Source organism: Falco rusticolus, chromosome 18 (assembly GCF_015220075.1).
Source record: "Falco rusticolus isolate bFalRus1 chromosome 18, bFalRus1.pri, whole genome shotgun sequence".
In the NCBI taxonomy this organism is placed as follows: Eukaryota; Metazoa; Chordata; class Aves; order Falconiformes; family Falconidae; genus Falco; species Falco rusticolus.
The window spans coordinates 2,193,917-2,328,155 of record NC_051204.1 but is presented as its reverse complement, the minus strand read 5'-3'; the positions used below and the strand labels follow the sequence as shown (position 1 = coordinate 2,328,155).

Here is a 134,239-nt window from a genome sequence, read left to right as displayed (position 1 = left end):
TGAAAGTCGCCGCCAAAACCAGTAGCGACGATGGGCTGAACTGGCATTTAGTGGTTGAAAAATGCTGTTTGCCCCCTGCATATGCTGAGCAGCCAGGGGTGGCTCTCAAAATACAACAGGGCAGTGGGGCGGGTGCTGCTAGATGTCAGCTGGACACAGTCCCCAAAACCCTGAGCCACACTGGGACATGTCCAATAGCTGCACGCCGAGGTTTTCCCCCAGCTGCTGGGAAATATATCACAGTGGTGGGAAACCGAGGTCCGGGGGGACCCCACAGACCAGACTGGATGTGTCCCGCTGCAGCGGCCAGGTTGCCATTAGCATCACCTCTGTGCAGCGCAACTGCACAGCCAGTGTGCTATGGCATGGCCTGGGGGTACCGGAGGTTAGGGCTACGGGACTGGATTTGTAGCAGGAAAAATTGCAGGAAAAATGCCAGGCACTCAGCACCACTTGTGATTGCACCTAAGCTGCACCACACTGCCTGCTGCCCCAGCACACCGCCCGAGTGGGGCTAGCTGGGACAGAGCTGCCCAGAGGCTCCTCAGCTCCTGGGCAGAAGGGCCACCGACAGTCGTGATAAACCCCCGGGTCAGAACTGTTACGCTATTCGTCAGACTGATGCAGTTGCTCCCCTCCACCGCAGCATCCCCACTGCCCCGCGTTCCCCCAGGACCTCAGCACGACCCCGTTGCCAGCAGTGGTTTCCCACCAGACTACCACCCTCCTTTCTCTGTCCGCTCAGGGTCTTTCCGAGTAGTTTTTCTTGCATCTCCCTGCCATCCTCCCAGAGCACCAAGGTGATCAGCGTCCCACGAGTGCTGACCGTCCTCTCTGGGCCGCGACGCAGCGATGCCGACATCAGCTGTCTCAACAGCTTTGGATCCAAAATTCAGCACTCCACTTTCACTTGTGCTAAGCTCCTCCATCTGGTTTCATACCCTTCCCAACGATGCTTTTCTGAGGCATTAGCAGTGGATCTAATGTTAGTGCTATCAGCAGATTTCCTAGCATCAGATTCCTCTTGCAAAACTTTAACCCCAAACTGAGCGCTTCAACCCTTGCACCGAGTCTGTGGTGCAGTGGGTCCCTCTGGTATTAGCCATAACCCCACAGCCCAGCCCAAAATGGGCCAAACCCTGCTGGGACACCCCCATCCCCCACCAGCTTATACTGGGAAATGCCAGGTTGAAACCCTCCAAGTTTGGCCGGTACCACACATTGTGGAAAAGCTAAAAGTAATCCAAATCATCAAAAGCATCGTTCTTTGGGCAGCACAACAAGAATGGGTCAGTCCTGGGTTTTGGGTTGAAATCCTTCCACCCACCTTTCTTACCTTGGTGTCTTCGGTGTCAGACTGGGTGCTGGTCTCCTCGTAGAGGTCAGACTCCTCCGAGGCGATGGGGACTTGCACTGTCAGGTTGGGGTTGTTAATGAAATTCATGTGGTCCAGTTCATCCATGAAAAAATGCTCTTTGCCAGTGACTCCGTCCAGGTACTCCGACTTGGGCTCCTGGCCAGTGTCCACGTGGTTTAGCACAGAGTTGTCCCTCTTATTGGGCTCTTGCTCTTCCTCCGGGGCCACCTTTTTCCCCTTCCACAGCCTGTGGAGCAGCGTGATGACAGAGGTCTTTACAAAGTCGATCCCGTTGGTGATCCTGCCAATAGCGATCTGCAAATTGTTCATCTCTCCGTCGTCGTCAGACGCCGCCAGGCTGTCGGCGCTGAAGGAGCTCAGCAGCAAAGCCAAGAACAGGTTCAGCACCTGGAGGGGACAAAAGCAAATACCAGCACCGACATCCAGCACCAACACCATCCCCGCAGGCTGGAGCGGCAGGGACTGGTCATGGCTGTGAAGAAGACCCCTTCACTGAGCGTGTCATGGGATTCTGTCCTTCTGTCAACCAGCTCTGGGGACTGCAGAGATGCCAGCCCTATCTCCTGGAGGGCATGGACATGGTGCTCTCATGCCTCCCTGGGCTCCGATGCCCTCAGTGTCACCCCCAGCTGCCTGGGTCCTGCTGATCCATGTGCAAGTGATACCAGCCATTACTTCAGCCCCTCTCAAACCACCTCCCCTGTGGGTCCACCAGCGTGTCCCCCGCTTCACTCTCTTGGAGCTCTTGGCCTGGCTGAGCATCCCACTGGGATGCAACTCAGCTCTCCCTTTTCTTCCCAGGGAGAAACCTCCTACTTATTGCCCTCCTGGCTGTAGCTCTTCCTCTCCTCTTTGCTAGCTCTGGTAGCCCAGACACCCAGCAAGCTCCTGAAGGTCCCCAATGCCCCAGAGCCATGTATAAGCCTGAGCCACACCTGCACCCTCATCCCTCCCTAGCAGAGACTGCTCTGCTCCACAGAAGGGGGTATTTCATCTCAGCACAAGTCAGCCCATGGGGTACAAATGCTCTATCTAGCTCCAAGCACCAGTTCTCCCCTGCTTCCCCTAGATCTCTACTACTTCACCATGCCCAAAACGTGTCCGGACCCCACCACAACCTGGCCTGACAGGGCTGGACTCGCTGCATGCCAGAAACCCGGAGTAGCTCATGAGGAGCAGGATGGGCTCTGCGCGGGGTATGGGAGCCCTGGCGGCACCCAGACATGTGCTTGCTGCACGGGGCGGCCGATGGGCCGAGCCCACAGCTGTTGATGTTTGTGCCTTTTTGTGCCAGCACTATCTGAGAAGGGAATTAGCTGCTATTCAAGGTCACTGCTGTTTTCACATGGCTCATACCATATGACTTAAATCGCATCTTTAAATAAATCCCTACTATCCCACCAGTTTAATGCTTACGTTAAGTACCAATTACAGCTAATAGGTGCTGTTGGCTCTGACTTTTTTGGATGGGAGTCCATTAGCCTGTCACCCGACGGACTTCCTCCCTTTTCCCTTAATAACCCCAAAGGAAGTGCTCTGAGTGTCATTAACAGCAAAGGACGCCCAGCCGTCGCCTGACTGCTCTGCAGGGGAAGCGGGGAGAAACACACACCTCCTGCAGCTGGGATGCTTGGGAGGCTGTGCAGGACAGGCTCCAGGATTCAGAAATACCTGAGACGTGGCCAGGAGAGCCTGGCAGAGAGGACAAAGGGGGCAGAGATGGCTCTGGAGGTGGTCGTGTGCCACGTTTCTCTACTTAGCTTTAAATGAACCCTGTGCCACAGCACAGAGCACAGCAGGAGCTGCAAAGCGTGCCCTGAAAGTTGGGGTGCCATCTCCGGGAGGGCTACACCTCCAGGAGAGCTGCCTCTGACCCCACCAGCTGAAAATCGTGCTGCCCCCATGTCTTCTCCAGGAGTCTCCTGGAGGGGTGGATGGGCTGTCCTACTCCAAAAACTGGCTCCAGAAGAGAAAAAGTTTCCAGAGCCCATTTTGGGGAGAGCCTCAGCTGCCATTCCAGTCTCTAAGCCCCTGCACTCCCTGCAGATTGTTCTGGAGATGCTCCTGCTGCTTCTGGCTGATTTTCAGCCTGGTTCAGCATCGCAATTCAAATGAACAGGTTGTCCCCCGAAAGGCAGCCTCCTTTCGAAAGGCTGTTGCCGCCTGCCTGCTGGGTGATGGGCAACCTGGGTGAACATCTCGAGGCAATGCATGCACTGTGCCTGCCCTGCACAGCCCCCAGGACACCCCAGGGTGAGCTCTGCAGCCAGCATGGCTCTCCATACTGCTATGGGAGCTAGTTCACAGCCCCCCAAAACCTGGTATGAGCCAGGGAACCCAAGCAGCACCCAAATCCCAACTTGCTGCCCTCGAAGCGGGATGCTCCCAGCTGCCCTGCCCCTGACCCGAGCCATGGGGTGGTCTGGGTTTCTCCCCGGGGGCTGCTTTCCCCCCTCTGGAGGGCTGTGCCAGCCTGGGGCTGGAGCAGGCATGGTGGTGGGGAGGTGTCAGCAGCTCCCCGGGTAGATAGTTTTTCAAAGTAAATTCCAAAGGGCTTACACAACCCCGGCAAGTAATAGGAGCGATTCTGCAAGCTGCCGCACTTCCCTCCCCTGCCTTGCTCCTTAAGAAGGGAGAGCACGGCCCATGCTGGCTGGAAAACAAGCTTCAAAGCCGCCAGCAAGAGGGTTACCAAGTTTAGAAAGGATTTCATGCTCGCTTGGAACTTGCAAACCCGCAGCGCAGGCAGCAAGCAGCTTGGGTTAGCGGGGAGGGCAATGGGCAGCGATGGAGGGTGATGGTGACCAGGACCTGGGGGAAGGACCCCCTCTGCTGCAGAGGGGTCGTGCATTGCCAGGATGCCACCTGCACCACCATGAGGACTGGGGATGCTGGGGATCTGCAAAAGCCTTCCTGGGGGGGTCTGCTCCCAAAAGCAGCCAGGAGCAAAGGGTCAGCCCTGGGGTGAGCTGAATGTAACCCTGCCTCCATCCCCCATTGCAGGACAGTGGGCAATAGGGGAGGAAAGCCTGAAAAGTCATATGGAGAAGAAAGGGCAGCTTAAAGATGAGCTCTCTCTTGTCCCAGAGTTGCTCCTGCATCTGCCTAAAGCCTGTCGTTAAGTTCTCCATGCCTTGGTGCCCCCTTCTATTCCTCATCTCATTTCAGCTGAAGGTCCCTCAGAAACTGCTTCTTTCCCTGCTTTACATGGAACTGAGCACACAGCGCATCCCATCAGGCCTGCAGGAGGGAGGTCAAGCCCTTTGCCCGCGCTCCTGCACAGCTCCAACACAACCATGCCTGCAGGCGTAGCCCTGTAGATGGGCTGAGCTGGACAATGTTGGCCAGAGAGCGAGGGGCAGAGGCGTCCCCACCCCACAATACCCTCTGTCCTTGCCCCCCACCTTTCCCTGAAGGACCACCCCAGCTCCGAGACTAACCACGAGGTTCCCGATGACCATGACCATCATGAAGACGATAAGGCACATGGTCTGGCCAGCCACCTCCATGCAGTCCCACATGGTCTCGATCCACTCCCCGCAGAGGATGCGGAAGACGATGAGGAAGGAGTGGAAGAAATCATTCATGTGCCAGCGGGGCAGCGTGCAGTCGATGGAGATCTTGCACACACACTCTATGTAGCTCTTCCCAAAGAGCTGCATCCCCACCACAGCGAAGATGAAGACGATGATGGCCAGCACCAGCGTGAGGTTCCCCAGGGCACCCACTGAGTTGCCGATGATCTTGATGAGCATGTTGAGGGTGGGCCAGGACTTGGCAAGCTTGAAAACCCTCAGCTATGAGGAACAAGGAGACAAGGCATTGATTTGCCTGGGGCTTCCATTGCCACAAAGTGTCAGCAAGGCTGCGAAGCTGGGCTTAGACTTTCGTGTGGCAGTTTGGTTTAGGCAAGAGGGATTAAACACCCAACTGCTTTGCAAAGAGCACAGACTTTCTTAAATCTTTAGCTCGACTGTCAATGTTATCTTTAACAGGGGACAAGTTGGTGACTGCCGTAAAGGAGGCTGAACGAGCCATTTCTCCACCCTGGTGGCAATTGCATCCAAGACCCCCAGGCACACCTCGTCCCCGCGGCACATACCAAGCGGAAGGAGCGGAGCACAGAGAGCCCTTGCACGTTGGCCAAGCCCAGCTCCACCAGGCTCAGGGTGACGATGATGCTGTCGAAGATGTTCCAGCCCTGCTGGAAATACTCGTAGGGGTCCAGAGCAATGAGCTTCAGGACCATCTCCCCCGTGAAGATCCCTGTAAAGACCTGTGGGAAACAGCACCCTGTCACTTTGTTTGCAAGACAGTGCTGAGCCTTGCTGCGGGGTGGGTGGCACCTTTTTTGGTGTATTCCCAAAGTATTTAATTCCATTAGGTGCAGTCCTAGTTGGGAACAAGCTCCCCAGCTGCCGCCCAGTGTGGCTTGTGAAGCCAGGCTGGGAGTACTGGTGACTGACTGCTTCTGGAGAGACACGAAAGTGCCATGTTGGCAGGTGGAAATTAAAAATAAAAGTTTCATTGGCAAAGGGACCCCCTTTGAACGACTGCTGAATCACAGAGATTCCCAGCACTGGGAACTGGACTGCTACTGGGATTCCCCTGCCCCTCCCAGAGCCCTGCGAAAGCTGATCCAGCTTTTACACATGATTCTTTTCCTGGGACTACAGCGGCGCTGTGCATTATCGCGTTACTCCGGAGCGGGATCAGCAATGTGACAATTAGCATCCTCGATGCAATTTCATGACACTGCATGTGCAGAGGGGGCCCAGTGACAAATTTTGCCCTGGATGTGGATCGCGTTGGGATGCACAGGTCCGTGGGAGGGGAGGCTGCAGGGAGAGTTCTCCACCGGCATCCCAGGGAATGTTCCCTGACATGCCCCTTTGCATGCCAGCCCACAAATGTCCCCTTTTCTGCTCCTGCTAGCTGATCCCTGCTCTTTTCCTTCACAGCCTAACCATTTTCTGCCTGCAGCAAGACAGGCAGCAGGCACCGCAGCTTTCATCTCAGGCACAGACATGCGATGTGGGGGGGGCTGTGGCTCAGTGAGAGCTGCTTCTCCTGCTCCCATCCCTACCCGGCCCTTCCCCAGCAAATCACCCCCATCCCCACCCAGCACGGGGGTCTACACACAGCCAGAAACTGCTGCTGGCCCAAAGGAAAAGCTGGGGCTGTCTTTGCAGCGTGATCATGCTTTGAGCAACAGCCGATTAATCCCCTTGTATTTCCTGAATGAAATCAGAGACAAAGCAGCTATGTGCTCAGCGTCATCCTGCCCGCCCGGCACTCAGGCACCGGCGTGTGTCACTCCAGTGCCTGTGCTCAGAGAGGCCCCAGCAGGTGCTGGAGCAGGACAAGGTGGCAGGAGAGGAGATGACAAGCTCTCCCATCCCTTAGCTGTGTTTCCCAGAGCTACTGGAGCCTCCTGGACTCACCCCACCGGCAGATTGCATCCAGCTGAAAGCCATTTATCCCAAGCTCCAGCAGGAGCAGCCACAGCTGGTTGTTCAATATGCCTATTAATCAGAATAGCCCAGATTTGCAGGAATTTCACCCAGAAAAGTCCTGGTGTTTTGTTTGGTTTTTGTTTTGTTTTTTTTTTTTTAACATTGCTGTTCCTGCTCAGTGGGACGTGTTTGCTCCCAGAATCTGAAATGGCCCCTGCTCTGCCACATGCCCCCCTGGCATCGTGAGGACACTGGTGCCAGCCAGGGCTGGCAGCAGCTGGTGCCTGACCCTGGGCTGCAATGAAGGAGGTGGCTCAGGGCAGCTCTGCCAGGCCATGGCCACGTTGGCATCGCCGACGTGCACCAAGCAAGACAGAAGGTGCAGCAGAAGGGGAGCAGGGGATGACGGATCCCACCCCCATATCACTTCCCTTGACCTGAGTCATCCTGAAGTCCAACCCAGCACAGGAACGCTGTGATCGGACCCCTGCCGCACTTTCTCAGCAGCTGGGATGTGTTTCCTGGCATGCATGCATGCTGTTCAGGTGACACAGCGGTAGCAGGGACGGTGTGGCTGCTGTGCCATCAAACAGGGAAGAGCAGGATGCTCGTAGCTGCCTACCAGGTTGCCCACGGACAGCACATTCTCAAACTCCTCCGTCATGGGGTAATGCTCCATGGCCATGAAAACTGTGTTGAGTACAATGCAGATGGTGATGCCCAGGTCCACGAAGGGGTCCATCACCACCAGCTTGACAAACTCCTTGAGTTTTATCCACAGAGGACAGCAGTTCCAGACCAGGAATGTGTGGGCAAATTTGTACCACCAAGATGGGCACTTCTGGTGAGCTTCCTCCAGCTCTGAGGGCAGGAGAGAAAAATGACATCAGTGTAGACTTGCCCCCCCGCCGCACCCCCCCCCCCCCCCCCCCCCCCCCCCGGGGGAGGACAGCATAAACGCTAACCCACTAGAAGAGATCTCTCCTGAGGTCCTGAACCAGTCCTAGATCACCTATGAGTTAAATACGGGGGCTGAAAGGAGGAGCCTTCCCATGCCCTGGCACAGTGAGGTTGCAGACCTTACCTACCAAACCAGAGAGGGATGGAAAGGCAGATCAGTCGGGGAACTGTAGGTCCAATCCTACCCTCAGCACCTGGGCAGGATTTGAGGTGTCCCTGCCATGCTGAGATTGCTGGGACATCCCAGAGAGCTGCTCTGGGGTGGCCAGAGGCTTTGGTGCCCATTCTCAGGGAGGATGGGGCTCAGAAGCCTGTTATCACTGAGGCCCCGGTACTTTTTGCTGAAACTGAGACAGTAGCTCTTGGGAAGCCACCCAACAGCTCTCATTTGACTCTGGAAACTTGTAATCAATCGCAATCCCATTCACCTGCATGAGATATTGTATTATCTCCTCCAGGCATCATCCTAGTGAGCCGAAATGAAAAGCCTTGTTGGAGCAACACCTGCTATGGAGACCCCAGGTCCAGAGTCACCCCTTGCTTAGGGCTGGAGATCTGGGACAGCTGCTGTCACTGGGTTGCACCGAGCACCCCAAGTCCACCAACGCGCAACGGTTGGGTGAAACCAGCTGGCTGCACATGCACGCCTGGGCTGGGGGGGGACGTACCTTCCACGGCGTTGGAGAGGACACTGATGGTGCTCCCCACCCTCTTCTCAAGGCCTGGCCCATCTGAGTTGCCTACAGCGAGGTGGTTGTGGTCTGATTTCTCTGGCTCATTGGCTGGGTTGAACTAGAAGGAGAGGAGGCCACAGGGGGTGAATGCAGAGCGCTGCAGGCTGTGTCATGCACTTAAAGATAGAGCAGGCAGGAAAAAGGGCAGGGTCTGGAGAGACCTTGGGGTGCAGCACAGGAGCTGGGCTGCAGAAAGGCTCGTCAGATCCGACCCACAACAAGCTGGGCATGAGCCTGTCCCCCCCCAGGGTTTATCAGGTGGGAACCCTCAAGGGATGGCAGAGACCATCGGGCACGTACATCAATCACCGTAGCAGACCGCTGCAGCACAACCTTGGGGACCACTTGCCCGTTGCAGTCCTTTGGCTTGTCCTGGTCACTGTTCAGGTCGGAGTCGCGCTCCTTCTCAGCCATGCTGCTGCGCAGGGAACCGCTGCTGGACCCTCGCTCCTGCAACTGCAGCAACCCACATCCCCATCACCCCTGTGCCCGCCGCCGTCGGAGCTTCCCGCGATGGCTGTGGGGCACCAGGTGAAGGAGGGGGATGGATCAAGCCCCAGGAGTGTCCTGGGCAGGACTCATGACTCCAAAGTCGGCTGCTGCAGGACCTGGGCAGCAAACTCAGATCCTCACAAGCAGCGATGAGGGGTACCAATTTGCAGGAGCTAAACAGAAGTTGCAAACCTTCCCTTTTCGCTTGCACGCCCCACTGTACTAAGCTCTTCACACAGCGGTATTAAATCCGTTCAGATGGGATCAGGGTGAATAATTCACAGGGACAAAATTATGCAAACCTTCTAATTTCTGTCTTGCAGGAAACTTTAATCTTTGAAACATGCTTTCATCCCAAATGGGAGAGAAGCAAAATCTTCAAGGCTTTTGCTGAAACATGCTGTCCAAGATTTTTGGACTTGTACTGATTTTGTGAATGTTTGCGTCAACGTTTAATTTTTTCCCCCCAAATGTTTCATTAGGTGTTCATTTGCATATACAATAATTTCTTTTTTTCTTTTTTTCCTTTCTTTTTTCTTTCTGACAGTGGTATTAATATTTGAATTTTACTACACTCTCTGGTAGCACTTAGGATGTCACAGCAGAGTGAGAACCTCTCTGTTCCCACTGCACATGGCTGAGCTGCTGCGTGGCTTCCACACTCAAGTCACTGGATATTAAATGGATCTGAGCCCCCGTTTCTTGTAGCCACTTTACCCTCACTCTCAGCCCTATTCCCTCTGCCTTCTCCATTTCTCTAGGTTGCTGCCACCCCTTTTCTCCCCCTGTTCCTAAGGTCCCTCATTTTGGTCTCCACACTTTCCACCAACCATCTTCTCTTGCTCCTCTTGATGCTTCTTCAGCTGCTCCATGAGCTGCTGAAATTCCTCTTCCTTCTGCTGCTCCTCCAGCAATGTGGCGTCATTTTGTTCTGCGTAAGCCATGGCCACTACTGCGAGGATGAGGTTGATGAGGTAGAAGGAACCAAGAAATATAACCACCACAAAGAAGATCATGTACGTTTTCCCTGCTGCACGCAGCGTCTGTGGAGAGAGGAGGCACGGGACGTCACCACATCGGTTTGGCGATGTTTCCAGGGAAAGGTCTCGCACTAGGGCACCCTCCCTTTGGTGGTGGGATGGGATAGGATATTTTGCTCCTATCTTCCCCAAGGGCTGGTGGTGGCCCAGCTGACCTTCCTGCAGTCCATGGCACTGGGTTAGGGCTTGCGTGAAGCAGCCAGAAGTTTCAGCAAACCCAGCCACGCTGCTCTGTGTATCTGGCAGCCCAAGGGCTGCAAGCATGAATGGAGGTCGGACCAATATTTCACCAGAGACTCACTTTGCTGTGACCCAGCTTCCCAGGTCTTACCCCTGGGCCAAGAGTGGTCCTTTTCCAACTCCAGATCTGGGCATATTCATTTCCACAGGACATGTGCAGCCCTTGGATGTTGGCTTGCTTTTATCTAAACAGTCTCTGGACCCAGAGTCAGCTGGGATTTTACGGTGTCTACAACTTCTCCCTCAAGGATGACTCAATGCAGAGGACCAGTGACCTAGCTTTTCCTCCTCACCCTCTCTCTTGGCTCAAGCCAGACACATAGTAGATATAAATCCCTGATTTCCATGATACAGCTGGCAGCACTGCTGGACTTTGGAGAATACACTGCACTGCTCAGGTTTAGGGAACTGGATGGGATCATGCCCCATCTCTGCCGATCCTGCTTAGATTCGTAAACCACAGGACAAGGTCCCACAAGTTTCCAATCAAGTGACTTTTTACCTGTCCTAGACCAAGGGCAGCATCCAAACGACAGAAGCATTTGCACAAAGAGAAAAACTTGGTGCCTACCAGCTGGAAGAGGTTCTCCCAGTAGTCCTGCGTCATGAGGCGGAAGAGGGCCAGGAAAGCCCAGCTGAAGGTATCGTAACTGGTGTAGCCGTAGTTTGGGTTCCTCCCCGCCTTCATACACTCGTACCCTTCAGGGCACTTCCTACCAAAGGAGCCGCGGAGGCAGCTGGCATGAGCCCCCAGTGGTGCCCTCCTGCACCCACCACGAAATGCTCCATCCCTGGTGGCACTGGGAGGCTTCCACAGACTCTCCCCCCCAGGCTGATACAGTTGGGATGCCCAGACCGGTACCTTCCTCCCCACCCAAGGTGATACAGTCGGGATGCCCAGACTGATACCCCCTTCCCCAAGCTGATACAATCGGGGTGCCTGGACCGATACCCGCCCCCAGCCCCAATCCTGTCCCATCCCAAGCATCAGTAGACCCACAGGGTGTGCTGGCTGCCTTGTCCCCTTCCCAGGGAGCCAGAGGGAACCCTCAGCCGCCATTGTGAGCAGCACTCACCCAGCATCGCTGCTGTTCCCGCAGAGCAGGGCGTCAAGAGCTCCCTCCAGAAAGTAGAAATTGGCTTTGCAGTTCGGGGGAAAAAGAGAAAGTAAATAAATAAATAAATAAATAAATAAATAAATAAACAAACAAACAAACAAACAGAGACTGATTTTCAAGTTCTTGGCAGCTCCTTGCTGACAGGGAAATTCCCTGAATCCCAGCATTGGGCACTGGGTTGTCTCTTCTCTCCTGACTTTGCCACTGACATCGAACTACTTGGCACTAGCTCAGCGCCTTGTTTCACCGACCCAACTCGATGGCTCCCAAGCCCATACAGAGCTCTGGAAACAGCCAGGTTGGCCAGGGTCAGGCCTCCTGGAAAGGTGAGTTAACATGTGGTCAAAGGACAGAGGCTGGTCTGTTTTGCTGGGAAAATGTATGACATCCCAGGGAGCACCAAGCATGGGGGACTGCAGGGGTCCCCAAAAGATCTGGGGAAACTAACTGCTCCCGCTCCATGGCTATGACCTTCCTCCTGCTGTTCCCATCCCAACCAGCCCCTGCCTGGTGGGAAACCCGCCCTGCTCACAGACTGGGGCTTCCTAGAGCTCTTCCTTACAGCCTGAGCACAGACCCAGAGCTGCAGAAGCTGCCAAGCAGTGCCACCACGGGTCACCTGCCCTCCGGGACATAAGCACCTGGAGACACCCACCCCAGGACATGGCAGGGGGCAGCTGGACCCCATCCTGGGCACCACCCAGCACAGCCCTACAGGGAGCCACCCAGGGATTTCTGAAGCTTCCTGAAAGCATCCCCAGCTCTGCCTGGCTTCTTGCCACCAGGCTTTTATTTGACCTGTGTGGGCTCATCAAGGAGATGTCCCGCTTGGGAGACTCCAGGCGATGTGTTTTTGGCCTGGCCCTGATATCTGTTAACCCAAACACGTGGCTGCAGGGTGCTGCTGCTATTTGCACTGTGCTCGTTAGATCCTGTATGTTGAATATTCACTCTACCAAGAAGCCTTCCTGTAACTAATGCCAGAGCTGCTCGTACAGTTGGGCAAAGTAGCTCAGCTGAGACATAACCAGACCTTCTGCTGAGCTCTGCCGAGTGCCCTAAACGAGATGTGAAACATCCCTGTGGAGCACCCCACTGCTGTGCAGTTCTGCCAGGCAGATTTGCTGAGATTTTTATGTTTTCATGGAGTTTAAAAACCCCAAACCAAAGAACAAATAAAAATCCCACTGCACTTTTTGGTGTCAAACTTGTTTAAAAGGAGCAGTAGGAAAGAAGCACACTTGGAGACCGGTCTAAGGACCTGTGCTTGATCTCACCTCCCCCCCCCCCCATCCCCTCCTGCTGGTTGTCACAGCGTTGCATGTTTGTATGCGATGCTCACTGGATGCAGTGGTACTTGGGGAAGGACCCAGCTATGATGCAGCAGTGCAAGTTGGTGAGAAATGTCATCCCTGCATCCTTCCCTCTGTTTTTCCGCCCAAAATCCCATCTGCTCCTTGGTCTACCTTCTGCAACCAGCCAGACGGAGCAGTGCCCACCCTGATGGGGAGGCTGTGTCCTCACTAGTGACTGGGAGAGATGGAGACACTGGTTTGTCCAGGCCTTCCTGTAGTGAAACCTTTCTGGAGGAGTTTAGCTTGCCCAGGTGGACTGCGTTTGCCCTGGCAAGGAGGATCTGATCTTATCTGTCCATCCTGTGAGCATGCACAACCCCTGTTTCACCCACATCTCCCTGCAAAGCTCCTTGGCTGGAAGATCCATGTGAGCAAACCATCTCGGTCTGACATGGAGGAAGAACAAGGAAACCCAGGAGCAAACCAGGGTGATAGATCAATGGAGAAGGGGACACACAAGCGTTTACCTTCATCATTGATGTAGGCCTCGAAATCAAAGGTGCTGTTGCTGGTGAAGTTGCTGGTGAAGTTGCTGGCAATGCCATCGGTGAAGTTGCTGTAGAGCGTTGTGTTGGCCAGCGTCTCGTTGTCCAGCCCCAAGTCCCCAAGGAAGGTGTCATTGAGGGGGGGCCACCGCACGCACTTCTGCCTGAGGTTCCCCATGAAAAGTTGGAGACCGATCAGGGCAAACACACTCAGGCAGAAGACAGTGAGGATCATGACGTCCGAGAGCTTCTTCACTGACTGGATCAGAGCTCCGACGATCGTCTTCAGCCCTAGGGGGGAGGCGTCACCGCTGAGCGAATCGCTCAGTTGCTAATTGTGGAGAACTATGTGCTATGGCGTTCCCAAAAGGTGCTGGATCTGGTGGGAACAGGTGGTATCACCAAATTCACCCCATGTGCTCAGACCCCCGGCACTGGGCCCTGTGTTGCATCCCAGCTACCCCTCTGTCCCCACACATTGCTGGGCAGCATAAACCCTTCCCCTAAAATTGTCACCTTTGGACCAGGGCCAGCCAAGCCTCCCCATGCCAACATTAACCTGGCTATCATAAGCCAAAGCCCACCCCAGCCTGGTGAGGTGGCCATCAGTTCCTTTCGGCTTTATGTTTTCCCCAGATGCCACAATCTGACCTTTTTTTTGGCCCAAATCCCTAGAGCAGACCACTTTGCTGTGGCACACGGAAAAACTATTTGCCAGCCCTGCTGGAAGATGCTGAGCACTGCTCTCAGCTCCAGAAAAGCCTCTGTGGTGCAGCCTCCCCTGTTCTGCTGTCCCATGGATGGTCAGCAGCCCAGCCGGACCCTCCAACCTGATCCCTTCAAGCTGGAGAAAGCCCAACGCGTCCAAGTGAAGGTGGCAAAGTGACATCTGCATTAAGCATCGGGATTAACTCATCTCTGCCCCTCCCCCGCCCCAGCATCACCGTTCCCTTTGAGGAGGCTCGCCCACACATCCTCAGTGGGCTTTTGACATGAAGGATGTCATTCCTGTCATCCACGTTCTACATGGATGATGGGGGATGCTGGGGCATCCTGACATTGATCTTAAAAGCAGCTCTGAGCACAGAGCTTTCATCACGTGGAGGCAATTCTCCCAAGGCATGATTTTTAGCTCTGTCATCACCCCATTTTCCCCCCTCCCTAAACTGTTTAGGTAAAACCCTGTTCTCCGAGGGCTTGTCTATGTTGGGAAACTGCTGAGGACAGTCGTTCTAAAGCAGCAGCTTATTTTTGCAACTGCTATTTCTGCAGAGCCTCTCGGGGGGATGTCATTCCAGAAAAAAGCAGCAGCTTATGTTTTGCTAAATGCAATTTTTAGCCTGTTTGATGAAGGCAAAAACCATTCAAATGTGAACCCTAAAGATCTGGAAACTGCAGGGGCACAAGAATTCATCCATTACAGGAAATTACCGTTTTCAGTTCAATCTCATGCTTCTTCAAGGGGTTTGACCTATCATTTCTGTGAGCTTGCACTAGGTGGTACCACAGCAGAGCATCAAAAAGGTATCAGAATTGGGGGACATCCATCAGAGGCACTTCATAACGTGCTCCTCACACCACAGGCTGGATGTCTAGGGTGATGTTAAACGCTCACCACATGGCTCTTGCACTAACACCCGTTAAATATCTCAGCCCTGGCACAGAGCAGTCAGCAGTGGGGACAAAACTGTGTTTATGGCTCCAAGGACCAAGCGAAGTATATCGGTTAGTTGAGGCCGTAAACGCAGTGTGAGCACAAGCCCACCGAAGGCATCTCCAAGGAGCCCTACAAACAACACACCTGGTTCAACAGGGGCTTCCCCTGGCCAAACTGAGTGAGCACAGCTGATTTCAAGATGTAAAACCAGCAGGACCTGACCCAAAATCTGAATTACGTGGAAAATTATTTATAAGCATCCAATACCTTATTTCCCGTGTTTTTTCTTAGAGCTGTCAAAAGAACGAGGAATTGCTGTGAACTGTGGGAAAACCTGAGCTCAAGAAGGGGAAGATATGGAGAGGAGACCCCCTTCTCCAAGTCCCACCTGGTATCACGGTGATGGTTTTCAAGGCGCGGAGGACACGGAAGGTCCTGAGAGCAGAGATGTTCCCCAGGTCCACGAACTCGGTAATGTAGCTGCAGGACAGGAGAGGAAAGGGCTTCAAGGGTGCTGCCAGGCACCCACCCCGCTGTTTCTCAGCCCTCTTCCCCAGGGTGCCAGTGGCCAGACCTCCTGTCCTCCCCCCATCCCACCAAACTCACGCCATGGAGATGACCATGAAGTCCAGCCAGTTCCACGGGTCACGCAGGAATGTGAAGTCGTCGATGCAAAAACCTCTCGACAGTATCTTGATGAGGGACTCGAAGGTGTATATCCCGGTGAAGGCGTATCTGAAATGGGAACGGTGGCTCAGGGGATGCTCACCCAGGTCCAGGGGCCAGCTCATGATGGGGTTTTGTCCACCTCTGCCAGTAGGACCATCTGAGGGAGCTGGGTCTGGGGGCTCACAGTCACCGCCTTCTGGGTTCTTGGGATGCTTCAGCACTGGGGGAGGTCTTCACCTCACCTCATAAGGCAAGTTGAGACATCCTGAGGTACCAACCCCTTTGATGACTATTCTGCAACACCTCTGATCCCTGCTCATCCCCCAACACCACGGTGCTCTCTGTAAAATGCTGCTGAGACCTGATTGTGCAAAACCACAGCAGAAAACACTGGCTCTTTCCCTTCTCACCTGGGGATGCTTGTCCATGTTCCTTGAGCTGGTGGATCTGCTCAGCCTCTCACCACTGACCCAACCCAACCTGCTCTGCAGTGGTCTCCTGTAGCAGAGACCCCATCAGACTTTGGGCAGCTCTGAAACACTCCTGCTCCTTGCAATACCTAATGCAGAGCGTGGACATCCCTGCTGAGACAAGAGGGCCACCAGCACCTCCCAGTGACACCTGCCCTCCTCTGAAAGGTGCCTGGATCCCAACATCCCTCTCTCGGCCTTGCTCCTGTCCCTGTTGAGGATGGCCAAGCTGGGGTGGCCCCGAAGTCTGGAGGAGGTGATGGAAGGCAGGGACTTACTCCACATTCTTGGACCACGCCGGGGGGTTGCTCATCGTCATAAACACACAGTTGGTTAAAATTGTGATCATGATGAACATGCTGAATAATTTAAAACCTGTCAAGGAGAAACGCTGTGGCTGTTGCCTAGATTCCCCCCTTCACACGGTTATGAAGCCAAGCAGCCTTCTCCTCTTGTCCTGGCTCCCACCCAGGTCCCACCCCTGACCTGCTCCTCCTGCAGCTCTCTCCCGGCTCAGCCCTGCACTGTCACTTTCCCCTTGGCCCTCCTGCTCCCGTACATGGTCCTGGCCCCTGCCCTCCCTTTCTGCTCACCTCCCCACCTCCGTGGTGCTGGCTCTGCCTCCCTTTTTGTCCCCTGTGCTCCTTCCTCTCTCCATCACCCCAGGATTCAGCTTTCCCCACTTGTCTGATCCCTCTGCCACAAACACACCCTCTTTTTCCTCCTACCTCCTGGCCACCAACCCCTGCTGCCACCAGAGCTCTGCTGGGGTCCCTTCCCACCCATCCTAGTGCCCCTCTTGCTTTGGGGGTCCTTTCCTGTCTTTCCATCTCTGCTTGACTCACATCAAAAGTCCCAGCACTGCCCAAGTTGCCTCCTTCCCTGTATCCCAATGTCCTGGTTCCTCTGCCTTCCCCCTCCTGAAGCATCCTTTGAGCTCCTCAGTTCTCCCACTCCGCAGATGTGACAGGATCCCCTGGCCTGTAAACTTCTTCCTTTCTTCCCAAGTCCCTCCAGACCTCAGAGACCTTGAATCTCCTCCCCAGGAGCTCCACCACTTTGGTTTCTTCCCTTCTCCAACCAAGACTGAGCTGCTGATGCCACCAAGGTGCCCAAAGCCTTCAAGCACCCACTCCTTGGGAAGGGACCAAAGCCTTGGGGTGGCTGGGCAGTGGGTCCTGGCCATACTGGGGGCCAGCCTGGGAGATTTGCTCACCACACCGTCATGAAACACTTCTTTCAGCCCTCTCCCCAGGGCTGTTTGCACTCTGAGCATCAGGGTTTGACCTGGCAATGGAGCAGCATCACAGAGGGCAAGGATATGAATGGATAAGCACTTTGATGGCTCCTCTGCGGATGGGGTGGAAAGGGCCCAGCAGGTAGAGGGCAGGGGTTGCTGAGAAGCGGAAGATGGCCTTCCCCTTGTTGAGGACTATGAACGTCTGTGGAGAAAAGAGAGGAGGGAGATGGGTTAGCCCTTCTGTACACCCCCAAAACACCCATGGATCAAGTGCTGCCATTAGAAGCGAGACATCTATGCATGCTTTGGATCTCCAAAGGCTTGGAGACTTCACCAAGGAACAGATGCTCTGCTTTGGAGGAGAAGCAACCACAGCAGTCTGGGGTTGTGGATCACCAGGATGGGCTCAGATGAGACCCTAAACCACGGTGGAAAGAAGAGGAGGTCCACACATTGGTCTTATTCTTGGGACTTACATCTAGTGCCCATGGTCTAAGCTCCGCCCTCACCTTCTTATCCTTATAGAAAGGGTCCAGGTCCTCCAGGGGGGTCCCGATGAGGTCCAGTGGTGGGTCACCGTAGATGAGGGGCAGGTTCTTGCCAGCTTCCAGGTCACTTCTGGGCTTGATTTCCTCTTCCTCAGGCAGCTCCACTTGCTGCCGCTTTATCTTGAGTGCCTCTGCCTCAGCGATTCGCTGCTCGATGGCAGCCAGCGAGGCGGGGGTGAAGGGGCGGAGGTTCTCGGGGCCCGGGATGTACGGCAGGCCAGCCATCCTCTCATTCTGCTCCCAGGATGCCTGCGCCCAGCCTGTTGGGAGAGGGGGGCTGAGAAGGCAATGCCAGCTGGTGCCATCTTGGGGCATTTTTGCTGAGCCCTCGAAGCCAGGTGGTGGCAGGATCTTGGTGGGGTTTTGCAAACAGATTTATTGCAGAAATATTGAACTTGAAAGAAAGATTTTTACACATGGATTACTTGCAGATGGAGCACCCTGTGTGCTCCTTCTCCTCCCAGATCCCCATTCAGCCTCTGATCAAAAAGCACCATCAGGTTGAGCACCATACGAGCTGAGCAGTTGGCATCCCTGGCACCAGCTGGCTGTTGCTAGACACGCGGTTTCACAACCTAGACAGGGTTGTTCAACAAAACAAACCACCTCCAGCATCAGCGGCACCTCTCCAGCTGCCTCCCCTTCGCAATGTGCTGCAAGGCTTTCCTCCTGCACCTTGTGCGAGCAGCGGGCAGTGCTCAAAGCCAGAGGTGGCTCAGCCAGGGCAGCATGGACCTGTGGGGTCAGTGGCCATTTCACAGCACCCATCCATAGGAAAGGCGAGTAACCTGCAGCTCCGGGTGGCCTTGCTCCCGAGAGGAATGAGTTAGTCTTACCTCGAGCCAAAAAGCCAGGTCATAGCGGCACTTTCTAATGTTACAGAGATCAGGATGAGCCCCTAGACGGGAATAGGATGGGTGGCTTGGGACGGGGAGATAAGAGCGGCTCCACTGCGCAGCAGAACAACAAAAAAGATTGGGGAGTAAAGTGGTCACCGGAGGGGTGGTTGCACCTGCAGGAACAGGCTGCCATGCCCCAGCTGAGGCCAAAACACCTGGCAAAGGCTTCCCAGACACCAGAAAGGTTCTCGCTTTGAGTCCCCTTGCCTCAGCGTCTGTTTGACCCAAAAACATCAGCTCGTGCCAGAGATGAGCCCAATATACCGTAACACTCGATCCTGCTTTGCAGGGATACTGGGATAGATGCACCTCTGTGCCTCACCCTCCCCAAAATGAGCATCCCGCTGGCAAGCAGCAACTCTTCCATGCACCAAAACTTGAGGAGATGCTGCTGAGGACCTGCCCACCAAAAAGCTTGAGGATCAATACTCCTCACAAGCCCTGACAAGAGCTGGAAACCTTCAACCTTTTGTAATTAAGGAGAACTGGACATTCATAGCCCTGATGGGAAGAGAGACTCTGGGTGCGTAATGGCATTGACACATTCCTATGGTGATTATAGAACCAAGTGGTAGAAGCAGCAGCAAAGGGAGGTATTGGTTTCAAGCAGCGCAGGATAAATGCATTTTAGTTCTCCTTGCTATCGCTGCTGAATTGAATCCTGGTGTGCAAAATGGATTTTCTTCTGCCAAGGGCAGGCAACCCCCCCAGCAGCACAGTGTTGAGGGGGAATTAACTGTTCACCCCCCATCGCATCCAGCCCCAAGGATGAAGCAGGGACCAGTCCCTGGCTACAATGTCTCTTGGGCAGAGGCCACCTTCATCACAGTGTTTGCACAGCCCCTTGGTGGCTCCAGCACCAGGGCTTTGATGTACATTCAAAATGCAGCTGGTAGAGGAATAGAAGTAACTTGTTGCCTTTTGTGACAGGGAAACCTTGTAAAAAAATAATCAAGTGGCAAGAGCACCGATTTTTCTATTTAAACCTGTTTTTAGAAGAGGGAAAAATTTGTCTTTGCTGAACAAGGTCATCTAATAGGATAAACCAAGTCACATCACTGCAAACTGGAGTCTGGCACCACCTATGACCCAGCTCATGGCCCAGACTGCTGCAAAACTGACAGCCCAGATGGGCACAGCCCCAGCTCACCCCAGGCACACTGGACCCCAAAGGTGGAATCTCAGCAAAGCAAGGCAAAAGGGAATTTTTGCCACCACACATCTGAGGGGACAGTGCCCATGGCAGCAGGTCAGCAGGGTACCGCTGTTGCCTCTTCTCATCCAGAGTTATTCTGGATTTACACCCATTTCATGCTTTACTTGAGCAGCTCTGGAAACCTGCCCTCTGCATCCCCCTCAATACCAGCAGCCTCAAAGCTCCAGCCAGAAGCGTGGGGTTGTGTCACTGTTGCCCCAAGTGCCACCAGGGATGCGCTGATGTGTGCTCAAGCAGGACCCACACCTGGGGGGGACCAACCCACCCCATCTCCTGGGGACTCCAAGGACTCACAGGAGCTAGTTGGTCTAGGCAGCCTCAGTTTCCCTGCAAAGAGGGTTTCAGAGAGCTGTTAGGGCAAGCCTGCGTTACGGGCCACGCCAGCGCTCCAGCCCCTGCAGCAGCACACCGCTCTCCAAGGCTTTGGTGCATGGAGGGGCTGCATGACCCACATCTTCCCTGGAGCCTCCTGTTGGATTCTGCCCCTCTAAAGCCCCAGCGGTGGCCTGTCCCTGCTCACTGCACCCAGCCTGTGGTCCCGGTGGAGGTGGCTGTGCCCCAGCTGCCACCAGCGATCACCGTAGGCGTCAGGTTTCTGCAGCCCCATGACTCTGCTCATTCCTCCCCCGGCAGGAGTGGAGCTCCAGTGGCACCAGCCTTGCTTTTGGCCCATGTCTCCTCTTCCTCTCGCTAGGTTGAAGCCATCATGCTGTCCCGCACCAATCCACTGGCTGATGGAGCAGCCCCTGGCAGCAGCAGGCATAGGGGCTTGCAGCCACATGGGAAGATGCTGGGGGCTGGCAGCACCACCCAAGGCTACGCAGGGGGTCCTCAAAGGGGATGTTGCCTTGGGCATGGAAATGCTTTGCGGGGTCTTTTACAGCATGTGATCCTGCTTTGACCTCTTTGTGGCCACCCAGAGATAGTGGGATGGCCCCAGGGAGCAGGGCTTAAGCCTATGCCCAGCTCATGCACACCACAGCCCTGGAGCCCTCAGCATCTCTGGTGGATCACCGCTTCCCAAAAGAGAAGGAACCAAGGACCAAACGCAGGGTCTGTGGGGGCTCAGCCCAGCAGCCGTGTCTCCCCCACTGAGCTCAGTTCCCACACCAGTAGGCATGGGGCAGACAGCCGGGTCCCACCACCTCACATGCAGCAGGTCACCCTGGGACCAGCCGGTGGGATGAGGCAAACAGGCCCTCCGCTCCCAGCCTGGCGCACTCATAGCAGCGGCTATAAATAACAGAGATCAAACTCTGCACCTCCAATAGGTAAAAGCAGTTTGGACACAGCGACAGGTGCTGTGCCAGGCATGCACCACCCTGTGACCCCCCTCCCCAGCACCCGGGTCCCCCCCGCCCCCCCGAGTCCCCTATTAAAGGCAGACCCTTGCCCCACCAGGTCTCCTGCTAAGAAATCAGCCACTTAAATGTCTCTACAAAGCTCTGATCTGCTATTTATTGCTTTCTTCAATTTCAGACGTCCAGCTAAGCTGTATAACTCCTTTTTGCTGTTACACGTGTGAGCTGTTGCTCACTGCCTACGTTCAACACCACGGATGAGCATCTCACCCCCCATTCCAGCATCAGCCGTTACCAGCTGGGAGCAGCTGCCTGCCCAGGAGTGCGTGGCCTTCGCTTTGATAAAAATTCAGTTTCCTGGGATATCTTTGCTACTCTGAGGTCAGGCAAATGAATCCACCTCCAAAATAACAGGAAAACTTTGGAAACTACCAGAGATGCTGCATAATAGGTTCTTTATAATCAGTACAGATAGAAGGGTGACAGGGTCCTGTCTGAAACTGCTTGGAGAGCCACCCCATCCAGAACCGGCACTTACCCCTGCCCAGAAAATAACCTGTGGGCTGAGGAAGAGGAGGAAGGACTTTCCCAGTTGCTGTGTGCAGACATGTGGCTGCAAGGGACACAGGGTGGCCAGGGGTCTGCCCCGATCCTGCTGACCCATGCAGGTGCTGGGCTCAGCCCATCATCCAGGCTCCAGGGCTCTGCTCCTCCCTTCCTAGGACATTTCTCTGGGAGAGCATCTGCAAATCCAGAGGCCCTCACCCCGGTAAGCCCAAAGAGATGCACTTATGACCCCCCCATACTCAGGGCTGGGTTAAAGACAGATCTGACTGGGGGTGTCTCAAGCGAAGACACACTGCTCCTAAGATCTCAGCTCTACAAATACTGAGAACATGGGAGACATCAGTGGGACCCTCTGAGTACCAAGCATTGCAGCAAGACCTTCAAACACAGCTTGAGGAGCTGCTCTTACCCACCTGAAGAAATTCCTCACTGTGAGAGTGGCGAGGCACCAGGACAGGTTGCCCAGAGCAGCCATGGTTGTCCCATCCCTGGACGTGTCCAAGGCCAGGTTGGACAGGGCTCCAGGAGCCCTGGTCTAGTGGAAGGTGTCCCTGCACATGGCAGGGGATTTGGGTGGATGTTCTTTAAGGTCCCTTCCAACCCAAACCATTCTGTGATCTATAAACCTGCCCTTCAAGATTCACAGGAGACACTCTGGAAAGACCCCAGAAGAGACAGGTATGGGCAGAAGTACAAGACAGAAAGCAACCCGAATGGTCAGCAGGCAACGTAAGTCAGCTTTGCTCACCAAGAAACAGCAGAGGCAGGTGATGCTCAACCAAGGACTCACAGTGCACAGGAATCCCTGCAGCAGGGGTTAGCATGGGGACAAGGAGCTCATGCACCAAAGCCAGCAAGCAGCCAGCTCTGGAAGAGCTGGTGCCAGGGAGCCCAGAGCCAGCCCACACACTTAGAGCAATGACAAGTTGATACCAGGGGAGATAAGGCAGCACCCAGCAGCTCAAGAGCTCTGGAAACCAGACCCAGTTGCACACAGAACCCAAACCCAACACAGCACCCCCTCCTTGCTACCTGCACCCCAAAACCACCTGGGACACACCACTTCCACCCAAGCCAGCACCCGGGGCTGACTGCACACAGGACATCCCACCCCTCTCCATCCCTCCTTTATTTATCCCCATGAGGAGAGGCAGGGTGGGGCAGGATGGTGCAATGGGGACCAGCTGGGACCACAAGGTTGGGGGATGAGTCACAGCTTAGGATGGTGCCTCAGTCACGTGCATCCCAAGCGCTGCCACCAGCACCATCCATTCTCTATGCTGCCCATCCCCGTGGCGGCCGCCTTGCTCACCCAGGAGGACCCGCAGGGCTGCACCATGGGTCTTGTTTTCCCAACCTTGTTGCATGCCCCATGAAGCCCCCCATAGCAGCTCCCCTCCCCAGTCCTGCATCCATTAAATAGGTTTTAAAAAACCCCCAAATCACATGGGCTGGGAGATCTGCTGCCAGGAGAATGTGTATTGGGTTCAAAGCCAGCCCAAGGGCACAGACACTCGTATAGTCAGGAGAACATTTATACGTCCATGGAGAACAGGGAGCTTTATGGGGATGATTAAATACCAGAGTCTTTACACCTTTTGCATTTCCCACCTCTACACTCTGACTGCTCAGCCCCAGTGGTGGGACCACGGGGAAGGAGAAGGAGCAGGGCCAAATCCTGCCCCTGCACCCTGCAGAGCCGAGACCCCAAACAGCAACACAGGAGGCGATGCCAGCTGTGCTGTGGCGGTGGTGCCATCGCTGCGTGGGTTTTGTCACGCCTTCAGGATATTTGCTTTTTTTTTTTAATGATCTTTGAGTGTACAGGGTGGCACGATGCTTGGTTGTAAAGTCTGATGGCTGCAGAAAAAAAACCCCAACCTTCCGGCATGGTACAGCTTAAAAAAGCCCTATGGGGTCTTAATTTCCTATTGTATTTTCCCCATGTTTTGGAAAAAAAAAAAGGAAAAAAAAAGTGGAAAAATTGAAAAAGTCTGATGTGGAATGGTTTTTTTTCTGCTCACAAATAGCACAGGGGGTGGAGAGATTTGCTTTTGAGCCCTGCACATGGGTGATTGAACGGTGCTGCATCGGTGGTTTTGAGATTATCAAAGTTTCCAGCAGCGACTGGGATAAACACCCTTGCATTGAGCCAGGCAAAATTAGCCATTTTAGAAACGAGTTTATGCCCCTTTCTGTAACGTGATAATGTGCCATTTGAAAGTCTGATGTTTACTATCCCCAGATATATTGTTGTCCCGTAATGCTTTGCTGTAACTACATCGTAAAGACTATATGGAAAGATATGCAAAGTCTCCAAAATTTCCTTCTGCAAACAAATGCCTCGTAGGAGGCTGCTGTGGGACGCTGGCTCTCCACCGCTGTGGCAGTTCTGAGTTCACCATACAGCTGCTGTGTTTTCAAGCTGCCCTCTCTTAAAGGCAGGTGGTGCTACGTTTTCACATAAAGCAAATAACACCAATAAAAGAATGAAGAGTCACCCCAATTTTTTTTCCCCACTCCATTTTCAAATAGAAGTGGACTCAGAAGGCTTAGAGAGTGAGAAAAAAATTAATTCTTAATTTTCCAGCATTATTCTTTCGATTCCTGATTTTTTTTTAAGCACTTGGCTGGGAAGTCCCGTGGGTTATGTGGTTCAAACACCAGCTCCTCGCCCGCCAGGCTCAGCAAGCACCGCTGGCTCCCGTCAGTGACATGTCCCCTCGTGCCGACTCCTGTCACCACCGTGGTTTTTTTCCCCTCCTCTGGGTGTGTTTTGTTTCTTCGCCTAAAGTGTGCCCCAAGCCAACTGCGCTGGCAGGAATGTGGGATGCTTCCAAGCAGCATCCGTCATCCCGGGGAGCTGGGTGAAGCCGTGCAGCCTGCAGCTTGCCCGATGCCGAGCAAAAGGGTTGCTCTGTTGAAAGCCCTTGGAAGACAATGCCAGAGCGAGCCCAGCGCTGCTGGGTGCCTTTCCCCAGCCAGACCAGGGGGACTGAGGTGCTGCAGCAAGTTCATGTTCTTCAGTTGCCATCACGGTCCCCTCGGTGGGTCTGGACCAGCCAAGGTGACTTGCTGCGCGTTACCGACAGGTCACCCACAGCAGCAGCAATGCTGGTACGGTTGCATGGGCCAAATGCAGAAGTGCATGCTCGGTTTGCAGCACACGTTGTATGAGTTCCCTGCGATGGGAATGATGCTGCTCCGCTGCTTTCTGCCTGCTAGACACTGCCTGTCTCTGGCAGGCCAAGAGGAGGTCTCCAAAAGCTCTCCAGTCCCTTTCCTGGCATCCGCCTTGCGATGGGCTGTGGGACAAGGGCACCCATGAGCTGAGGGCTGCGCTGGCGCTCAGGGGACTTCCATGGAGGAGGAGAAGGATGAGATGCACAATCCCATGTTTCGGGGCGCGTTGCAGCAGCAGCAGCACTTTCAGTGACGTCGCAGCCACGCTGGGTGCCCTGCACATGCAAGACCAAACGCTGCTCCCTGGCCCCAACTCCTTGTGGAGATGCAGCTGAGCCCATGTCACCGCTGGCTTCCTTTGGGGAGCCAAATCCCTAATGCTGACCATGCTACGGGGGCACCAGCCTCCCCCGGGAACATAAACCCCCAAACCTGCGTGCCCTGCAGAGGTACCTCCACTCCGGCCACAAGCACCATAAGCCGCGTGGAAATTAATTTGAGACAATTCTCTGATTGTTTTGGTCCTGAATTTACTTGAACTCTGGCACTTCGGTGCCTGTTCGCCCGCAGCCCTACCAAGGGTACCTCGATGTGCTCCAGGGTGGGGGTGGACACATAGGCTGGAAGCTGTGAAGTCCTCAGATACTCTCCCTGGCCACAGATGGAAATAGGAGGTTGCAACATCCTGCAGCAACGCGCTAACCCCCTCCTGCCTGGAGCTGGGGGATGCAGCAGAGGGGGGGGGGTATCACCCCATCCCCACCTCCTTTCCAGCCCACTGTTCTTACTGACTCCCGGGAGGGCACTGCTGGAAAGGGGACACTGGGGCGGTTGGCTGCTTGGGTTTATTTTTTTTGGGGGGGGAGGTTTGGCTGTGGTGGAGGCTCCAGCAGGCAGGGAAGGGGTTAAAGCGGGGACCCTGCGCTTGCCCACTGCCCACTGACTGCACTCGGGTGTCATCCAAAGCTCCTGCTCCTCCCTGCCAGCAGCTCTCATGTCAGGCTTGGAAAAGATCTGAGCGGTGCTGTGAAGGCAGCGAAGCGAGGTGACAGCGTGGGGAAAGGGAGGATGGCATGGGGCTGTCATGACCTGCTGCCCCCCCCTTGGGGTCCCCTAGGCTCGGGGGAGGGGGGCGGGGAGGGAAAGGAAGGCATCGATGCAGCCACCTCCAAGGGATTCCAGCAAAGACACAACACCACCAACTCCCACAGGGACCATCAAGGAGCAGTGCTGGGAGCAGGTCCCAGACCTGATGTTCCTGTGGGGTTTGTAATACCAGGGACCCTGCAGCATCCCGAGGCGGGAGGATGCCCATTTTCCCACCGCAGCCTCTGCACTCCATACCAGACCATACCCCATACCAGACCCTGCAAACCAGGACCACCACGGGGCCACAGCCCTCCCCATGCCCAGCTCCGGGTGCTGAGCCCTGCACCTCCACTGTCACCCTCCAGCTCCCCAGGCATCTCACTCAAATCCGCTTGGATCTGGAGAAGAGGGTCTTGAAGATGAGATGCCCCCAAGGGCTGTATAAATAACCGAGGAGGGAGGCAGCTGGACAGACAGACAAGCACAGAGGCTGAGCACCCTTCCCGGCATCTCCGGAGCTATAGCCGAGATCTTTGCCCTCATAACTCCGCAAAGCATCCACCACATTCTCCCCCTTCCTCCCCCCCATATAAATGACCTCGTTAGTCCAACCTGCTGAACACAGAAATGATGCTGGCCGGCTCGTCAGTACCTGCTGCCACTCGCTTTCCTACCCCCAAATCCAGCAAGTTTCTCCGAGGGAAGCTGGAGCTACCCAAGTGGCTCCACAGGGCCCTTTTGCCCTCAGTGATGCTCACCGGACCCTTATGTACACACCGGAAAATAGAAAATGCTATTTCAATATTAGCACAGCCAAATCAAGGCAGGACTCCGTGTTCTTTAACCAGTTCCTGTAAAAATGCTCTTTCCCCCCTGAACCATTACAACATCAGGCGTTTTCCCAGCAAGGACCAGAGGAGGCGGCTCCAGCGCTCACAGCATCAACCCATCAGCTGCACATGCAGGATCTCCCCTGTATAATGGACTGACTGGGATGTCCCACTGTCCCCAAGGTTTTATGGAATTTTTGCCCGTCCCCTCCCCCCCCCCATGCTCTCTGTTAATTTTTTTTTTTTTTTTTCTTTGCGTGCTGCATGCCCCGGCTGATCCCTCAGCACTGGCTCTGGGGATCAAGAGAGCAGTGATCTGGCCAAGAGAGATGGATGCTGTTGCGAGGCATGGGGGTGCCAGGGTGGCGGATCGCTTCTGGATAAACCCTGGAATGGCACTGGGGGTGCGCAGCGGTCCCCGCACGTGCAGCGAGTGATGGGAGCTTTGCACAGCCCAGTGCACCCACTGCAGGCACGTGGGGGGGATTCGGCACCCAAAAAATGAACCAAATCCCACCCTGTCACTGCCTGTTTGGATCAAAGCCCTGAACCCTGCCTCCCCGGCACCCCAAAGCCACTGGCTGTGCACGTGCACCCTGCAGCCCCTGCGTGAAAGTGGGGGAACGGTGGCCTCCCACCTCTGTGTCACCCTGTCACCGCTGTTCTGGCACAGCAGAGGGTCCCATCTCCTCCCCCTCTCCCCATGGGGGTCCCTGCCTGCTCCCCCACAGGGGACAGGGGCTCTGCATGGACAGGCGCCTTCCCGAAAGGAGACACTGCGAAGCACCCCACAGACCTTTCCTGCAACCTTGGCTTGGCCAAGCTGAGGTTTATATTTAGATCTCCAGGAGGAGAAGCCAGGAGAACGGCGACTTGTGACTTTTAAGCCCTGCCTGTACTCCCTCCGGCTGGGAAGGTGGCTCAGAAACCGGTTGCCCATTGCATCCCGCACCGTCCCCTCTCATCCCAGTGGCAGGTCTGTGGCCACCAAGGGTGTGGTGGCTGCTGGCACCCTCGTCCCCATGCCCTGCCTGTGCCTTTGTGGGGACTTTCTCCTCCCATCCAGGCTGTTTTCCACACAGCAGGGGCCACCGGGTGCCTACAGCCCCAAACACCACCCCAGTGACCGCAGGGGCTGTCCTGCTCCCGTCCACCTCCAGCGCTCTGACGGCGAACCCACGGCATTGCTTGCACTGCTCTGGGCACAGCGAGAATGACAACCCCAGCGGCATCCAAGACCCCGTAGACCCCGCCTGGTGGTCTGGCATCAGCCCAGGGCTGAATCCAGTACTTACCGTTGGGTGGAGAGAGCAAAATCCCAAGGAGAGACCTTTCAGGGCCAGAATTTCCCTCTCCTTCGACTCCTGGAGGCTTTGGCTCCGCGAGTGCCTGTTGGCAGAGCAGCTGCTGCTGCTGTCAGATGGTCATGAGTGAAACCTGAGGACATGCGGGGTCCTTCAGGTAGCCTGGGCCCGTCTCAGCTGTGGCATTCGTCCCCCGCCGCGCCAATCATGGGGCTGGCGGTGCCGGCAACCCCCTCGGCCCCATCGCCCAATGCTCCCGGGGTCCTGCGTGCATGGGCCCCCCTGCACCACGGCTACCCTGGCCATGCTCTGACCAGGGACACGGCCAGCCAGGGCAGTCACGGTGGCCGAGCAGGGTGTCCCAGATGTTGAGGTGGTTTTGGGCTGGCTTTGGCACCACATGGGACATGGGGAGGTGGAGGGGAGGTGGGAAGGGACCCTGGCCAGCACCTCCCCATTTATCTCTCCCAGAAGTGACATGCAATTGAAAAGAGCAGCAGGACAACTGTGAGGGCTGGGGCGGGGGGAGGGGAGTTGATGCCAACCCCGCTGCCAACATTGCCTCTGAGCCTGTGGTTTTTTGGGAGTGTTATTCCCATCGTGCAGCACCAGCTGCAGCTCCTCCTCTTGCGTGCAGGCGAGGGGTGTCTGTCATTTCTGCTTCATTGCCCCCGTGCCCACCCTCCGCTGCTGCCTAATTTTGCACCAGTGCTGCGTTTCTTTGCACACCAGGAGCATCCCAGCCAGCAGCTGTGCAGGGTCACCCCACTTCGACACCGGCACATCTCACCCCGTGTCCCACGCTGCACACCCTGTCCCTGGAGACCCCCACAGGTCTGAGCCAGAACCAGGGTGGCACAGGATGGTGCAAAAGAGGCACTTGCCATGTGGTTGTCTCCCTTCTTGCCCTTCCTGATGGGGCCTTTGGGTGCTCTTTGCATGCCCAGGCAGTTCTGGGGGTACTTAGGGTGCTCAGTGGGCACCCAGGGTGGAGAGGAGAGTGTGGAGGGGTGCCCAGCTGGCAGGGTTCACCCCTTTTGGGGTGCACAGGTCTGTGCTGGGGCTGGACTAACCACCTCAGCACTCAGCCTGGTCAGAGAGGACTCATCATCTCACCAGCACTGCCATCCCTGTACAACTCTTCTGCTGCTTGTCTGGTCCCAAAATACCCTGCAGCAACTTTCCCACGCCGGTGTGGGCTTTGTTGGAGCTGAAGCACCCGCCCTCCCCAGCCTGGCATCCCTTGCTGTCACGTTCTCATGGCAATTTGCCTTTCCCTGCCTCCAGCCCCTCGTCCGTGGGTCTCCTTGTGCTCGCTGGCATCCCACGGAATCAATAAAACAGGGCCAAGACTGCAGACCTGAGCACCCAGGGAACTGGGAAGTGGAAGTTCCTTGGCTCAGATCTGCTTTTCACTCAATAATTTTCCTTTTCTTTTCAAGACTATGTAAATAAGGCAGCCCAGGAGCCCAGGTCCAGCTCTTGGGGGTCAGGTCATGCAGCAAGGGACAGAGGATTAGCTCCACTCAGGAGATGCTGAAGGTGTGCTTTGTGAAGCATAACTTTGACTTCTGCAATTAAAACCCCATCCCAGGCCTCTTTTTTTGCTGACTTGGAGCCCAGGCCAAGCTCAGAGCAGCTGGAGCCGTGGGAAGGAGGGAGTGAAAAGCCCCCCAGTAGCTCCCAGGGAACTGCTACAACCAGGGTGGAGAGCACTGGGAGCCTGTCAGGAGCTCAGCAGCAAAGCAACAACCCATACCCACGGGCAAAGAGCATCCCAGTGCAGCCGGTAGTACGTGGTTTTGGCCGGCAAGGAGGGCAGGGACAGGGACATCCTCCTGCTGTGGTTGTGGGGAATTTCCACCTGCTCCATTGGTTGCAGCAGGAAATTCAGGGGATGCTCGGCAGGTCCCATCAGCTGCCGGCTGCCCCAAACCCAGCCTTGTCACCGCTGGGAAGCCTGTGGAAGCTGTGCTGGTCTTTTTTTGCTTTGCTTATTGCCAAGAGCAAACCTGGGGGGAGGCACATGAAGGTGGAAACCCCAGGATGTGGCTCCTGCCCTTTGGAAAGCTGGGAGCACCCCAGGGTGCCCAACCAGGCACTGGGCAGCCACAAGGACACAGCTCTGCCTGCAAACACCAGCTAAATCCCAAGTAGAATGGGAACTTGGGGTACCCAGTGGTACTCACTACATTAATTTGGGTGCAAAAAATGTGTCCTTGGGGTGACGGGGTAGGATAAAGGCAGTGCTTGGCACAGCCTGCGGGACCCTGGGGTGTTTGAGGTGCCTTGGCTTGCACCTTCCCTGAAGCTGCTGGTGCTAGATGCATCCTGACCCTCCTGTATGGTGGGGCAAGTGCCTGGCCGTGGGGCTGGCTGCAACCATGGGGCTCTGTGGGGCCAGGCACTTGCCCTGCCGTGGGGCTGGCTGCATCCATGGGGCTCTGTGGGTCCAGGCACTTGCCCCGCCGTGGGGCTGGCTGCATCCATGGGGCTCTGTGGGGCCAGGCACTTGCCCCGCCGTGGGGCTGGCTGCATCCATGGGGCTTTGTGGGGCCAAGCTCCAGCTGATCTCTGTGCAGGCAGGAGCTGGGCAGAGGCAGAGCTGCCTGCCCAGAGCAGGGTAGAAACAAGGTGCCCCAGCAAGGGGGGGCATGGGGAAGGGACATCTGAGGGTGAACCCCCCAAGCTGCAGAGCTGGGAACATCCTGGAGCAGGGATGAAGGAGCGGGTGCAAGCGCAGGCATCGGAGCACCCTCGGCACCCGAGCAGGATGGCCTGGCAGCCCCCAGAAGGTCAGAGGATGCAGGCTGGGAAAGGAGCAACAGGCGAAGGCATAGCTCTCCCAGCCCTGAGCCTTATTCCCGTCCCCATCCCTGATTAACCCTCACTTGGCCAGGGCTGCTGGGGGGGGATCTGGGGGGGTTCCAGCTCTTGCTGAAGCCTTGGGCCACGTGCGGGGCGAGGTGCGCGCTCCCCCGAAGCAGTGTAGCCCCTTACCTTACTCCCTGGGTGCTCTCAGGGCCCTGGGTAGAGTCATTGGGTGCTGGCACCCAGGGCCAGCCCTCGGGGTCCCTCCACGACGGCTGAGCCTGCGTCCCAGGCGGTGTGCTTGGGGACACTGCGCTCCCGGGCTGACACCCCGGATCTGATGTCGGTGCCCGAGGCGGCGTTGCGGGGCCGCAGTGCCACCCACCGGCCCCAGGCAAAACACCCCCCCCCAGACACCCCTCTGCCCCAGGGCAGGAGAAGGGACCCTCCGGACAGGGTGGGTGATGGGAATGGCTGGAGGGGAGTCAGGGGAGACCTGGCCCAGCCTAGGCTCAGCTGCCCCAAATATGCAGCTGTAGGTCACGATCCATGCTAGAGATGTAGCAAACGCTTTTAAAAACCTTTTCTGCAGACTGGAGGTGATGCACAGTCCCCGCCGCAGGGGCACGTCAGCCCTGCTGCACCTGCAGCAAGCTCCTGGCGTTGCAGCCTCTGCCATGCAGCACGGATGCCACGGCTCAGAGCCCAGCAGGTCATTTAGGGTGCAGGTTTAGCACCCAAAAAGGCCCATTGACTGCTGAAAATACATGCCAAACCCAGCGCTTTTCAAAGCTTTATGGCAACCGTGACAGTCCCACCGAGCATCCCCAGCCTTGGTGCAATCTGCTGCTGCTGCCTGCCTCATGTGCCTGCTGAAACAGCATCTTCCTCGCTAATGATGGAGAGAGATGTTTATTCACCTGTGGTCTCTCCATGGCTGCAGGCAGGCATTTATTTGACAGCTGCCATGCTCCTCTGGAGGTTTCCTGGCCGGCAGTGTGCAGGATGGTGCTGGCCCGGGGGGGTTGTTTAACAGAACATTTTCTATCTCACCTCAAATCAGGTCTGGGGCTCTGTTTCTCTCTCAGCGTCCCTTTGTGAGACCAGACAGGATCTCTGGAGATCCTGCAGCCTGGAAAGGGGCCAACAAGTGGGTTTTATTTAAGGAAGGACACGTGGCTACATGGAGAAATTTCAACCCAGGAAGAGTGAGGAGCTCTGTGAGATCGAGTGGCTCGGGTCTTGGGAACATGGTGGGGCCAGGAGGTTTGGGGAAAGGGCATTTGAGGCCTCTCGCTCCTGGTGACAGCATCTGCCAAGGCAGGAGCTCAGTCCAGGGAGGGTGAAGGATGCTCGTGCGGGTGAACAGGGCCAGGCTGCAGTGTAGTGACAGCAACTCCAACCCAAAGGGGACATGGCATCCCAGCACCTCTGGGAGAGCCCATAAGGCACTTATCTTGCACTCTTCCTCACCTTCCTCCTCCATCTCCTCTCCATGGCCATGCCCAGAGCCTGGCTGCTTCACCAGGCAGAGAAAAAGCAGATTTTTCTCCCCCCCAGGAGGTATTTCCAGGCATTCCAGTTATTGGCAGGGTTTCTACCCTCTAGCAAGCCTGGTACCAAGTTATCTGGGTTTGTAGAGCAAACCAAACCTCTGACAAAGCAATGCTAGATTTCAGAGCAAGATTTTATTGGCAAAAACCTTGTTAGTCGCAGTCAAACGAGCCCCCAGTGAAGACAGGGGAGTCCCGTTGCTTGCAAACTGTCCTGTCCCTCTGGTGTGCAGCCCCTGGGACTGCTGGCATGGCAAGGATGGTGGGACACCTTCCCCAGCGCTGAGTGCGGCTGAAGCAACAGGCACGGGAGAAAGGGAAACATTTTAGAAGCTGTGGGGGGAACTGAGTCATGAGACCATCCGGGGACTCCTGTAGAAAGCTGTGGGGTTTTGTCTGTCTCTGTGTTTGCCTCTCCCACACCCGGAATGGCTCCTGGGGGCTGTGTTTAGGCATCTTTCCATAAGGGGGACAATTTTGTAAATCAATGAAGAAGGGGAAAATAGCCAGCAGTAAATCCCTTCAGCACTGAGGCTGCTTGCATTTTCATTGCAGTGCCAAATGAAAAATGTCCCGTGTCTTTTGTGAAATGATATTTGCATTTCCAACCCAGAAAAGGTAGAGAAGCCCTCTTCCCTTTGCCTAAAACACGGACCAAACTGCAAGGAGAGCTTTGGGCAGGTAAAACACCGTCACAGGGAGCCACAAGAGCCACCAACAGCTGGACAGGCAGAGCCTTTCCCAACAGCCGTCTGCACCACCCTCTGAGGATGCCAGACCCAGAACCTACAAAATCCTTTTTATTGTGTTTCTGGGACCGTAGCCATGGAGTAGCACCACCACCACCATCCTCGAGGAGGTATTTCCCCCCAGACGCTGTCCTCATCATGCGGTGAAGTCTTGGGTGGCCAGGTTGAAGACGTTGCTCTCCATGGATGATTGCCACTTGCCCCAGTTCCTCTTGATCTCAGCCTGGACCTGAACCAACACCGCGGACTGGTGCTGGCACCCAGGGACACCTGCCAGCACCCCTCGACAAGGGATTTGGGGTGCAAGGGGGTGGGGACCCCCATGCATGTCTGCATGCCCCTGTGTGGTTGTGTGCATGCACCCTTGGGGGTAGCTGTGTGCCCTCGTGTGGCTGTGGTGCCCAGGGGACTGGTTTTGGGGGGGGGGACACTCACCTCCCCGTTCAGGAAGCAGTACAGCAGAGCCACTAGGAACCCCTGAAAAGGACAGAAAGAGCAAGTTTCACCCAAAGAAAGAGGCTGGACCCCTCTGTGCTCATCTGCTGCCTGCATTTAGCATCCTCCCACACCTCTCGCCCCATCCCATGGGCAGTAGGGCAGCAGTGCAAGTTTGCAAGTTGTTCACTGGACTACAACCCTTGTGCTTTGTCCCTAGTGGTTGAGGGGGGTGTCTGGGACACAGTCCCCTCCCTACAGAGTGCAAAGCCCCAGCAGCACATCCCAGGGGCTCCTGGTGTGATCTTGGGGTGGGATGCGATGGGTACGTGAGGACTCTGCCTACACCTCTCCCCCAGTTTGCACCTGGTAGGAGCCGAGGACCAGCTCGAAGTACAGCCGGGCATCCACACCGATGTGCTCAGGGAAGAGTGCGAACACCACGTAGTGTACCCCGAAGAGAGGGATGAGGAGCAGCGTGGACTTCGTCAGCCTCCTGCAGAGAGTGGTGTCATGAGTGGGGGTCTGGGTGCAAACGATGGTCCTGCTGCCCCATGAGACGAGATTTTCCCAAGAGCTTGGTCTTAACCCAAAACAGGTTTTCCATGAAAGGCAGGTCTTGGAGGCTCCAAGGATGGTCCTTCTCAGTGCAGCTCCAGGGAGGGGTCCCTGCTGCCCTGGGTCCCTTCAGAAACCCGAGTGAGGAGAGCTCCCCTTGCCCGAGTTAGCTCTTACATGTACTGCTGCTTGTAGTTTTTGCTAATGTCTGGGGACCGGATCTTCTGTGCTAACATCCTGGTGACGTTGAGGAAGATGAGGAAGTTCACCTGCCATGGGAAGGCAGGTGTCAGGCTCTGCACAGACCCCTGGTTGTGTCCCCCAGCCCTGGGGTGCTCAGGGGACATACTCACAAATATGGCCAGGAGGATAGGAGCCTTGATCACCCACCAGTACAGACTGGTGTAGTCATCCCAGCACCTACGGGAGAGGAGAAATGGCTCCTGCCACCCACTTGCACCCTTTTAGCCCAGGCCTTGACCTGCCACCCTCCCCAGCCCCCTGCCCCAGTTGCACAGCACCTCTTGCAACGGGGCCCCACTGTAGCATGGGCCCCACCAGAAAATAGAAATAGCATTAAAATAAAGTGCTGCCCCAGTTCTCCCCTCCTGAATCTCCTATGAAACAGGTTCATCCCCTGGGACTTGCATGGGGGACACATGGCCAAGCTGGCCTGGAGAAAGAAGAGAGGTGGCTGCTCTTACCCATGGTTGTCGTACTGCAGCCTGGTGACCACCCACACGCAGACTGTCAGCATGGGGACACCTGCAAGGACAGGACCCAGGCAGGGATGCAAAGTCACCCTAGGGCTCAGGGGAGCCCCTGCACCTCCCCTCCATCTCTTGCCCCCCAAAACACGTGTCTAGGTCAGGTCTGGGGCCCTGGAGGTGGCAGGAAGGTACAGTCTTTCCCCCTTCTCTGGGGTTTAAAAGGAGATGGTGCTGACTGATGGTGACGTGTCTGCTTGTGTGTCACCTCCTGGTCACCCTCCTGCCCAGCTGTGTGCTCTTACACCTAACCTGGGCACCTGGGATGGACATTTCCAGCCCTGGATGGGTGTGGGAAGAAGGAAAGATCTGTCTCTGTCCCATCCTGACCACATTCAGGATGGATTGGCAGCAGACGCTGCTGCAAAGGCTCTTTGGTCAGCAGTGGCAAGAATTTTCTCCTTTGAGGGACTTTGCACACATGCCATGAGGGCAAGGATCATGCTGCCAACCAGTGCCAGGGGCTGGCAGGAGCTGATGGGTGCCCCACAGAGCACAAGGCCATGCAGAGAGATGCTGGGGTGGGGGTCAGGCTGAGAGCAGCCATGGGGACCATTGTGCCTGTGGATGTCAGAGCGGGTGATCCCCAAAAGCGGTGCCTACCCCTGGTCTGTGTCAATGGAACCTTGCTGGAGGGAATCATGTGCTGGGGCCCGCACTCACCCCAGCCGATGAGGATGTACCACAAGATGTACCTCCTGTCAGAGGTGAAGGTGAGCAGCAGCAGGGTCTGCAGGTACATGCCTTCCACCAGCAGCCAGTAGAAGTTGGCCAAGACCGAGTACTGGAAGAAGGCGATGGCTACTTTGCAGTTCACCTGGGAGGAAAAGGAAGGGGAAGGCTCAGGAGTGCTGGCTGGCATCAGACCCTGTCTTGGGGGCATGGGGGATGGTCACCTTCCCCATCCACCCATTCGAGGAGACCTGTGATGGCCTTTCATTGCAGCCCCAGGTGTGCTGCACTGGTCCCACACGTCACCTGCAGCATTTTTTGCTGGGCTTCCACGACGTGGGTGGACGACCACCAGCTGTTATTGTAAGTTCTTTAGAAACCCGTGTCTGTGGTGCCCATAGTGTCATATCTGGGCTGCACGCAGAGGTTTCTGAGTCTACTGACACCCCCAAATCTGCGCATCCAGCGGTGTGAGCTCTGTTTGCATGTACGTGGTGCTGCTGGGTTGTGCAGAGGTTTAGCCCTGCTGGGAGACTGTCTGAGAGCAGGGAGAGCTCTGAGGGCAGCACATGTCCTCTGCAGACAGTGCCCATGCAGAAATGTTGTTGTGAACCTCCTGAAGTCCACCCAAGCCAGCCTTTCCTCCCCAGGTTCAGCCTCCCTCTCTCTCTCCTCTTTGCCGTGCTAAATCCACGGCAAATCCACCTAGCCCATCCCCCCGATCAGCATGTGGTGCCCTCTCCTGCACCATGCCCAGGCTGGGACTCCATGACTTACTGTTGACATTGTGCAGTGGTCAATGGACTCGTCTGAGAAGAGGACGGCGTCCTTGATGAACACGGCGGCCCCACGCAGTATGAAGGAGGTGAAGAAGTGGATGTGGATAGAGTTCCTGGTGCAATGCAGCTTCCTATGGGAGGAAGAGATGCGCTGTGCCCCGGCAGGAGCAGAGAGAGCAGACAGGCAGAGAAGTTTCTCCTTTAGGAGCCGCTTCCCTGGCTAGACCCCAGCCCAAGGGACCATATGTTGGCGGTGGTCAAGCCCAAAGCCCTGGAGAAGGTTTTCCTGCTCTGAAATCATGAAGGACAGGGCTGTGCTGTGCTCGAGGTGGCTGCCCAGGGACAAGGTGTGCTGGGGAACATCCTCCAACCACCTGTGGAGAGCATCATTCTGCAGCACAGTGAGGTCTGCGAAAACAAGGCTTGAAAGGGCAACCTGAGGGTCTCAGGTCTGTGTGTCAGCAGGGAAGGACAACGATGCAGTTCGTCTCATACCTCCCTGGTTATCCGTGTTGGCAGGGACAGAGCCTGGCTGCTCCGAGGGGAGGAAGCCTGAGAGCAACCATCCTCTGCTGATCATTTCCCTGCCTTCCTCCAGCTGCAGCCCACGGAGCAGCCAGCACTGAGCCCTACCTGAAGCAGAGGAAGATGCCAATGGCCAGGAAGAGGGCTGCCAGGGACGTGGAGTAGCCGCAGGTGTAAAGAACTTTCATGGTGACAAAATAGCTTTTCTGGAAAGGAAAACACCAGTGGAGTGAAGGCAGCATGGGCTGGGAGGTGCTGGTCTGTGATGGGCAGGGAGGTGGCAGGGTGATGGCCCCAGCTCTTTCCCAGGCTGGGCTTGTTCCCAGCCAAGCTCGGATCCCTCCAGGTAGCCCAGCATAAGGAATAAGGGCAACAAGATGTCCCCAAGAGCATCTTCATGTTTCATTGCCCAGTGGCGTGGATCAGCGTGGGGTAGGGTGATTCTAGGGAGGTGCCCATGGCTCCGGGGACCCACTTGCCTTGGCCTCCGTGTTGTTATCACTGCCGATGGCCTCCAGCTCACAGGCATTGTGGTAGGGAGGGCTGGGGAAGCTCCATCCTGACTCAGTGCAGTTCCTCCAGATCAGCGCTGCAGCAACAATAAGGGACCTCACGAGAGCCATGGGCATCACCTCTGCATCAGCACCCCCAAGGTGTCCAGTCTGGGGATGGTACCCTGTTCTCCGGGATGGAGCCTCAGTCCCAGAACCAGCATCCCAGCTGTGACAGCAGCATGGTACCTGAATGGCCTGGCTGCCCCATCCCTCCCATCCAGGTGACATCTCTGCCCTCTGGTGCTGTGCCTGCAGGCGCCAGGGCACCTTAGGGCAGGATGTAACCATGAATCCTCACCGTGGGAGGCAACTAAGGCTAAAAAGGGGCTTTTACATCCTGTGAGGGCTTCATCAAGCCTCTCCTGAGTTGTTTCTGTCCTAAAGCAAAACATTTACCAACCCTCCATCGCCTTTTCAATTATGCCCAGCTGAGGATGTGCTCAGATGCCATGGGGACTGGTTGGGTGCTCTCCTTCACACTCCGCTGCCTCCAAGATGGATGGAGGCAGCAGCTCCCCCAGCAGCGGTGCAGCCCAAGGGGAGTACCTGGTCTTGAAATAATCATGATTTTATGCTGCATTTTTTATCTGCATGGCTTGGAGCACTACTGAGCAGGTCAGGAGCATTAGGCTGGTGTGTGGGTAGGGAAAGGAAGGCACTGACCAGCTGGGGGACTGTCCTGGTGTCACCCAGTTGGAGGATGAGGTCCCCACGTGCAGTACCCACAGGGGATGCTTGGTACTGGGTGATGAAAGGGTTTGGGGACTTTCCTGGTGTGGCAACACTCTACATCTCTGCTTTTGTCCGTCACCTGCTTGGATTGCAATATATGCCAAGCTTTTGGATGGGGCAGGAGCTGTGGGACCAGAGGGGAAGCGCTGGGGTGGCACGAGGATCCCGGGCAGGCAGGGGTGGGTGCAGCTTAGCCCTCAGACCCAGGGGATCCGTGGTCTGGGCTGGATTGGGAACACTGCACCTTTGGACTTCTTGAAGATGTGGAGGATGTCAGGGCAGGCGACAGCTCGGGACTGGCCCACGGGCACAGCTGACCAGCAGCTCACTCCATCCCACTCAGTCAGGCAGCCTGGGGAGGGACGGGACGGTTAGTGCCGCTGGGAAGGGACGTGCCAGGGGGACACACACAGCCCCCCATCCCCAGACACAGCCCATAGCAGGCACGGCTGCGCGAATGTAACGGGAGAGCAGAGAGCAGCCAGCCCAGCCGTCACCCGATCTACAGGGCCACGCTGTACCTCCTCAGGAATTAGGAGCATCCTGGCTCCAGTTCTGGGAACAACCTCCCCCAGTGCCCAGATCTCCTTTTAGCCCTCGGCAAGACGGGACTTGGTATTTCCTGGGGCTACATCAGACCCAGAGCTCCTGCGGGGACACCATGGGGGAAGAGGGTGCTGGAAGGGCTGGGACTTTCCTGGTGGCATCTAAAATAGTGCAGGTTTGTGCTGGGTGTCTGCACCCAGCAGCCATGGTGGCTGAGCTCTAGGCGTCTCTCCAGCCTGAAGGAGGATGGGAGAAAGCACTGCAAGACTTGCTGGAAAGCAGTTAGCTTAAACATCTTTTGCTTTTTTCTAGCACTAAGTCCATCTTTAAATGACTCTCTAATTGCCTTGGAAATGAGCACGGCCAAGCAGACGCGGGGCCTTGGAGAATCAGTGCTGCGCTATACCAAGATGAGACATATACATCACACTTCCCGGACAGCTCTCCTCCTTGCACACGTACGTTATTAACCTTGCAGATATACATTATTAACCTCGAGCCACATCTATTCCCAGCTGGAGAATGTGGACGCAGACAAATCTAATTGGTTTTCTCTGATTTTCAGTAAAGTGTTCTCTATGTATCTGGCCAGGTTTGGAGGGATTTGCAGGACTGTCATTGCCACCTCAGGGTATGTCTTGATTTTTGCTCTGGAGGATAGCTGAGCCGAGCACGGCACCTGGGAACATCACTGAGAGCCAGTTGCTTCATTTTTTGGGGTCTGAGCAAAACACCTGGCTGTGGCTGAATAGCAGAGCAGTCCTGCTGTATAAATGCATCTCTTGCTGTATGGACAAGCTCTTCCAGCACGGTGAGAGCTGCAGGACCACCTGACCAGGAGCCAGAGGAGCAGCCCATGCCACAGGGGTTGAGCTGGGATTCATGCAGCTCTGCATTGCATTCCCAGGGAATAAAGTCACCCCTCCACTTGGATGGGGAGAAAAGGTTTAAGTCCCCTTTCCCACTCTGCTTCCCTCGAAAAACCTCACATTTCTTAGAGCTACGCAAAACTCGAATAACTCTCCCATGGAGAAGAGGTGATGGAGGCAACTTCTGGGGTGGACAGGGGGAAAAAAACATGATCAAGGGAACTGGCAGTGTGCCTCACTGCCCACCTCGCAGGCAGAAGCTGTGCCTTCAGTGTCCCCACACTGTTGATCCCAAGGGGCTGCCACTTCCCCACGATGTCCCCTGTCCCTGGGCTCCCAGCTGGTGTAGTCTGGTAGCCCGAGGTGTTTGGTTGGGATAGACCCAAAGTGACCTGCTTTATTCCCATTTTCCCAGTAGAGGGCTGAAATATCCCTGGATCAACATTATCCTCAGGATGTTCTCCTTGATGTGGCCAAAAAAGAGCATTCTGTCCCTCAAAATGCTGTTTGATGGGAAGCTGCTCAGCGTTTCTACTGGTTGATCATACAGAGACCTGCCAGGGCTACCTCCTTATTTCTTGCTGCCCTAACTGGTATCTGGACTCCTCCAAAAGTGATCATTCCAGCTTCACCAGCAGGTTATTTCTTCCCACCTATTTCAGAGCAGTAAATGTTGTGAGCACAGGAGCAGACTGAAGTGAACGCACCGCAGCTGTGATCTCTAACCAGTTTTGGGGCCCCATGGCAGGTTCCCCAGTGGGATGCTGAAGCCTGAGGTCCCTGTCCTGTTCCTTTATGCTATATTGCCACCACCCAGGGCATCTGAGCCTTCCCCCCAAGCTGTCACGCTCTCCACGGGATGCTCCCCACGCTGGCACAAGCAAGTAAGGGGGAAGGGATAAATCCAGTTCAGGTGGGCAGCGGAGGCAGCAGTCAGGCAGGAAACCTGAGATTAAATACTGATTTTAATTCTGCATTCATTCTTCTTGGTTGTTTTCCTACAGTGAGATTCCTCCCCCCTGGCTGGCATGATCTAGGCTGCAAAATGGACCTTTTCCAATCAACTTGGCTTTTCTCTGCTGAGCTGGATGATACGTTATATCTCTGCACAGTTACTTAAGCAATTATGCACCTTAACATGCATTTATTGAGATGCTTAATTTTTACATTTGTGTTAGATGAAACCCATTGAATGACGCATTTCTTATTCACTAGGTGATAATTTTTACCCAGAATTTGAGCCAAGCTGCTTTTGGATGGAAATTGAAATGCAATTACAAAAAAAATGGACAAAAGCAGCACTTCAAAACTATTTTTCTATTAGTTAATTGGTTTAAAAGTCCTGGATATGTAAAAATTAAGTTGCTCAGAACATGTTTAGCATTAAAACTAACTGAATTAGGAAAGCAAGAAGGCACAAAGTGGTGAAAAGTACCAAGCAAATACACTTGTGCTGATGGCCAGGGCTCTGCATCACCCATGCCCACAGCCCTGCCTGGCCCCAGAGCATCAGTGCAGGGAGGACAGGAGTGGGGCAGGGGGCATGGACCACACCATCATTGCCCAGTGCCATAAATCTGGGGGGACTCAGCCCCTGCAGTTGTTTGCATCCCTCAGCCCACCCACAGCCCCTGGCTGCAACCTCAGCCCCCATCTCTCCCTGCAGCAGCATTTTTCAGGGCTTCCCAGGGATGCTCCTTAGCCTTTGCCTTGGCTCTGCTCTCCATATTCCTGAAAGTACCTGCTTTTCTGAATCCATGTGCACTCTGCAACCCCCCTACCACGGTTCATCCCCCAAAGACCCCCTTAGCAAATCCACCCCCCACCCCCCCCCCCCCCGCTCCTGAGGGAGATTAACTCCATGCAGGGCAGGCAGCTCACACTCACCCTGCTGCCTGGGGGGTCCAGACGGGGCTGGTGTTTGGCTTTCGCTCCTGATAATCTCCAGACATTCAGCTTCTTGCTCTTGGAAATAGAGGACGATGGAGCAGTCGGGGTGTGTTGCCTGCACCTTGGGAGTGGGGAAAGGGCAGACAGTAGGATGCCGAGCATTGAAAGACCCGAGCAGGCAGGGTACCAGCCAATATTCACTATTTCTGCAGCAGCCAGCCACAGGAGACCGTATCTATGTAACCCTATGCTGGACCCTGACATTTCCTTAGCTTTCTACTGTTTGCCTTGTAAACACCATAAAGAACCACTTCAATTATTTCTAATTCCCTCTGAAAGCATGTGATGCTTAAGGGCACAGCTCCTCCAAGATGCAAGTGCCAAGCAGAGGAGCTGAGCTTAAAGACCGAGGGGCTGACCCCATCAGCGAGGCAGAGGCGAGCACTTTCAAAGCCTGAACAAGGAAACCAAGTAATTAGAGATTTTTAAAAAACACCTATTTGGGCATGTCTAATCCTTCCCTTGATGGCTGGATTTTGCTCACATTCAGGCTGGTGTATTTTAAGTGGAGGCACTGACAACAGCTGTCAATTCGCCCAGCTCTTTGGGGAGATACTATGAAATGGGCACGCTGACCTCCTGAAGGTTTTTGGGTTCGCTAGCAGAAGTGCTGAGATACCAAGGAGTACGCCCTGACCCCACAGCTCCCAAAAATGCAAGGGATGTGGTGGCTCAGTGCCCTGGGATGGGGCTGCCTGGGAATCCCCACTTTGGGGGTTTGCCCCCTTGGCTTCCAACTGGAGAGCTGGGAGACTGAGGCTGAACCGAGAGCAGGCATGCTCATGCCCATGCCCATGGGGGGATGCGGTGGGGGCTGCAGCATCCAGATACAGGACATGTCAAGGGCAGGGTTTTTGGGCCAAGACATGGGATTGGGTTGGTGATGGGTTTAGGTGTGCGGACAGAGATATCAAAGCTGGAGAAATAAAGGGATGAGGGTGGGCAAGAGGACCCAAGGACTGGAGGGAAGTGTGGGTCATTAAAGCATCACTTGGCTGAGTCTTGTCCTTTCCTGCCCTCCAGCTCCTTTCCTGCTCCTCCAGCCCTGCCTGCTTTCCCTGCTCATTCCCCTTTCCCTCTTTCTTTCTTTCTTTTTCTTTCTTTCTTTCTTTTTCTTTCTTTCTTTCTTTTTCTTTCTTTCTTTTCTTTCTTTTTCTCTCTGTCTCTCTCTCTTTCTTTCTTTTTCTCTCTGTCTCTCTCTCTTTCTTTCTTTTTCTTTCTTTCTTTCTTTCTTTCTTTTTCTTTCTTTCTTTCTTTTTCTGTTCCTTCCTTCCTGTCATTCCCCTTCCCCTTCCCCCTTTTTCCTTTCAGATTTCCTTTTTCCCCTTCTTTTCCCTTTCCTTTTCCCATTCCTTTCCCCCATTCCCTTTCTTTTCCTTTTCTTTTCCTCTCCGTTATCCAAACCTTCTATGTTTGCTAAAGAACTTGCAGAGTGAAACAGTGCTGGGAGAAATCCTGAAGGCATCCAGAAGACCGCCGAGCCAGAGCCCACTCCCACCAGAGCCCCCTCCCACCGGAGCCGCTCGCGAGGGACTACCGAGGCGGTGTGACGGTGTCATCAGTTGAGGATGCTTTGCCAACGTGGCTGCCAGGCTCGCTGCACACCGCTCCGGCAGCACACCACGCCGTGTCCCCCCATTCCAGTGGGGGCTCGGAGCCAGCCACCCCCATGGCTCCGCCTGGGATGGGGAGCACCCCACGTGTGGTCCTTGCCCCCTGCACCCCCCAGCCACCGTAACCTCTGGGTGCTCCCCCAGGTCTCTGGGGCCTGGGCACCTTCGAGGTGTGGGGGATGATGTCAGCAAAGCCGGCGCCAGGACCAACGTGAGGACAGAGGGGACAGTCCCCGAGGCAGGGCAGAGCAGGGAGCAGGGATCCCCCCCCCCCCCTCGGGGATGGCCTGGAGCATCCCCCAGAGCTGACCCCGCGGGGGTTTGCCTGCCCTGGCTGCCCGAGCGGTGGTCCCAGCCCTGGGGAGTGCAGGGGGTCCTGGCATCGCCCACCCGCTCGGACAGCACGAGGGATGGGGACAGGGATGGCGAAGTGCCCCGAGCCCTGCCCAGCCCGTCCCCGGGGCTGGCCGGACCCTGCGGTGGCTGTCGCAGGCAGGGGACCACCGCCCCCGCTGCCCACCCTGTCCCCCCGCCCCCGCCCCCGTCCCCGGGGACACTTACCCGGAGCATCGGGAGTGCGAGCAGCAGGACCGGCAGCATGCAGGTGCCGGGGGGCTGCCATGGGCCCCCCATAGCTGGAGCCAGCCCCGTGCTGCCCTATCCACGGGTGGTCGGGTCAGTCCCCGAGGGGCCAGGGACACCCCAGCTCCCCCTGCATGGCCCTGCGGTGGGGGGGGGCCGCACCAGGACCCCGGCTCCAAAGGGGCGACCCAGCACCCACCTCCCCTTGACCCCTTCCCAGCCCCGTCCTCCTCCTGGACCCTTTCCTGCAGCGGATGCTCAGTCCCGTTCGGGTGGTCCTGCCCGGCCGTGACCCCCTCCCCCCGCCTCGCTGTCCCCGCCCGGTGCCAATGGGCTCCGGCTCTGTGCGAGACTGAATGTCTCAGCCCCTGGATCTGGTAATATAGCAGGCTCCACCCCCCGCCCCCCCTGCCCCAAGCTGGGGGCTGGATGTGAGGAGCAGCACGGGAGGGGGACGACCCCCCCACCTGGCACTGCCCAGTCTGGCCACCCCCAGCCCCCAGCAACCCCCTAAACCTGCTCTGGGCAGGATCTGGGACCCCTCGGGTGGGCCCAGGGGGATGCCCAGGGGGGCCCGGAGCCCTCTCGCCTGCTCCTTGGATGCTGCTGAGCTGGGAAACTGCTGGCTAAAGGCTGTGGGAGATGGGGATGCCGCCGGGATGGGGTGCAGGGGGCACGCCAAGGGTCATGCTGCTCCCTGGTCAGCTCCAGGTGGCATCTGGGAACTAGAGGAAGGTAGAGAGCTCAAAGGAGATGTTGCGATGCTGGGATTGTGCATCCACACATTTACAAACACATGCCCTGACATGTGTGTGCATGGCTGGACACAGGCATGCACATAGGCTGGGGGCAGTGATGCTCCTTCAAGCCCTGCCTGCACAGGAAGCTCTGCTGGCCCCAGTATGGCAGGCAGCACTGCCCAACCCCATCTGCATCCGCAACTACATCCCCACCCCCATCCCCATCAGCATCCCCATCCCCATCCCAACCTCCATCTCCATCCCCATCCCAATCCCCATCCCCATCCTCATCTCCATTCCCCACCCCATCCCCATCCCCATCTGCATCCCCATAACCCCCCTGCATCTGCATCTGCATCTGCATCCCCATCCCCATCTGCATCCCCACCACCATCCTCACCCCCACCTGCACCTGCATCCCCATTCCCATCCGCATCCCCATCCCCATCTGCATCCGCATCCCCATCCCCATCCCCACCTGCATCTGCATCTGCATCTGCATCTGCATCCCCATCCCCATCCCCATCCCCATCTGCGTCCTGCCTGCTCTCCTGCCTCTCCTGTCTGCCACACCCCAGACCCTCTCTCCAAAACGCACCCCCCTGCCCAGAAAGGCCCGGGACGGGCACTGGGTGTCTGGCAGGCAGCTTGCAGCTCTGCAAAATAACCTGAACTCTGCCCTGGCCAAGGGTTTTGGTTTTGGCTGAGCTTGTGATTTTGGTGGTTTAGTTCTACCAGGATGCTGGGTGCCGGTACCAAAGCAGAGCAGGGCAGAAGGGGTGCTGGTGGACCCCAGGGAACTGGAGCAGCCCGTGATGGGGACACAACTCCTTGAGCACAAAGCATCCAGCACAGCATCGCTCCCAGCTGTGCCCAGGGATGGGGCTGCCCTCGGAGCCAACTATGGACCCCAGGCCATCACCTGGGGTCTTCTCCATATATATATATATAAAAATATATGTAAACACACATAATTATTCCTGCTAGAAAGCCCCAGCCCCCTTAGCAAGGGGAATTTGGGCCTGAATTTCTCCATTTTGATGCTTTCAGTGACAAAGCAGGAGGGGTGAAGGCAGGCGGGGGAAACCCAAGAGTACACAAAGGGCAGCTGTGATAATTTCTTAAGATCAAAGATCCAGCCTTGTGCCCCTGGACCACCCTGGTCCCTCCTCACCGAGACATCTCAGGTGTGGGCAATGGGGAAAGCAGGGACAGAAGATGTCCCCAGGGGCCCTTGCTGAAGGGTAAAGGGCTGGGAGAGGCTGCCTTGCACTTTGTGCTGGGGTGGGAGAAGGGTGAACCATTTCTGTTGCCAGTTTTAGTAATTCTACATCAATATGATTTCTTAACGAGGCAGCAGATCACATTAGCTGCTCCTTCCATAACTTCTCATGAGATACGAAGCCAATGAATGAACTGCTGCTGTTGCTCTGCCATTCAAAGACCTCAATAAGAATTGCTACCTAAAAAAATACCCCTAAAAAAAAGAAAAACTCAGTGAAAGAACTAGGTCCTTAATATTTAAAAACACTTGATTGACATCATTAGGAATGACCAACGCTGCTTTCAGAGGTGCAGACCGGCAAAGGCTGAGCCCGTGGTTATGTTAACACAAAAGGCTGCCGAGACCCGGCCAGACTCATTACCATCTAATAGTTTCCGCTGAAATGCAAACACCCAATCTTAATCATTTAATTTTCCAACAGCATATAAACACACAGTGGGAGGGTGTCTTAGACACTGCTAAACCCAAATAAAACCATACCCGGTGCAAATAACCCTGTGCCCGAGCCAGCTGCATCGCTCTACTGGCAGCTCCGGCTGCTGCTGGTCGAGGTGGGGGACAGAGGAGGGGGGGAATGGGGACAAGGTCTGGTTTTGGGGTGGCGGTGGCCCAGAGCTGCCCAACAAGTCCCAACAAGGCCAGTTTATTTGGTGCCATCTGGTGGCAAATTGACCCCAGCTGGAGGAGCCCAGTTTCGGAGGTGGCCAGTCTGGTCCCACCCGGGTGAGGTTTGCCAAGTGCCGCATCACCGGAGGATGCGCGTTGCTCGTCCCCTCCCCAGCAAAGCACCCTGTGTCACAGGGGGTGTGATGGGGAGCAGTGGGGACCCCTCAGGTGATGCCCAACCACCTCCACCTTCCTGAGCTGGTCCTGCCCTTCCTCCAGTGAGGATGAGCTGGGGCAGACAATGGTGGCTTGACCCCCTGTCTGTCACCAGGTGACCTGCCCAGCCCTGCTGGCATCAGGGCCGCTGCTCTCTTTTGCAATAGCAAGTGGAAAACAAATGAGGTCAAACTGGCCTCACTGCAAATCCTGGCCAGACCAGGACCCTCCAGCCCCTCTGGGCTCCCCACCTGGACCAGCACACCGCTATGCGATGGTGACAGCGATGGGGACGGTGGTGGCTGGCTGGAGGGCACAGGATGGGAGGATTTGCCTTGGGCACACCGCTGTGGTGTGGCAGCACAGGCATGCACGGCCGTGGGTGGTGGGGAACAGTGACCGTGGGGCTCCATGACTGTGGCAAAGTCCCGGGGAAGCTCCCCGGAGGCTGCCCTCCAGCCACGGGCACTCCCATTAATCCAGTGCCAGCACTGGGATTGCTGCTGGTGCGCGTCGGTAATTACAAATGACTCAGCCGTTTCCAAAGCAAATGAAGTCATTCGCAGTAATCTTCCTGCAAGTGGCAAACGCTCATTTACCAAGGGCTGGAAATTACTAATTGTGTTGCTTCCACCCCACCTGACAGCAAAGAAGCAGGGTGTCCCCAGCCATCACCAACCATTTCTGGCTTCATTTCAGGCTGTGGAAGGAAACGGCCTGCACAGGGTGGCTCAGACTACGAGGAGACCACGATGGCTGGATGATGCCTCGGGGGAGATGGGGCTCAAAGCACCAGCACTGTGAGAATTCCTGCAAGGGGAAAGTGGGCATTGTTTTTGTAATTAGCTTTCAAAATTAGATGCTTTCACCCACTCGAGTTCCTGGACCCACAGAGCATCCCCGAGAGGTGCGTGCTGTGTGTGACAGCGTGATGGAGCACAGGGGACGGTGGCTGCCGAGCTGCCATTCCATATCCAGGGTTTGTCTTCATGTGCAATACAAACTGGTTTTTAGACTGGTTTTTTATACCCCTTAGGAGCCAGCAGTGATTATGGGGGGATGCATTGCCTCAGCTGTGCTTACTTCATCTTCCACGAGTCTTAGGCAAGGTTGCTGCCTCCTGCCTGTGTTTCCTCATTTTGGGAATCTCTCTGGCTCAAATTTGTCTTCAGGGAAGCAGGATGGCATAAGGGGTGTGCTGTCATCTCACTGCCCTCCCCCTGTTATCAGAAGGCAGCTCGGGGAGTCATTGCTGCTGGGTCATATCAACGCACGGCTCGTCCCGGCTTGATGCATCACCATCCCGGTGTTCCCGGTCTGACGGCTGCCGATCACGCCCCGGCTGCTCCTGCTCTGCTGCTCAGCTAATTTGCCAAAGTTTGTTGATGCTAAGCATTCATTGCTTGCATTGAAAGCAGAGACCCGTGCAGTGAGAGCATCGCGTGCCTCCGAGGGGCTGCATCACGTTCCTGCTCCAGATGCCTGGTGCAGCATCACCCCCTGCTCCCAGCTTGTGCTGCGGGTCTGCTTGCACCAACATGGTGCAGGCGTTGGGTTCATGTCCAAGGTGGTGGCAGAGGGTGTCTGTCCCTCCTGGTCCCCAGGGGACCGACCTTGTTTCATGACAGCTGCCTTGGTTGTGACCATGATCCAAAACACAGCTTCTGGTGGAGCCCACCTCTGGCTAACCAGAGGATGGGGACGAGTTCCTGGCCTTTGAGTTTGAATGAGGATAAAAATTTAGGTGAGGGTTTCCAGAACAAGAAGTTCCATAGTTACAGTTAAAAGTGGGGCTGAAGAGCTTCCAAAGTGAGGGTTGCTAGTAAAATTGTCTGCTGAACATCCTCAGGGTGTCTCTTGGCACACATCTCAGTCTGGGGTTTGGTTTGGCAAGGTGGCTCTTACTGGGGACAGCGGGGTCCATCCCCAGCAGAACTTTATAATCTCCCTGTTCCCTCCTGGGCCCTGGTTTTCTGTGATGCAGATGTGGGTGGCTTATCACCATCCATGCCATGACATGGAGCAACTGGTCCTGGGCTGTCACCTCTCCCCAGTGTAGTTGAGTCGGCTGATGAGGGTCCTCACCCCACCTTGGTGAGGTCCTTGGTGAGAAGAGGTGGTATGTCCAGCTGGAGGGTCACTTCTGCCTGTGGGAGGTGTCTCTGGGAAGCCTCTGGGAAGGTGTCCTGGGCACAGCACAGCCACGGCTGCCTTTCTCGATCCCCATCCCACGTGCCTCAACACTTGCATTTCCCTGTGCCCAGACCGTGTTTGCTGCCCAGCGCTTACGATGCCGCTCAGCATCTGTGCATCACCCGGCAGTCGATCCTCCCTCAACCCACAGGGCCAGGAGGGGTCTGGGCAGGGATTAGGGATCTGCAGCCCTAGTGCAGTGGGGCTGTGCTTTGAAGAAGATGGAGCCGGGCTGACATGCACAGGTGGGTGCGTGGTACCCGTGTCTCCTGGTTCCTCTCTCTCACTCATGCCCAGACCTTCTCTCTGCCTGACAGACGTGCTGGGGGGCTTAAAAAGGGACATGCCATGGGGACAGACTGCAGCCAAGCACAGCCCTGCCCATAGCTGAGCCTGTGCCCTGTCCTGCTACGCTGCATGAGATGCATCAAGGCTGTGGGTTGTGCTGGTTTGTGCCTGGTTTGACTCAAGAAATTTTCCCTGGTTTTATGTGAACTCATGCTAAAACACTCCTAAATTCCCTTCCTCTCCTGTCCTCTCCCCTCCCTCTGTTCCTCCATGCAGGAGGGCAGCTAATGACACCCCCAAAGGGGCTGAGGCTGCCATGGGGGGCCTGAGGACATCCAGAGCAGGTCCCCTGCCACCCCTTCTTGTCCTACAACTGGCAGAAGGTTTCCTTGTGCTGCTCAGCCCTTCGCCCAGGCGCTTGAATCCTTCCTACAGATGAGAACAATATTAGCACCAGCAAGACTGATACCAGGGCTTTGTTCAGAGCAAGGCATGCTCTGCCAGAAGCAGGGGGTAATCAGCACAGTAATTAAATGTGCAAATAATGGGAATTTGGGAGTTATAACAAAAGGCAGAGAAATAATCTGGAAGGGCTTGGAGAAATTAAGAACATAGAACAAAATCTAATCAAGCAGAAAATAGCAGGAGTGGAGCCAACGGCTGGGGGCTAAGGCAGCTGGCCTCGGAGCACTCCTCCCCTGGCATCTGGGGGTGTCTGCGGTGCCGTTTTTGGGGCAGAAGAGTTTTTGGAGAGGTCTGTTCCTGCTTGGTGAGCAGGTCTGGCTGCAGGCTGGGTTCCTGGGAAAAGTTCCCAGATCTGTGCTATTGGTGGACGGCAGATTTTGGATGTAATATTGATGCAAATAATCACCCAGAAGAGCAGCCTGGGGAAATGCAGCTGATGGAGGTGGAGGAAAGATACTGAGGCTGGTGGGAAGCTGGGCTGTTTAGGGGGAGAAAGTGGTTTTTCACTGCAATGGGCTTGCTGGGGCTTATATATTTTGTGCAGACATAGTGTTCCAAGACGCAGTGTTTCCCTGAGATGAGCTCAGGCACGCAGAGCTTTCTGGCCAGGGGGAGAGAAACAGAAAATGTGAGCTGGTTTTGGTCTGCTGGACACAAATCCGCTTGTGAGCATCCTGGGAGGGGCTCATGGTAGGGGAGAGCAGCAAGGTGGAGCCAGGCGCTGGTGCTCATGCTGAGCCTTGCCTGGTTTTCCATGGGGGAAAGTGGTGGCCAGTCATTGTAGCCCTGGGGAAGTGGTCCACGAGGCTGGGAGCCAAGCCCAGGGGGCTCAGCACTGTGCCACGGGCATCCCGGGGGCCAAACCTCAGGTGACAGCACCAGCACTGAGCGATGTGCCCAGCCACTGTGCCTTGGTCGTGCACAGGGGCATGTTGTCACTGACAACCGGCAAGGGGACACCCATGGGGTGGAAGGACCTTTTCCCTCCACCAACGGAGACCCCAGGTCCGTGGCGCACAGGCAGGGATGCCTCCATTGGACAGCAGGCACCAGCGAGCCTTGTAGATCCGATCCCAGCCTGACTTCCAAAGCTATCCCAGACTCTCACCCAGACCCATCTCCCAGCACTCCCTGAAGCAGCCCCTTACCAGGTGGGCTCCAACATCCTGGACACCCCCCAGGCACAGGTGACAGGGCTCAGCTCTGCAGGGACACACTGCAGCTGCCTCCAGCCCCTCCAGGTGCTTTCTCCCAGTGCCTGAAAGGTCCTTTCAATATGTCCCAATCAAAGAGGCGGTGTGGTGAGGAGCGAGCCGCTCTGATGGAAGAGTGCATCCTGCCAGCCCCCGCCCCATCCTTGTTTTCCCATTTCCCAAGCCGGTGACCTGGCAGCAGGACTGAAGACAACACAAGGCAACAGACTTGAAACTGCAGATCCCATTGCTGCTGGAAGTTCACCTGGGCTCAGCAAGGTGTACTCAGCAAATAAAGGCTGTCACAGACCCAGCCACCTCTGGCGTGGGATGTCTTAGAGCCCCACACTGCCAAAGCCCAGGAGAAGGTAGCAGGGAGCTCTCATTGCCTATTTTCCTTCTTATCCCCCAGCTGAGTGACCTTTGCTCTGTCTGGGCTCAGTATCCCCACATATCTCCCAGAACTGCAGCCCCAGAGACCAGGAAACAGAGGCACTGACAGCATGAGCCATGGGGCAGGAGCGGACCCGTATTCCACTGGCTCTGACAGATGGGACTTGTGGAGACCCACAGGATGCCAGGACCTGGGATCTTAGGAAAGCTCACAATGCCACAAGCTGTGAGATGCTACCAGTGGGGCTGAGCAGCCCCAGCACTGGGACCAGATCTCCCCTGCAACTGGGACCAGTAGCAGAGCTCAGCTAAACTTGCATCCTCTAACTCTCAGCTTGTTTCCCTGGGGGAAGGTGGTCCTGAAGGCTCAGAAATACCATCGAGGGGTGGGACGGGACACACACACAAGCCATCCCTGCTCCACAGCCTTTTGCAGGGGGAGGCTTATCCTGGGGATACACCGCAGGGAAAACCAGCCTGGGAACGCTCCAAGGAGCGGTTTGTTTGGCCCCAGCAGCTATAGCAACGAGCCCTGCTGCTGCTCTGCTCGCCCCATCGCCCGCGCACCTGCCTGAGCCATGGAGGTGGGGGCAGCAAGGGACCCCCATGGGGTCTGGGGGGACCCCCCGGTAGGGACCTACGTCATCCCGCACAGCGTAAGCCCTGGGGAGTGGTTCTGTCTCTGGATTTATGGAATAGTCGGGGCTCATGAGAGTGGGGTGGAGAAAGTGGGGTGGGGTGGGAGGAGAGTGGGGCTGGGTTGGGGTTTTGAATGGGCACTGGGGTCTGGGGCAGCAAAGCTGCTCTTTGCAAAATGCTTCCCTGCTCCCTGCAGACCCCGGGGTCCTGGGAGGGTGGCTTCTGCACAGGGACATGTCCCCAGAGGTGGGGACCCGCCAGGCGTACAATTCAGCCAGGCTCACGGGGCTGCACCCCTGCAAGGATGGGGGTCAGTGCAAGCCACCCCCCAACTCCTTGGCTCTCATCCCTGCTCCCCCGGGGCCAGCACTGCTCTCCTCCCTGCCCAGCTCCTGTCCCCTCTCCTCCCTGGCTGCTGCAGTAACAGGGCACTAAATTAAACAAGAGTGGGAGATTTCTGGGGTTTTCCTTCCCCTCCTGCCTTTCAGCTCCAACCCAAGCGATCTTCCCATGGAGCCATACCGGTGCCCCAGCAGCCAGTGATGATCCTCCAGCAGCTTCCTGGGACCTGCCTGGCCCCTGCCACTGGACCCCCACATGTCCGGGGAGGTGCGTGACGGTAGACATCGTAGAGGTCAGCGTTAAAACCAGCTTATCTCCATCCTCTTCTTTTTCCCCAGCCTTTTCAGGATAAGAGGCAGGTGGGGGGGCTGTGCCTACCCTCTGCAGCCTCGCAGGGCTGGCCACACCATGCTTCGATGCCTGCTTTGTCCCATGGGATGTGACTTTCGGTGATTTTACTAACCTTAAAGCCAGCTTTGGCCACACCAGGATGCTCCCAGGGAATGTTTTTTGGCTGTTTTTATAAATCCACCTCTCTTTGTTCTCCCAAACCCCATTTCACGTGGCTGTAGGGAGCATCACCAGGGAAAGGCAGGGTGATACAGGCAATTTGCCTGTGCTAGGTGGGACCGGAGTGGGACACATGCTAGCCCCAGAGCCTGTGGGAGGTGCAGGCAGCAGCAAAGACCAGCGTCTACAGGGGCTTTGTCCAACCTGGTGCAACCCAGGGTCCATCAGCCTGGACTGGGGGAGTGGACAAGCAGAGACACGGAGGCTTTTGGTCCCTGGGACCTGCCAAGGGTGAAGCTGTGCAGTGTTGTGGAGAGGGTGGAAGGCTGAGCCGTCTTTAAAAATACATGGAGGAAAGGGCATGCTGGAAATCGATGTGGAAAGAAAATGGAGACCCCAGCCTGGCCCCTCGCAGCCCTGCGGTGGGGGCTAGCTGCCCTTCCAGCAGGATGGGTGGGCTCCATGAGGAGCTGCCAGACCTTTGCATGCTTCCTCCTCCCGGCTCAATGCCTGGCTGCTGGCCCACTGCCTTCTTGTGGCTCCGGCCACCTCCCGGGCTGTGCTGTAGTGCTCCTCACTGGAGAGCCAGCTGCCTCCTGGGTGCCCTGGGAGCCTGTCCCTGCAGCTATGAAAGCATTTTGGGATCTGGCACATGGGGCACGGGGATGCCCAAACCCTTTTGTACCCAGGCTGCAGCTAACAGGGGCTCAGAGGTCTCATGCACAAAGCCAGCAGGATCTCAGAGGCAGCCCCTCCAGCAGGTTTGCAGACATTTTGCAGGGGAATTTCAAGCCTGTGGCAAATGAGGATGTTTTAATGGGGGTGCAGAGCCAGATGCTGTGCTTCCTCTGCAGTTGGATTGTCCTCAGCAGCGGCCCTGTGGCTTCGGCATCCAGCCAAGGGGGCTGGGACACTGACCTGTATGTATACAGCTGCTCTGGGTCCCAGCCCCCCTGTGCAGAGCCAGGCAGGGGCTGGGGAGGCACTGAGCTTCCCCAGCCAGCTCCTCTCCTGGACCCCACTCCATAGATGCTGGCTTCTGGGAATGGAGATGGGGTCAGCACCCCCCACAGCCCAGCCCCAGCTCCTTCCTCCTTTGGGGGCTTCCCAGCTCCCCGTGCGTGATGTGGGACAAAGCAGAGCTGACCCTGGCATGCTCCCCGTGCGGTGACACCCCGAGGACACCGGCTCTGCTGCCTGGTGCCAAGGCAGAGGCTTGCCAAGCCGCTGAGCGCTGCCAGGACCAGAGCATTTCTCCTCCGAATGGGTGGAAAGTCTGATGCCTCCAGCACCACTAATCACCTTTTGTGAGCAGCCTTCAGCAAGCCAGACCAGATGTTTAATCACATTTGCAAAGAAGAAAAGGCTGAAATATGGCTATTTTAAAGCTTTATCCAAGCAAAATAATTTTTAAATGCCACATGGGCCTTCCAAATTGGGGTGGGGGAAGTCTGGCTTAGCTCCCACTGCTTGGGCACAGGGACAAACCTTGGTGCCACCCCATCCCAGGCACTCATCCCATGGCTGTGTTTCGTGTGCCCTTGCTCTGATCTCTCTCTGACGCAGAGCCCCTTACCCTGGCAGATTTAATCGAGTTGATGATGATTCAAAACTCCCAAATGCACCAGGTGGTGATGAACAACCTGGCTGTATCGGCATTGACGTCCTTCGGGTTTGGGCCATCCCCAGCTGCTGCCCAGGTAAGGGTCAGGGATGCTGGATCGGCAAAGGGACCATAGGACCAAAGAGGTGGGCAAAGGGACCTTTCCAGGGCTGCTCATGAGCACGGGATGACCCTGTCTCACTTATGCAGAAACTGGGTGGTCTCAGCCCAGCTCAGTCCAGGCTCTGCAGCCCCTTGGAGCTCTTTGTGCTGGTTCAACCCCCAGCTCTGCCAGCACAGGTCACATCCAGGCTGCTCGGAGGTGGTTTAGCCCAGCTGGGAAGCGCCAGGACCCTCCGTGCGTGTGCGGCGCAGGCAGGGTGCAGTGCTGGGCTGCGGCAGCCGAGCAGCAAGGCTGAGCACTATTAGGCAGGATGGCTCTGCAAGGGCTTTCATTTCAAAGTCCATCTTGAACCAAAATAACATTCAACATTTCATCTCCACGGGGGGAAAAAATGCCGCTTTCTCAGCGGGGGCAAGAGCTGGGCTGCGGGCAGCTGCCTTGCTCACTGCCAGCTGGCAGCTCCAGGCAAGCACCCTCCCAGGCTGCCCACCCAGCGCCCACCAGTTCACCATGCTGGCCAAGACTGGACCCTGCCTGCTGTGTCTCAGCGGCTGGATCAAACAGGCTCTTCCCAGCAGCGTTCTGAGGTCCCATCTGTGGGGCTGCCACCTCCTCGCGTCCCCCACGGCCGTGTTCCCACGCTGTCTGACCGTGGGGCTTTGTGTGGGGTCGAGGCCACCCAGCTGGACCCTGGGAGAGCCGCGCAGTGCCAGCGGCATCGCAGCCAAGCACAGCTCCGTGGGAGCTCCCTCCCTGGTGCTTTGGGGAGCAGTGCCCCAGGGAGACAGCTGCTGAAAGGCACCCGGCACAGCTCTGCCTTTTGTTCCTCCCTGCAGGAGATGGTGGTGCCTTTGCAGACCGGAGAGGAAGAGGAGACTGTGGTTTTTCACCATCACTACATCCCCTGCCCTGGTCCCGCTCCCATCCTGGCATGGCCGGTCCTGATGCAGGATCAGAGGCCGGTGGCCCTGCGGTACCCGGGCACAGGCTCATTAGCTGAGGATGGGGAGCCGTGAGTAACAAGCTCTGTGCCACCTGGAGCAGGGCTGCGTGCGTGTCCCTGTGGTCCCTGGTGTAATGCTAGGGCTAGCACTGACTCCTGTCTTTGCTCCTCTCCAGCCGTGCAGTGCCCCCTCCTCCACCCCCCAGTGCCACGGGGACCGTGGGACCCAGTGTCCTACCAGCATCAGGTAAGGACACGTTCTCCCCTTGTCCCTCAGCGAGGGATGTCTTGCCCTCAAGCATAGAATCTTTTAGGTTGAAAAAGACCTTCAAGATCATCAAGTCCAACCATTAACCCAGCGTTGCCAAGTCCATCGCTAAACCACGTCCCTAAGCACCGCATCGATGCATTTTTTAAGCATGCGTCAACCAGGCAGCCCCCAATCAAAGGCTGAGCCCTCCCAGCTCCCTTTATCCATCAGATCCCAGGGGTGGCCCTTGCACATCCTCCAGCTCTCCCTTTCTCCCCACAGAGTACTACAACATGCTGGAGGAGAGGCTGTGAGCTCCGTGCTTCCCAAGATGGTTTCTCCTCCACGTCCCAGCCTTTGACCCCAGAAGATCCTGCAGGTGCTGAGCATGGGTGCTCCGTGATACCTATAGTTTCAAGGTGGCTCATGAGGAAGAAGACAATGTGCCGAGCAAAATGATTTTGCTCGGCATGTTGGCTTCCTCCCCATGAGCCACCCTCAAGCAGGGGGTGTCACAAAGCCTGTCACCAAACCCCAGGTAACAGCGTGACCCCAAACAGGGGCAGGCTTTATCTCCATGCTCTGCAGAGGGCTTATCCCCAGCAGGTTAGTGGTGACATCCCAATCCCAGCTGGACAACGTATCTCTGCCAAGCACCGTGAGGACTCTGGGGCAGGGCTGAGCTGTGTCCCTGTGGCTGGGGAGGGCCAGGTGGTCCTGGTCTTCATTAGTCCCTTCAGATCTCAATGCAGCACGTCGCCTGTAATTAATTTGCTTTGTTAAGAAAGTGCCCTGCTGTCATTAATTAAGCATCTGTAATTACCCAGAATGCTGGCTTTGTGCCTAAACACAGGGCTGCCTCCAAGCTGGGAGGGTGAGGGGTGGGTGAGACTCTTGCACCTGGTGGGAGGGTATATCAGTGCCTGATGTGGGTGCTGGTGCAATATGGGGAGCTGCTGGTGGTTGCTGGGAAGCAGAGTGGAATGCTCCTGGTGAGCACAGTCATCGGATGGCTGGATCTGGCCTGTAGCTTGCTCCTGGTGGGGATGCAGTCGGGGAAGCATGGAGTTCCTCAGGGTTTGGCATCCCCTCTGCTCTTCAGAAAGAAGGGGGAAGTGGGAGCAGATGTGTTTTGGGTGCTGGAAGCTTTCCCCTGTGTCAGCTACCTCCCCAGCCCCACTGAGGGGTGATGGCTCTGCTCTGACCCTGGTTGGTTTACAGGCCAGTTGTCAGGAGGCTTTGCCTTAAGAGCAGAGGTCCTAGCAGGAGACTTTGGGGCTGGTGGGTCATCTGGAGCACAGAGCACGTGGAAAGATGGTGCTCAGGCACTTGCACTTTAAATTCCCTCCTTCTGCTCCCCCTGGGCACAAGGACTGCCCTGCCTCCCCTCTGGGGTCCCAGTGGAAAGGAGGGTTTATCCTCCCGGAGCCCAGGACTGAGCTGCGCTCTGGCACAGGTAGATCTTCCCCTGCAGCAAACCTCAGCCTGGCTCCTGCTGCAGCTGGAGGAGAAGCTCCCAAATGTGGAGCAGAAGAGCCGTGTTGGGCTGCATCGTGAAGGCATGTCTGCAGCTGGGAGCAGCCCGGCAGGCTATGGGACTGGCTGGGCAGAAGGGATGGAGATGATCCAAAAGCACAGCTTCGTCTGATGGGCACCAGGCTGGTGCACGAAGGTTTCCACATCTATATAGACAGAAAGGGAAGAAAGAGAGGAGTCACCTGGTGATGGGGTGGACAGGAAGGGTGAGCTCAAGATATGGCCCAATCTTAGGATGAATATGAGAATAATGAGAGCAATGGGAGGGTGAGGCAACGGGGATTGCAACACCCACGGTGGAAGTAACCCCTGGAGCCCTCTGTGGGTCACAGTGACTGGACTGTGGCACCCACCAGCTGGCAGCACGGAAAGCATCATACAGCTGGGAGCCTGAAGGCATCCGTGTGCACCCATGTCAGCAGGGATGGGGTGGGTGTGGGTGGGAAAAGCAGCCATGGGCATGGAGGGGAACGGAGCAAGGGAGGTGTGGGGTGGTGTCAGATGAGGGGCAGGGCCGCTGGGGTAGACCCAGGTGATGTGGTGGCTCTCCCCAGCGTGGTAAATAGGTCTCTTTGCCCCAGAGCTCTGGTAGGTTGTGATGGGAAGGTATGAGCGGAGCCCTCTGCTCACAGCCTCCTGCCCCAGGGGTCGGAGACGAGCCAAGGGGTCTGGGCAGCATCGTGTGGGTGTCCCTGGCAGGGCTTGGGACATGGGACAGCCAGGCTGGGAGATGCTGCTGGTGGGTGAGACCAGGCCAGAGTTATCTCTGCAATGACAAGCAGTTAAAATCAAGGCCAGGGTTTCCGCAGGGTTGGCGGGGACCCGGCGTGTGCAGTGCGAAAGCAACAGAGCAGAAAGAGAGCCTAATTACAGCCCTGTGCGTGCTAATTGCACCTATGTAAACACCTAACGCAATGCAGCCCCTGACTGCCAACTGGGGCGAGGGCTGACATCTCCTTCAGCCCAGGGTGGCAGTGGGAGGGGGGGTGGCGGGGCTCAGACCTCTGTGGCATTGCTGGGACCTTGGTGACAGATGCTAGGGCTCGGGAGGGGAAGGGCAGAGGGGGTCCTGCAGCCCAAGAAGGGGGGAGCACCGGTACCACGTGCCTGTTGCAGACCCGGGAGGGAACAGCAGGGAGATATTTTCTAATAATCTGATACTCTGCAGGGTGAGGTCTGGGGATGAGCCATGGTACCAACAGGGAGCTGCAACAGGATGTGCCAGAGTGATGGGCAGGGACCAGAACTAGCTCCTGCTGTTCCTACCAGCTGAGGTTCCCCCTTTCCTGGGGTTGGGGTCCCTGTGGCCAGGAGAGGTGCCCAGAGCATGGGCGCCTTTGTGGGCAACAGATCGCATTGCAACGAGATGCTCTGCAGTTGGGGATTTCCCAAGGCACTGCAATGGCTTTTAACAGCCTAGGTGGGCACTTATCAGCAGGTAATACCTTGGGTGTTCCAGGGTCCCCGGCGTTGACTCACCATCACTCTCCACCCTTAGTGGGGTAGCCTGCCTCCCACCTGAGCCAGTCCAGCCTCCAGCCGCTGTACGGGGTGAGACACACACAGCACCTTCCCCTGGACCAGCCCCAAACACCCACGCACTGCTCTGCTGATACACCTGATTCATCTGCCATGCTCCTCAGCACCCCCTGCTCCACTCGCCCTGCTCCTGGGGACGTGGGCTGAGCTCCCCAGCATCCTCCTGCCAGGACAGCATGATGGAGGTCCTGCTCCATGGGTTGCTGCTCCTCCTCCCCTTGGCAGCCCTGCTGCTTTATCGGTACAATGCCACTTTCCACTACTACTGCAAGGTGGTCTTCTTCAACTGCTGGGTTGTGGCCATGGCCACCATCCTGTCCCCCTTTGCAGCTCTTCGGGGACGCTCCGTGGAGAACATGAAGTGAGTACAGCTTGGGGGCGTGCCTCTGGAGTGGAGATGGTTGGGGCTTGGCTGTGATGGAGGAGCTGATGTGGTCTTGTGGACACACGCTCTCTCCTGGGCTGGACATACCCACAGCTGCGTTATGACTGGTGGCTGAGCCCTGGGGCCACAGTGAGGGCTGTGGTCATGTCCGTGTGCCAATGAAGGGTGCATCTACATGTTGTGGTACGGTGAAGAGGTGCTGGCCATGCCCAGGGAAGGTTATGCCACGATGGAGGTGGCCATCTGGGTCAGAACTAGTGGTTCCTGGAGGCTGAAGTAACGTAAAAGGGATTGTTCTTGGCCATTGCAATGTTGGGGTCATTGGCTGGGTGAGTGATAGGGGGGTTTGGCAAAGGCTGGAGGTACAACCATTAGCAGGATGCAGATGCACACCCATCACCGTCTCCCCGGCAGTTCTTGCCCAGTAGGAGCCTGGGGACTGCGCTTTGGCAGAGGGATTTGGGGATGCAGCGGTGCCATCAGCTGCAGGGCATGGGGCAGTCATGTTCTGGTGAGTCGTGTGCTGGTGCTGTCAGCTGTGCTCGGGGGTGGTGGCAGTACTGGGATAACATCTCCGTGCAACATGAGAGGAAGGTCTAGTTGCTTTGAAGGGTGTTGCAATCTTGTTACTGGATTCCTGGGCATGATAGCATACCAGAAGAGATATAATTATGTCAGAGTGAAAAATGTCTGAGCTTGTGGCATTTGCTGAGCTTGAGCCATCACGTATTCGTGCTGATGGATTGTAGGCCCCAGGCAGGAGTGTGGTCAGGGGGTTGATGTTATTAGGCTGTTGTGTAGCCTCTCTCCCTCATCCTTCCTGTGCAGAAACGCTGTGCACGCACACGTGCCCGGAGGTGCTCCGAGCCCTGGCGCAAATGTTTCCGGCTTAGTGGCAATACCTGGGGTGATGCAGCAGTGACTCACGCTGCCTTATCTTATCCCACCGACACCTTGCAGCCATCCTCCGCTGGAGCAGCACACCCTCTCCTCCTCAGCCTCCAAATCGCAAAGCCTCCGGCTTGGAGCACATTCCTGTCATTAGTCCTTGCTTTGGGGCATTGCCACCAGTGTTTTGCTTCTCTGCAGATGCAGTGATCTCTGAGCCTGCATCTCCCAAGGGATGGGTGGTCTTCTGATACAGTGGACCCTCAAGCATCGTGCCTCCTTATCCCTCTGTGCCTGCCTCTGCTTTCTCCTCCCAAACTTCTCATCCCTACCTGGTGCTGAGCGCTTGCTGACAGCCCCATCCCCTGCCCTGTCCCCTGTGGGCTCCCTGGGACCAATTGCTGCCAGATGTGTGGACCCTGGCACGGGCACTCTTCATGCTGTGGGTTGGAGAGTGCCTGATTTCAATCCTGAAAGCATACCAGCCTTTTACTGCCACTCTGTGTGCTGCAATCCCCGTTGCTCCATCCTCCCTCCATTCCTCTCGTTATTCTCATACTGAGTGTCACCCTTCATCATCGCTGCCATCCTGATGTTACCTTTCCTGTCCAACCCTCCCTGGATGGTGACACTGCTCTTTCTTGTTCCCTCTTCCATCTGCCTGGATGAAACCTCCACCTCTTCCTGACGGTGCAGGTCCAGTGAAGTTTTTCTTTGTGATTTCCTCGAATGAGCATTGGTTTTCCCTTCCCTGCTCTTTTCCCCCTCCAACTGCAGCACAGAGCTTGGTGCCTGCAGGGACAGTCCCTGAAGACATCAGCATCCCTGTAGAGCTGTTTCAAGACTGTTCCTCTGCTTGTCCAGCGCTCGTCTACCTACAGCTCAGCACCTCTCTTGTGCAATCCAGTCTCTCTGGCTTTAGGTATCTGTGAGCCCATTGTCTGGGTTTCCAGCCTGCATGCACCAAGCCAGCTGTGCATGGGGCAGCCTCAGCGTGAGGCTCACCCAGCCAGAGGCCAGTTTCCTCAGTGGAATGTGATGATTTGCAGCTTGGCTGCAGGCAGACATCCCATCCCTTCTCTTCTTGCTTCCCCATCATCCCTGGAGATCAAAAAGCCTGATGTATTTTTTCCTCCCACCAGCTTGTGCTGGCTGCTCTTCTTCAAGAGAAGCTCCAATGAAGACTCTCTACTACTGAAGTAGTAGCTGCTTTTGCCTTAGGGATGGTTACAAGGTTAGCTCTGAGCTATACAGGCTACAAACCCGCTTAGAAAAGCGAAGCATCAGAGACCGAGCACAGATCCACCTTGGGACACACTATTTGCTCCTTGCATCTTGCTCCCTGTGTGATGGTGAGGAGCTGGAAAATATCAAGCAGCCTCCCCCTGTGTCAACCCGCTCCCTACGTGTGTTCTTGTGCCCTAGGCTCCTGTGTGCTGCCATCCTGCCCCTGAAATGGTTTTACGGCATCAAGATACAGGTGTGGGGCTCTGAGCATCTGAACATCAAGGAGCCCTATGTGATAGTTTGCAACCACCAAGCTTCCCTTGACCTCATGGGTACGTGCAAGGGAAAGGGGGGGGGGAGGGGGGGGGGCTCATCACTGCATGAGCAGCCTTTGGGGTGCTGCAGGGGTGGACCAGGCTCATCCTGGGGTTCCCACCGAGAACAGCACCAGTATCTGTACAGGGTGGTGTGGTAGGCATAAGCCAGAAGAGCTGGTGGGACAGGAGCTCAGGGCTATGGGTGTGCGACAGAGAGGGAGGGCTGGGACAATGGAAGATGATGCCAGGTGACTACAGCCACAGGGCTTGTTGGTTCTGGGTGCCACTGGGCAGGGACGGATCATTTCCTTTCCCATCCATCCTCCAGGCATGGTGGAGGTCATTCCTGACCGCTGTGTGCCCATCGCCAAGAAGGAGCTCATGTACATGGGCACCGTGGGGTGGGCCTGCTGGCTCAGTGGCATCATCTTCATCGACCGCCACAAAAGAGAAGATGCAATTGATGTCATCGCCCAGACGGCCAAGACCATGCGGCGTGAAAATGTGAGGGCGGGCAGCGGGGGAAGTCAGGGAGAAAACACTGATGGGGGAAGGGGGGTGTGGGGAGGACTGACACAGCAGGTCCCAGGGTGCTCTGGTTGGGGTCCATGCTCACGTCTCTCCCCATCCCGTGCAGCTCCGAGTGTGGATTTTCCCTGAAGGCACCAGGAACCAGGAAAAATCCATGCTGCCCTTCAAGCGTGGGGCTTTCCACTTGGCTGTGCAGGCTCAGGTAAGGCCATCCTTTCCACTTGCCCTTGACAAAGTGGGGTGGGCACGCACCCTGAGGCAGTGGGGTGGGAGACATCAGCATCTTTTGGGTTCTGGAGTCCCCAGGGACAGGCACCCTGCTGTGCAGGACCCAGGGAGGGGACGGGGACCTGCTGAAGCCTGGGGCACACAGGAGCTAGAGTCCCACTTGGGAAGTGGGTCTGTATGGAGGACTCCCCTGACCCTCTGTGTCCTATAGGTTCCCATTTTCCCCATTGTGATTTCCCCATACTGGGACTTCTTCAGCTCCAAGGATAAGAAATTCACGTCTGGTAAGTGATGGGCAAGAAGCCCCATTGCTGGAAAGCAGAGCTGTTGGTGGGGATGAGGCATGTGGGCTTGAAGGTCTCTTTGTGGGACACTGAGGCATGGGGAGGCAGCTGGTGCTGGAGGATGTTGGTGGGAAGACCTGGTTGCTGGTGGGTTCATCTAACAGCATCCCTGGCCTTTTCCTTCTCTCTCCAGGGACGTGCACCATCCGAATCTTCCCCAAGGTAGAAACCTGTGGCCTGAGCCCAAAGGATGTCCCCAGACTGACAGAGACTGTCCGTCAGGTCATGGCTGATGCCCTTGCCGAGTTGTCTGCAGATCGCTGTGTGGACCAGGGTGCTGAGCAGCCTCCGTTCCTACGCTGCGCTGGGGCCCATGCTGGCAGGGGACAGGGTAGCCCGCAGTGCAAGGAGGACACAACCAGGGCCAGTAATTAGGTAGAGGGACTGAACCCCTCGGGGAAATAAGGGAGGTGACACAGCCAGAGGTTGAGGCATGTTGTCCCCTTGTCCCCTGTGGATGTGTCTGCCAGACCTGCCACTGCCCCGGCAGCCTGCAAGAGCGGGATGGTGCCTCGGTGCAAGGGGAAGCAGAGCAGTGCAGGAGGGGGACCAAGCAGCACCCCGAAAGAGTGCAAGGTGCCCCCAGAAACCCCTTTCTGTGGCTGTGCATTCCCTCCCCAGGGCATTAACTGTCTCCCCCAAACCTGACGCTGTGTCTGGCCCTGGGTAACGAGCCCCGTGTGCCCGGGTGGCTCCTGCCTGCACACTGGGTAGGGGGGAGAGATGTGCCAGGCTGGGCTGGGGGGTTTCCCGCTCCCTTTCCCACCCCTGATGGTGTGACACGCGGTGGGGTTCACCCATGGGCTTGCTGGGTTGCTTCTTCCAGAGGCTCCTGCAAGCTGGCAATGCTGTTCAGCTGCAGCCAGCTCTGGGGAGGGGTCCAGAGCACAGAGTGAGGCCTGGCAGGGGCAGGAGGTCAAGGGGGAACAGCATCCTTGAGGCTGAACTATGAGACAAGGGTGCAAGATTAAACAGTGCATACCTGATGCTGCGCGTGCACGGAGTCCTGCCTGCGCCTCGGGTGCCGAGGGGGGAGTTGGGAGGGGGATCCATCTCCTTACAGCCATGTGGGGTGCCTGCATCACTGCAGGTGGAGCATCCCTGTGGACACCACAGCTTCTCCGTGGGGTGCAGCGCTGGGTGGTGTGAGGAGCATGTGGCAGAGTGAGAGTTACACTGGGGTGGACTAGGTCCCAAGTAGACCTCTCCTTGCCTTGGGGACAAGCAGTAAGTGCACAGGAAGAGCATCCGTTACAACCCAAAACCCTCAGAGGGAAGAGGTGCCTGGATTATGCCCACCTGGAGCAGGAGGGACCTCCTCATGGCCACCAGACCATGGCACAACCAGACTCATCCACCAGCCACCATCTCCCCTGGCCCGTTCCCTGCAGCTGGGCAGAGCTCTAGGCATCTGCTGGCTCCTTCCCAGCCGAGCAGCTCCTGTCACAGCCACCGCAGAGTGACAGTAGGGCAGGGAGAAACGCAGCATGTGGCTGTCCCAGTGCTGGCAGCAGGGTGGGCAGGCTTCACCTCCCGTCTTTCCAATAAGATGTGCAAACTGTGGCCAAACAAGGGTGCAGTGTTGGTTTGGCATCGTTCCCACTCTAGGCAGCGGCTGGCTCATTACAGGAGGAAATCCTGCAAACCCGTGGCAATTGTCTGCCCAGACAGATATCACCAGGCGAAAACATGAGCAAATAAAAAAAGAGACTTCCCATGAGTAACAGCTCACCGGATCGGGAACTGCCACATGGAGATGGTCAAGGGCAGTGTGCACGTGAAGAATTTAATTTTGCAGAAAGCCTCTTTATTGCCTGCCTTGCTGCCGGGGGTCTGTGTGGCAGCTCTGTCAGCTCCGAGCTGGCTCAGCAGTCCTGCAGTGTGCCCACCACCATGGGTGTGCTTTGGGTGCCTAGAACCTTGAACCCAGCAAACATTGGGTCTGGTGGTTAAACATTGTCCTGGTTGGCTGGCTGGGTCCCAGCCAGAGACCTTGCTGGCTTTTGCTTGCTGCCAGTCGGGAGGTGAAGGCTTGAAGACAAGAAGAAAACTCAGCACACGGGGCTCTGGGACCACCTTGCTTCCACTGGTCTTCCAAGCATGGGGTCTGTGGCAGCTCTGCCCTGCCTGCTGTTTTTTGTCCTGTACTTCACAGCTGGAGCATCTGCAAAGCCGTAAGCCCTGTCTGTGCCTGCAGGGAGCGGGGTCGGTCTCAGCGCTGCGATAATCCTTGCTGTGACTGTGGTTGCTGGTCCGGGTGGGAATGCTCGGGGTGGTGGTTGGCCCCACAGAGGACTTTGTGCCAGGGGTTGGTGTCTCTGGGCTGTTTTGGTGGAGGTGCAACCTCACACAGAAGCCAGTGGGTGAGCAGAGCCTTTCCTCCCTCCGCTCTTGATTGACCCCTCGGCTCTTCCCTAAGGTGTTTAGGCAAAGGGGGCTCTGCTCTGCTCCGTGCGCTCGCCAGCTTCCCTGGGTAGATGGGGCAGGGCTGGGTGGCATAGCCCTGCGGAGAGCATCCATGGGATGGAAAAAACCCCACGTGCCTTCTGCCTTGAGAATCTGGAAGGGAGCACTGCGATCTGGCAGGGCTCCCTGCTCTCCCCCACTACTGAGGTGTCTCCTCCACCAGGCACTACATGGTGTTCTTCCCCTCCATGCTGTACTATCCATACACTGGCAAAGTGCACATCCACCTCATGGACCTGGACGAGCCCGTGCAGGTGACGCTCCACCTGGCCAGCAGCCTCAGAGTCCCCAACATCACCCTGGAGAAGCAGGGCAGCGATATCCTCCAGCTGAACTGGCCCCGCTTCTCCAACGTGAGTCATGGCCCCACAACAGGGCTGAGGACCTTGGGAAGGGGTATCCATCCCCCACCTGCTGCCAGAGGGGCCTGGGGTAACTGGGAGGGGACGTGGGGTCCATCCTGGATGAGCAACGGGTGAGGTGAAGAGTGGAGGGACATGGGTGTGCACAGAGACTTTTTTGGCTGTATCTGCCTCATCTTCCCATGCACACCAGTTCCCTGGTGCCTTCATGGGGCCACGGGGTGGTGACGATGGGGGCCGGGTGTACTGTCTCATTGGCATCCAACATAAAGGCTTTGCAACCATTTCTGGTTTCCCCTGCGGCAGGTTTCTACCCCTCCTGCAAGCATCTATGAGGTTGCGCATCTTCACGTCTCCATCCAGGGAGGTTCCCTGCAGGTGTCTGAGCAGAAGAAAGTACTGGTGAAAACCCTGGAGCTGGGGACCTTGGTGCAGACAGACAGGGACGTCTACAAGCCTGGACAAACTGGTAAGGGGCAGGAGCTGCTGGGAGAGCTTGCTGGCTCTTGGGATGGGGTTGCCAGGTTTGGGTCCTGAGCCCTAAGCACTCACTCCTGCTCCCACCTTTGCTCCCTCCAGTGAAGTTTCGAATTGTCCGTTTGGATCAAAACTTCATTCCCAGCAACAGGAAGGTGAGATGGGATCGGGGTGCGGGGGGGATGCGGAGGCAACGGGATCCCCGTGTGCCCAAGCCTCGGTGGCAGCAGTGGCACAGCCGTCAGCGTCCCCACAGGGAGGGAATCCCCCAAACACTGAAGGGACGGGCGGCAGGAGGGGTACAGCTCTGCCCAGCCTGCGTGCCCAGGGTACAGCCCTTCGCTTTTGGCACTGGCACAGATGAGCTGTTCCCTTTCCCCCTCTTCCCTCCTGCGTAGCTTTTATGCACCACTGTAACACCCACCGGTTCCAGACTCCCGGTGCTACACAGTGCTGCCAGGCCCCATCGCACAACTAATGCTGTTTGCACAACGCAGCCTCGCACCCTGCTGCTTGGAGAGGGCAGCGGGAGCCAGGCAGTGACCGCAGCTCTGAGCCCCCAGCCCAGCAACCAGCTCTGCAGGGGCCGAGCCAGATCCCACAGGCTCAGCCCCCGGCTCAGCTACGAGCTCAGCGTCCCGTGCTCTCATCGTGCTAAATGCTGCTCCCCTCTTTCTTTGCAGCTCCCGTTGGTGGTCATGAAGGTGAGTCGTTACCCTGTGCCAGCATGTCGGCTCCCCTGCATGGAGCAAAGGGCCACAGCACGTGTGTGATGCTGGGGACAAGGAGCTGCTGTGGGGACAAGGAGTAGGGATGGGGACATGCCCGCTGTGGGTGCTGAGAGAAGTTACAAGGGGCAGGGAAAAAGGCTTGGGTTCCTCATCCACATCTCCAGCCCACTCGGGGTCAGCTCACCGTCTGCCCGCCAAACAGGGGGTCCTCTGCGGAGGTGCTGCTAAGGGGCAGGCTACATGGACGGAGACAGCAGTGGCTATTGCCACAGAGACTTCAACCCAACCTGGGGAACCTCCTGAGCTCCCAGTACAGGCTGGAGCATCTCCCTGCCAGCTCCAGCTAGTGTAGCCAGGATGGAGCTCAGCTGATACATCCCCAGGGTGGGCATTTTCCTTCTGGAGAGGCGATGCCACTCTGAGCGTGATGGCAGGGCAAAACCTCTGCTTCGGGTGAGGATACGCAGGGTGACTTGATCCTTGAGATTATCAACCCACACTGCCACGCAGCCGATCTTCAGCCCCGTCAGCTCCGTGTCCCTGTTTGCAGGATCCCAGGAGGAAGATCGTGGCGCAGTGGCGGGGGGTGAGCCCACGGCAGGGCATCGTAGAACTGTCCTTCCCGCTGGCTGCGGAGCCAGCCCTGGGCACATACACCATCAAGGTGGAGGGCAAGCAGCACTCCTTCAGCGTGAAGGACGACGGTGCGTGGGGATGAAGGCTGGGCTCCGCACGGAGTGTTCGGGGAGCCATTGTATGGGATGGCAAGAAACTCCCAAAAGAAGAGATGGGCACAGTCCCATTCGCTGCTGGTCTCCCCACAGGGCCACCCCACTTTGAAGTGCTGATCCGGCTGCCCTGCGTGGTGGTGAAGGACGAGAAGACCCAACTGGACATTTGTGGGCGGTGAGTGGGAGAGCAGCCTCACAGGAAAGCTGGATGCTCCCGGGACGATGCTCCCCCAAACAGCCGTCCCATCTGCTCCCCTTCCTGACAGGTACCCGTCCGGGAGAACTTTCCGGGGAAGAGCTGAAGCCAGGCTGTGCCGGTCCCGTGAAGATGATATTTCCCTGAAGGGATCTTTGAGGAACTGTGTTGAGTTTAGGGGCCAGGTGAGGGCAGCAGGAAAGGGAGAAGGCACTTGGCTGGTGGCCCTGGAAATGTTTCCTCATCTTGTGGTGCTTGGGCTGTTGATGGCTGGGTGCATCGATCGGGCATTGCCAGGTGATTCAGCTCTCACGTGGCAGTGCTGAAAACCCGGAGTCATCCCAAAGGGCACAGAGGAGTGGAGCAGGGGCTCGGGGTGGTCCTCAGGCCAGGATGGGCAGGAACGGGACAGCCAGCTGCACGGCAGAGCACAGTACCAGCCCCAGGGCGGCAAGTTCGCAGGATCCAAGGGTGGCAGGACAGGATGGAGGGATGCAGCAGCAGCAGGGCTCGCAGCAGCTGGGAGCCCAAGGGTGACAGCAGGCGACGCTCAAGGGCCCAGCCACAGGGTGATTCTTTCCTTCAGATGGGGAGGGATGGCTGCTTCTCCGCTGAGGTGCCGGCGGCTTCCTTCAGCCTGACCAGCTTCCATAGGAGTCGGCTCTATGCCTCTGCAACGCTGCTGGAGGAGGGGACCGGTGAGCACTGCCCTGGGCTGGTGACACCTGGAGGATGTGGCACAGCTACCACATGTCCCCAGGGTCTCTGTCCTTCCCATCCACAAGCAGCAGCTGCTCTGTGCCCTTACTTTCTTTGCTGCCATTTTTCCTCTACTCCTGACTGACGGAGCAATCCCTTAGGTCCTGAAGGCAGATCAGGAGTTTCTTCCCCTTCCAACAGCCCACCCCTAGGTATCCCTCCATCATCCACATCTCCTTCCCCACTCTCTGCCTTCCTGAGCCTAGTTAGTGTGCTTGATTAGTGCCTGGAGAGCTACCGGGGTAATTATTTTTCATACTGGGGCTTTCTGACTTGAATCTAGTTACAAATAATTGTGCTGTGCCTGGGAGGGCTTGTTAGACGCATCCTTAGGGTCAAATAAAAAGCCCAATTTCAGCGCAGTGCAGCTGTGAGAGGCCTCTTCTGTTTGCTTGCAGCCATTAAGAGGGGCATTTTGGGGTAAAGCTTGGTATTTTGGCAGCACACAGATCTCGGCTGAGTGTGGCCCCGCTCACACTACAGCTCCCATCACGCCTAAGCACTGGGATTTGCATTTGTTGCCCAACGAGTGTGGTTTTGCACTGTGCAGACTTGCCCCTAACCACTGCCTGCAAGAGGACAGGGTGGGCTTTTTTGTGTGTGGCCACTTGCAAAGCCAGCAGTAGGGAGCAAACCTGTAATGCTGCATGTCAGAGACACTCTGACCCATCTTTCCTGGGGGGAATCGCAATGACAAGTTGCTGAGTGCCTCTTTCGCCTCCCCCTCCTCTCTGCAGGGATGTGGCGCACAGTGACCAGAAGCTGTGTAATTGTGGATGAAATGGCCACGATCACCTTTGAAAACCACGATAAATTCTACAAGCCAGGCATCCCCTACACCGGGACGGTAATGGGGGAGGGGGGGGGCACCCTGCAGGGCTCCCCTGCTCCCTGCTGCACCCAGTCCTTCTCCTGCTGACCCCAGCCCTGCTCGCCCACCCCTGCCCTCTGCCCCACGACTGCAGCCCAGCCTGGAGCATCTCCCTTTCCCTGCCAGTGCAGATGTTGCTGAAGAGAACCAACAGCTCTGCCCTGAAGGAGAAGGAGTTCCTGCTTGTGGTTGATACTGGACTAAAACGGCAAACAAAAACCCTGCCCATGGATGGATCGGGGAGAGCCTCCTTCGAGCTGGACACCTCTGGCTGGAATGGCGAGGTCTCCCTGCACGTAAGTGCCCCACGCCCTGTTAGGCATCCTGGATTTAGTAAAGATCACAAAGGTTTTCTTACACAAAATCTTCCAGCCTCCCCTTGACCCTACTTGGTCCTTTAGCACCCACAGCATCCTATGGTAAAGAGCTCCACATGTTTATTAGCCCTGTTTAACACCGTGGTTGCCTGTCAGACCCTGCAGACCCTGGCACCCTCCCTGCTCCTCCTGTGCTGGGAAAAGGGGCTGCTCTCACTTTTGATGCATTCTGCCAGTTCTTGCTCTAATTCCTTCTCTCTGCCTTTACCATTTTCATACTTCACTGCCAAATTTCAGAATCCTTTCTACCTTCACCATCTGGGCACGAGATCAGAGAGCTGTGGGATGCTTTTTCATCTGCCCACACGTGCTGCTTAGCCATGCTTGCCACCTCCGGCCATCTGCTGGCTGCCCCTTTGAGTGTCCCTTGGACAAGCCCCTTGATGGCACACAGCTCTATTTTTTGGGTGCTGAGTCCAGCTGGACTGTGTTTCTTGGCATGTTCCTGCAGGGATGTCACAGTCACAGCAGCAGAGTGACTTTCCACCCCTCCTGTGCTCTGCTGCTGAGCTGGTCTTTGCCATTAAGAGCCTCCATTTCCCCTCCCACCCCCCGTCAGGCTGCACCCAAGACAGATGAAGGCCAGAATTATCTCCGTTACCAAAGTGTCTCTCGCTACCTGTATCCCTCCTCTTCGGACAGCCAAAGTTTCCTAAAGATCCACAGGGTGGGAAAGAAGCTGCCCTGCGGCCAGCCCCAGCAGCTCGGGGTGGATTATTTGTTCGACGAGAAGGTCATGGGGATGAAGCTGCAGAATCTGGATGTGGTCTTCCTGGTGAGCCTTCTCCTGGGGAGAGATGGGAGACTGCACGAAGGGCAGAGCTCAGGGAGTGGAATGAGGCTGGTTGTGGTTGGGGTTAAGCTACAGCAGAAGCCATTTCCAGCCAACCCTGGGCAGGCATTCTTGAGTTCAGCGCTCAGGGATGGATCCTGGAGCTGTCAGGTCTTGGGGCACCATTTCCATCCCTCCTGCACATTGTGGGTCTAATAGTCTCTCCCTGAGCATCCTCCACAGCCTCCCCTCATCTGTTTGTGCTGGTTCCCCGCTCAGCATCAGTTTCATTGTTCCCATCTCCTCCTCTGCAGGTCCTGGCCAAGTGGACCATTGTTACCTTCCTCAGGAAAGAGCTGCCTGCAGAGGCTGGTAGGTCCTGAGGCGCGGATGGGCTGTGCAGGCTTTGCTCTCCCTGCCTGCTCCTCATGTCACCTCCCTTCCCACGGCGCAGGGCTGAGAGGCTCCTTCTCCCTGGAGCTGCCCATCGGCCCCGAGCTGGCACCCACGGCCAAGGTGCTGGGCTACGTGGTGCTGCCCAACGGGGAGATGGTGGCTGACAGCACCGAGCTCAGCGTGGCCAAGTGCTTCCCCAACAAGGTGAGCGGAGGGTGCTGGAGCTGGGGGAGTTGTTGCCGGGCTCAGTGGGAGATGTGGGCACTGCACCTTGCTCTTCAGCAGAGGCTTTCCTCATCCCCTGCAACCGTCTGGTCCCAGGCTCGCCTTTTTTTTTGGGGGGGGGGGGGGCGTTGTTCTTCCTTGCCCATTCCTGTTGTTGCTGCAAACCACCTCCTGGCTTTGATCGTGGTCCTCACTCTCCATCCTCCACTGGGATTTGGGGTCAGGCTGTGGCACAGAAGCTCTCCCTGGGACAGCCACCCTCTCCCTTATCCCAAAGGCTTCCTCTCTCTCTCCAGGTGAATCTGTCCTTCTCGGAGCAGAGGGCTCTGGTGGGCTCGCAGCTCCGCCTGAAGGTGCAGGCTGCCCCAGGGTCACTCTGTGCCGTCTACGCTGTGGATCAACGCACACGGTCCTCTGGTGCCCAGGGCAAGGTCAACCCCAGTGTGGTGAGTCTGGAGTAACCTTGGCACTGGGCTAGACCAGACTCACTGCTGGCACATGGGGACAGCAGTTTCTTGCCACTGTCACCCATTTTAGAGCAGGACAGTAGGGACCCTGGGGGAGCTGCCCTTACAGGATGGATGCCGGGTGTCTGGGAGCCCCCAGAGAGCCCCTGACACCACCCACGGGTTCTGGGGCTTTGCAGGGCAGATGGTGCATCACCTACGGGGGTGGGCTAAGCCACTGCAGGGCCCACTGGGGTGGAAATCTTGCAAACAGGGTGCGGGCGGTGGGAAGCATCCCCTGCCCTTGGGGAGAAGAGAGATGGGGCAGTGATGGGTCCCAGCAGAGGGCTGGGGCTGGCTGTAGGGCAGCATCACTGTGCTGCCTGCAGAGGTGCAGAAGCTATGGGGGCAAAATATGCTGGGGGCAAAAGGGGTCAGAGCTGGGCCAGGAGCATTTTGTGTCTTTCTCCCTCAGAATTCATGTGTTTGTTTAGGTCTATAAGTTAATCCCAATGTTTTCTGAAGATGGCTATCCTCAAGTCGAAGAACGTGATACACCTCGCTGTCAGACAAATCTGTACCCCGCACTACAGGCTCCATCCATTAACTGTTTTGATGTGCCCAGGCGTCGCTGGAGGGATTGCTTCCACAGCCTCTGGCGCAGGGCGGTACCAGTGCCTGACATCCAGCCAGGCTCCTACACCCTGATTAAGGTATGAGCCCTCCAGCCCTCCCTCACGCTGCTCTTCCTCCCAGCAAGGCTTACACAGGGTGCTGGGGGCACCTGGTCCCTCACCCAGCCCACATCTACGCTCATGTACCAAGCTCTTACATCGCTCAGATGACATGCCCTGCCCCTCGCTTCGCCAGCTGGGGACAGCTGGGTGAGAGGCATCTGTCAGTCCAGGCACAACAGCATTTCACAGGGAGGGGGCTAAGCTCTGCTCTTCCCATCACAAATCTGGGCTTGGAGCAATCAGCACGGACTGGCCTGGCATCCCCCTGCTTTTTTGGGCTGTGTGTCTCCCGCTGGCCAGGGTGGCTGTTTGGGAATGGGGCAGGCAGAGCAGATCCACCTGATCTTTCCCAACTCTCCCTGGTGCAGCAGGAGAGTTCCCCTGGCACAGACATTCCTCTCCAGCACTCCCATTGCAGCGTGGCGGGGGAGGGGGGGGGTCCTGCTCTTTGGGAGCTCTGTTCTGGCATGGGGCTTTAAGCACATGTCGCTTCCTTTCTTCAGAGAGGGATGGAAAAGCATTTCAGTATCTCTGGGCTTCAGCACGGTGGTGTTCTCTTTCATGTGTCATGTTTCAGGATGCAAGTCTGAAAGCTGTCACCAATGCTCAGCTGGGCTGTGCACCAAACATCCAACTTCAAAGCTACCAAAGCCTTTTATACCCCCGAGGTGAGCGGGGAGAGCCTGTGACAGCCCCCGTGCTGGCTGCAGGCTGGGTGGGCACAGCCTGCCTCTTCCCATCCTTGCTGGCAGCGTGCTCAGGCTGTGTCCTGTCTGCAGGAGAAGGACTGGAGGAAGATGAGCAGGCAGGTGTCATGGAGGACACAGGGATGCAGGTGGATTTCTTAGGGACGTGGCTGTGGGAGCTGGTCCCTGTGGGGTGAGTAAGGAGACCCAGCAGACCTCAAGCCAAGGGACTGTCCTCGCTGCATCAGCTTTGCCTCTGGGTGCAGCACCCAGACCTGCAGTTCAGTGTCCATATATCCAGGAATGACACTGAGGCATGTGCAGCCCCTTCCCTTGGACCTCAGCACTTCCCCCAGGAGAGACTGGGGCAGTCTGGCCTGTAGGCAGGGGATGCCATAAGAGTTAAGAACACTGACGGTACCTCTGCCCATCTCCAAGTGTGTGATGGCCCTCAGTGGTCCCCAGGACCTAGAGGAAGGGGCTTGACAGGCTCCTTCTGCTGGCTCTGTCCATCAGACTCAGCCTGCGAGATCTGCCCATCTTCTACAACCCTGCAGGGAGGTGGGCTCTGCAGAGGTGACTGTGACGGTGCCCGATGCCATCACCCAGTGGGAAGCTGGGATGTTCTGCACATCCCCGCTGGGCTTGGGGCTGGCCCCTGCTACCACCCTCGTGGCTTTCAAGCCCTTCCTCGTGGAGCTGGCGCTGCCCTACGCTGTGGTCCGCCATGAAGCCTTCACCCTCGTGGCCACCGTCTTCAACTACCTGCGGCAGTGCCTGCGGGTGAGCGGGGCCGGGGAGGGGGTCCTGGGTCTGGGGTCTGGCGGGGGCTGATGAAGCCGTGGCCATGGTCTGGCAGGTTCAGGTGACGCTGGCAGAGTCGGCGGAGCTGGAGGCGTCGGCGGTCACAGACGAGGTGTACAGTGGTTGTATCTGCGCAGATGAGGAGAGGACCTTCCAGTGGGGCATGCGAGCCACCAGCCTGGGTATGGAGGGGATGGCAAGGGCTGGGGAGGGAGGAGGAGACCCCAGCAGTGAGGCTACTTGCAAAACTCCTCTTTGCCACTGCTTTCCTGACCCTTTCCTCCCTCTCCCCTTTCCCTTCTCCACTCTCCAGCCCCTTCCCTCCGTTTCCCAGTCACATTGCACCCTCCCCCTTCCCGGCTCCCCAGGATGGCTCTGAGCTGGAGCCAGCCCCCGAGGCAGTGTCACAGTGATGTCCCTCGTCTACCTCCACAGGGAATGTGAACATCACCGTTATCGCCAAGGCCCTGCACTCCAAGGAGCTCTGCGGCACTGAGATGCCCGTGATGCCAGCTCAGGGGCACGTGGACATCGAGACAAAACTGCTGCTGGTGCAGGTGAGCACAGTGAGGTGGTGGGCTTGCACCATCTTCTCGCCAGGAGCAGAGCTGCCCCCAAAGCAGTTGGCCCCAGAGTGGAGCATCTCCCCATCCCTTGGCCATGCTGGATGGCACCTGTGGGTGCTGCAAGGCGGGGGAGCACCAGCACCCAGAGCGAGGGGAGAGCCTGTGTGCAGGCTTAGGGACCATCAGTAGGATGGTGCCTTCCTTGCCCTTTTGGGGGGAGATTGGTGGGTCTGAGCCGCTGGTCGGGTGATGTTCAGTTTGCTCCCCTCATCGCAGTGTGCGTGGGGCTGTGCCAAGGACAGCGGGGGTGGCCCTGAGCTCTCCTGGCCCGTCGGAGCTGATGGGCTGGTGGGGACGGGGTGTTTGGCAGAGGTGGAGAGGCATTTCTGGGACAGAGAAGGGAAGGCTGATGCTGATGCTGGTCTCATACATGCTGTATTCCTGTTTTTAAAGCTCCCAAGACGAATGTAAAGCAAACTTGCAGCTGCCTGGCTGTCCCTCGGCTCCTGACCCTGTCGTACCCCACCGGACAGCCATGGTCTCCAGGGCTGGCAGCCTTTTCCCATCCCTTCGTCCCTTCCACCTGACCCAGCAGGAGCCTGCAGCAAGATGGTTGAGACAAGGACTTCAAATCCCAGCCCCACTCACCAGCAACCCTGCCATCCCACCGGGGTCGGGGGCTGCCTGGGGAGCAGCTGCTTTGCTGTGCACCACAGAGTCATGGTTTCCCTTGAGCTGATGCCAGTGCAACCCCTCATAGAGGGGAGCAAGGCAGGTGAGCCAACCCCAGGCTGACAAAAAGCCTTGGGACTTCAGCGCAAGACTGGAGGCTGGGCATAGAGAGGATGCTCAGGGCTGTCCTGAGTGCAGCCCTGTCCCTGTCCCTGCTCAGCCAGGCTGAAAAATTAAGAAAAATGCAGGTGGGGTAAGAGAAGTGGAAGCAGAAAAATGTTTTGCTTGCAAGAAAGCTCTCTTTCTTCAGGTTCTTTCCCACCATCCCTGACCAAAGCCAGCCCTGTGTCCCAAAACACACTTTGCATTAGGGGCTCAGTACTCCTGCCCACCTTAATGACATATCAAAGGGGCTGTACCTTCACTTTTTTTTGCTGAATAAAAAGCTGAGACCAAACCAGAGGGAGAATTCATTGCACAGGGAACAAGGCAGCCGAGGGAACAACACAACAGGGGGTCAGTGGTGCCTGCTCAGGAGGGGCTGGGGGACAACACGCTCTGGCTTCTGCTCCAAGGTCAGGCACTAGTGACAAATCCTCTGTGCGCTCCTCCCCTTGGCAGCCCCCCAGGCACCACCGGAGAGGCTGAGCTCCTGCCCGTGCCTGAATCGATCTCCCCTTGACCACGCTGCTCACGTCCCCCACTGCATCCTGCCCCATGCCCTGCCAGGCTTCATGTGCTGATGACCCTGAGCTCCTTGTCACATTGAACTGTCCCTGGGATGCCTGTTGGGGCACTGACCCGTGCCCACACGCTGGGTGGCTGGTGGACCAGCCTCAGGTCCATGGGGGTGGAAGGGACCAGCCTCCTGCAGACACTGGCACTGTGTGGGGCTGCGCTTGCAGAGCAGGGGGGTGAGCACAGGGCTGAATCCAGCAAAGCCCGAGCAGGGCAGGCGTGGGGACAGCAGCTGTGGTCATCCCAGAGCCCACAGGAAAGAGGTCAGCCCCATCTGTGGCTTCCAGCAGTGCCTCTGCCTGTCCCCAAAGGGAAGGGGAGTGCAAAACTCCGGAGCAGGGGACGCATGCAGGACTGCCTGTGGCTGCTGTGGAGCTGCCTCAACTTTCCTAAATTCACAGAACGGTTTGGGTTGGAAGGGACCTTAAAGATCATCCAGTCCAACCCCCTGCCATGGGCTGGGACACCTTCCACTAGCCCAGGTTGTTCCAAGCCCCGTCCAACCTGGCCTGGGACACTTCCAGGGATGGGGCGTCCACAGCTCCTCTGGGCAACCTGCGCCGGTGCCTCAGCACCCTCGCAGTGAGGAATTTCTTCCTAATAGCTAATCTGCACCTCCCCTCTTTCAGTTCAAAACCCTTACCCCCATGTCCTATCACAGCAGGCCCTACTAAAAAATCTGTCCGCATCTTTCTTATAAGGCCCCTTTAGGTATTGAAAGGAATTAAGTTTTGAAACTCCCACCAGGACAGAAAGAGGTGGCTCAGCCCCTGCCCCGGCCAGTGTTCAGTTCCCAGGCACCCAGAGGAATGAGAGCTAGGGGAGCTGGCATGGCAGCCCAACACCGTCCTGCTCCTGTGCCCCAAAATTTGCTGAAATTGGAGGAAACTGGGCAAAAAAAGCCCGAGACCTGTGGCCAGCCCAAATGGCTACTGCTCGGCTCTATCTGCAATACCTGGAAACGAGCCCTTCCACGAAATCGCCACCAGCTCACAGACTGTTCTCACGATGTGCTGCCTGCTTTCATTTGGGGAACTCATTCCCACTCCTGCCCTCATTTCCCAGAAAACCAGTGTGGAGGTGGGTCCTGCCCCCTGGTTTTGAACCTCTTCGGGAACCTTTCCTCAAATTGCAAAAATCCGTCAGAGCCTTGAACCCAGGAAGCTGTGGGCAGATGGTAAACATTGCCTTGGCTATATCTGCCGCTCCACGCCGGATCCCTCTGCCAGCCCTTGTTTGCTCACTGCATGGAAAGCAAAGATCTCGTTTCAGTTCCTGCAGCAGAGCTGACGCAGGTCTACGGCAATCCAACACCTGGAGAAGGAGGCTGTGGCTGTCTCCGATGCCTGCTTGCACTGGAGACATGAGGTCCCCAGCCGCCCTGCCTGTCCTGCTGCTCCTTCTCCTGCACCTCACAGCTGGGGCGTCTGCAGCGCCGTAAGCCCTCTCCATGTCCGTCTGTCTGTCCGTGCCTGCGGGGAGGGCGCTTAGTCTTGGCTCCTTGGTCATACGTAGCGGGAGCTAATCCTTCCCCTGCGTGGGATTGTTGGCCAGGGTGGAAACGCTCGGGCTGGTGGGCTGCCCCTGCCCGTGAGCGTTGAGGACATGGCACCTGGGGCTGCTGCTGGGGCCGGTGGCTCTGGGATGGTTTGTTGCAGGTGCAACCTCAGTTGCAGCAGATGTGTGCGCAGGGCTTCTGCTTTGCTGAGCTGAGAAGCCAAGGGGAGCCCAGAAGCAGAGTGGGGAGGCTGGGGGAGGTGGCCCTGTACCCCAGAACCAGTTTCTGTGCACCTGGGAGCTCTTCAAGACCTCCACGAGGTCTGCACCGGGATGTGCCTCATTGCCACACCTCTCATGTCAGCACTTCGCCTTGCCAGGAGTTACGTGGTCACATCCCCAGCTGTGATGTACCACCCACACACAGCGATGCTGTGGGTCCATCTCAGTGGCCTTTCCGAGCCTGTCCAGGTGACTGTCCAGCTGCAGAGAGAAGACAGGACCCATAACATCACTCTGCTGGAGAGGAAGGTCCAGGAGCCTCATCTGTACCTGAACCTTACCTTCCCCGTGAGTGTCACCCACGCACAGCCGTAAGCATGGAGGGGGATGCTCTGGACACCCTGTTGTCTCCATGCAGCGCAGGTTCCACCAGCTCCCATGAGCACAGGGCTGTGGTCCCATGCAGGGCTGGAGGCAGGGGTGACTTCCCCATCTGTTGGTAGGATCTCATCCCCTACACAGGCAAAACGACTCTAGGCTCAGCCCAGACATTCAGTAGCTAAAATAATCCCCCAGTTAGCAGACCTGCAGACTAGGGCAGGGTGTTGGAGGGGCATTTCTTCCCAGATCCTAGCTTGGGGAAGGTGTCCTTGTGGGTGTGGAGTGCTCTGGGGTACTCAGAGTGAGCAGAGCATCCTGGCCATGGCATATCCCTTGTCCTCACCCTGGTGTTCCCCCTGGCAGGTTCCAGCCCCTACCAAAGGGAAGGAGGAAATTGTAGACCTGCACATCTCAATCCAAGGAGATTCCCTGGATGTCTCCAAGAAGAAGAAGGTGATGCTGAGAGCCCTGAAGCCTGGGATCTTCATACAGACAGACAAGGCTGTCTACAAGCCTGGACAGCAAGGTGAGGGAGGGGCCAGGTGGACCACTCTGCTCTGGGCTGAAGGACGTAGTGGGAGAGGGATGCAGGAGGCTCAGCCTTGCTCCTGCGCTGCATGGAAATAGCAGGGCTCATCCTGGGATGCACGGAGACCCCCAGCACTGGCCCAGGGCAATGCCAGGACATGCTGGCAGTGCTGGAGGCTGTGCTGCTTAGGGGTCAGTGCCCCACTGCAGGGCGCAGGGTGGATTTCCATCCTCCTTCCCCATGGGGAACCCCCCTCCCTGCGGATGCACTCACTCCTGCATCCCTGTTTGCTCTTTCCAGTGAAGTTTCGTATCGTCTCTTTGGATAAAGACTTCACTCCCAGCAGTGAGAAGGTGAGAGCAGGGCTGGGGAAGGGGGGAGGTGACAGGGCTCCTCGCACTGCCCTCCCACAGTCTCGGCAAGCCATGAGAGAGGTGTGGGAGTCAGCCGGTGCCTTTCCCCTTGGGAATCCTGCCCCAGCCAGCTCTGCCTGCGTGGCTGCGCTCCCCAGGGGCAGGGATGCCCTGTGTTGTTCACGCAGGCTTCAGCAGGCTAAGGAAAGAGAAAGCAGAATCACACGTTTGACATGGGAACATACCCACTTAAAGTTTCGGTTAGGGATGTGGCAATGGTGAGTGGGAAGTGGGGAAAGGCTATTGGTAGCCATCAAGTCAGCGGGTACCAGGATCACAGGCGAGTTCAGTCTCCGGCACCATGAACAATCGTCTGAGTCTCTGGAAGTGCGGGAGGTTCCCAGATGAAACGGTTGCTGGCTTCTTGCGAAGGCACTAGGAGATGCCACCTCTCCCATCATCCCAGCTAGAGCTGCCCACAGGCTCAAAATCAATCCCAAAGCAAACTGAAGGGCTGGAAGCTCTCAGCATCCCACAAATAACTCTCCCTCTACTCCATCCATGGCTCCATAGATGTCCCTACCCTGGTGAGACCCCAGGAAGGCTTTGAATTTCTCCTCTAACCATCTTCTTTTTGCCTTGCAGCTGCCCCTCGTGTTCCTGAAGGTCAGTTTGGGAGGTGGAGGGAGGCTCCTGGGTGGTGTGGGCTTGGGAAGGCGGCATGGCTAGGAGGCATAATGCTGCCCCGGGCTGTTGCGGGGTGCCGATACCGCGTGTCCCTATGCGCAGGATCCCAGTGGGAACCGCATTGCGCAGTGGCAGAAGGTGACCCCGCGTCAGGGCATCGTGGAGCTGTCCCTCCCACTGGATACGGAGCCAGCCCTGGGCACCTACACCATTGAGGCGGAGGGGAAGACCCACACCTTCAGCGTGGAGGAATATGGTACACGGGGACTGGGAGGTGCACAGAGGGTGGGAGGCCCACCTTGGCACGTCCTTGTGGGCACCATGTCTTGGTCCCCCTGGCCACCCAGGCACCGCTGTCCTCGTCCTGTGAGCAACAACCCTCTCTCCTTTTGCTTCTCCATCAGTGCTGCCCAAATTTGAGGTGACCATTGATGTCCCTGCCGTGGTGCTGGTGAAGGACGAGAAGTTCCAGATAGAGATTTGTGGGCGGTGAGCTGTGCCGGGAGGAGGGAAGGGGTGGGGGGATCTGACACGACGCAGTCCATCAGGCATATCCTCACCACCCTCCACCCAACAGCTACACCTACGGGAAGCCCGTTCAGGGCAAGGTCCAGGCCACCTTGTGCCAGCCCCTCAGGCCCATCACGTTCCTGTATAGACATAACGGTGCCCCCCAGAAAGAGAACTGCATCGAGGTTAGCGGGCAGGTGAGCACAGCCAAGAATGTGGGTGCCACCAGGACAGCCCCTTCCCAGCACTGTGGCTGATGGCGTTGCCTCTCTCTCTCCAGACGGAGAAGAACGGTTGCTTTTCCACAGAGATTTTGTTGACTGCCTTCAACCCGACCAGCTCCATGTATGAGAAGCAATGTCAAGTCCAGGCATCGCTGGTGGAGGATGGGACAGGTAGGGACGGTGGTGTTCTCCTGCTCAGGAATGGGCACTGCTGCTGGTGCGTGGTTTTGCGTCCATCCCTGCATGCACCCAAATGCTCGTGGCATGGGGGTACTGGTCTTCTCCAGGGAAGCCCAAACGCAACGCTGTGATTTAGGGGTGCACACGTGCAAGGACCAGGTCCAGGAGAGGCTGTGAGCCAGGTCAGCTGGGCAATACTCCTAATTCTGACCAGAGACACGGTCAGGAGGTAAAAATGCCTTTCCAAGATCCAGCAACACCACAGCCAGCAGCAAGCTGAGTCCTTGCAATGCAGAACAGTGGGTTCAACCAGGCTGGCAGCGTGGCTTCCTTCTTCGAGCTAACCCCTCACCCACCACCTCGGTCACACTAGAAATGACTGCTGGCAGCTTGGTTTCAGAAAAAAGAGAAGACCAAGGGATGTTCCTGGGCCCACTGGCACTGAGGTGACCCTGCACCATGGTGCTTTGGTGAAGAGCCTTTTCTGAAGGCTCTGCAGCCACCTGCACCCTGGTTTTAGGTCTAAAACATGACGCAAAGGTTTTGCTCTTCTTCTGAGAGGTGCAAAATGTGCTGGATGCAGAGGGAAAGCCTAAAATGTCTCAGGACCTCTTCTGCACCCCAACAGGGGAGCTGGCAGCAGCTGACCTGTGCCTTGTGTCCCCACAACACCCTCAGCTCCCCACTCCCTCTCCACAGGGCTGGAGCTGAAAAACTCCAAGAGCTTCAAGATTTCACCTGAAATCTTCACTGTCACATTTGAAAACACTGATGATTTCTACAAGCTGGGCATCCCCTACACCGGGACGGTAATGGGGGGGGGGGGGGGAATCCCCCCACACCGCAGGGCTCCCCTGCTGCACCCAGTCCTGCTCCTGCTGACACCCAGCCCTGCTCGCCCACCCCTGCCCTCTGCCCCACGGCTGCAGCCCAGCCTGGAGCATCTCCCCTCCCCTGGTGGTGCAGATGCTGCTGAAGGGAGCTGACAGTGCCGCGCTGCCGCAGAAGCAGCTCTTGCTCATCGTTAGCCAGCAAGGAAAACAGACAAGACAGACCTTCCTGACAGACGCATCGGGGAGAGCCTCCTTCGAGCTGGACACCGCTGGTTGGAGTGGCACAGTCTCCCTGCATGTAAGTGACCCATCTCCCGCCCCTCGAGGGTCCCCATGCTGCTTTCTCCAGTAGTACAGGGCTGGGCACCGCTCCAAGCCTGCACCAGCGATGCCTGGCACCAGGACCAGCACCTCACGGGCTGCTGGATAGTTTCACCATCCTGATTTCCACTTCCATTGCTCAGGGTCAGGTCAACGAGACAGCTCACACCCCAAACAATGACCCGACACTCACCTACCAAAATGCTGACATGTACCTCAGCCCCTTCTTTTCGGTGAGCAGGAGCTTCCTGCAGATCCACCGGCTGGCGGGCGAGCTGCCCTGTGGCCAGCCCCAGCAGCTTGGGGTGGACTACATCTTCAGCAAGGAAGCCTTGGGGACTCAGCTGGAGAGCCTGGATGTGATCTTCCTGGTGAGCCCTGGCCTGGGGAGGGAGGGCAGCAGGCGTTAGGGTGGGTGGACGTGAAGGTCCACATCTACACACACATCTCTGAGGACAAGATGATAAGCTGTCCTGGTTAGAGTGTGGGACCAACGCTTGAGGTGCCTGCTGGCACTGTTGGACCTGCATGCCAGTGGGAGATACTGGGGGGGCTGGAGGCTGGCCAAGGTCAAAATCTATCCTAACACTGTCACCCTTCAGTCCGTCTTCAGTCAGGGCATTGTGGTTCCCCGCTCAGCATCGGTTTCATTGTTCCCATCTCCTCCTCTGCAGGTCCTGGCCAAGGGGACCATTGCCACTGTCCTCAGGAAAGAGCTGCCTGCAGAGGCTGGTAGGTCCTGAGGCGCGGATGGGCTGTGCAGGCTTTGCTCTCCCTGCCTGCTCCTCATGTCACCTCCCTTCCCATGGCGCAGGGCTGAGAGGCTCCTTCTCCCTGGAGCTGCCCATCGGCCCCGAGCTGGCACCCACGGCCAAGGTGCTGGGCTACGTGGTGCTGCCCAACGGGGAGATGGTGGCTGACAGCACCGAGCTCAGCGTGGCCAAGTGCTTCCCCAACAAGGTGAGCGGAGGCTGCTGGAGCTGGGGGAATTGCTCCATGGCTTGTCCATAGCTGCATGCCCTGAGCTCCATCCTGCTCCAGACGTGCTGCAGTATCACAGTCTCTTTCACCCATGCCCTGATCCACAAACCCACCCGCCTGATTTTACCCTTGTCTAGAAGGGACCTCCATGTCCGTGGCTTGGTCCTGCTCCTCCGTGAGAGGTGGCTCCCCTTCTGCCCTTGCCCCCTGATGCCTCTGTCCCTCCCCAGGTGAAGATGGCTTTTTCGGAGGACCGGGCTCTGCCCAGCTCGGTGCTGAGGCTGGAGCTGGAGGCTGCCCCAGGGTCCCTGTGTGCCATCCGTGCCGTGGACCGCAGCGTGCTGCTCTTGAAGCCCGAGGCTGAGCTCAACGCGAAGGCGGTGAGTGGTGGCACTGCCCAGGGCCCCTGCTTCAGCCCCAGGGACCAGCCTGGGATGGTGGGGGGAAGAGATGACGTTGGCTTGGACCCCCCGGCGGGGACTCAGTGTCTTGGTGGCTCCTGGGCAGGGGGTAGGTGCCTGGCTGGTGTTGTTCCTAGCACACGTATCTATTCCCAGGTCTACCAAGTACTCCCTGAATTCAACTACCCTGGAAGCATTCAGGACCCACCATCCTGTTCAGCATTTTCCTGGGGCTATTTCCCTGACTATGCCATTCCCATCCCCCCATGGGTACCAAGGCAGCGAGACTTCTTTCCCCCTCGAAGGGGGCCTTTCGGGTTTTGGAGGCATTCCCAGATGGACACCTACAAGTTATTTCAGGTAAAGGCCCTGCCCACCCATGCCACATGGTTCTTCTTCATCCAGAAGCCGGTTGTGGTTCACTCAGGGTGCTGGGAAAGCACAGCAACATCCTGGGAAAGCCACACTTGTGGCAAAGTTCTTTCCCTTTCCCATGGACCTCAGTCTACCTCCACTTGTCGTCTTCTGCATCCCTGTGGCCATTTACTGCTGGGATGGGGATGTTCCTCCTGCTGGGTTTCAGAGGTGGACAACCTCTTTTCTTTTTCACAGAACGCGGCACTGAAACTTTTCACCAATGCCAACACCAGCCGTGCGTGCAAAGAGAGGCTCGGCTTGCCTGGGAGGGCAGGTTCCCACGGTCCCCTAGGTCAGCACAGCCCTCAGGTTGCTCGCTCCACTGAGCCCTTTGGGGAGGAAAGAGCAAAGAACTGGTGCCCAGTCCTGGCTCCCATGTCCTCGGGGGGATTTAGAGCCCTCCTGAAAATACACTCGGCATCGAAGGGACTGGAGAGGATTGGAAAGGATTTTGGCCAACTTTGTGCTGCCTGGAGGCAAAGTCCAGCTGAGATGCTGATGGCTGTGGACCTAATTTCTGCTCTGCCTTTTCCAGGTGACTTAGATATCCGTGTCACCTCTTTTCGGACTACCCCAGAAGTAATGCACATTTCTACCCCAGTCAACTCTGTCCAGGAAGAGCCACCAGCACCCCGGACATATTTCCCAGAGACGTGGCTGTGGGACCTGGTCCCTGTGGGGTGAGTGAGGATGATCCTCATGGACCTGGTCCTCTCCCCACCTCCCTTTCTGCATGGAGGGAGGTTGGGGACCTCAGGATGGCTCCTTCTCCCAAAGGCAGTGAACCAGCCTAGCTGGGGATGACATGACCTGTGGGTGAACGTGGTGGGGTGGCCTCTTGATGTTCTCCATCCCGTAGGGAGGTGGGCTCTGCAGAGGTGACTGTGACAGTGCCCGATGCCATCACCCAGTGGGAAGCTGGGATGTTCTGCACATCCCCGCTGGGCTTGGGGCTGGCCCCTGCTACCACCCTCGTGGCTTTCAAGCCCTTCTTTGTGGAGCTGGCGCTGCCCTACGCTGTGGTCCGCCATGAAGCCTTCACCCTCGTGGCCACCGTCTTCAACTACCTGCGGCAGTGCCTGCGGGTGAGCGGGGCCGGGGAGGGGGTCCTGGGTCTGGGGTCTGGCGGGGGCTGATGAAGCCGTGGCCATGGTCTGGCAGGTTCAGGTGACGCTGGCAGAGTCGGCAGAGCTGGAGGTGTCAGCAGTCACGGACGAGGTGTACAGTGGTTGTATCTGCGCAGATGAGGCGAGGACCTTCCGATGGGGCGTGCGAGCCACCAGCCTGGGTATGGAGCACCAGGGTCATGAAGGGGACCCCCTTGCTCTGCTGCTTGGGGACCCTCCTGGAGGAGGGGGTGGGCAGAGAGGATGGGAGCAAATGCAGTGTCACCTGGGAAGCTCTCCTCCACTCCACTTTTACCCTCCCCATTGCCTCCCAGCACTGCTCCTCAACCTGGTGACCCCCGTCCTGATCCAGCCAGCCCCACACAAAGCCCCAGGGTTGATGCAAGCCCATGGGGCTGTGGTGTGAGCTGGGGACTCCGTGGGGACTAACTGTCCCGTTTGCATCTACAGGGGACGTGAACATCACCATCAGCACTGAGGCACTCAGCTCCAAGGAGCTCTGTGGCAACGAGGTGCCCGTGGTGCCAGCCCAGGGGCGCATGGACACCGTGATAAAGCCCTTGCTGGTGCAGGTCAGATGGGTTACGGAGGAGGAAAGTGGGACAGGTTTGAGGACAGGGTCCGAGCAGCCCTTGGGCTGCAGTGGGAGGACCAGGAGTGGAACAGCACCCAGCCCCAAGCCCAGGCTGCAGGCATGACCCTGGGGAACAGGGACACAGACCTGGTCCCTTCTGACCAACTCTGATGCTGCTTCCTCACAGCCTGGAGGAATCCTGGTGGAGAAGGCACACAGCTCCCTGCTCTGCCAGGAAGGTAGGACCAGCTGGGGGTGGCCGGCAGTGCTGTGGGGACATGGTGCAGGGATGCTTGGCCACTGGCCGTGAGGGCCACCAAGCCAGAGAAGCCAAGGACCAGCGTCCTTGGGGGCTTCTGGCTGAGATGCTGCAACTCAGCCTTGAGCCCAAGGAAGGTTGGAGCAGGAAGGGGGTGGGCAAGGGTGCTGTGGGGCCACACCAGGAGGAGCTGGGCATCTCCACTGTCATCACCCTCCATCCCCACAGTCACTGAAGAAATCTCCCTGGAGGTTCCTGAAAACATCTTAGAGGGCTCCCAGCGAGCCCACGTCACCGTGATGGGTAAGGGACCGGTGGGGGCCCAGGGACTACCTGGGCCGGGGAGGGTGCAGAGCTCCAGGACCCAAGCTCAGCGGGAGGTGAGACCACCTGGAGCTGAGATGGAAGGGGATACAGGGTAGGTAGTAGGGGGGGCGCAGCTGATGATGGTGCTCCCCATGTCCCCCTGGGACAGGTGACATCATGGGCAACGCTCTGCAGAACCTGGACCGCCTCCTGGCCATGCCCTACGGCTGCGGGGAGCAGAACATGGTTCGCTTCGCCCCCAACATCTACATCCAGCAGTACCTGGAGAAGAGCGGGCAGCTGCTCCCCGAGATCCGCGCCAAGGCACAGGGCTTCCTGCAGAGCGGTGAGCACCCCTGGGCCCCTCCCCATCCCACCCTGCCTCGCCGCGGAGGGACCCCACCACCCGACAGTGCCTCTCCCCGTTTTCCACCTGCACCCCGGGGTGGGGGGTCTGGGCTGTCTCGAGGTCCCCTGGGGCTGTAAAGACTCATCCCTATCTCCTCCCCACAGGGTACCAGCGAGAGCTGCTCTACAAACACGACGACGGCTCTTACAGCGCCTTCGGGAAGAGCGATTCCACGGGCAATACGTGGTGAGGGACCCCAGGGGGCTCGGGCAGGCTCTGCAGCAGCGTCCCTCCAGGGACCGGCCACCTCAGGGCTCCCCCTGCCACCGAGCACACCCCAGCCTGGGTCTCCCATCCCTCTGATGTCTCTGGCTTGTAGGCTGACAGCGTTTGTCCTCAAGTCCTTCGGGCAAGCCAGAGCCTACGTGGCCATCGAGGAGCGGCACATCACGGATGCGCTGCGCTGGCTGCAGAAGCAGCAGCAGCAGCAGACAGGTTGCTTCCGCAGCGTGGGAAAGCTCTTCAACAACGCCCTGCAGGTGGGTGGGTGGGCTGGGGTGGGAGATGGGGACACACGGCCAGAGCTGGGCTGACCCCAGCATGTCACCAGCATGTGGTCTAGGCAGAGGAGGGGTCCCTGTGCCAGTGGCACACCTTGGCCAGACCCGTGTCCTGCTGTCCCCTTTGCAGGGTGGCGTCTCGGATGAACTCTCATTGTCAGCTTATGTCACTGCTGCGATGCTGGAGCTGGGGCTGTCCCCAACGGTGAGGATGACCCCATCTTCCCTGGAGTGGCTGGGGATGGATGGTGGGGCAGGGAGTCCGGCTGTTCCAGGCCACCTTCTAGCCTGACCTGGGCGCAACTAGTCTCACTGGGGTCTCTGAGTGATTCCTGTGCCCGTGGGCTGGCTCCTGACTCTGTTCCCTGCCAGGACCCAAAGGTAAGCTCAGCCCTGCAGTGCCTGGAGGCTTCGGCCACGGACAACCCCTACACGCAGGCACTGCTCGCCTACGTCTTTGGGCTGGCAGGGCGCTGGGAGCAGCAGCAAGCCCAGCTGCGGAGCCTGGCCCAGCACAGCACCAGCACAGGTACCACCCGGTGCAGGCGGTGGTACCTCCGGGCAGTGCCATCCTCTGCCTGGGCCACCCCAGCCCACCCCGGGAACCCCAGGAGCAGGGGGCTGAGCTCCCACCCCCTTCTCTCCCAGAGGGGCAGCTCCACTGGCAGAGAAAGGGGAAGGCTCTGACTCCCTCTGACTCCTGGGCTGCCGCCGCTCCGGCAGAAGTGGAGATGACTGCCTACGTCCTGCTGGCCTACCTCTCCCAGCCCCAAGTGTCCTCTGCCGACCTGGGGACTGCTTCCCAAATTGTCCGCTGGCTCAGCAAGCAGCAAAACCCCCACGGGGGCTTCACCTCCACGCAGGTACCAACACCAGGGTCCACGGAGCTGCTCCAAAGCATCCCCCTCTCCCTGGATCGGCAGCGAGGGGTGACCCTGGCTCGGTGCTTTCTCCATGCCCAGGACACCGTGGTGGCCCTGCAAGCCCTGGCCAAGTATGCTGCCCTGACATATGGCAACAACGGGGACTTCACGGTGACGGTGACATCCCCCACGGGCACCACACAGGACTTTGTCCTGCACAACAACAACCGGCTGGTGCTGCAGCGGGCGGCTCTGCACGAGCTGCCGGGGACGTATGGGGTGCGAGCCCGCGGGCAGGGCTGTGCCCTGGTACAGGTTGGTACAGCCTGGGGTCCCTGGCCCCCTGCAGTGCCCGCTGGGTGGCTCGAACTCTCTCGTCACCCCAGGTGACCCTGCGCTATAACGTGCCACCCCCTCCGAGCACCGGCACGTTTGACCTCCACGTGGAGACGGAGCCTGGGCAGTGCACGGGGGACGCCAGGGCCCGCTTCCACCTCCTCCTCCGGGCACGGTAGGGGCTGCAGCTGCCCCCCACGTCTGGGGGGGCCGGGGGCCACCAAGGAGCAAGGGCAGACCCCAACCCACCCCGGGGTTCTGCCCTTGCAGGTACGCTGGGGAGCGTCCTGCCACCAACATGGTTGTCATCGAGGCCAAGCTGCCGTCTGGCTACATCCCGGACAAGAGCTCTGTGGTGGAGGTGAGAAGCTCCCGTTGCCCCCAGGACCCCCTCTGCCCCAGCGGGGCACCCACCCTACCCCAGTCCCTGCCCCTTAGGGTGCTGGGGCACCCACCGGAGTGGCTGTTGCCCATCCTGAGCTGTGTTCCTCCAGCTGAAGAGGCAGAACCTGGTGAAGAAGGTGGAGGTGCAGCCCAACCAGGTGACGATTTACCTGGACCAGGTGAGATGGGGCGCAGGGACAGGAGCAGGACCCCACGTGCTGGGGCGTGGGGGTGCTTCCCCGTGGCGGATGGCTGCACCTCACCCTTGGGTCATCTCCGCAGCTGACCAAGGAGGAGGAGACCTTTGCCTTCGCCGCCACACAGGACTTCCCGGTGAAGAACCTCCAGCCAGCCACCGTGACGCTGTATGACTACTACGAGACGGGTGAGCCCTGCTGTATGACTACTACGAGACGGGTGAGCCCTGCTGGGGACGTGGCCCCGCGGTGCCCGGCCTCACTGCCAGCCCTTCCCGTCCAACCGCAGTGCCTCAGCGCGGGTCCGGCTGAGCTTCCAGTTCACATTGACGAGCCAAAGCTCGTTAACAGAACGGCTCAGCCTGAGCCTGCTGCTCACCATCCTTCCTGTTGCAGGTGACCGCACGGATGCTGCCTACAGTGCGCCCTGCAGCTCAGGTAGGGGACAAGGCAGACGGGTCACCCACCGTTGGGACCCCGATGGGGACCCCCCCCCCGACCCTTCAGGGCCAACCTGGGCTGTGCTGAGCCCCTGGACCCAGGGGAAGGAGGGCAGGGAGTGGGGATGGAGGAGCCCAGCCAAGAGCCCTGGGTTGATTGATCTGGACTTGCTGGCTGAAGCTTGAGGGGCTAGAGGTCAGGGAGGACCCAGCACCCAGGTTGTGGGGTTCAGAGAGGAGCTGTGCCTCTTTGAGGGGGCTCAGGCTCCCCCGCAGTCCTGGCCTTCCTCCTGAGCACCTTATGGAGGTTCCCAGCCATGGGTTTGGGGTCACACAGGGGAAGAGACACTATGCTCCGAGGGATGGAGCTCAGCTGGAGGGACAGGGGCAGCTGAGAGGGGCTGGGGGTGCAGAGGGGCGCTCTTCTCATGGCATGCCTGGATTTGATTTTGAAGTGGCTGACGGTCAGGAGCAGGGAAACTTCTAGCACAGCCTGAAGCCTAGCAGCTGGTCCCTCTGCTCACTCCACCTCCCTCAGCCACCGAGGACCAGGACGGCCAACAGTCTCTGCTCCCACCCTGGCCACAACCCTGACCCTCCACGGGGCCAGAACACGGCCCAGAGGTGCTCACAGCACCGCCGCACCCAGCACAGCATGGCTCGCTCCAGACTCAGCCACTTCCCCCTGCAGCACAGCCCCCACCCCAGCAGGACCCAAGGGAGCCACGGCCGAGGGGCTGACCCCACTGGCTGCTCTGCAAGTCCCTGCCGCTGATATTTTGTCGTCACTTGAGCAGCGGCAGCTTTACGGGGCGCCCCGAGGGAGCTCTGGGGCACCAGGCCTGGCCTCTCCACTCCTCAGCGTGCCCGAGTGTGACCAAGACCTCCTCCCTCCTGCCAGACCAACTGTCCCTTCCCCAGCAAATCTCCACCGCCACTCACCCCATCTTGTTCTCTCTGGGACTCAAGGTGCCACCCCGGTCCCCTCCTTGGCATGAAAATGGTGCCACTGTCACCAAGGGGGACCTGGGGACACACCATCAAAACAGATTCAGGTGCTTGTTGACAGAGAGAAGCCACCGTCCCCTCCCCAGGGTTTAAATAAATACATTTGCTCGAAGTGGATCTTTTCTCTTGGGGTCTCTGTTTTCCTAAACTCATGGTACCCAGAGGGGGAGGGGGACTGGGGCGGGGGGCTGGGATGGGGGGCTGCTGCGGACTGTGTCGGTCAGGCCGGCTGGCTGCCAGGTGAGTCAGTCGCTGCTCAGCTTCTTTGCCAGACAAACCCAGGTGGGTTCCCCCGAGGCAGAACTCACCCACCCGACGGTCCCCTCTTGGTGTATGAAGGACGGGGCAGCTCACAGTGCAGGGCCCTCACCTCGCCAAGACGCAGGACACATCCTGCTGCAGCCTCAGACCAGGGTTTAATGCTGCTGGCACCGGTTGTCCTGTGCCCTCGGTGACAAATATGGCCCAGGGAGCCATACCCCTGAGCCACAACCTCTCTGGAGACAGCGAGGGCTGGTGTGGATGCTTGAGCCATCTCCACAGGGCCCAGAGTCTCCCAGCAGAGCCAGCAACAGCGAGACCTGGAGATGTGGCCAGATATAAACCCTCCTTGACCCACCGGAGGACAGGAGGCAATGTCACATGAAGGCACAGACTAACAGGAACGTGTGGTCAGGTCACAGCCCTGTCCCCACAATGGGGCAAGAGTGGCTGGGCAAGCTGGCCGCTCCCGAGGCTGCAGCGGGAAGACAGGAGCCAGCCCTGCCCCAAGCCAAGTCCCTTGCTGAGGATGGAGGCGGTCCCACATCACTTATGGCGTTTTTTCTTCTGCTCTTTGCGCTTCTGTGCCCTCACGTCCTTCTTCAGGCGGCTGTCGACGACCTTGAACTGGCCCTTGACGCCAGGAGGACGGCGCACCCGGGGTCCTACACCTTTCTTAGCCACCAAGTAGGTGACCTGCCGCTTCTCCTTGGCCAGCCCAGCCTTCTTGTAGATGCTGTGGGAGAACGGCAAAAGGTGAAACAGAGACTCCAGCGCCCCAGCCCAGCTCCAGCACGTGGTTTTGGGATGTAGCCAAAAGCCAATATTGGGCCCCACCAAGTTGGGGCTCCCCTGCCTGCTCTGCCACCCCTCAGCCTACACCCAGATCCAGCCCAGCCTCCGCCAGCCCTGCCAGGTTACGCACAGGAGCTGTCCCTGTGCTGCGGCTGCAGGGACAAGGCATCGTGAACCCGCCCAGCACAACATGAAGGATCTGGATCTCAGCTTCAGCACTCACCGCCGCAGCTGGGCCACCTTCTCCCGCTCTGAGATATCCACCGTGCTCACCACGGCCTCTGCTTTCTTCTTCATCCGCTCCATCTTCTTCAGCATCTGGGGACAAGGGTGAGGGACAAGCGGGATGAGAAGAGGGACGGAGTAGCTGGGAGGGGGAACAGAGCTCCTGTTCAGGTCCACACCCCACTCACCCGCCGCTTCTTGCGGGCCTTGGCCTCTGCCACTTTCTTGATGGGGCGGGCATTGATTTCACGCCAGCGCTGCCGATACGCCTCAACCGTCTGCCGGTCTACGGGTATCTGCTTGCGCCGGTGCTGCTTCTCCTCCTCTGTGAACCACTCTGGCAGCTCTCCCTCATCCTCATTGAAGGAATACCTGGGGTGGGTGGGGGGACGACACTTGGGTGAGTTGTGAGCGGGACACGGAGTCCCCACACCAACACATCTGCCACCCCTATGACCTGTCTCCCGTTGGGAGACCGAACACTGCTCCGCCTCCAGCACCCACAGTTGCAAGTACCTGTTGAAGGAGTCATCGATCAGGTCCCTCCTGGCCTTTTTGGAGGTGGCGATGACAGAGCCGAGCGCCAGGCCCTCTGCGTCCAGCACACGGGCTCTCTTCACTGCAGCATACAGACACATTATCTACCTGTAATCGGCCCTGCCAGCCCACATAAGCAGAGTCTGTCCCTGCCTCCTGTCCCTAAAGAGGGACTCACATGGGTCCAGACAGCACCGCCGCCTCACCTGGGTTCTCAATGGGCACCACCTCGAAGCCACACGGCTCGACACGGCCCTGCTTCCTCTGCACCGGTGTCAGTGGCCTATGGAGAGTGGTTAGGGCTGGGGTCCTCGCATCCCAGCTCTCCAGGACTGCGGAGCTGGGGGAGAACAGCCAGGCCACCCCTACCTCAGCCCTCACCTCTCCTCATCGCTGCTGCTGTCATCATCGCTGCTCTGCTCATCCTGCGCTTTACCAACATCAGGTCCTGCACCTGCAGCAGGCTGGGGCTCAGCTGGAACTTCTTCCTGTGGTACTGTCGTCTTCTTCTTCTGCCCTTCCCTTGTTGCTTTGTCTGGGGAAGAGGAATCACCGGGTGAGAAACGGTTGACGCAGACCCCACTGCAGATCGTCCCTCTGGAGAACCAGCACATCCACACCACACAAATGCCATCGCGTTAACTATGTAACGCTACAGGCTGGAAACAACCTCTGTCGATCTCCTGTCCTGCTTAGAGCAGCAATCCCGTCATGGTTTGTTCCCGTGCTCAAGACTGGGCCTTGGGGCTGTCCCTCTGTGCCCCCCGCAGTGATGCAGCCCCCACTAACCTCTCCGAGACTCACGCTGTCTCTCAGCCAGCATCTGCGACTGCCCCAGCTCCAGATCTTCATCCGCATCATCCTCGATGCCGGCAAACGCATCCTGGGGATGGGGAGCAGCGGGTCAGGGGACACAGGGCAGACCCGGGGAGCTGCTAGGGCTGTGGCTACCCTGTCACTTCGGCCCAGCGGGACTCACCTTCCCAAACCACAGGCTGGTCTGCCGTTCCTCCAGCACTGACTTCTCTTCCAGGGGCACCAGCAGGGGATTCTCCTCTTCCGCACCTTCCTCCTCCTCTTCCTTCTGTTTAAACTTCACCCTGTGACAAACAGCTGCAGGATCAGTGCCCCCCAGCCAGGACGGGGTGTACCCACTGCTGGGCTCTGGAGCTGCTCCAAGGGAAGGCTCTGTCCCAGGAAGGCCTCTCCCAGCTCTCACCTCTTTGCACCTTGCTCTCGCCTTTCCTGCTCCAGCCGGCGCTGACGGGCCTCTATCTCAAGCAGCTCCTCTGGGTCCAGATCACTGGCCAGGGACACATCATCCTCTCCTTCGTGATCCGAGATATAAATGTCATCGTCCGCAGGTCCTATCTCCAAGAGAGCATCTGCTGATGCCATATCCCCCCGGGTCACCTCATTCAGCAGCTGCAAGGCAAGTAAGACGAGTCACAAGCTACATCTGTCAGCCATGTGGCCACCACTGTCCCAGTCCTGACGACTCTGGGAGCCTGGCCTCCCCCTGTCCCACGCACCGGCGTCCTGTGGATAGTCTGGAGAGAGAACATGCTGGTGTCACCATCATCAGCGATGGAGACACCAGGGAGGTCCATCTTCAGCTCTACACGCTCACGCTGCTTCCGCTGTTCCTTCAGGATCTTCTTCTTCTTTCTAGAGAAGGAGGCAAAGGAATGAGGCTACATTGCCTCCCTCCCCACACAGACCCATCCCAGTGGCCCAGCCTCTGCCACCCTGTCATCCCTCTGTGAGCGGTCCCCTATCCAGGGACAAAGGAGGCCCACGCCAGCTTGGAATAGATGCTTCACCTGCTTGGAGGAGCAGGCGACCCTGAGGACCCCAGACCCACAAACCACACCCACTGCCAACACAGGGACAGCTTCTGACACTAGTACCCTCTGTCCACATTGCTGGAGCCCCCCTGTGCCCTGCTGCTTCCCCATCTCTCTTCACATGAGACTTTTTTTACCTCTTTAACTCTGCCAGCTCCTTGGCCTTCATCTCCGCCAACGCCAGCTCCACCTCCTCCTCTTCCTCTTTCACCACCTCATCAGCTGTAGCTCTTGGCAATGTCTTCTTCTCCTTCTTCTCCTCCTCTTTGCCTTCCTCCTCCTCGCCAGAACTCAGGCTGCCAAAAGGAAGGAGCTCAGACCGTCTCTCCTGGTGGCAGGCCCATCCCACCACATTGGTGCTCTGGGGCAGCCCTGGTGTTCCTACTTGATGTCCAGCTCCTTTGCCTGCTCTTTCAGCTTTTTCGCCAAAAAACGCCGCAATTTTGTCCTCCAGTTCAGCAGGGCTCTGTGCAGGAAGGCAGACCGTTATGAGACACCCACTGGGCCCAGCATAACGCCCTGTCCCAGTTTCCCCCAGTACCTGAGCTCTTTGCGTCCCAGCACCCGGATGTCCTTGCAGCACTGACGCAGCTCCTCTGTGGTAGAGCTGTGGTTCTCCAGCTCACCATCCCCCAGCGTGATCTGGAAAGAGCAGAGGGAAAGGGCTGTTATGCCTGAGCCACAGCTCCTGTCCTGCCCCGCCTCCACAAGAACAGAAACGGGGCCATTGCTGGGGCACCCAGCTCCCTCTTTTCATTGCTCTGTGCTCCTGGGGACACCTCAGGGGCACCAAGCCCCCCCCCTCGCTTCAGGCATTCACCTCGTTGGCCTTGGAGAGGAAGTCCACAGGGTTGGGAGCCTTGAGGAAGTCCATCAGGGTGAAGCGGTGGTAGAGGGTCATGTCGCCATCTGCGTAGCCTTCTGCCTACAGGAGAAAGGAGCTGTATCAGCCATAGGAAAGCACATACGACCAGCTTCAACCATCCCTAAAGGATGAATGATGTCATGTAACTTATATCCTGGTGCAACGTCCACCTAGATGTGCCCACATGACTTAGGGACATGGACAAGTTACCAGCCCCAACCTGCCAGCTCCATGGCATCTCCCAGTACCACCTCGGACTCCAAGAAATGGCAATAGAGGTCTGTGTCAGCTCCCTGCCCAGCTGAAGCCACCTGACATGGCCTTTACTGTCCTATGTCCTAAAAGTACCTCGCAGAGATGCAAGCCCAGTGGTAAACCATTGTAGGGAGGCTTTTGCTGATCCACCCTGAGCCTCAAAACTTGTGTCATTGTTTCCCCATTACTGTACTGCCTTCTAACTGGCTCTTCCACCACTTTGCATCCCCAGATCTTCCATTTTCCTGAGCAACTTTGCTTATTACAATCTCCTTGGCTCCAGTCCCATTTGTGTATTTGACCTTGTTCATACCTTTGGTTTCTTTTTGCTGACCAGCTCACTAACAGACTTAGTCTGAACCTCCACATCCTTGAAAGCGTATTTTGGATCAAAAAATTTGCTGTCAATTTTGTCTGGAGCCTGATAACCTGGGATGGAGAAATCAGAGTTATCAGCCGGTATTTCCCAGTCCCATTCCAGTGGCTGCAGGTCCCCCTGGCTGCTCACCCTGGCACACCACAAAGATCTCAGCGGACTCGTTGCGGGAGGCTTGGGGCTTGGTGGCCTGGACCTTTTGGAAGAACTGCTGGAAGATCCAGAGGAGTGGTTGGTAGTCCCGGGAACGAAAAACCTTGGTGATGAACCAGCCGCCCTTGCAGAGGAATTCACAGGCCAGACGCAGGGCCATGAGGGTCAGGTTGGCTGGAGCACGGGAGAAAAACAGTCAGCAGTTGTCAACTGTCCCCACCGCCCAGCTCCCTGCCCCACAGCACACACCACTGCCACCCTGCCCTGCTGGGGTATGAGACATGCCCTCGTACCCCCCCAGACCATGCCAGGCCACACACCAGCCCCGGGCATGGCTCACCTTGGGAGTAGGCGTCATGCACCCAGCTGGCTCCTACGTTGGGTGCTCCATCGTTCAGCACCACATCCACCTTCCATGTCTGCAGCTCCTTACGCAGGGCCTGAAGGATGGGGACATGCATTTGTCCCACTAACCCCTCTGCAAGAACCAACAGGCAGCACCCCGTGTACACGTCAGCTCAGCCCCCTGCCTCCATCCTACCCCATAGCAAACACCCGCCCACTCCCATCACAGATGGATCTGCTGAGACCATGATTGGGATGTGACACTCAAGGCAGAGAGGGGAGGTTTGTACCTGGCGACACTTCTCAGTAGTGATGTCCTCCTGCAGCGTCACCACGTTGGGAATGGGCTTGATGGGCACCAAGTCCACCCCTGGTGTAAGGAAGAGATATGAACATCACAGTCCCTCAAAACTGGGCTCCAGCCTACCCCATATGACTTTCCCACCCACCCTCTACTCCTACCAGGACCCCCAGTCCAGGATCTCCTTTCTTTGGGCCCGCAGTGGAGGTCCCTAACCCCAGTCCACTCCTGCCAGGCCTCATCACTCACCAATGATCAAGCTGGAAACTGGCATGAATTTAGAAGCCACCTGCAGCCTAAAAAGAACAGAGAGGAGCAAAGCTACAGCAGGATGCCAGGAGAGCCCCCAGCCTTGAACTGCGCTGCCAAGGGTTTAGGATCAGCTTTGGCATCAAAGACAGAGACACAACAACAAAAACCACACAAGGTGCTTTGTTACAGTGCCCCTGGGTACCTGCAGGGCTGGGCTGTGACCTGAGACCCTGACACCACTCACCACCCTCCGGGGGCTGCACACAGGTCCAGCAGTGCTCGGGCCTTCTGCAGGAACTGGAACTTCCTATTGAGCTGGAGAAGCTTGAAGGAGGAGCGAGAGCGAAAGCCTGTGGGAGCAAGGGCCGTGGGTTAGGGACTGCTGGTGTTATAGTTTACCAGGCTGCAGTCCCCGTGCCTCTCAGCGAGCGGGCAGGCCCCTCACCCGTCTCCTTGGCCAAGTGGTAGAACTTGTCCCTCCGGCTCTTGCCCAGTTTGCTTTTCTTGCCCATGGTGGTGCCGGGTGAGGCCCTCCGCAGGGTCAGGACCTGCTGTCAGCCACCAGCACGGACCTGGGAGAGAGAAACAGATGTGGTAAGCCCAGGGCAGAGGAGAGGGATGGGCCGGTGTCCCCCTGTGACCGCCCCAGGTGAACACTAGCGTTGCCTCAGTGCTCCCCCGTATCTCCTCCGAGGCCTACGCCCGCCCCCGTGGCTCCCCGAGGCCTATATGCACACCGGTGCCCAGCCTACTCCAGCCCCCATGTCCCCCCAAAGCCTACCCCAGCCTCCGTGCCCCCCCGAGGACTACCCGCACCCTGGTGCCCCCCCCCCCGGCGCACCCCGGCCCCGCTGTGTGCCCCCACAGCCTCCCAAGCCGGGTCCCGACCCCTTCCCCACCTCCCCCGCCGCCGCCGCGTGCCCTCGCCGCCGTCCCGGCGCACCCCGCGCGGGCCGCCCGACTTCCGCTTCCGCTCCCGCCGCCATCTTGGGAGTGACGCGGCCCCGACACCGCGACCAGGCGGGCGGGCGGGCGCGGGAGGGAGAAAGAGGAACGATAACGATAACGGTAGCAATAACGACAACGCGTCCCCTCGGAGGCACACCTGCGACCTGTCTTTGTGCCTCCGGCACTTCGCCACACGGAGACATCCTCCTTTGACCGTATGAAGATGGCGGCAAGGCCGCGACCGGAGCGAGCCATCACTGCGCATGGGTTTCCCGCCCGCCGGCGCCGCCACTGCGCATGCGCGCTAACGAGGCCATGCGGCGCCCGTGTGGCGGCGCGGAGAGGAAGTGACGTCATCAGCCCGGCGCGCAGGGGGCGGAAGGAGGGCGGTGGCCATCTTTAGTGCCGGCAGGAGCGCCGCCGGGGTCCCGATGCCGGCGGAGAAGATGGCGGTGGACGGGCCCGAGCAGGTGCGGTCGGGCTGGAGCGGGGTGCGGCCGCTGGTCGCGGGGTGCTCGGGGCGCGCCGTGCTGCCGCGGGGCGCTGCTGGGCCCGGGGCCGGCCGAGGCCTGGTGGCACCGTGACTCGGCGGGTCTCGCCTCAGGCTTCCTGAGAGGGCGGGGGCCGAGCGGGGCCTGGGGCGGGCTTTGGGGGGTGCGGTGCGGGGCTGCGGGAGGGGTGGGGGGACACAGGGTGTGTGGATGGGGGGTGATGAGACTCGCGGGGAAACGGGGGCTGCTCTTGGGCACCGGCCCAGGTGGGTGGGAAGGAAATTAGGGACCCAGGACCCGACCCGGGTAGGTTGGAGGGGGGAGATGGGGAGCAGAGGGGCTGTACGGAGGCTGGCTGGGGGTAGGGGTTGTTTTCATCGGCCCGGGTGGAATGGGCGGCTCTTGGGGCTAAGGCTGGTGCTGCTGAGCTCTGCTTTCTCACAGATGGAGATGGATGATGGGAAGGGTGGCACAGGGCTCCGGCAGTACTACCTGTCCAAGATTGAAGAGCTGCAGGTGAGCTGGTGCTGGCTGTCCAGGAGACGGCCAGCTGGCCTGCCCCAGAACAGCATTGCTGTGGTTGCGGCCGGGATTGTGTGGCCATGTCCCTATACTTGTGCTTGCCTCCAGAGCACCTGCAGCCTTCTCTGTGCTCTGGGCGCCCTGTTCTGAGGCTCAAGGAGGAGGCGCTGCTCCAGAATGGATTCAACAAGTGGGACCTAGCTTTTGGGTGGTGGGGATGTATGAGATGAGGCTTGGTCCTATGAGCTGCCAGCGCTGCTGCGTGTGCTTGAGGTGTTGCCCAGCCCTTGCCAGTGGGCTTTGGCTGGCTGTGTCCTGCTGGAAGGGGCTGGCCCCCTTCCAAGTCCCTGTCCCAAGACAAAGGCCATTGTGCTGGATCCCATTCTGCGTTACTGTGGGTGTTATATGGGATGCTGAGGACTCAGCAAAGCTTTTCTTTCAACAGCTCATCGTGAACGAGAAGAGCCAGAATCTGCGGCGCCTACAAGCACAGAGAAATGAGTTGAATGCTAAGGGTACAGCTCAGCTGCTCTCATCTTTCTCACCTGGGGCTCTGGGGCTGGTCTGGTGGCTCCTGATCCAGTTGCCAGCCACTGTGGCATGTGCTGCCTTTTTGTTGTGGGCAGGGGGTCAGGGGGGTGCCTGTGGCTGGTGCTGACATCTTCCTGTCTGCAGTGCGCCTGCTGCGGGAGGAGCTGCAGCTGCTGCAGGAGCAGGGCTCCTACGTGGGAGAAGTGGTGAGAGCCATGGACAAGAAGAAAGTCCTTGTCAAGGTACAAGGCTGAGCTGTCCTGTGGGCAACCGGGGCTGGGGCAGAGCAGGGGTGAGCATGGTGGGATCCGACAGACCTGTTTGACCCCATGGGCTGGGAGTGAATGTGAGCGTGAGCCCTGGAGGGACGTAACAACTAGAAGATGTGAAGTGAGAGCTCTTTCTCCAGAGGAACATATTGGGGCAGCTCTCCTGGGCCTGAGGCTGGTGGGAGGCAACAGCTTTAGGACTTCTGATGGACAGGAGGGGCCGCAGCGTGTTTGGCGGTGGCTGAGCTCTCTGGCTCCTTCTGCTCCGAGCAGCTGGTGTGGATATTGGGCATGCAATGGGACTTCTCAGACAAATAACTGTCGTGGTGGCAACTGCCACCTTTTCAGGTGCACCCGGAGGGGAAGTTTGTGGTGGATGTGGACAAGAACATCGACATCAACGATGTGAGTGTCTTGGGGCTGTGGGAGGAGAGGTGGCTGCTCCCTGGGGGCAGCCTGGAGCTGCCTGCCCCCTTCGCTGCTGCAGGGCTGCTGAGCTCCTTCTGCTCTCGCCACAGGTGACCCCAAACTGCCGCGTGGCCCTGCGCAATGACAGCTACACGCTGCACAAGATCCTGCCCAACAAAGTGGACCCTCTTGTGTCCCTCATGATGGTGGAGAAGGTTCCAGATTCCACTTATGAGATGATTGGGGGTTTGGACAAGCAGATAAAGGAGATCAAGGAAGTGATCGAGCTGCCAGTCAAGCACCCTGAGCTCTTCGAGGCGCTGGGGATCGCCCAGCCAAAGGCAAGTGCTGCTGCTGTGTGTCTGCAGTGGGTGTGCAGTTTGGGGTTCCGTGGTACCACTGCGATGCTGCCTGTGTCACCCCTGGGAGCGTCCCCATGTTTTCTGTTGGGCTGTGACTGCTTGTGCAGGCAGGGACAGGGGTGCTGAGGTGTCCACGTGGCTGTTGCAGGGCGTGCTGCTCTACGGACCCCCTGGCACAGGCAAGACCTTGCTGGCCAGGGCTGTGGCCCACCACACGGACTGCACATTCATCCGCGTCTCGGGCTCCGAGCTGGTGCAGAAGTTCATTGGTGAAGGTAAAAGGGAGCCGGGGGGAGGTGGCTGCTTGTGCCGGAGCCCCAGCGAGGGTTCGCGGTGCTGCGTGGCCTCGGGACTGGCCTCTTGCGTGGTGTCCAGGGCAGCTGGGAGTGCGGAGCGCTGAGCTGTGTGCGGTGCCAGGGCTCAGCCCTCTCTGCTCCCTTGGCAGGTGCCCGCATGGTGCGGGAGCTGTTTGTGATGGCCCGGGAACATGCGCCCTCCATCATCTTCATGGACGAGATCGACTCTATCGGCTCCTCCCGCCTGGAGGGGGGCTCTGGCGGGGACAGCGAGGTGCAGCGCACAATGCTGGAGCTCCTCAACCAGCTTGATGGCTTTGAGGCCACCAAGAATATCAAGGTAGGAGGGTGGCATCCCTGCCTGGGGAGAGGGCAGTGGCCTGATGACTCTGTGGTGGCAGTGGGGTGCCCAGAGCAGTGAGAGCTGTTGTTCCTGTGCAGGTGATCATGGCCACAAACCGCATCGACATCCTGGACTCGGCTCTGCTGCGCCCTGGCCGCATTGACAGGAAGATCGAGTTCCCCCCTCCCAATGAGGAGGTAGGTGGGGTGTCCCACAGTGGCCCCAGCTCTTACTTTGGGGACTGTGTTGTCCCCAGCCCTGTCTGGGCATGATTCCTGCAGCTCCAACCCTCACTTTGCTGCTGCTCTCCTCCAGGCCCGCCTGGACATCCTCAAGATCCACTCCCGGAAAATGAACCTGACGCGAGGCATCAATCTACGGAAAATTGCAGAGCTGATGCCAGGGGCGTCGGGCGCAGAAGTAAAGGTGAGCAGGGGCCACCATGGTGGCACCAGGGCTGGCAGAGGGGGGAGCAGCGGGTGCTAATGTCCCTGTCCCTCACAGGGGGTGTGCACAGAAGCTGGCATGTATGCGCTGAGGGAGAGGCGGGTGCATGTCACACAAGAAGACTTTGAAATGGCTGTTGCGAAGGTAAGTGCTGTGGGGGAGGCAAAGGGGGGGGGTTGCCAGTGGGTTCTTCCACCGACAGCTCTGTGTTGGGGCACAAACTGTCCTGGGCAGCATCTGCCAGGAGCTGCAAAGCTTGGAGGGCATCAGCTCTGGGGACACCGTTAAGGGGGTTGGCCCCACCTGAGTGACATGGGAGAGGCTGGGGAGGTGATGAAGACCTGTCCTGGCTAGAGCTTCCCTTCCCCTGGTCTTGGGGGTGGTTTTGAGGGGTTTTGGCACCCAAATGGGGGGCCTGCATGCTGGAAACAGTCTCCTCTTCCTCCCCCCCAGGTGATGCAGAAGGACAGCGAGAAGAACATGTCTATCAAGAAGCTGTGGAAGTAACGGTGAGGCCGCAGCTGCTGCGTGGGCTGCGTTGTCTCTAATAAAAGTGCTGCTATGGCCATGCCGTTGCACTGATTTGGGGCAGGGTAGGGGGGGCTGCAGGACTCCAGCACACACACAGAGCTGCTGCTAATTGGTTTTATTAGAAAATATCCAAAATAGACAAAAAATGGTTACACAAGAGGCAGAGCAGGCACCCCTGAGCCATACACCCTGGGAATATGTAAACGCCCCCATCCCCTCTGCCTTCGACCTCCCTGAGGAGGCAGAGCTGCTCAGGCCACGTGGAGCCTGTGGGCAGAGGCCAGTGGGGTTAAGGCACTTCAGTGGGTCCGGTGGGTGGTGGCACCGTCCCCTCAGCCCTGTGATCCCCTCCCTCCCCAGTATATCCAGTTCTCTCTGTGCTGCACGCTCAGAGCCCTGGTGACCTGCTGCCCCCAGGCTCCTGGGGCCAGAGCTACCCCCTCTGCCCCCCCCCCCCAAGACCTCTTATCGCTCACGAGACATTGCTAATTATGTAAAACAGCAGGGGGAGGGTGAAGTAATCAACTGATTGTCAAAAACTTAATGCTAAAAAACTTGGTTATGTATAAAAAGAACAGCTTGGCCCGAGCCAGCCCTCTGAGATCACCACGAACCACTGCATAGATTGAGGCAATGAGTGCAGTAAAAGGAACTCAATATATTAATCAAATACAAACCCACTGTACAAAACGCTTTTTTTTTTTTTTTTATAAAACCTGTTCACAAAAATAGTGCAAAACGTCGGGCACCAGCGGGGAGGGGGGAGGGGCTGGCATTTGGAATGACAAAACTTTGGTTGAAGAGGGGCAGGGCCGGGCCTGCCTTCACAGCGGCTGGGCTCAGGGAGGGCTGGCAGGGCAGGCAGCACCGGCAGGAGGGCTGCATTTAGTGCTAAGGGGAAGGAGGCGAACAGCACGATGCAAAAGCAGGATGTGTTAATGCAGCAGAAGGGCTGCAGCAGGAGTTGAGGGGTGGGGGGGGACCGGGGGACCCCTCCACTGTGCTCTGCCTGTGGCCAGAGCTTCCCGGCCGAGGGGAGCCCAGGGGTGCGAGTGGCTCCGAGTCCCTCCAGGCACGTAGGGCTTGTGCAAGTGCTGTGTTTGATTCCAGTAAGAAGTACCGTCAGGCTCAGGCAGCAGGGAGAGGAGAAGGAGCTCCCGAGCCCCCGCCAGCCCCTTAGGTGAGGCGGATCCCGAGCACTTGTTCCAGTTCCTGCCGACGCTGCTGGACCTAGAGGACACGCAAGGGCAGTCAGGCAGGGAGGGGCTGTCCCAGGGACCCCCCCCCACTGCTGACTCGACCCACTGCAGCACCCCATCGGCGTGGCACGGAGCCCACCTTGGCGAAGATGTGTCTGCCCACAGCCTCCTGCGCCCAGGGCTGCTGGTAGAACTCGGCTCGCCGCTCCTCCTCGGGGTTCCCGATCACATCCGTTATGATCTGAGCGAAACACAGGGTGAGTGCCAGGGCAGGACCCTGCCCCCTCAGCCCCTCACTCTGCCCAGCCCCAGGCTTTTTACCTTCAGGTCCCTCCTCTGGGATTTGATCCATTCCTGGATGAAATCCTGCGGGTTGTTGCTGAAGCTCAGCATGAAATCGCGCTGTGTCTTCAGCTGGTTGATGGATTCGATGGTCTCATGAATCTAGAGATGACAAGGGGTGTCACATGCCCTGTCCCAAACCCAGAACAGGGTCTGGCTGCCCCCCTCGTGGTGGTCCCTGCACCTTGGCATCCAGGGAGGCGATCTCCTGCTGGTTGGTGGTGGAAGCCAGGAAGTTGCTCATCTGAGCTTTCAAGGGATCATCCACCTCCACATCGATGTCATAGCAGGCAGTCTTCTTCTGGTCATTGGGGTCCACGCTGGGAGGAAACAGGGTGTTAAGGGGCAGGGGGGCACCTCCTCAGCCTCCACCCTGCTGCAGGGGTGGATCGATGCCCCCAACAGCAAGACAGGCACCCCACAACTGCCCCAGGAAGCCCCTAAATTTGTTTGGCAGATTCTTCCCCTCTCAAGTGACTTGTGCTCACTGCTGCTTTGGGCTGGAGACCCCCGCTAGCCCCCGCAGGTACTGCCCTGCCCCTCCACCCTGCAGGGCACACCAGTGCGCTCTCCACCCCTACCTGATGGTGTGGTTGATGATGATGGGGTCTGGGTGCTGCAGGAGCCCCGCCAGCTTCATGGGGATCTCAGAGAAGCGCATGCGGACACAGTTAAAGATCTGGAGGGGTAAAGCAGAACATTTGCTGTCCATGGCAGAGCCTCCTTCCACCTGCCACAGAAAGGGCCAGGCAGGAGCCGGGGGGAATCACCCAGCCTGGTTTATGGATGGCAAGGTGATGGATGCAAGCTAGAGCCTGGGGAAGGGGCACAAATCGAGACTAGGCAACCTGGGGTGTCCATGGCAAGCCCCCAGATATTCTTTTTCTGGCCTTACTGGGCGAGGGAAGGGTGCTCTCCTCCCAGCAAAGTGTGCTGGTGCCAAGGGGCAAGGGCTGACCTGGCGGAAGTAGCGGTTGCAGTTGATGTACTCCTTCTCGTGACTGTCCTGCAGCTTGTTGTGCTTGATGTAGAGCCAGAGCGCCTGCATGATGCTGGCGCGGGTCTGGGTGTGCACCCCGAGCAGGCGGGCCAGGCGAGGGTCCAGTTTGTACTGTGGTGGCTGCAGGGACACACAGGACGAAGAGGATCTGGTTGGCACTTGGAAGGGCCCTTCCTCCAAGCGTGGTGCCCCACATGGCTTGGGTTGCTGCAGGGTCCGTGCCTGGAGCTCTCTGTCCTCCCTTCTAGTCCCACAGCCCCATACAAGGCCCAGCCCAGGCCGATTTGCCCCTCCTTGGCCTGCCCCGTGCGTGAGCCACGCTGGAAGGGCAGCAGCAGAAGGCCAGCACCCGCACAGCCCCAGGACCCTTACCTGGTGATCCAGCATGAGCAGCAGAGTGCATTTCACATTGACGTCGCCGGGACGCTTCACTTGGAAGCCATCGGTCTCCTGGGTTGTGGGCAGCCGGTGCCACTACAAAGAGATCAAGGGGACGCTGGTCAACTCCAAGACCATGACAAGCCACCCACTAGCAGACACTTGTGTCCGCAGCCAGGAGCGGAGCGGAGCCGTGCTCGGGCTCTGTGCAGGGGTCTAGCCGAGGCAGCCAGGCTGGATCCCACCCCCACAGTTCCTGGGAGTCTGACCCCCGTGGGCTTCAGCCGAGAGCCCACCCAGTCCAACAGCTACAGCTTGGTGTGCTCCAGCCCGGAGGCAGATGGGAGTTTGGATGGGCTGGGAGAGTTACAGCCCTCAGCTCTTGATGCCAAGGGCTCAGGCAGCTCCGGGAGTCAATGTGGGATCAATCCTGCCCTGGCCACCGCAGGGGATACACACCAGAGCTGTTCACAAACCACCCTGTGTAGGGGAAGGGGATTCATCCCTGCCACAGCAGGCACCGCCTCAGAAACAAGCGTTTCCTGGGCAGGAAAAGCCCGCTCCCGGCAGAAAGACCCAAAAACCACCCCGATCCCACTCACAGGCAGTGCTTAATGTCCCTGAGGACCTTCCAGCTAGGCAGCAGGACAGACCCTTCGTCCCAGCTGGTGCTGGGGGCACAGATGAGCCTTTCTGCAGCATCGAGGCCCAACGCTGCGGTGCTTTTGCAAATCTGCGGGAGCCAGGGCTGCCTGGGCTGCCCCTCAGAGCCACGTCCTCGCTGCAGCCCCGCACCTCAGCTCTGGCTGCATACTTGCAGGCACGAGGGGGTGAAGTTAATTGCTGCCGGGAGCCGTCACACCAGGGTAAGCCTGGAAAGCACGGCAGGCAGCATGGTCCCCCAAGGAGGGCCAGGCACTGCTCCCCTGCACCCAGAAGCACCTTGCTCAGTCCGGAGCTGAGCACCCACAGGATAAGCGGCAGCACCACCTCCCCACTGCCTGCTGGGGTAGCACCTCTGCCCACCCTGCCCAGGTGCCCCCGGAACAGCCAGGAACCTCCTGCCTCACCTCCACCAGATGGTTGTCTGGCCCGTACAGCTCTTTGTCCAGCTCAATGACGAGGCTCTTGAAAAAGGAGGAGAACTTCCTCTTCTGCTTGCTCGGCTGCAAAAGAGCGTGGCAGAGACTTCACCTGACATGGCCACGGAGGGCCCCAGCCCAAACACCACCGCCAGCACCCAGTTTGCAGAGGGGCCTTATCCAGCCCAGCCAAGCTCCCAGCACAGCGCACCACAGCCGGTTCATCCCTGCCTGTATCCTTACATCCTCCAGCAGTTTGCCCTCCACGCGCAGCTCCCAGGAGGCCACACGCTCACCACCCTCCCCTTCTTCTTTGGCTGGGGTGAAAGTGTTGGAGATGTAAATTCTCAGCTTCCGCTTTTGCTGTGGAATAAAAAAACAGGGCGGGGAATGCTTAGAGGCAAGAGGCTGAATGCCAGCATGCCCCTCACAGCCCACCCCCCAGCCAGCCAGGGCTGCCACGCACCGTCAGTGGTTTCTTAATGGCCTCCTGAATCTCCATTCTCTTCCGAGCAATGGTTTGGTCCAGCTTGCGCTCAAAGGCGAGGAGGTCCATGTAGGCCTGGGATTCTGGGACCAGTTCCCGGATCTGTCAAACAGAAAATACCAGTGCCTTACGGGCTGGGCTGGGGCTGTATCCCCCACGCCACCACCAGCGCTAGATTGAGATGCCAAGGAGTCGCCAAATGACAAGCCCAGCACAACAGCACCAGTTTCTCATTTGAAATGATTTAAATTTAAACTACCACCCTGCAAACCTCTCCTCCCCAAGTCGCTCTGCTGCAGACCTCAGTGTGGAGCCTGTCACTGTGCCCAGTAGTCTGCCTAGTGTCACAGACAGATAATGTAACCCTGGATTGTTAAGAGGGACCCCCCCCAGGAGAGGCTTAGGGTGCTTCTGGGGTCTCCAGCCTAAGCCACTGATGCTCCTTGCTTGCTCAAAATCCTTGCTTGTCCAACTTATACACACTCCAAACTCTCCTGACACCTCGGAGGAAGAGACAGAAATCTTCCAGGTTGGTCTGCGACTGAGCAGAAATGCCCAGAGGGCAGGAGGTGGCTCAGCGAGATTGTTGTCCTTGTGGGGACCTCACCACCCCAGCTGCACCACCTCCCTCCAGCAGCTCAGCTCCTTCCCTACGCACCGAGGTGGCACTCACCCTCTGTGGCAGGACCTTGTCAGCCATCTTCCTCCTTTTCACCCTGCAAAAAGCACCGAGACAGGTAAAACAAAAAAAATAAATAACCCTGCAACTCTCGCAGGACATCCTGCTGCCAGCCCAGTGGGAGGCTGCTGCGTGCTTGGGCAGCTGCGGGTCTCGGGGAATACTGCCGAGTCCTGCTGGTACAGCAGGAGCCTGGCAGCTCTTTGGCCCCTCCAGGTCACAACCAGGGCCAGGTTCCAGAGAGAGGAGGCACAGCGGCAGCGCCAGCTGTGTGCCATGTGGATGGCTCGGTCTGAGGCAGGTATCGAGGCTCCTGCTGCACCGAACAGGTCCGGGGGAGTAGGTCCCCTTTGGGGCTGCTCCCTGTGACAGGGACTTTGGACTTGGAGGAGGGGAGCAAAGAAAGGCTGTAGGAGCACCTAGACCACAGGACCTTGGGTCAGTGGTGGAAAGCAAAGGAGTAAGAGAATACATCCCTGTGGGCAAGCCAAGAGGACTCCAGGGGGAAGGTGCTGGACTTCTAGAGCCTATGACCAGGGAAGGAAATCCGGTCCCTGGGTTCAGTTTGCTTCACTGCTGCCACTTCCTGAAGGTGCTGCAGGGCAGGAGCAAGGAGAAGGAAGAAGCTTCTGCAAAGCTGCGGCAGCAGGTGTGCTCCCGTCTGCAGGACAGCGTTCTTGAGTTTCCTCTCTGGAAATGGCTGTCACATTCTCCCAGTGCTACAAACCAAAGCCCAGTTCCAGGAACTCGCTTAAAACAAATCAGCCTTGCTACAGTGGGGCCAAAATCATTGCGGGGAGAGGAAGCAGAGTGGCCTCTAGAACTGAGGGTGAACTAGAACGGCTGCAGCCTTGCTCAGAGCCGTTTTAGCTCTAAGCTTGTAACACTGTCAGACCACAGGGCCCTGGGCCCTCCTCCCATCCCACACACCGCAGCTGCCCCATCAGCCTGAGCCCAGCCCAATAACCCACTAAGTTCATGCTCAGTGCCTGGATACGCAGGGAAACACTCTCCCATTCTGCTGCACATGTGAGTTAAGAGATGGGGCAGAGTCCAGCAGGCAAAGGGAAGTCCCTTTTCTTTGGCAGCCGGTGAAGCAGCAGGGCAGCAAACACGGGCGTTCCTGCTGCCATCACGAGGTGCCCAAGGTGTGCTGGCTGCCCCACGGCTGCTCACACGGGAGGACGTCAGGAGGTCAGCCCTAGCTCAGTGGAGGGTCAGAGCGCTTCTCTGAGCTCTTCTTGCCACGTTAAATGCCTCCTGCCCAGCAGGGTTTGGCCACCCCATTAGCAGCTGGCTGTTCCCAATCCCTTGATCCACAGCCAGCTGGGAGCAAGGATGCTCAGCCAGCCGAGCATGGCTGATCCCACACAGCCAGCCGCCCGGAACAGAGCCGCAGCCTTATCTGGCTGCTGACGTCCTTGCTTGGTGGCGAGCTGCCCCTCGCCCTTAATCCCCAGCTTGCTCCAGAGCACCAAAGGGATGCACAGATGCTGTGTCGGGGTTGTGGTGCCCTGCGGAGGGATCATGGACCTAAGTGAGCTGTCGCCCTTCAGCCCTGTTGTACAGCCAGGACAGGGAACAGGACCCGAGTATCCATTAGGACCAGGGGATCCTGCTCTGAGAAACAGCCTCCAGTAATCAAGAAGCCCTCAGGAAAAACAGAAATGGAGCAAAGGGATTAGCAGTGTCATAAACAAGTGAGGAGCTGCTGGCAGAGCCCCACAGCTCGATGAGACCAGCCCCAGCAAACAGTCCTACTGAGACCACAGCTCCGGGGAGCGTCTCTACAACCTGCCACCCCTGTCTCCTGTTTCCACGCTGGCCAGAGCCAGCACAAACCCCCATGAGGAGGGGAAAGAACCTGAGGAGCCAGTGCTGGGGCCTCTGGCAAAGCACAAACACATGCAGCGAGGCTTGTTGGTTACTGGCACAGAGATCAGAGTGCGAGGAAGCTGCAAGCTGGGTGTTCTCTGCCCCCATCCCCACCCCACTATCACAAAACATCCCGACCCTGAGCCCTGGCAGGTTTCCCACCGCAAGCGGTGCCAGCCAGAGGCAGTCTGCATGTGAGCCGTGCCGGCTGTGCCCCGCTGCAGGCAGCTCCCCCCTCTGCAGCAGGGCAGGGAGCTGCGGGTTTCTGCAGCAAAGTGCAACTGGGATGCCGGGGGTCAAACCACCCGCCTCCAGCCTGCTGGGGTCTCTGTCCCGGCCCCTTACCCTCTCCTCTGGGTGGCCAGCGGTGGCTGTGCCTGGGGGGTCAGCAGGCGCTTCCTGAAGGGGTCCATCATCGACTGCGGCAGGCCAGGTCTCATCGGGGAGGCTGCTCCATAGGGGGGGGCTCCTGGTGGTCCCACCTGCAGCCCTGCCATGGGCATCCGACTGCCGGGCGGCATCCCGGGGCGCTAATAGGGAAGAGAGGAGAGGAAGACTGTGCATTAAACACCACCCTGCAAGGGGCCCTGACCTTCGCTGGGGCCAGCGGATGCCATTTGCCCTCTTGCTTCTTCCCCGGCAGAGATTTCTGAGGCTGAACCCTGCTCTGAGGCGTGGGCAAGGGACAGGGCAGGGAGGAAGGAAGGACATCATGAGCTGCAGCCTTCATCGCTGCAGGAAGAGCAACGGGAAAGCAGAACCGGGATTAGCAGAAGCCACTGACGGCAGGGGAAGGCCAACCTGCCAGCCGGCACAGAGCCGAAGCCATGCGTGGCCCTGAGCCACCACCGTGCAGCAGGAAGCATCAGACCTGGAGCATCACGAGGCCCCGTCACGAGGGTCATTCCCTGCAAAGCCTTCACCATGGGGACATCAGGGGCTGGGGTGTGGGTTCCTCTCCAGAAAGCAGCAGTGCCAGCAGACATAGAGCAGGGGAGCGGAGCAATCCCACTTCCTAACGGCACCGGTCATGAGGCTGGCAGCTGGGCTCCTGGGTGCACGGGACGGAGGCAAGAGCTCACCCCCTGCCAGCACGCCAGCTCCCCTCCTTCCCCCTCCAGGGACCCAGAAAGGGCATTTAGAAGCCACGATGCAACACCCAGCCCCTCCTGCAAGGGGTCCCGACCCAGCACAGCACCCACAGCCCCTCTGCATGCCTTAGAGCTGAGCAGTTTGGCAAGCCAGCACCCACACTGGTGGCTCGCAGGCGCCGCTAGGTCTGCACCCCTCCAGGGCCCTTGACAATCGGTCACAGCACCCCACAACACGCTGCCCAGCCCTACGTGCTCCAGCTGGCTTCACCAGCGGCCCCAGCAACAGCCTCCCAGGATCCTTTGATCCCGAAGCTCCCCGCTGCCAAGATGCAAGGCTGGGAGAGCCACCAAGCCGGCAGAACAACATTTCTCCCCTGCCGCAGGCTCCCCAACGTGCCAGGACATCCCCCACCGCTCCCCTCCCACCGCCCTGCTGGGGCACATGGCCGTGCCATGGAAGGGAACTAATGAAGCCACCTCCATACCCCACTATTTATTTATATACATTTAAAGCGCCTATCACCATACTGATAAAACGTTCTTTGGATGATGAACTGATGACCTTATCTACATTAATTTCAGCACAAACCCTGGGCGCAGGAGGGCTGGGAGCACAAGACCACCGCCGCAACTTGCCTGTCCTCCGCAGCTTTTAGGGGCAGGCTCAGAGCCACAACAGGGTAGTTGGTCTGATGGCAGCTGCGGCCAAAACGCACCCATCACCTCCCCAAAAAGCTGAGAAACACAAAACCAAGAGTTTGAGCTGCTCGTGTTGCTCCCATGCCGGAGCCCAATGCCACAGGTGTCTCTGCAAGCAGGAGATCCCAAAAACATACAAGCGTTGCGTCAAGGAGCGTATTGCAGCTGGAAAGCCAAGGAGCAGCAGGCCACAGGAGCAGCGCCGCACACTGCTTTTCCCTGCAGTTTACCCTCAAGGTTTGCAAATTGCTAAGAGAAGCCTCTTGGCAAAGCAAATTCCAAAAACACACATGCGAGGTGCGGGCTGAGCCCATTACATGACCAAATAGTGTCTCCACCTTTGCTCAGCCTTCCTTTGAAGCAGCCCCTCCAGAGCCCGGGCTTGCTAACCTGCCCCTGCTACAAAGCAGGGGCCTGCTTCTTCCTCCTAACAGCCCCCAGATGTTTCTCTCCTTTTAAGCAGCCACATTTGCGCAACTCCTTGTGACAAGCAGGACTGCACTGGCGTTGCCAAGAGCCAGCCGCAGCCAGCAGCACCTCCTCTTCTGCCAAAAATCACAAGGAAAGAACCTGGTTTCTTGGGGTTTATCAAGAAATCCTTCATGGCAGGCTAGGAGAGGCAGCACCAAGATCCACACCCTTTGCGAAATTAAAAAACACAGATACTGAGTAAATGCTATTTGCCAGTACACAGTGGCTACAGGAGGAGCTCTCACCACTGCCATGCCCCAAGACCTCTCCTGCTTCCCTCTCTGAAAATCTGTGGCTCACATTTCTGATTTATCCCTGAAATGAGAGATTTGGAGGCTGGCTGAAGTTAGCTGAGAGTCTTTGACAGTTCCACATTGATGATAACACCTTGTGCAAGGTCTCCCACGTGTCCATCTGCTTTTCAGAGGGCGAGAGGCTGCTTGGTTGCAAGAAGAGGAGACCATTCTGTTGGCAGGGAGAGGTTCAGTGCAAGGATGAAGGAATCTGTCATACTTAAGACTTTAATGTCACCTCCACAAACATCTGAGAGCCATCAGCCACAGCTAAGCTGCCAGGGGAGAGAGTTCCAGCACACTAGAGACCTGCACAAGTAAAAACATGGGAAGGCAGAATCCTCCACAAGGATTTTTTTTCCTCTCAGTTTACCCTGCAGGACTGCAAATTGCTAAGAGAAGCTTCTTGGCAAAGCAAGGCCAGACTCTGCCTTGTGTTCAACCAGTGACTGCATCCCTGTCGGGGGGAGCCTCGGCCCCTTCGCCTCCCGTCCGAGGGCTGCAGGCTCCTACAACAGCTCACGCAAGCACAGTGCAGCCCCCGAGCTTCAGCCAAGCCACAAAGCAGCGTTACAGCCCCAGTGGGGTGAAGCCTGCCTCCATCCCCGTTCGGAAGCCCTGGAAATTAGCAGGATGCAAGAGGACTTAAATTCAGGAAATGTTATTAGCCCAGCTCAAACCAAGGAGGCCTCCCTTTGCTCATTCCTGCCTAACACCCCTTGTCCCTCTGTCCTCTCCTCTTTGCCCAGAGCAGCGCTGCCACCCCATCCCCTCCGGGCACTGCCTCACGCTCCCCTCCCTGCCCCACCGCCCCTGCCAGTGGGGCGGACAAAGGGCAAACCTTGCAAGCTCAGCTCCGAGGAAAAAGCTGGACCTCATCCAGCCTTCCCTGCGGAAAGCGAGCAGAGCCATTTGGAAACGGGACAGAACACAGCTTGTTTCTGTTCCCTGCCAAAGCCGAAGGAACGAATCGGGGCTGGCTGCGGTTTAGCGGTTCATCCCAGGTCAATGCACAGGCCACTGGCGTTGGGGGAGCTCTGCTGAGAGCCAGCTTCAGCTGAATCCGATGGCAGGCTGGAAGGCTTCCCTTTGGACCTTCGTTGGCATCGACAGGAGCCTCCCCGCCTGCCAAAGGCCCCTTCTTGAGGAAGGGCCGCTCAGAAACCAGAGGCTGGCAGCAGAAAGGAGAAACAAGGGGAGCGATAAATTGCCGGATGGACCTGCACGAAGTTGGGCTGGAGAGCGAGCTTGAAGGAAAGCAGCAATGCAGAAAACAGCTCGAGAGCATCTCTTCATCTTCCTTCCAAGGCCGCAGTTCGTCTCTGCATCTCCCCAACAAGGGGGAACGGCTCGTCCCAAGGCACATCCCATTTTGCTCCGTTCAGAAAGGCGTGATCCAACTTTGTACACACTAACAGTCAGGGAGCGAGAGCCCACATGCATCCTCGCCCAGGGCTTTGGGAGCAGAGCCCTGGACAGACGCCAGGCAACAAAAACTCTTCCTGCAAGTTCCTCCCCGCATGCCCGGACAGCAGCGCTTCCCATTAGGACAGATGCAGAAGCAAACCCTGTTCAAACAGGATTTGAACTCCACACCAGGCTGGTCCCAAAGCGAGCTCAGCTGCCTAAAGCCTCTGCTCAACCCAGAGCTTCGCACGGATCAGGACCAATAGAGCCCCCCTCCAGCACACCCCAAAAGGATGCTTTCCCCCTCTTTGTTCGTTCCTGCGAGCAAATCCATCTTGGGAGGGTGCCAGATAGAGCCTGGGTTTGTGCTGGTGGACGTCTTCATCCAGGAGGTAGCGTTGTTCCCAAGACACCATTGCATGCTGCAAGCCCTCACCCAGCACCTTGCTCCCAGCAAGCCCCCGAACTGCCCCAACACAGCTCGCCACGCTTGGAAGACCTGCCATATTTTGATACAGGAGGAGCTCCAGGAGACAGATCACTTCTCAGCTAAAAACTGGAGACAAGGAAGTAGTAAATCAAAGGGAGAAGGGCAAAGCAACAGACAAAGACGCCGAGCAAATTTAGGACACGTGCTGGCAACGTTTCAAGCACCAGTGGAGATGTCTGGCTCCAGACAAACCTGCCCGTTTGCGGCCTCACATCTGAAGCTGCAGATGTTACAGGTCAGAGAAAGAAAAGGTCACAGGGATTCAAATCATAGCATGGGCATTAACGCAAGCAGGAACGAGGAACAAACGTGCTGGGTTCCCACTTGAAAGAGAAACCCCGGCAGCTGCTAACAGAGCGTGGAGGCACACATGGGAAGAGCAGAAGAGGTACCTGGCATAAAGCACTGCCTTTGGTGCTGCTGCAGTGCTAAACTGCCCACGGAACAGCTCTGAGAGCTCCCGAGAAGGTCCTGTGGAGGAAGATGGAGCGAGGGCCTTCAACAGCCAGTTCTGGTGATGCTGTCCACCTAGAATTTCACCATCACATTTCCTCAGGAGAAACAAAGGGGGGGCCGTGGTCTCCATTGTTGCCTTCCTCCCTCTTGTTCCAAGAGGACAGCGCTCATCTGCTTTGTATCATCATTCGAATTAACTCAAGGCTCAGTCTGTGATGAAACCTGCCTTGGAAACCCTCTCCCTTGGGAAGGGTGGGGTCACCCAGCCTGAGCAGCATCACAGCTTTCCATGCAGCTTTCTGGTACAGCTCCAGCCCTGGCTGTTGTCCCCAGGCCCATTTTTCAAGCCATTCCCAATCACCCAACGAGCAGAAACCCTGTTTTCCTCTGCTCCCAAGAAGATCGGATGAATCTCTCCCGTGCCACACTACACCCTCTCCAACATGTCCAGGCCACCCCATCTTTCAGCTGGCTCCATACCAGCAAACCGCGTTTCTCCAGCTCCTCCATCCCAGCTGCCTGCACAGGTTCCTCCACAAAGCGTGACTCCGCTCTCCTTCACACCGCCGCCTGCCAGGGACGGCATCACCGAGCTCCAGTCGCCTGCAGGGTCAGTTTAGGAGTTGCTCGGTCTGTAGCAGCCCTCCTGTCCCACAGAAACCAGGCTCCTTCTCGCCAGCAAGCACCCATGAAACCCTTTTAACAGGGCACCTAACAAGCGCTGCTTTTTACCATCTCTCTGCACCAGCGAAGCATCAGCATGGGGTAACTTTGAGGCTGGAGCACTGCTTTGTACAGCCCCATCTCCACTACACAGAGCCAAGTCTGCTCCCTGCCACAGTGTCAATCCGGCAGCTTGGGAAAAAAACTCTCCTAAGACCGAAACTAGCACCTGAGTAAGCAGAAAGGCTCCTTCTTGCTGCATTTACACCAGCCAGTACAACCTGGATGCTAAGGGCTGGGAGTCGGCCTTGGCACCAGCCACCAGGACAGGGGCTCTGCCCGTAGACCCACCACCAAGTAGCCTGACAGCTCAGCTGATCCTCCTTGGCGGTGTGGGGGGGGAAACCCTCTCCTTCCTGCTCCAGGCTCAGCACCAGCACCTGGCTGCTCTGGAAACATCAGCTCCCAAAAGGGTCCCGGATGAGTTCCAAAAGGAACTCTGAAAGGGAGTCACTCGCTTCCATTCCCTGTGTGAGCTACCCGTAAACACCCAGCAGGCATGCAAGTATGTCAAAAGGACGAGCATATGTTTAATAATCCAGTGATTAAAGACCCCTAAGCACTCGCTGGTGTGGATGAGGCCCACTGTGTCTCCTAGTCCCCAAATAATGAAGTTCTTCATTAAGCCAGGGCATAACAGCAGAGAAGTCCTCCGGGTACCACAGGGATGGCACTGGGAGGGTAGGGGCTGCTTTCCCCAACCTGGGGATTGCAAAACAAAGGGCAGCCCCTCCGGATCATGCCCGCTCTCCCCTCCCACATGCAGGCAGCCCTGCCACCAAGCTGCTGGCCAGATGCAGCTCATGGCCAGACGCGAGGCACGGCACTCGCCGCCAGCCCCGGGGATCAACTGGTCCCACCGACCCAGCCAGCTCCCGCACCGGCTCGCCAGTGCCAGACGTGGTGGTGCCACACACTCGGCATACATCACCCTACGCTGACCGTGTGCGCCCAGCACCTGCTACCGGCCAGCAACGGGGAGGGGGTGGGGAAAGCAAGCATATGCTGGCCTGTTTATCCACAGCAGTGAACGGTTCCTGGCTGCTCCCGTCAGGCTCCAGCTTCCCGGCTGGATTTTGCAACCTGCCGCATGGAAGGAAGGTCAGCACAAACGATCGAGCACCCGCTCGGCCCGAGTCAATTTACCGTTGATTCATGCTCAGACCGGCCTTGGCTGTGCCATCTCAGTTTTCAGCGTTTTTAAGGCTACAGGGGCAAGTTGTTTCCTCATCTTGTATTAATGAAGCTTGCGAGCTGGAATTCCCTCGGCTTGATTTATTTCTCAAGTTTTAATTCACGCAAACGAGGCAGCAGCTCTGGAGGAGGCGATTAGCGGCGGATGAGAACGTGTTGCACAACTGGGCTCCTCCATTTCAAGCCTGCCTGGAAGACTGATTTACACCAGAAACTGAATAACCAAAATAATCACCATGCACCCCAAAGCAAACCGACAAGCTGGGCGTGCAAGGGGGAGGCGGAAAACCGAGTGTATGGCAGAACGTAGTTCTTGCAAGAGATGGAAAATGAGCAATTTCTTTTGCTTTTGGAGGGCTGCTTGCCGTGCGGATTTACTTTCCCCCAACACCAGCAAGCGCCTGCTCTCCTCGTCCAGCACCGAACCGTCTCCTCGGCCTCTCCCTGGGGATAAGAACTAGCGGCACCGAAGGGTCCGTCCGCCTTGGCTGGAGACGCACATAAACGGGTCTCAAGGCTGGTCCGTGCTACGGGAAACGGCTGCGGAGCCGGAGCGGGACGTGGGGCTTCTCCCGGGAGCGCTACAGGCTTCTCAGCCCGGAGGGATCCCACCGGGGGCAGGGCGCCCACCGGGGGCAGGGCGCCCACCGGGGGCAGGGCGCCCACCGGGGGCAGGGCGCCCACCGGGGGCAGGGCGCCCACCGGGGGCAGGGCGCCCACCGGGGGCAGGGCGCCCACCGGGGGCAGGGCGCCCACCGGGGGCAGGGCGCCCACCGGGGGCAGGGCGCCCACCGGGGGCAGGGCGCCCACCGGGGGCAGGGCGCCCACCGGGGGCAGGGCGCCCACCGGGGGCAGGGCGCCCACCGGGGGCAGGGCGCCCACCGGGGGCAGGGCGCCCACCGGGCACCGCTGCGGCCGACGGGACGCGCCCGGCGATGGTACCGCAGCTCCTACCGGGGGCCTGAGAGGGCGGAAGGGGAAGCACGGGCCGATGGAGCGCGGGGGTCTCCCGACTACGGCTGGCGGGGCAATAACGCGGCCCGGGCCTGCAGGCGGGGGGGGCCGGCGGGAGGATGCCGGAGGCCCGGCGCGGGCCCTGAGCTGCAGGGAAGGCCCTAACCGCCGGCCCGGCGCCCCCCATCCGCGGGCTGCTCCGCCCCGGCCCCGAGGGGTCTCGGCTCTCCCCGCGCCCACCCCTCACCCACCCCAGGGCCGCCTCACCTGGTACTGCGCGGCGGCCGGGCCCATGGGGCGGTAGCCCGGGGAGGCGGCGGCGGCGGCGGGAGCCGGGCTGGGGCCCCGCAGGATGGCGGCCGCGGGCCCCGGGGGCGGCGGGGCGGCGGCGGGGGGCAGCGGGCTGAGCGGGAAGGCGCCGCGGCCGGCCATGGCGGGGCGGCCCCTCCCGCGCTGTTTACTCGGAAGCGGCGGCCGCCGGAGTCAGCGCGCGGCTCCCGGTGGCCCCGCCCCCAGGAAAATCCCCGCCCCCTGCCCACAGGCTCCGCCCCCGCCATCCGCCGGAGCAAAGCCCCGCCCACTGCGCGCAGGCTCCGCCCCACGCGACAAAGTCCCGCCCACTGAGCAGAGGCTCCGTCCCCCCGGGCCCGCCTCTCCGCGCCCGGTGCACGCGTGTGGATGAGGGTGTGCAAGGGGCATGCTGGCGTGTGCAAGGGGCGTGCTGGCGTGTGCAAGGGGCGTGCTGGCGTGTGCAAGGGGCGTGTTGGTCGTGTGCAAGGGGCATGTTTGCCGTGTACAAGCGGCGTGTTGGCCGTGTGCAAGGGGCGTGCTGGCGTGTGCAAGGGACGTGTTGGTCGTGTGCAAGGGCGTGTTGGTCGTGTGCAAGGGGCATGTTTGCCGTGTACAAGCGGCGTGTTGGCCGTGTGCAAGGGGCGTGCTGGCGTGTGCAAGGGGCGTGCTGGCATGTGCAAGGGGCGTGCTAGCATGTGCAAGGGATGTGTTGGACATGTGCAAAGGGCGTGCTGGCGTGTGCAAGGGGTGGGCTGGCGTGTGCAAGGGGCGTGTTGGCTGTGTGCAAGGGGCATGTTGCCCGTGTGCAAGGGGTGTGTGGGCACATGGGTGTGCAAGCATGAGGGTGAGGCAGCGCTGCAGTCAGGCATGCACATGTGTGGGTTTGCGCATTTGTGTGCATTTGCGTGTGCAGACATGTGTGCGTGGGTGTGTTTGCATGTGCAGGTGTGTACGTGAAGGCACATGTGTTTACAGGCGTAGGTGTGAAAGCATGTGTGTGCATGCAAGCACATATGTGTACAAGCCTGTGCTTGCGTGTGCAAGAGGTGTGCAGGTGCAGTGGTGTGCGCACACTGCGTGTAGGTGTGAAGGCATGACTGTGCAAAAGTGCCGCAGGAGGCATGTAGGTGTGCACACACGTGGTTTGAGCGTGCGTATGCAGGCACGAGGGTGCATGTCCGTGTGTCTGCAGGTGTGCATGCACACAGGTCTGAACGCGCGTGTGCGGGGGTCTGCAGACGGGAAGGTGTGAAGGTGTGTTTGCGTGTGCAGAGGTGTGTGAAGGCACACATGTGTTTACAGGCATCAGTGTGGAAGCACGTGTGCATGCGCACGGGCAGGCGCGTGTGCCAGTGAGGTGTGTGCGTTTGCGGGCACGAAGGCCTGCACGTTTGCACGAGCAGCACGTGCGTGTGCAGATGAGGGTGTGAAGGCACACGCGTGTGCATGGCACGCAGGCGTTAGGGCAGGCACGTTTGCACGTGAAGCGTGTGCAGGTACACGCGTGGGTGCAGGCGGGGGATGCGGGAGGGGTGCAGGAGGTGCAGGGGGGTGCAGGCAGGGGGTGCGGGGGTGCAAGCGCGGGGTCCTGGCACACGCGAGTGCAGGCGGCTCGGCGCTGGCGGCGGGGGGGCGATGGGACCCGGGGGAGCCCCGCGGGGGCAGCGCCGTTGCGCGGCCCGACCGCCAGGGGCCGCTGCAGGGCCGGGCCCGTCTGCTCCCGGCGGCGCTTTCGGGGCGGCGCTTTCGGGGCAGCCCGGGGATCCCAGCGCGGGGGTCCCAGCTAGGGCCCGGCGGCGATCGGGGCGGTCCCCGCTGTGATCCGCTGCGCTCGGGCCAGGGGGTCCCCGGGGGGCCGTGCTGGGACCACCAGGACCCGGCGTGGGGCAGGACGGGACCAGGGCCTGGTGCGGGGCAGGGCCTGGCATGGGGCAGGCCAGGCGCAGGGCCTGCTGTGGGGCCTGGCATGGGGCAGGGCCTGGCATGGGGCAGGGCTGGGGCAGGGCCTGCTGTGGGGCAGAACCTGGTATGGGGTAGGGCCCAGCGTGGGGTAAGGCAGGCCTAGGGCCTGCTGAGGGGCAGGGATCCCCCGCTGTGGGGCAGGGATCCCCTGCTGTGGGATGCGCCAGTGTGAACCACAGTCCTGCTGCTCACACCAGCACGGCCATGGACCTCGCCCCCCGCTAGCCCCAACCCTGAGCAGGGGTACGGCCCAGAGCTGGGTGGCATGGCCCTGGCCCTGTTGTGGTCCCTGTGCCCCCTCCCTCGGGTGGTCGCCCAAACTTTGCAGCCATAAGTGCCACCACTCGGCACCCTCGGCACGGGGCTGCAGGTGCTGGCTCCGAGCGGGGGTGCGCAGGGCTTTTCCCCCCAGAGCGCCCCGTGGCGTGCCAGCTTGCCCAGGGTGGCTGCTTATCCCCTGTGCTGGGAATATGGAGCTGGACTGGCATGCCTGGGCTTATTTTTGTTCTTTCTTTCATCCCACGAGGCTGAAAGTGGGGTCATTCCTCCCCAGAGGCTGGGACAAGCCAGGGCTGCTCCCCACAGAGCGCGGGGATCCATAGTGCTGGGGGAGAAGGTCTGTGGGGCAAGGTGGCTTCCCCAGGGGCAGGTTCTCTAAAGGACTCCTGAAGGTACCACTGACATCCGTGTCCCTTTTGAGCCTTGCTTCATGGGCACTAGATGGAGCAAAGCACCAAAAAAGCAGATTTTCCTGTTAAACTGCATATCCTGCATCCCCTGCTGTTTGAATTGGTCCCGGTGGTGGACCCCTGTGCCTGGATGAAATGGAGATGAAATGAGGTTTGGGGGCAGTTGGTGCTTGGGGCTGTGCTCATCCCGGTTTCCCCACTGTCCGGCTCTCTCCCCGCCTGCACGCTTCCATGGCAGCCTTAAACCATCATTAAAGCACATCCCTTCAGAAGCACTGACACTTCATTAAGCAGAACACGAAACCCTGCTCCAGTGGTGATTACAAAGCAGTTAATAACCCTTAATGAAATCCCATGAAAGGCTGAAATACTGCTCCAGCGTGGGAGTTTCTCGGTGGTGGCACAGGGCAGCGCATGATGCTTGGGGACTGCACTCTGTGCCTGGGAGTTGTGCATCTGATGAGTTGATCTCTGGGCTGGCATCATAAACTTGCTGCAGATTTAGTTGCTCTCTGCCATCGCAGAAAGTTTGCCAGTGGTTCTGGGAAGATTTCTAGGACTTGGAGGACAATGTGGGTATGGTGTAGTCCTTGTCTGTTCAGTGAAGGCACCAGGATGGGCAGTAAAAGTGATGATCTTTCTCCTTCAGCAGCTTCACCACGGTGTCCTGGGCACTGGGCACAGGCAAAACCCATCTGAAGGTGATGGTGAAGCCTCTTAACATCGCGGTTGTTGCTGAAGACCTTCCCCAGAGCAGACTTCCTACATATTAATGGTTAGAAAAGGCTCTTTCAGCCCTTTCCCTCTTACAGGGTTTAAGTCTAGTGGCGATGATGGGTCTTCATTCCTGTGGAGGACACATGTAGTTCTGCTGGTCATCGTGCAATTGCCAAGATCATTTTCCTGCTTTGTTTCAGAGTGGGCCGTGCTGGGCACCAGTTCCCTTTCCCATGGGGAAACCATTCTCCAGAGTGCAGAGCTGCTTTTCCTACTCATAGATAAGGAAGAAATCTAAAGCAGAGAATCCTTACCCCTTGTGTTTTGTTGTTTTTCTTTTGCTGAAATGTAAGAGATGCTCCTAAACCCAAATAAACTTCTGGAAATAAGGTAGATAAACAAAAGGCTTAAGATGAAGAAATGCCAGCACAACAGTAATTTAATTTGCCTGCGTGTGTGCTCTGCAATGCAGTCGGTAGGTACAAGGCATCCTGCTGTGATGCCGCAGGGCCCTTGCAGAAACGATGGGCTTTCGGGGAAAGAAGGCAAGGATTGTGAGGATTAGGGTTTTATTGCTTTTCCAGCTCTGTTTTCTTCCCGTTGTCTTACCGTGAGCGCACAAAAATCCCCGGGGCTTGGGGACAAGCATGGGCCAGCAGCCAGGACTCCAGGTCCTCCTCCTGTCTCTGGTTTGCTGAATGACCTTCAGCAAGTTGCTTCTTGCCCCATCTCCCCAGTTTTCCCACCCCTGTTGCAGTGGAAAATCCTCCATCCCAATCCGCCTGGTCTGCTGCTGCCGGCAGGAGATTTCCTTGCATGGGGCAGGCGTTGCCAATAAATCATGGTGCCAGTTTCCCAGCAGGAAAGCAGAGCCAGGCTGGGCAGGAACATCTCCATGGGTGTTTCCAGTTCCTAGTGGGTGCATCTTTGCAATTGTTTTGTGGCCTGAGAGCTTTGGCAGCTTTAGCAGTCCCTCTCTGTTTCAGTCTTGTCTCCGGGGTTCAGCAGGCACTTGGGGAAACATCCTACTTTCCTTTTTGCCTTAATGCAGAAAGTCTGGAGCCTCCAGGAACACTAGGCACCACACCATCTTTTCCACTTACTCGAATGCTGGTTTTATCTCGTGAGATTTTCAGATGTGTGGAGACCCCAACAATTAATTTGCTGGAGTTCCTCTTAAAATTTTGAACTTTTCCAGCATCCCACCAGGTGCCAGATCATTAGCACGGGGGTCAAAGCCCAGAGAATGCTGATTAAAGGACCTTCTCTTTGCCAGCTAGGAGCAAACGTGATTACTCTGGCTTCTTCTCCTATTATGTGGCACAGGCTGAAACCTAATTAGCAAGACCCCATTCGTTAGTGTAGGTGAAGCTCAGTGCCTTTCCGGAAAGACTGCTTGTTCTCAGCTGCCTGCACAGACCAGGGGAAACTTCCTCTCTGGATGAAGTCAGAAGCATCCTTTGCATATTTTTCAATTAAAACTCCCTTTCTGGAGGTCAGCACATTCCCTGGAGGCAGATACAATTAACATATAAATTGCAAATCCATGCTGGTGGCCAATTCATACTTTGGGGATGGAAGAGAGATATTCAGCTTATCACAGTAATGCTCCTGGGAGATGGAAAAATCTCCCAGATGGACAGTCACGGGTGGCGGAGGAAGGCAGCAGGGACCAATGCTGTTTGATGAGCAGCTTCAACCATGTCAAGGAAAGGCACAGAGCCCCCGGGGCCAAGACGTCTGCGGATATCTCCAAAAAAAAGCTGTTCTCTGGAGGAAGGGCTGAGGGGAATCACTAGGGAACCACCAGCCAAGATCTGGATTTTGCAGATTCTACCATTGTTAGATTTTATTTCTTGGGGGACTGAAGTAGTTGGTCTGGTGCAAGCCCTGGACATGCTCTCCACGTGTTAAACTCCTTCCCAGACACCGGTGGCCACCAAGAGCCCAGGAGACCATTAAAGCAAAAAGTTATTGGCGCTGGTGGGATGGAGATGGCTTTGGTTCATGACTGATGCAGAAGCTTGAGTGGCAGGGGCATTTCACAGCAGAGGGCTCAATATGTCAAGCCCACGCGTGGGACTGCACCACCACCAGGTACGACCCTGCAGTGCTTCATCCCACCCACAGCCTCCAGCCATGACCACGTTGCGTCTTGCAGATGTGTTGGAAGTGAGCCTGCTCTGCCTCTTGGCCATCCATCACCCCATTGCTTCCAGGGCAGCTGCAGCCTCAGCCTGTGAATCCATGGACAACAGCTCCTGGTTTTCCCTTGCTGGCAGGGTGACATCACTGGAGACAGTTCCCCCTCCCAGCTGTAGGACCACTGGCTTTGTGGTGCCCCTCAGCGTCTCAGGGCTGGAGCTGATTGTTGGTGGAAGTCTCCCAGCGGTGTGGATGCTGGTCCTGGGGTGAGCAGATGCCAAGCTCAGAGGACATCACTTCCTTCACCTGAGCAGATGTGTTTCTCATTTTGGAAGGAAATTATCTGCTTTTTGTGTCATCACCAGGCTGGCTGCTGCAAAATCTTCATCCAGCTATGAGTCTTTGCAAGTCGATGCCTACCCCAGTCTGTCCCAGCTCCACCTGGGTCCAACCTGTGACACAGCGCTGCCTGACACCTCGCATAAAGCACACGATTAAGCTTTGAGCTCTCAGTCAGGTAACTCAGGTTTTAAATTATTTACCTGTGCAGGGAAGGTTTCTCTGCCAGGAGGAGTTAAAGCAATGCTGGGAAGACGGCTCCTGTTCAACCTGCTCCGAGGTGTAATGAGATTGAGTTTGTCATCTCACCGTACCAGTGTCTTTTGGCAGCTGTAAGCTTTCAGGCTGACACTGAAGCCTGTCAAAACCCATCCACCACTAAAAGGTTGTGTGATGGGCTTGGCTTGGCTTGTGTTGCCTGGAGGCTGGGGACAACCCCTCTCTGTCCCCCCAGGTCAGGTGGCAAAGGCTGGCTTGGAGAGCAGATGGTTTGTGTGGCACTTGGTACCGTGGGACAGAGCTGGGATAAATCCTGTGTTTTCCAGCCAAGCCAAGGTGCTTTGAGGGGGAAAAGAGTGGCAGAAGAAACAGCTTAGGACAGCCTGTGGATGCTGAGAGTCCTGGAGACACCGTGCCGGGAAGCTGCACCCACGCTAGCAGGTGAGCTGGTTCTCCTGGCACATCCCTGGTGTCATTTCCAGCCCCATCGCTTGCTCCCACGCCTGTCCGGCAGCGATGGGCTGCCTCGCTGTGCCACCTCTGCAGGGACTCACCCCAGGCCCCCCTGCTTTCCCCCGTATGGGAGACCACCCTCGCCATCCGAGGCACCCGGTGTTGAAATGCACTGAGCCTGACTTTAATGCGGTTTTCTCTCTTCGTGGGGTTTAGGCATTAGGTCAGGATCATGCGAAGGGGGTTGATCCCGGTGGAAAACCTTCTCCCCTCTTCCCAAAACTCCCCAGGAGACCTTCACATCAGCACCTCCCTGGGCTCAGCCCCTCCATAAACCCTCTGTGCTTGGGCACAAGAGGGCACTGAGACACCACCGCCACCAGCCTGTTCATGAGCACGGACAGAGCTGCTGGAGCCGTCAAGTCCCTTCCCCACCTTCCCCCTGGCTCCGCAGGGTCACTGGGCAGGAGGGACAAGCAGGCACAGCCAGACGATGCTCCTGCCCTGCCCTGCAGCGTGCGCGGCCATGCTGTGCCCGTCCCAGTAAATTGTATCGCCTCAAATGTGGGGATCAAGAGGCGAGCGGAGCCAGCACCTCCTGCGTCAGCAGCCCCACTGGTGCTGGTGCTGGGACCAAAGAGAGCGGCCGAATTCCCTGAGGTTTGTGCTTGGTGGGGTCCAGCAGCTGCTCCCTGCCACCAAAGCCAGCAGCCCCTTCACCGGCGGGGGTCAGAGCAGGTGGAAATCACGGATCAGCCGTGCTCTGCAAACCTGGGAGCACTTAATTGATACTAATCTCATCAATGCAAATCATATTAGCTCTCCTAGAAACACTGGGCTTTTACCAATAGAGACGCAGCCTATTCCATATAAATCAAGTTTACTAGCCTATAAACATTAGTACATCCCACAGACATATTCACCCTCATAAAAAACGTCAATTGCTGCCTGACTATATTAGTGGAAATAAATTACAGAACTTTATCTCCCTGCCATGATTATGGGCAAAACCACATAAAAGAGACACTTGGAAGATGCTTTTGTGTCGATTGTTACAGAAGTTGCCGATACTGTTCAGCTTCTTCACACCGCTATGAATTGCATATAATTAAGGGGTTTGAAAACCTTCAATGACTAAATGATAAAAACGTCCCTTTTGCAAGCCCTGAGACACCTGTGTGAGCAGTTTTTATGCAGGTGAGGAGAATAAAATGAATTTATGAAGCATCACCCTTTGAGAGGGATGCAGGATAGGTTCTTTTGCATTATGTTTTTTAGTGATGGGTGAACAGAGGAAAGCGTCTGATAGGGGGGGGAAAGAGTTTGTGCTGTTCAGTCCCTCCAAAATAAGACCATGAGGTGCCTTATTGCATCTATGGAAGAGCAAAATATCCCGTGGAATAAAGGTACGAGAGGGAAGCCGTGGCTGGGAGGGAATTGGATGAGAACTGAGACCCGTGCTTCAGGCAGTCAGGGTGATTAACCATGTGAGGAAAACTCTTAAGGAAGAGGTGGGTTTTCCCGTGCAGGCTGGATGGTTTGAGAGATGCTTCATGCCCCCCTGAGTTATCGGGGAACTGGGGGAGATGAAGTGGCCTGTGGTGCTGAGAGGGTTGGTCTTGATGGCTGAACATTTGATGAATCTGCAGCAAGGGGGAACAAGGAGTAAGCTGGGGAACAGGGGGCTTCAAAGCCACGGGATGTGTCTGCAGTTGTCCCCGTGCCAGACAAGCCTTGTCTTCCCCAGACACTCCAGGGTACCCATGGGTCTCAAACCACCCTTCCCCCACCACACTGTAACCTTATTCTTCTTCCCTGCCCCGGACATGGTGCCCCAGCTAATTTAATGTGCTGTGCAGCAGGTGAGCTCGGGGACATCATCTCCTTAAGTGATGGCCAACTTGTGGGAGGAGGCTCCCAGCAGAGCTCATCTCCTTCACCTCTTCTTGAATGTCCTCATCAGCCTGGGTGGTGGCATGGGGTCTGCTCCCAGCTGGCAAGGGTTAGAATAAGTTCTCCTGTTCTTCTGCCCCTCTCTGCTCTTTTTGTCGAGGCCGCCTCCTCCAGGTCTGTCTCAGGTGTGCGGTACTCCTGTTACCATAGTAATGTGTCTCAGCATCTCACAGCCTTCAGTGCACTCATCCTCGTAGCGTTCCTGCGTGGGAGAGGAGCACTGTTGTCCCCACGATACTCACAGTGGAGAGAGGCACTAGGATGAAAAGCTCAAGTGAAGTGGGGACCAAAAAGCCCCTGAAAGCCTCAGAGGCTTGGTGTGGTCACCCAGGTGGTGGACAGATGTCCAGGGCAGAGGTGACCGTCACTGGTTGCTCACCTTCACCTTTGCTCAGCCCCATAGTGGGGTTTCTTGTCTGGCTCCACCACTGATGGTGCTTACAACCTCATCCCTTCTCTCTGTGCTTGGTGACAAGAAGTGATTAAGGGGTTTAATAATTTCGATTTATTCTTTGCTTCTGTCTGAGGCTGTTCAAAGAACAATCAAGTGACTCCAGCGTGACTGTGGCTTAGTTCATGCATCCAGGGATGTGATAACATCTGCAAGGGCAGGATGCCTCTCCAGGGGGACATCTTTAGGTACCCGGGATGGGCTCATCTTGGGCATGTGTAAAACCTTCACGGTGGTTTGCAGTGAATTTTTTATTTTCCTTTGGGCAAAGTCAAATGCAAAAGAGGTGCGTGCGCCTGACAGATGGGCTATGGAGCCTTTTCTACCTTGTCGGTTATTTATCGACAGGGTTTGTGTTTCACGTGGCTCCAGCCCAGCGTTCAGGGCCCTGCTGTGATGTCTTAATGCTGTCCCTGCCCTTTGGCGAGGAAAGCGTGGAAAGAAAAGCATGGAAACCTGCACCGCCGCAGAGCACGTGGAGGGGCAGGGAGGCTGGGGGGGCTGGAGGGCAGCAGCCTCTCTTCTGGGGTGACGGAGAGCTCAGCTTTCCAGCAAAAATGAGAATCCAGCACTCGTAGCCAGGGGAAAAGCCCTCTGTGGTAATGGGATACAAAGGCTGCATGAGCCTGTAGAGGAGCCGAGATCACAGCTTGGGGAAGGGTCTGGAAGTGGGGTGAGCACCTGCCACCTGGCACCTTCCATCAGCCCGGATTTGCCTGGATCTGCACCCAAATGTGTTGTCAGTCTGCGAAAGCTGGCTTCTTTCTCAGCTGAATCCATTTTTTTCCAGGATGAGAGAAATCCTCCCCTAAAGCGCTGCTGGGACAAACGCTGGCGTGGATGCGCTCTGGCAGTGTGCTCCTGCTGATGCCTGGCCCACCAGATCCCCCTGGCCAAGCCCTTCCCAGTAAGTCGATGGCAATGGGATGCTGCTGGGTCCTTTATCCCTACGCCAACACTCCCCCGGAGCACTCAGGGCCCCACCACATGCATTAGTCTAGCACTGACAAATTTCTGGAGCGGCTGCCAGCTTGGGTAGCTGGACACCACCTAAATCCTTCTGTTTAAGCTGGACTTTGTGGGCAGATTGGAAAAAGCAGGAGGTGGCCACCACGGAGGGGTCCGACCCACCTGTCAGCTCCCCTCTGCGGACAGGCACTGATTTTAATATCACATCAACTCTAATTGACTTATTGCTGGTCTTTGCAAATCGCCCTCTTAATGATAGTTACAACTACAGTTTGTGCAAATTAGCCTGCTAATGACACTTACAGATGTACTAAATGCCTTTGCTTTTTCCTATAGCCAGGCAGAAAATCATTTAAAGCTGAAAGGTCAGGAGCGAGAGCGGGATGGGAGAGCATCATCTCCTTGGCAACTGGACCTCTTCTCCCAGGGGGTGTCTCCAGCATCCCACCAGCTGCTGCTCCATCCTGCTGTACCTCCTCGCTGGGCTCGGATGTGGGATGGGCTCTTTCCATGGAGTGGGAGCAGAATGTGGACTTTCCTCCTGGGCAGTCCTGGCACAGGGATGCTCCTTGGAGCAACACGTGGAAGGGATGAGCCCATTTTCTGCGGTACGACAATTGCAAAGCTGAAATAGAAACCAAGGAAAGGGAATTTGATCTCTACCGATTTAATATTTTGCCAGGAAGGGGCAGCGGTATGGGAGGATGCTTTCTGGGCCATCTGTGCTCCTGGTGGAACCGGGTCCCTTTGCATCCTTTCAGCCAGTGCCCCACACCACGTCCTGCCCACCAGTGACACAGTGACTGCCTGTGGAGCTCCTGGGCTGGGGGATGTAAATGGCTTTCGTGCCTCAGAAAAGGCTAATGGCCGTTTAGTTGGACCCCTCCACGTTACCTGTGTGTTAGCAGCGGGTTGGCTCGTAGCCAGAAGCAAGGTCAACCTGGGCTCATCCGAGCTGCTGTTTCCATGCCAGGTCTGAGTGAAAGTACTTCTCTGGCTGTCTCGGGTGCTTTGATGACTTGGGTTTAACACCTCTACCAGAATGAATTGCCTTTTAGAGCTGCAGTGGGTGAGGTGAGAAGCAAATAATAGCCATGGCAGCTTAAAAAAAGCACCGTCTTTGCTGGCATGCCAGCATTTTGGCAGCCCTTGGGACATGGGGGCACGAGGACGGCAGTGTCTGGTCTCCGTCCACAGCATGGTCTGAGGGCTGATGGAGATCCCACGGCTTTTGTGGAGATGGTTGGATAGAGAAGAGGGACCCAGATTAATAATGCCTTCTCCAAGAGGAAGGTGGGAAGAACTGGGCCGTTAAATGGTGAGTTTGGAAGCAGCTGGTTTGCCAGCCAGTGAGGTGGTGGGCTCCTCTTCCTCCAGAGGAATGGGGAAAAGCTGGAATTGCTGTGGGATGCACATTTAAGGGAGTGAGCACACTAATGCATGAGAGGTCAGGCTGTCTTATTTCCACTGTTCACAGAATATCTTGGTTCTCTCTCTCTTTTTTTTTTCCCCCTTTGATATAACTCTGGATTTTCTTATTATCTGCATAAAACGGTGATCCCTTTTTAAACGCTGCCAGATGATATATGATGGCAATGAGTTCCGGAGGCCAAGTGTGTCATGCCGTTATGAGTTTCTCTAGTGAATTTTATTTAGCTGTTTCAATCCCTCTCTTCTGCTATGGAGCTTCAGATAAGCACGATCCTTCCTCTGGTATGGGAAGAAATGCGGTGATGGGCCTACCCATCAGGAAGTCATGCTCAAGGTGGTCTTGAGCACTTCTTCATCCATTGACACGTCTTCAGCCTACATCCAGCCTCAGCTTTAAAACATCCATAATTAATGCCTCTGCTAAAGACAAACAGTGTTCAGGAAGATTTATCATTTCTTCTCTTGTAATTACCTGTCAAAATGAAAATAATGGCCCTTTAGAAGGAATGGAGGGTTGTTTTTTTTAATTAATTAAGTATGCAGCTTGTCATGCAAAATCAAGGTCATCAAGATAGAGATGAAGATGACCGCCCCACTACCGCTGCTCTTCTCACAGCCCAGCATGCATCTTTGGGGGAGGAGCGGGGGGAGATATTTAGGGAGAGTGGAAAGGGTTTATTTAAGAATCTAGCTCCTCGTGGACCTTAATGAGCCAAGACTATAATTTATATATACATCGTTCACTGTGCTAGAGGCCCTTCAGCCTGTGCACCCTGGACAAGGATGCTTAGAGGAATCTGTTATGGACCACTCTGTGCAGGCACAGACCAAGACAAGATTTGCTCCCCCCAAAACGTGGCTGAGACCTGCTGGCTTTGGAGCTCCTCTCCTGCCAGGCTGCAAGAAGTGTTGTAAGCCCTGGTGTCACCATCCAGCAGGCAGGTCCTCCCTTATAGGCAAGGAAAAAGCAAGCAGGTGGGTGTCCTAAGTGTCCCAGGGAGCACCTGGCACTGTGTCCTGGTTCAGCTGGTCTGATCATCCCTTGTCCCTCTTGCGCGATGGCTAGTTCCTCTTGAAGAAACAAGTAGCAAGCTCTGGATAAAACTGGGGTGTCACAGAGGTGTGAAACAGTCTCCAAATGCAGATATTCCCAGCTGAGCCCCATGCAGCACAAGGAATGGGGAGGGATACTGTCAGCACGGGAAGGATGAGGATCTTGCCCCATTCTCCTCCATCTCCATCCCTGCACCCGGTGGGAGGGGGACGTCCCTGCTCCTTCTCCCGGCCCCATCTTTTGCTTTCTTGGGTGCATCCCAAAAGCAGATGTCTGGGTTTAGCAGCCTGTTGCTTTTTGATCAAGACCTCTGGATCCCCGTACTTTAAAGATGTTCTTCTCTGGGGAGCTGGCGAGCTGGCTGTGCAAGCTTATTTCCCTCTGATAACAGACTCTATTAGCATGAAGTATTGCTTTCAGTGCTCCAGTGAAAAATGTTAGCTTTCTTGGTGAGAGGTATCTATTGGGTTAGGATTACACTGCCCATAAATAATGGAGACAGGCTCAATTCCAGGCGCTTTCCCAGCCCATAATTGAAACACCATTATAAATTGTAAACATCTACTTTGTGCTACAAATGCTCCTTTAAATGCCTCAGAGTGGGGAATGGCATGAAGTGGCTGCCAGGAGGAGAGCAGGGAGCAGAGCCCTCTGTCACCAGCTCCAGGTGATGGGGAAAGGGGCTGCAGACCGGCCCTGTGGGGGTTTTGGGGCAAATCATCAAAATGTGTGAATTTTGCTCTGTTCAGAGATGGATGCTTTGGTTTTTTTGGTGCAGAGAAGTAATCCTGCTCCTGCACCTTGTCCTCGAAGCTTGGCTCTGGGCTTTGTCCCTTGTTCAGCATCACCCACTGCCTCGAGCTTGGTCTCAGCATCCCCTTCCCCATCCCAGGCTGGACATGTCCCAAGCCTCCAGCAAGCACCAGGCTGGACATGGAGGCTATCTGCAGAAAACGTGGGCTTTTAACTGGAAAAGGAAAGAAAAGAACTTCTGAGAAACCAAAACCTTCTTCTGTAATTTCTTGTTGGATTATTATCCTTTCTATTTTTTTTTTTGCTTTCTGTTTTCTGTGCATGTATTCATTCTGCTGAAATGCCAACTTCCCATCAAAAAAAGCTGTTTGATTTAGATTTTCAGCCTTTCTTTTAAACTCTTCTCTGGAGATATTTAAAGGGTGTGGTGAGAATCATGCAGAGGCGATGGGGGCGAATGGCTTGTGTCATCTCCCCTCACAATACGCTGTGACCTAAGACTGACATTTATTTTAATGTATTATTGAACTAATGGTTTGTATAGATGAGAGCCTTTTAGCCATCCATGTGTTTGATTTCTCTAGAAACACATCTCTAAAGGAGCCAGTGACTTTCTTCTGGCTGCTGCAGCGCCAAAGATGCTCAAGGAGACTTTTTTGCATGGCAGCTAACGTTATGGGCGTGCAATGGCGCAGGAGAGGACCCAGGAGCCCAGGGTAAGGGCTGATGTCCCCATGTGTGGTATGGGACAGAAAACAGACACACATCCATAGGAAACTAGCTTCCATGGGACACTTCCTAAAAGTGCTCTGGGCAAAGGCTGTTTGGTGTGGTAAGAAAAAAAAAAAAAAAAAAAAAAAAAAGAGGATCTTTAATCATTTATCATTTCATTGTGGTGCTTAATTATCTTCACAGGGAAAACACGAATATTAAAAGGTGCTTTAATCTAGCAGAGAGAAGAGCAGGGCAGGCAATGCCCATGGTCCCACCAGGAGATGCCGTCTCAGAGCAGGGGATGGGGAGGACAAGGCTACCAGGCGTGATGGTGTGGTGTTCCTGGGGGCTTGGGAAGTCCCCGAAGCACTGACAGCCGCAGGGTGACAGATGGAGCCAGGAGGAGGGTCAGAGGACATCCCTCTTCTCTTCTCCAGGCAAAGTCTGCTGCCATGGACCGAGGGGACACGGGGCCTTTGGGCTGAGGCACAGAAGCAGCTCTGATGTCCCGCTGACTTTTCATCCCTTCTGGGCTTGAGGACCGTGCCGGAGCCTCCATGCCAGCATCCACATGGCTGTGCTGGGGAGCTGAAGCCCACTCTGCAAAAGGGACTGGTGGCAGAATTAATTAGCTAGCAAAGTGCAGGCGCTGGGCACCACTCATTTGCTTCTACTTGTATATTAGTATTGTTTATTAATTAGATAATATATACAAGTTTATATGAATCTCATTTCAAATCCCAGCAAATTTGCTGGGCAAATATTAATAGCTATAAACACCGAGAGGATAGCAGAACTGCGAGCAGCTCAGGTTTATTAAGAACAAATCATGCTAGACAAACTTAATTACATTTTTGATAGAACTGCTAAATTAGGGGATGAAGCGAAGGCGCTAGGCGTTCATATATCTTGATTTTCAGTAAAGTGTTCAACTCGGCCAAGTGCGAATCGCTCGATGTCACGTAACCTGGCAGGCACTCGACGGTTGTTGTGGAAGGAGGGGGATCGTTGCAGGACCACGCTGCTGGAAGGGGGTGGGAGAACTGCAGCCCACCGGCAGCTGCCTGTTTGTGCTGGTGCTGAGATGCCTCGGTGAGCTGGGCTGTCCCGTGTGGTGGTGGCTTCTCCTTCGACCCACAGGTGGGTCACAAGCACCCAGGTGTGGTGTACCCGTGGGTGCAGGGCTGGCTGCGTGGAGGGGAGGGTGCTGGGCATGGTGATGCTGGAGGGGAGCAGAGCTGGAGGAAGGTGGAGCCATCCCGGCAGCTCCATCATCTGCCACCCTAACGCACCCTGAAACCGCAGAGCCTGAACGTGGGTCCTGTCCCTAAGAGAGCCACAGGCCAGCTAAAAATGCAAGGGCTGCGTTGCAGCATGGTGCAGTCTTGCATCAACGAGTGCAATGCTTGGCAGCTGCAGGACCTGCTGCAGCGCTCTGGAGTTTCTCTTCCCCAAGCGCTATCAGCTGCGAGCAGAGGAAGATCCCGGTGGATATTAATAAGGATGCAGAGCCTTGTCGGCAGCAGGCTTGTTTTTCTCCTCACCCCGTGCATGGGCAGCTTGCTGCAGCCAGAGATCAGCACGTGGTTGAGCCCTGGCATCAACAAGAGAGATTTTCACTTATTACAGCCACTGGGACTGCTGAGGCTGCGCTGGGGGATGATGCTGTAACGCTGATATCGGTGTAACTCTGCAAGAGCTCCAGCACAACTGTTACAAAGAGAATAAGAGATACCACAATAAGCGCTCGCCCTTATTAAGACCGTAATCCCAGCTCTGTTCTTTTTCTTTCTCCCCAGTAATCAGCACAAACGTTGGCAGAATAAATCATCAGCTTTATATGTTGATCTTCCGCTGCTTTGAGCTCGTCTCACGTGGCTGGGGTTGGAGCGAAGCAGAGAACAGGACGCTGGGGTTGGGGTGATACCAGAGGGGTCCTTCTCAATAAGAGGGTATAACTTGAGCTCTCCCACCTCCCTCACCTCTGCCTGCCTACACTGAAGCACCCTGCCCTTGTTTCGGTGTCGTACAGTCAGGTGGGACGGGCAACGGAGCCACAGGTGGGGACAAGCCCCCAGATCTGCAGCACAGGGGCAAGAGCAGCGTCTTTCCGCAGCACTGTGCTCTTCAGGTATTTCCACGCCAGCAAGCCTGGCAAAAAGTATCATCACTTTGCATGGCCTGGATCGGATTAAAAATGGAAAAAGCTGTTTCCCTGCAGCCGGACCGTGCTTTGGGAGGAAGAACATTGCCACCAGCTTCACCAGACACACGGTGCCAGCAACACCCCTTCCTGAGTTCAGCAGCTACCCCAAGGTGCTGCAGGCTTGGGAACCATCCCTGGCGCTTGTTGAACGCTCCTTGACGTGCCCTGGCTGTTTCATCGTGGGTGCATCAGCCTTGTTAGAAAGCTGCCATCTGCACTTGTCTTGTTCAGTGCGATTTGCTTTGTTCCCGGCCAGGAGACGCAGCTGATCACCTGCAGCGGCAGTTCCCCAGGTCCAACAGCCGCATGTGCTTCAGCAGTGCTTCCCCTAAAAAGACAGATGGGTCTGGGAGGGAGTGAAAGCTTGGCATGCTGCGTGGGGAGGCTTTTCCTGGGATTTGCATGTTTATGCTGTATTACTGAGGCCATGAGCTGAGCGCCTTTGAAAAGATTTTAATTCCCAGGAGTGGAAATGCAGTCACTGATTGTAATTTTTTTTTTCCCCTCCTGTGCTGAGAGAGGGGAATAGCATCAGTGCTTGGGAACGAGCGTAGCCCCCATTCATTGTGGGCTGCAGGATCAGCTCCATCCCATCTCTCTCAGAGATGCTCCACTCCCATGGTCCCTGCATCCACGGCCATGCACAGATCAGAGGCTCAGAACCCTGGATCAGGACACGTCCTTGAAAAGCACAAGATTTTCAAAAGGGGGTGGCAGATCCCTTTTATTCCTCCATTAGTTCTAAGCCTTTGAGTGCTGTTTCAAGGTAAGCTTGTGGTTTGTGGTTTTGGGTTTTGGTTTTTTTTTTTCTTTTTTTCTGACTCCAGGAAAGCTGGGAACCTGCTTGAAGTAAAAATGAGTGCTGGTGTTCCCATGAAATGATGAGATCCTGGGAACTGTGGTTTCGGGAACCAGCCTTGTTTCCTGAGCCTGGTGTCAATTCTGTGAACCAGCAGCCCTGTGGGAGGGATGGGTTCAGCTCCAGTGCCAGGCCATTCGGTGGGGCTTCGTCTCCTTAGTGGCACAATTAAACAGAATTGCTGCCATGGGACTTTCTGAAACAGGCCACTGCTCTCCTCCCATTATCCCCAGGATCCCAGGAAAGCAGCGAATGCCCCAGCAAAGGAGCAAAATCACCAGCTTTTGATGCAACCTCATAAATTCATAAATGCAGCCTCATTGTTCTTTAGAATACCTTGGGGTTGTCCATCATTATGATGATTTTGTCCATCCTCAAACGTGGTCATGCCCAAACACCTTTAACTCACCTCTCCTCTTGCCTTTTATATCTTAGGATAGGTTAATTGGTTTATTTCGGATTTATTAGCCCTAACTGCCTCTGCTGTTTGCAGGGTTGAACTCTGGGCTATGGGACAGGTCAAAGGCTCTCCCCAGCTCAGCGTGCTCCGGCCAAAGCCACCAGCACCTCTTGTGCTCTCCTGGAAGAAGCTCTTTCACCTTGCATGTCTGGATTGACACTGGAAGCCAGTGCTATGCCAAAGGGAGAGAAATTCTTTTGCAAAACAGGGGGTTAAGCCTCTAAACAGCTGAGAGCAGCTGCCTGTAGAATAAATCGGTGCAAAGCAGGTGATGGGATACCTCTGAGGGGAGAAAGGCATTTACGGTGAGGGGCTTTGCAAGGTGATGGCAAAAGGCTGGGTAGATCTGTGCCACCTGCCTGTGCAGCAGTTAAGATTTTGCTCTTCTGCTCCTGTTTTGTAGCTGAACCCAGGTAAAACTGCCTGGCATTTTATAACAAAAATTAATGTCTTTGGTGCATAGCTGGTGTATGCAAACCACCAACCAAAAAACTGTAGCGTGGTGTAAAACCGGGGTTATATATGCTTTGAATGCTAATGTTTTTTAAATTGTCTTGATTTATGAAGTGTTTCTTTGCTGAATTTCCCTAATATTCATCATGATTACCGCAACCTTGCTGGAATCACAGCGGTGGCAGGATGGAAAGCTGCAGGCATTGGAGATGTCTCTGTGCCTGGAGGAGCATCCTCTGGATGCAGGGTGCCTTCGGAGTAGCTCAGTGGGCCGCC

The 134,239-nt window shown here is 57.2% G+C and overlaps 9 protein-coding genes and 2 long non-coding RNA genes across 15 annotated transcripts in view; 6 read left to right on the top strand and 5 right to left on the bottom strand.

Moving 5' to 3' along the window:
* SCN4A (sodium voltage-gated channel alpha subunit 4) overlaps positions 1 to 26,857 on the bottom strand; it is a 39,857-nt gene extending 13,000 nt beyond the window's left edge. For 2 of the 4 annotated variants that reach the window (XM_037410919.1, XM_037410922.1), the window contains exons 1-16: positions 26,750 to 26,857; positions 17,804 to 18,102; positions 17,378 to 17,496; positions 16,333 to 16,422; positions 15,522 to 15,650; positions 15,304 to 15,395; positions 13,241 to 13,549; positions 11,377 to 11,440; positions 10,872 to 11,013; positions 9,851 to 10,063; positions 8,829 to 8,984; positions 8,463 to 8,586; positions 7,457 to 7,695; positions 5,481 to 5,654; positions 4,819 to 5,175; positions 1,328 to 1,765 (exon numbers count right to left, since the gene is read on the bottom strand). In XM_037410919.1, coding sequence (XP_037266816.1) covers positions 1,328 to 1,765; positions 4,819 to 5,175; positions 5,481 to 5,654; positions 7,457 to 7,695; positions 8,463 to 8,586; positions 8,829 to 8,984; positions 9,851 to 10,063; positions 10,872 to 11,013; positions 11,377 to 11,440; positions 13,241 to 13,549; positions 15,304 to 15,395; positions 15,522 to 15,650; positions 16,333 to 16,422; positions 17,378 to 17,496; positions 17,804 to 18,067 — 2,910 coding nt within the window. In that variant the 5' untranslated portion in view covers positions 18,068 to 18,102; positions 26,750 to 26,857. Of the gene's footprint in view, positions 1 to 1,327; positions 1,766 to 4,818; positions 5,176 to 5,480; positions 5,655 to 7,456; positions 7,696 to 8,462; positions 8,587 to 8,828; positions 8,985 to 9,850; positions 10,064 to 10,871; positions 11,014 to 11,376; positions 11,441 to 13,240; positions 13,550 to 15,303; positions 15,396 to 15,521; positions 15,651 to 16,332; positions 16,423 to 17,377; positions 17,497 to 17,803; positions 18,103 to 26,709 lie in introns of all 4 variants that reach the window. The other 2 variants (XM_037410921.1, XM_037410920.1) reach the window with 2 other exon arrangements.
* On the top strand, positions 21,275 to 24,396 carry LOC119158697. The gene is made up of 2 exons (XR_005107949.1): positions 21,275 to 22,282; positions 22,343 to 24,396. It is a non-coding gene; the product is annotated as an uncharacterized LOC119158697 (long non-coding RNA).
* Positions 26,858 to 32,713: 5,856 nt separating the features above from the next.
* LOC119158836 (vasoactive intestinal polypeptide receptor 1-like) lies at positions 32,714 to 44,271 on the bottom strand. Its single transcript, XM_037411224.1, has 13 exons — positions 43,906 to 44,271; positions 41,669 to 41,792; positions 38,611 to 38,718; positions 37,560 to 37,669; positions 37,189 to 37,286; positions 36,554 to 36,686; positions 35,768 to 35,921; positions 35,042 to 35,102; positions 34,691 to 34,757; positions 34,515 to 34,606; positions 34,146 to 34,275; positions 33,780 to 33,821; positions 32,714 to 33,573 (listed from the first exon to the last, which is right to left on the bottom strand). Exons 1-13 carry the CDS (start codon positions 43,975 to 43,977, stop codon positions 33,481 to 33,483), a joined length of 1,284 nt encoding a protein of 427 aa, XP_037267121.1. The 5' UTR covers positions 43,978 to 44,271; the 3' UTR covers positions 32,714 to 33,480.
* A 7,580-nt stretch (positions 44,272 to 51,851) lies between these two features.
* PRR29 (proline rich 29) lies at positions 51,852 to 56,109 on the top strand. The gene is made up of 6 exons (XM_037411401.1): positions 51,852 to 51,961; positions 52,433 to 52,553; positions 54,363 to 54,496; positions 55,360 to 55,535; positions 55,643 to 55,713; positions 55,999 to 56,109. Exons 1-6 carry the CDS (start codon positions 51,884 to 51,886, stop codon positions 56,028 to 56,030), a joined length of 612 nt encoding a protein of 203 aa, XP_037267298.1. The 5' UTR covers positions 51,852 to 51,883; the 3' UTR covers positions 56,031 to 56,109.
* Positions 55,720 to 64,594, bottom strand: LOC119158926. Its single transcript, XR_005108008.1, has 3 exons — positions 64,444 to 64,594; positions 63,694 to 63,847; positions 55,720 to 57,398 (listed from the first exon to the last, which is right to left on the bottom strand). It is a non-coding gene; the product is annotated as an uncharacterized LOC119158926 (long non-coding RNA).
* On the top strand, positions 58,918 to 63,620 carry LOC119158924 (1-acyl-sn-glycerol-3-phosphate acyltransferase alpha-like). The gene is made up of 6 exons (XM_037411400.1): positions 58,918 to 59,152; positions 61,490 to 61,623; positions 61,937 to 62,112; positions 62,246 to 62,341; positions 62,579 to 62,651; positions 62,845 to 63,620. The coding sequence occupies exons 1-6, from the start codon at positions 58,968 to 58,970 to the stop codon at positions 63,084 to 63,086; spliced, it is 906 nt and encodes a 301-aa protein (XP_037267297.1). The 5' UTR covers positions 58,918 to 58,967; the 3' UTR covers positions 63,087 to 63,620.
* A 115-nt stretch (positions 64,595 to 64,709) lies between the features above and the next one.
* Positions 64,710 to 75,442, top strand: LOC119158920 (alpha-2-macroglobulin-like protein 1). The gene is made up of 22 exons (XM_037411394.1): positions 64,710 to 64,885; positions 65,341 to 65,530; positions 65,846 to 66,008; positions 66,119 to 66,171; positions 66,700 to 66,720; positions 67,298 to 67,451; positions 67,572 to 67,653; positions 67,745 to 67,859; positions 68,261 to 68,372; positions 69,171 to 69,280; positions 69,436 to 69,600; positions 70,241 to 70,456; positions 70,768 to 70,825; positions 70,908 to 71,053; positions 71,371 to 71,520; positions 72,015 to 72,233; positions 72,835 to 72,925; positions 73,037 to 73,136; positions 73,501 to 73,726; positions 73,803 to 73,929; positions 74,183 to 74,304; positions 74,767 to 75,442. Exons 1-22 carry the CDS (start codon positions 64,812 to 64,814, stop codon positions 74,782 to 74,784), a joined length of 2,712 nt encoding a protein of 903 aa, XP_037267291.1. The 5' UTR covers positions 64,710 to 64,811; the 3' UTR covers positions 74,785 to 75,442.
* A 1,376-nt stretch (positions 75,443 to 76,818) lies between these two features.
* On the top strand, positions 76,819 to 89,779 carry LOC119158919 (alpha-2-macroglobulin-like protein 1). Its single transcript, XM_037411392.1, is given in 37 exon segments — positions 76,819 to 77,064; positions 77,067 to 77,160; positions 77,601 to 77,790; positions 78,187 to 78,349; positions 78,653 to 78,705; positions 79,351 to 79,371; positions 79,495 to 79,648; positions 79,797 to 79,881; positions 79,970 to 80,099; positions 80,183 to 80,297; positions 81,006 to 81,115; positions 81,273 to 81,437; positions 81,604 to 81,831; positions 82,135 to 82,192; positions 82,275 to 82,420; positions 82,672 to 82,821; positions 82,999 to 83,202; positions 83,455 to 83,551; positions 83,795 to 83,939; positions 84,119 to 84,344; positions 84,421 to 84,547; positions 84,837 to 84,958; positions 85,148 to 85,199; positions 85,448 to 85,522; positions 85,695 to 85,871; positions 86,039 to 86,120; positions 86,254 to 86,413; positions 86,565 to 86,639; positions 86,807 to 86,963; positions 87,083 to 87,297; positions 87,397 to 87,612; positions 87,684 to 87,808; positions 87,904 to 87,994; positions 88,128 to 88,196; positions 88,300 to 88,402; positions 88,611 to 88,652; positions 89,110 to 89,779. Coding segments are annotated over 37 exon segments (4,548 nt in total). The 5' UTR covers positions 76,819 to 76,970; the 3' UTR covers positions 89,142 to 89,779.
* A 280-nt stretch (positions 89,780 to 90,059) lies between these two features.
* Positions 90,060 to 97,092, bottom strand: FTSJ3 (FtsJ RNA 2'-O-methyltransferase 3). 2 transcript variants are annotated; one of them, XM_037411396.1, is made up of 22 exons: positions 96,980 to 97,092; positions 96,320 to 96,446; positions 96,119 to 96,224; positions 95,872 to 95,918; positions 95,612 to 95,691; positions 95,317 to 95,416; positions 94,956 to 95,150; positions 94,761 to 94,876; positions 94,148 to 94,252; positions 93,869 to 93,969; positions 93,713 to 93,793; positions 93,465 to 93,623; positions 93,013 to 93,148; positions 92,700 to 92,905; positions 92,460 to 92,580; positions 92,270 to 92,363; positions 91,862 to 92,015; positions 91,687 to 91,763; positions 91,460 to 91,562; positions 91,132 to 91,315; positions 90,942 to 91,036; positions 90,060 to 90,659 (listed from the first exon to the last, which is right to left on the bottom strand). In XM_037411396.1, the coding sequence occupies exons 2-22, from the start codon at positions 96,384 to 96,386 to the stop codon at positions 90,470 to 90,472; spliced, it is 2,517 nt and encodes an 838-aa protein (XP_037267293.1). In that variant the 5' UTR covers positions 96,387 to 96,446; positions 96,980 to 97,092; the 3' UTR covers positions 90,060 to 90,469. The 2 variants fall into 2 exon arrangements, with proteins under 2 accessions (XP_037267293.1, XP_037267292.1); XM_037411395.1 differs by lacking the exon at positions 96,980 to 97,092 and adding an exon at positions 96,774 to 96,831.
* Positions 97,093 to 97,162: 70 nt separating this feature from the next.
* On the top strand, positions 97,163 to 101,057 carry PSMC5 (proteasome 26S subunit, ATPase 5). The gene is made up of 12 exons (XM_037411399.1): positions 97,163 to 97,292; positions 97,758 to 97,829; positions 98,281 to 98,350; positions 98,511 to 98,608; positions 98,984 to 99,040; positions 99,154 to 99,384; positions 99,554 to 99,680; positions 99,851 to 100,041; positions 100,143 to 100,241; positions 100,360 to 100,470; positions 100,549 to 100,635; positions 100,945 to 101,057. Exons 1-12 carry the CDS (start codon positions 97,254 to 97,256, stop codon positions 100,996 to 100,998), a joined length of 1,236 nt encoding a protein of 411 aa, XP_037267296.1. The 5' UTR covers positions 97,163 to 97,253; the 3' UTR covers positions 100,999 to 101,057.
* Positions 101,058 to 101,122: 65 nt separating this feature from the next.
* SMARCD2 (SWI/SNF related, matrix associated, actin dependent regulator of chromatin, subfamily d, member 2) lies at positions 101,123 to 116,338 on the bottom strand. Its single transcript, XM_037411397.1, has 13 exons — positions 116,113 to 116,338; positions 108,410 to 108,594; positions 106,184 to 106,226; positions 105,490 to 105,612; positions 105,267 to 105,386; positions 105,012 to 105,107; positions 103,936 to 104,037; positions 103,522 to 103,683; positions 103,145 to 103,242; positions 102,748 to 102,883; positions 102,543 to 102,665; positions 102,361 to 102,462; positions 101,123 to 102,252 (listed from the first exon to the last, which is right to left on the bottom strand). Exons 1-13 carry the CDS (start codon positions 116,275 to 116,277, stop codon positions 102,199 to 102,201), a joined length of 1,509 nt encoding a protein of 502 aa, XP_037267294.1. The 5' UTR covers positions 116,278 to 116,338; the 3' UTR covers positions 101,123 to 102,198.
* Positions 116,339 to 134,239: the final 17,901 nt, after the last annotated feature.

Coding starts and splice junctions, on each gene's coding strand:
- LOC119158920 (XM_037411394.1), top strand. CDS start 64,812: ATGGGGTCTGTGGCAGCTCTGCCCTGCCTGCTGTTTTTTGTCCTGTAC. Junction 68,373..69,170: donor GCTGCTGGAGGAGGGGACCG/GTGAGCACTGCC, acceptor TCCTCTCTGCAG/GGATGTGGCGCACAGTGACC. Junction 70,457..70,767: donor ATCTGGATGTGGTCTTCCTG/GTGAGCCTTCTC, acceptor CCTCCTCTGCAG/GTCCTGGCCAAGTGGACCAT.
- LOC119158836 (XM_037411224.1), bottom strand. CDS start 43,977: ATGGGGGGCCCATGGCAGCCCCCCGGCACCTGCATGCTGCCGGTCCTG. Junction 41,793..43,905: donor TCGCACTCCCGATGCTCCGG/GTAAGTGTCCCC, acceptor CCCACTCCCAAG/GTGCAGGCAACACACCCCGA. Junction 35,922..36,553: donor ACCACTGCACAATGTCAACA/GTAAGTCATGGA, acceptor TTTTCCTCCCAG/GTGAACTGCAAAGTAGCCAT.
- PSMC5 (XM_037411399.1), top strand. CDS start 97,254: ATGCCGGCGGAGAAGATGGCGGTGGACGGGCCCGAGCAG. Junction 98,351..98,510: donor AAATGAGTTGAATGCTAAGG/GTACAGCTCAGC, acceptor TCCTGTCTGCAG/TGCGCCTGCTGCGGGAGGAG. Junction 99,041..99,153: donor AGAACATCGACATCAACGAT/GTGAGTGTCTTG, acceptor CTCTCGCCACAG/GTGACCCCAAACTGCCGCGT.
- SMARCD2 (XM_037411397.1), bottom strand. CDS start 116,277: ATGGCCGGCCGCGGCGCCTTCCCGCTCAGCCCGCTGCCCCCCGCCGCC. Junction 106,227..108,409: donor CTGGCCACCCAGAGGAGAGG/GTAAGGGGCCGG, acceptor TGCTTTTTGCAG/GGTGAAAAGGAGGAAGATGG. Junction 103,243..103,521: donor GCAACCGCTACTTCCGCCAG/GTCAGCCCTTGC, acceptor TTACCCCTCCAG/ATCTTTAACTGTGTCCGCAT.
- PRR29 (XM_037411401.1), top strand. CDS start 51,884: ATGGAGGTGGGGGCAGCAAGGGACCCCCATGGGGTCTGGGGGGACCCC. Junction 51,962..52,432: donor CCTACGTCATCCCGCACAGC/GTAAGCCCTGGG, acceptor CCTGCCTTTCAG/CTCCAACCCAAGCGATCTTC. Junction 54,497..55,359: donor CATCCCCAGCTGCTGCCCAG/GTAAGGGTCAGG, acceptor TCCTCCCTGCAG/GAGATGGTGGTGCCTTTGCA.
- FTSJ3 (XM_037411396.1), bottom strand. CDS start 96,386: ATGGGCAAGAAAAGCAAACTGGGCAAGAGCCGGAGGGACAAGTTCTAC. Junction 95,692..95,871: donor AGTTTCCAGCTTGATCATTG/GTGAGTGATGAG, acceptor TCCTTACACCAG/GGGTGGACTTGGTGCCCATC. Junction 91,563..91,686: donor GGTGCCCATTGAGAACCCAG/GTGAGGCGGCGG, acceptor TGTATGCTGCAG/TGAAGAGAGCCCGTGTGCTG.
- LOC119158924 (XM_037411400.1), top strand. CDS start 58,968: ATGATGGAGGTCCTGCTCCATGGGTTGCTGCTCCTCCTCCCCTTGGCA. Junction 62,113..62,245: donor AGACCATGCGGCGTGAAAAT/GTGAGGGCGGGC, acceptor CATCCCGTGCAG/CTCCGAGTGTGGATTTTCCC. Junction 62,342..62,578: donor ACTTGGCTGTGCAGGCTCAG/GTAAGGCCATCC, acceptor TGTGTCCTATAG/GTTCCCATTTTCCCCATTGT.